Below are 144,179 nucleotides of genomic sequence, written 5' to 3'. Positions count from 1 at the left end.
GCTGTACATGTTAAACATTAAGATGATTGAGTGGGACCTAAAACAACAAATCACATCTCATCTTACAGTAAGTCTCTCCCCCTTTTTCTTTTTGGATTCATCCACATGCCGAATGCAGCCAGCTGCTCCTTTTACTCAGCCTTGACCCATCATGCATCCAGAGCGAACAAAAGCATACAGGCATTTATCTTCCTTCCCTCAACATTACACTTTAGTTCACTGACAAGCCCTTTTCTCTTCCCCTTCCCTCCTTCCCATCCACTGTGGCCCACCACCACCACTGCTTGTTGCACATTTCCATGGCAACATTAGCTTTCTATGAATGGCATGGCAACGTCAAATAGTATCCTGGCCTAGAACAGGAGAGACAAAAGTGCACATGTGGAGACAGGAAGGAGATCTTCCCACTATACTCCACCAGATGCATACAGCTTCACGGCAGTGTTTAGTATCTGCCATGTAATCTGTGATAAATGAAACAGAGTTTTAACATCATGGAGAGAAAGATGCGACATGAGAGGTCACCTGATCTAATTAGAAGCTTTTGAAAACATTTCCTTCTTTATCTCTCTAATGGTTTAATGCATTCTTAAACCATTTAGTTTGACTTTAGATATGATTAATGCAACCTTTTAAGAAACATTCATTCATTTTTATCAAAGAGGAAGGGGTGACAGTCAGGGGGAGTCAACCTTAGGGATTGTGGGGTAAGATGTGCCAGTGGGTAAACAGTATCATCATCTAGCAAACTGTGCATTATTTGGGTCACATGACCATGTAATTAGATAGGGTCCATCATATACAGCTGCCTGTGAGATGCACACAAAGTTTCTAAAAAACTTTTAGAACTTTTTTATGTCAGGAGTGTGACTTGTCCAGGTGGACCGATGGATCAACTTGGAAATAATAATTATTCAATCTGATTTATGAAATGACACATGCTCGTGATTAAATAAAAACACAATCCAACAATGCTAAAAAAATAAGCACATTTTTGTGTTTTATTAACAATTTAATAATGTATTTAATAATTATTGAAATGTTTCAACATTATTTATTTATTTAATTTTAAGTTATTTGGCCCTCCATAGTGGACCAGTGTGTTACAGTGTGTGCAACTTCTAAATTATCTATCTATCTATCTATCTATCTATCTATCTATCTATCTATCTATCTATCTATCTATCTATCTATCTATCTATCTATCTATCTATCTATCTATCTATCTATCCAGAAGGAAACACGATGCATTAAGAGTCGGGGGGTGAAAACTTTTGAATTTGAAGATCAAGGAATATTGTTCTTAATTTGTCTTCTGGCAAACATTTAAGTGTCTTCTGTTTCTTCCAAAGGGCAGTACCAAATGAAAAAAAAAAAAAAGATATTTAAACAAAATAAGAAAAATTTGGACATCTTTATCCTGTTCAAAAGTTTTCACCCTCCCTCTTATTTTGTTTAAATTATTCACATTTTCACAGATTCTGCAAGGGGTTCACAAACTTTCAAGCAGCACTTTATATAAATGAAACAATTTAATATTATTAAATTAAATTATTGCATTAAAGAATAATTATTAAATGAATAAATAATTATTCTTTAATGTAATCATTTCATTTAATCATTTAATTAAGGGCATTTGTTTATTATTAATTCTACATATGAAAAAAAAAAATACATTTAATTTCAGTTGATATCAGATCATGAAATATACTTACCCACGTTAGCTTTAGTTTCATTGGACAAGTAAAACCCCCTAGTCCTATGTGTAGATGATGACAGAACTACTGGGAGTGTAATTTTACAGTGAGAAGCAATTAAAACCATCATTCAGAGCAAAAAGCCTTTGGTGTCTTTGAACACCCCAGACTCCTCCTCCGACACAAAAAATATCCTCACTTTTATACAAACTATGACCAAAAACAGCACTGTATTATGTTGATTAGATGAAATCCATTTGCGTTGATATGTGTACATTTTTTGAATGGTAAAATAATGGAATGTTCTCTCGTGTACAAACATTCCTATCAGACACTTTGTTCGCAGCATGTTTGTCAAACCCTATCTGACCACAGCAGACACGCTTTATGACCGTTCTCCCTCTCCACCATCAGTATGGTCCTCTGACGGCCAACAAATCACCATAGAGACGCTCTTTAAGGTCTGCCATAAAAGCAGAGGGTGTCAGTGGTGAAACAAAGAGGTGTGAGAGAAAAAAATCTGGACCAATCAGGGGATGCAATCGGTGTTAGGTGTGTGCAGGGTTTGGATGGTCACATGACAAATTTGTCCTAACTGACCCCAGAATTCAGACCATCATAATGAGCCAGTGGGAGTGGTTTCAGCTCTCATTTTGTCATTTTTTTTTTAGTTTGTGCGCATCTTCTGTGTGTCCTAATATGAAGAGAATAAAAATTATATGTTAAACAACACTATAGAAGCTTAAACTTTATGTAATCTGTTAAAATAAAAACAAGTTTCTCAAAATATATGGTTGGCACAGCATGCATAACAGGCTAACCAAGGTGTTAACTGTCCTTCTGACATATACTGACACCTTGTGGGCATTCGGTGCAGTGCAACAGTTTATACATCATATCTAAGAAGGGGGAGGCTGCAGACCTGGAGCAGGCAGATATTCTGCCCATGCAGGCAGTTTTACGCATCTGTTGTTCCTGGTGCGACCAGTAGGGGGAGACTGTAGAGAGGTGACTTGTAGAGAGGTGACTGCTGCATGACTGGATTTACTAGGGGAAACTAGTAAAAACTAGTAAAACAAACGATTATCAGTTTAAACTAAATGTTGGACTCAATATAGTGTTCCTTACAACTTACCAAAGATCCAGTGATCCATGAATGTTGACATGCAGCCAGGAATAGAGTTTCCTGACATTTATATGTGCCTGATTTCGACGCCGGGGAAATAGCCTACATTTAAAGCAAATTGCGAAAAGCCTGTGAACGCTTTATAAATACAATACAAGTAGGTCTAAATCCGAGTGATCACTTATATCAATGTTATTTATGTAGTCATATCGCCAGCAACAGTGGCATAAAAAGTGGGTGGGACAGGAATGTGTGTGGTGTGTGTGTGTGTGGGGGGGGGGTGTATTGTAATTGTATCATTACAATAATAAATGCACACAATCTATTGACATAGACCTCATGTTTAATATGATAGTTTTGTCCTTACATCTACTGTATATTATTAGTCTCAAAAGTATTTACATTAGTCAGATGTCCAGATGGACTAGTGGTAGAATTTCAGTTCAGCGTGCCATAGGTTCTGGGTTCTAATCCACCCTTGTATAATTTATTTTATTATTACCAAAGATGTTCATCAGTAATTGTATATCAAGAGCAGGGACACAATTATGTGCATTTTATTTGTGATTTCACCGGAACGAATAGAGTCTGTGGCCACAACAGTGATGATTGAAGCATCTGTGTGAACACGAGCGCAAAGAGAAAACTGTTGCGCCAATGATAACAGCGGCAACGAGCACTCAACATGATTTCAAAAACAACACATCCCAGCGCCAGATCGCCTCTTATTTAACACAAACGAACAAATTGCTAATCAACTAGAGATGTTTCTTTTGTATTAGTATACATCCGTGCTGCGAGATGTTTCAAAAAGTGGTGGGGACAATATCGACCCTGGCAAAAAGTGGTGGGGACATGTCGCACCACAACTCGTATTCTGAGAGCACGTGAAGGCAGCATTAAAAGGGACCTATTATGCCCACTTTCACAAGACTTAAAATAAGTCTCTGATGTCCCCAGAGTGTGTATGTGAAGTTTCAGCTCAAAATACCCCACAGATCATTTTTTATAGCATGTTAAAATTGCCACTTTTTGGGGTTGAGCAAAAACGCGCCATTTCAGTGTGTGCCCTTTAAATGCAAATGAGCTTCTACGCTTGGCCTAAGAGGGCGGAGTTTCAAGAGCTGATTCTCTGGTGTCAGGAGTCAGTCAGGACGCACTATAATGTCAGAAACTGTGAATACTGTATATGCTGCATGGAGATAGAACAGGTATAGTTTAGTTAAATTACGGTTATAACTTATATTGTCTTCTTGTTTGTATCCACTACATTAGTACAAACCAGTTTACTGATGAGATTTATAAAGTTTATTGTACTTTACACAAAATATGAAGCATCTGATTTCACTCTAGAAAATCACTTTAAGAGTTTAATAAAACACTGCAAGTGTGCATTAAAATATCCATAAACTCTCTCTTTTCCTTGCATTATCATCAACATACACAGCGAAGTACACAGAAACACTCATTACAACTAACAGTAAACAAATATATAAAGAACTTATGCCTTTTCGGGTGGTGCTTAATAAACTGGTAAACTTTATATCCGTAAATCAACTCCAATGAACTGTAATAAAGTGCTCTCACCTTCATTACTGCCGTATCCAGTATCACTCTGGAGGCTGTAAGATGGATCACGAACAGTTACTGATCTATCCTTGAGTAACAACTTTGTTTTGTATTGTCTCTTTGTATTGACATTCGTTCACAAAGCAGTACCGATTCGCGCAGACATAAACGAATTTCGGTAGAGTTGAGGGAGCATTTTCTTCAAAAACAAAATGAATCCACCTCGTCTTCAGCGGCTCAGATTTCAGGAGTAAATGGAGAGAGCTCTGTGTATTAATCCATCCAGCTACAGAACACCTAAAACGCTTGGGAGACGTTCTCATCAGTGCAGCAATGGCGGTCAGATGCATACAGGGATCTGCCAGGGATCTGGAAACGGCTTGTTCTGAGACACTGCTTATGATATATGGGGATTAAAAAAAAAAGGAGTGGGTGGATTTTTATCATTATAGGGTGGTTGTGTACACACACTGCCAACGCACATTTATAGCCAAACACCATGCAAAAGTGAATTTTGCATAATAGGTCCCCTTTAAACCATAGACAGCGCACAGACGGACTTTCGGAGTACTGCACATGCACCACTTTTTAACGGTCAACTTCCAGCAGACGGACACAAACTAGTAAAAGGTAAGCGCTATGAATCTGCTTTTTATTCATTGTTTTTGCTCACATAATGTTAAATGTCACTTGAGACGAGTAGTGTTTTGTGTTTTTGTAATGTTTTCTAAATTAATTTCATAAATTCCGTTTGGTTAATTTGTGCAAAAATTAATATGCTCATTTGTCGCCATCTACTGGTTCATATGTGTTATTCATTGCTGTAAATCTAACACACTTTTCATTTTCAGCTGCAGGAGAGACAGCCTTTACAGCAACAAGACAGTGATGATTATAAGTAGGGATGGCTGTCATCTCTAGAACCGGTATTAAATTGGTTCCTGACCTACCGAAATATAGATATAAGCTCCTGGACAAATGGTGCATCTGTATGTATGTAACGTTGATTCATTAACCTGTAGACACATTATCATCCAAACCATCTCCAAGTGGACGGCAAGGATCCAGGATCAAGAGAAAATTCATCATGAAGACCATGTTCCAGGAAAAGCAGCATGTCCTCGGACACTTAGGTAAGACTAAATAGATTTAAATTGATTTCATTGGGTTTCAGGGCTGACTGACCATTCTGTTGTCCTAGATGTGAGAACATGGTCAAAAGATTTGTCTAGCAGTATCCAGCCAATAAAGCAGCCTTTTTGGACCCACACACCAAAAAGCTCAGGAGAGACAGGTAATCCACAGGGCTGGATTTCACAGTTCAACTACTCAGACTAACAGCTATTAATTAATAGTCTAATTTTGGATGTACATGCTGCAATTCCTCCACCCCCCTGTTGTAGGTGCTCGCAAGTGTTTTTTTTTTGTTTTTTTCCATCTGGAGAAATTATGTGAATATCGCAGATGCTCGTATGGTCACGACTCATATCGTGTGAGAGGAATAGAGAGCCGAGCCAAGTACCTTACCTCTTAAGCTCCCAATAATTTGTAAATATTTTTTAAAAATTCAGGGAGTCTGCAATTTTACTGTTGTATAGGCTCTCCCTATTTCCAAATCACGCACACAGTTTGATTGACAGGCGATCTAACCAATCATAACGGCGAATCCACCGTTTTGTCTGACAAAGCAGTCAGGGGAGTTAATTTCAGTGGACTTGAACTTGAAAAATGGTGTGTACTTCCGTCTTTCCTTCTGATGTTCATTCATGTTTATTTGATTCTATAAATTAACTAGAAGGAAGAGATGATCAGTTCACGAGCCGCTTGAACTGAGGCACTACAGCGATCTGTCACGACACATTAAAGAGACACAAAATGGTGACAATGGTGAAACGCAACCTGCTCTGTCTTGTCTGTCGACACGTTGTCAGTGTCTTCTTTGCTCCGCGATGTATTTTTCACTGCGTGAAAACATGATGTGTGGCGTGAGAGCGGCGTGGCTTGTCGAATGTAGCAACGGTAACTAAAGGGGGTGGGTCTCGGCGGTCAAATGTCCTGGAAAATTGTTTCTTTTAAAAAAAAAAATGCTCTTGTTCATTGAAGAACAAACAGTTTACAATTAGTCCAAAACAATTTACAGAAAAAACACCTTCCCCTGGTTTCACAGACAAGGCTTAAGCTAGTCCCAGACTAAAATGCATTTTTGAGCTTTTTTTTTTAACTGAAAGTAACTTGCACTGACATCTCTTAAAATATGTCAGAGCCATTGTTTTGTCTCAAGATGCACACCAGTAATGTTTTATTCTAGGGTATGTTTATAAAAGCTACTTAAATATCCTAATTAAACTAAGGCCTAATCCTGGCTTAATCTAAAGCCAGGCCAATGAAATTTAACATAACTATTACACTAATGTACAATATGCAGTATAATATATGAATATTTAAACAAGTATGAAATGTGGTACACACATCTAACAGCCCAATCCCTCCAAAAAACGTAACTCAGGTATACAGTGTCCGATCTGCTCCAAACTTCACGTTTGATCATAGTCCTGGCCTGAACTTGTCTGGCTATCACCAGACCAAGCTCAATTTAAAAATGAACATTGGTCTGGTGAGTCTGTATGTATTTTCTACTGCACAAGAGGCGTGATCAATGAGCATTAGTCACGCAATTGGATAGTCCTTCAACCAATCAGATCAACGATCCGGGTGACGTACTTTACAGAGCGACACTAAAACTCCAGACAGGTTTAGTTTGTATTGGTTTGTAGCATTGATCAGCAGTTTGCAGAAGCAGCAATGGCATCGAGCGATTTCAAAAAAAAAATTGAAAGTGAGTGGTATTTACACCCAGTCGAGCGATTTATTTGCTAAACTAAAGAAGTCATTCAGCAACGCCGAGAGGTTAAAAGGAAATGGATTGACGGTCGTGCGAGAGACGTCATCGTGTTATACCCGCCAATAGCGAGCAAGGTGGATAAGCCAGTCTGTGATTGGTTCCCGCAAAAGTGTAACAGAAGCAGTAGAAATTAATGTACGGGTTTCCAGACTGAGTTGCCGGGCAAAATCAAATCGCCGGCAGATCAGGCTGGGTTTACCCAGTCTAGGCCTGAACACATCTATATGGCAATATTCATTTACAGTCAAAGCGCCACCTGTTGGAAGCAGGAAGTGTGACACTTTGAAATGACTTTGCCATATTCCTCCTCTATTTATCAGCTTAAATGAATATCACCCACTGTTCACTGTTTTCCTAAGGCCAAATCTCAGGGTTAGTTTTATTTTTTGGTTATATTATATTATATTATATTATATTATATTATATTATATTATATTATATTATATTATATTACTATAAAATTATATTGCGCTTGAATTTGTGTTTCAGCTCTGTCACTCAACATGAACCAGTTTTCATAATCGTTTAGGCTGCAATGTATAGTCTGTCCACAAGAGGTCATTGCTGAACAACTACTCTCTTTACCATTTGACATGCTGCACTTGCTTGCTTGACATGAGTCAGAAACAAAAACCTCATTGTGACCTCTGTTTTATTTACAAACACAAATTAATAATATAGCTCTATAGCTATATTATTATCAAACATAGTTTGATATTAATCCCATTATAAATACTGCCATTAGAGGTCTGAAGCGCTGCATTAGAGCACCGCAGTGATGTAGGTTTGTAGTACAACCTGTAATTAACCGGTAACTAACCTGTAATTTTGCATCACTCTGGTTCCCTCGGTAAAAGCCCAGTAAGGTTTTCCCATTGGCATTAGGATTATTGCAGAAAATAAGCTCTGTGACCGACAAAAGTTTATGATACTTGTTTTGTCCATCATGATAACTCCACAAATTAGCACATCTAAAACCTAAAGATAGGCTATGCACAAACTACACCACAATCACATGACTTCAACATCACTAACACTAAGCTGTGAAAGCGACTAGTGAGTCGATGAGTTTACCTGTTCGACTGATGATGTTTAATGACAACCTCTGTAGACCCATTCAGACTCTTGTTAGCAACCACCTTTTACAAGACAAGTAAAAGCTGTAAAAATCACTAGGGTATTACTGATGTATTTTATGTTGTAAAATAAAACATGAAAATATCTTGAGCTTGTGGTCACCACAGACCTTATTCCAGGCATTTAAGCAAAAAACACATTCAAAAAACCCATTGGCTTCAAGACGATGGAACCGGAAGTGCTAAAATGCAGCTCATTTCTGGGTTATGAGCTACAACAATATGTCATTCCTGCAACACTCTATTGGATATGATCGAGTAAATTCTGGTAGTATGAGGTAGCAGTTCTGGTAGTGATAAATCACATATTAAAAAATATTTTTAACCCATGACGTTTCACATTCCTTTTTTGTGTGTGTGACAAAACTGTAACATAAAAAATGGACATTGCAAGGTTGAATATCAGTGCAAACATGTCGGATGGCTAAACTGTTTTACTTCATGTCCTGAGACAGACGGCCTCTCTCTTTGATCCAGGTGAGGGTGTTCACACTCTCTGCAGGGTCACCGTGTTGTGCTTTCAAACAGGTCCCAGGTCATTTGGGGCTCAAGTCTTTGTTAGAGGAAGGCTCTTATTTTAGGAAGCTCAGACACTGAACACTCTTGGACTACTTACTTATCATCACCAAGTTCTTACCAAAGACGAATTATGGCCCCTGGCCCCCTTCTCCTAAAACTCGTAATTATTGCAAATAAAGAGCCTTTCTTTTTAAGAGTGTTTATCTCAAAATTACGCAAATGTCAAGTGCTTAAATAAATCAGAATGATGTAGATCTATGTTAAAGGAATAGTTCACCCAAAATTCTGTCATCATTTACTCACCTTCATGTCGTTCCAAAGCTGTATGGCTTTTTCTGTGGAGCTAAAAGTGTATATTTCGAAGAACAAAACAGCATTGGACCACACTGACTTTCATTGTATAGCCAAAATAATTCTGTCATAGTTTAATCAGAGAGTGAATAAAATATAACAGAATGAATTGCAACATGTAATGTCCAAACAACACGAAAGCGCATTGCAAATATAAGAATTAAAGTAGCAATTGTGAGAAGAATGAATGCTCTTTCCTACGGTTATAAATGTAGACAGCGTATACAACATCAAAACTGTGATAATTCGTTCAGAAGCCACTTTGAGCACCGAGGATATGCCTCAAGCCTGGTTTATACTCGCCATGTCTGCACGAGCACAAAGGTGTGCATGACAAAAATGACATCACCGTGTGACGCATTTCATGTGGCAGTGTGCACAACATTTTTTGTAACTTTCCACTTCCAAAGATGAATGACTTCAAGGCTATTCTGACTGAACAGGTAGGGGAGAGTGGGGTGATTTGTGCCAGGGGGGAAGTAGTTCCACCCATTGTTTCTGGAAAACCATAGAAGAAATTGGTCATGTGACCACATAATTTTGAAAAGCCTTCCATTTTACTCATCCTCCAAAGAAGAGAGACACATGGCATGAGAGGAAAGCACATTTTAGCTAAAAAAACTGTTTTTTCCCTTTCAAAGTAAAATTTCTATGATCAAGGTTTTTTGATTGTAGTGTCTGAATAGACAAGTTTGAAAACATTTCACACATGTTTTAGTGCTTTAGCTGGCTACACAATGAGTCTATACAAGTTAGCATGATGTTAGCTCTTAACTGCTGGATCATGATAGTTTTTCAAACTTGTGGGTCCGGGGTGATTTGTGCCAGAGGCCCTGGGTTAAGTTGTGCCAGTAACACAGCTCACCCCACTTATGATTATTTTCAACATATTATTAATTTGTAATTGTACATTGTACTCTTACATTTTAGCAGTTAAACTATGTGACATTCTTGATTTTAGACAAAAACCCATCAAGCTACGCACTTATAAAACGCACTTTCTGAAGATAAAAGCATGAAATGGTGCAATGTTGTGCAAAAGGCATGAAAACAACTAATATTGTGTGAAAACTGAATGGAGATTATCGAATTATCATAAGATTTGTGAGTGATTTAGAGCACAGCAGAACTTGGTCAGATAAAGGCTTATTAATGAAAGTTCCTGTCAAAAAATTAATTGTATTAAAAGGGCAGCTATAAAAAAAAAAGCCAGTGTTGAGCAGCAAACAGGTATTTTCATCTTCAGAAAGATCTTTCTTCCTCTCCATATTGCATGAAAACTGTGACTTGCTTAATAATGTGGAACAACCTCTAAGTAGGGTTTCCAAAGATCTGGCAAATTATTTTGTCTGAGATTGATACCAGTTATCTAAAAAGACATGGATAAATAAACAAACAAACATTCTTAGAAAAACTAAAATCTAAATGTTTATTCTACTGAATTCTTACTGATATGTCACTTGCATAATAATTTGGAACGCAGCGTATTCTTATATTATTGACAGAGAGCGTTCTATTGCCAAAGCATTTTTGCCTGAAATGATTCACAAATATCATATATTGTGTATTTAAGTTTTTTGTGTTTTCCCAAAATCTACAAAATATGACTTATTCCAACAGTTTAATAGGGTGAAAATATCTAAATAAACCTTAAATGAGTATTTTTGTATTGAATTTGTCTTGCTTTCATATAGCATACAGTTCATAACATTAACATGTTCTGTTTTACTTCAAAAATGACTGGCACAATTTACCCCAATGTATTCTCCCCAAAGGCACAACTTACCCTGCACCAGGGGCAAGTTGTGCCACAAGACCACTTTTTTCCCAAAAGCTATATTTCTGAAACAATTTATTTCAGATCCAAAGTTATTGTTCTCAGGCATGCACCACATCCTGAAATATATGTACATTCTTAAGTTGAAGGCGTTACTGCCATGGACTCACTTTAAAGTCACTTTGAGTAAAAACTGGCACAACTCACCCCACTTTCCCCTACGCCTGTACCAGCATCTTACAATCACCCAGTCTGCTTACATTTACAAACTAAGCCTACAATAGCAGAAATAAGACTTTTTAATTAAAATAAATGTCCATGTTTAATAAAAAACATTCATGAAATTAAATGAAAAAGTTTAATGAAAATATTTTGTTTAATTTAGTTTATTCATATGTGAGTGAATGAAAATGGGTGAGTGAATTCGGACACTGAGCTGCTGCTTTTGCATAGTTTGTTGTTGCTGTTTAATAATCATTTGACACTTAGCATATGGGCAGCTTCAGTAGAACAGATTTATCTTGAACTCTGTCATGTATAAACCTTAATTAAACAATTTAATAATCAACTAAACAGGAATTTATACCTGTATGATATTACGCTGTATCCGCATTGGACCATTGGTTTGGAAATTGGATGGATGGATGGATGATTCAGCTGCGAGCACCATCTTCTGGTCAGACGCAGGAATACATTTTCTGCACAACTCTCACAGTGCACTATGGGTATTCTCTGGAGTGTGCATCAGTTGTGAGATTGAATGAGATCACTCGATAACATCCACTATGGTTTCGGACACCACTTCTCTCAATTAGTGCCCTATTTAAGGGTATAAGGGGCGATTTCAGACACAACTGCTGCTTCCTGATGGTTTAGAGGACAGTTACTCCGAGTCGCCCCCTGTCATTTCAAAGAATAGTACAACAGCGAACAGGTCAAGTATAAACGCCTCATCCGTTTGGGGAGGAGCTCGTGCAGTCAGCGAAGGCTCATGGTGCGGAGCAAGGCAAGGCTTTGGCTCAAGACTATAAAATGTCATTTCTGGTTTCTCTATTTTACATTGTGCCAACAGTCATTGGCACACATTTTAAAACAGTTCATCTATGGATATAATGTTTTCAGGCTTCAGGCTACTGTGGCCATCTCAGGACACCGGCCCATTCCTAGTGCTCGTGTCAGGTGATTGAGGCGATGTCTACATTATTCCGTATACGTTTGAAAAAGGCGTTTTTGTTTCAAAATGCTCTCTGTCCACACTAGCGTTTTCCAAAAGTTTCTCATCCACACTAAAATCATCTTACTGCACATGTTTAAAACATAATAAAAGCTCATTGAGATGATACCAAGACATCATAAAGTTCAATCATTATATTAGCAGAATATCTCAGCACTCACTGGTGTGTTCAGGTCGCACTCAATCTCCACTCCACGTCTGGTCTAAAACACAATCGCCCTCATGTTTTGACGCAGGACAGCAATTGAGAGTAAATTTTCTGTCATCTTTGCAGGAATGTAATATTAAGATTGTACAAAGTGACATTTATCTTTAGCAACACTGTGAAAGTGAACAGCACATAACAGACACATGCTGTTATAAACACAGATATCTATGGGTACAATATGCGCCACATGACTAAACATGCGTCAGCGTTTTCAAAGACCTCAGTTTTCACAGTCCAACACGAAAACGTGTTTTCAAATGTATCCACTTGGGTGAGCGTCTTCAAAAAGCAGTTTCGCAGAACAAAAGTGTGTGGACGGAAGGCCAAAACGCAAAGAAAAAGATGCTTTTCAAAAGTATCCGATGTAGCCTTAGACTTCAGTAGGTCCTAACATCAAATGTCCTGTGACATCAGTGAAGTATTTCTCCTGTGAGAAGTGATGGCGTCATCAGTCATTAAAAGTTCTTAAAACCCTCATTGATCAGCGTAATAACCCCATTAACATTTCTCACTGTTGATTCATGCTTTCACGGCTTATCAATCTCGCCACATCAAGCAGTGCGGCTCACCAGCTCCTTTTGTGTGCACAGTCTCATGTCTGTGTTGTGGCTTCCAGTTACAAAGCGTGTGTTGGGGAAGGGAGAGAGGTGTTTTCTCTGTCCTGGAATGCACCGTTCCCAACCCCAGTCCCCGTCAGGTCGCCGGCTGGCAGGGGAAAAAGGGCGTCCGTCCACGGACGTTGAACTGTGGGTGACACCGGAGCAGGAGTAACGCTCTGGAGGTGGGCAGGGGGGTGCAGATACATGCTTGTTTTATGGCCTGAACAGAGCGGGGGGAAGAACACAAATGGCACCGAGGTGAAGAGGTCGGGAACATAATTCTGAAATGCACAGATAAATCAGCGTGTGCAAGCACAGACAGAGCTGCTTCAAACACCTGATGTTTCCTTTACATTTGCCCCCCACCCAGAGCTGGCACCTACCGTCAGCCTTCTCCGACGCAACCTCATCGTCGCTCACAAATATCAGCACGCACTCGGCCAGAAAATGCACACATTCCAAAAACAGCAAACAGGCCGTTGTTACGCATCACTTGTGTCAGGGCAGCATGAGGACATTCACACCTTGTTAAGTTTTACTACTTGTGCATTTGTTTGGCCCAGTTCTCTATTGCCCCCTTTGATGTAAACTGCTGCTGCTGTAGCCGCAGGGAAATGAACAGAAGATCAGTCGCGCCGACTGCATCGGGACAAGACGAAGTGGAATGTATTGCTAAAGAATCCATTTGAACTGTAATATGCAGTCCAGGTGCGCCAGTTAGAATCCCAGTTCCTGGATTTTAATTGAGGAAGCAACAGGCTGCAGAGTTTGAATTTAAGGAAATAGAACTGAAATGATATTCAATTTAGAGAAATTCATATGACTGCCATAAGTGTTTAATTCTAGATGATATTATTGATATTAACCATCAATCATTCGTTGAATAACCACTTTTTATTATACACTACCGCTCAAAAGGTTTAGATTGGTAAGATTTTTTAAATGTTTTCTGCTCACCAAGGCTGCATTTATTTGATCAAAAAATTCAGCAAAAATAGTAATATTATGAAATATTATTACAGTTTAAAATAACTGTTTTCTATGTGAATATATTGTAAACTGTAATTTATTCTTGTGATCAAAGCTGAATTTTCAGCATCATTACTCCACTGCCATTTGAGGTCAAAGGTTGGGGTCAGTAAGATTTTTTTTTTTTTTTTTTTTTTGGAAAGACATTAATACTTTTATTCACCAAAGATGCATTAAATGACAGTAAAGACATTTATGATTTCAAATAAATGCTGTTCTTTTGAACTTTATATTCATCAAAGAATCCTGTAAAAATGTATCATGGTTTCCATATTAAGCATCGCAAGTATATATATATATACTATAGTTTTGCCATTATAAAAAATAAATAATTATATATTCAAAAATTAATGTTTTTACTGTATTTTTGATCAAGTAAATACAGTCTTTGTGATCAGAAGAGACTTTTTTCAAACACATTAAAACTCTTGAATGGTAGTGCATATACAATCGCCAAATGAACAAATTTTGACAAATGAATTAAAGCTACAATATGTAAATTTTTTGCCGCTAGAGGTCACCTATTCAAAAAAAGGCGTAGCTTGATGACACCAAGTTTGAGCGTAGAATCTTGGGAGACGTCGTCTTCACCTCACAGCCAGTGGAAAAGAATCGGGACAGGACTCGGGCAAAAATAATATTCATGGATGAGATTATTAAAGTTACTATAGTATGAATCAGAGCAAGGCAGAGTGATGTTGGAGCTGAACGAGGCCGCTGGAGCGATTGCTAATGAGAGACGAAGGCGACACACGCCTCGACAGCAGTGGAGCTCTTATTATGCCGCTTCCGCTTTTCCGGTCATGAGTATGAGGTAACGCAGCTCTGTTTATCATATTAGATACATTTGAGTGTGTTGAAAATGATGTTATAACGTTACTCTGTGCGTTCGCTCGGCGGCTGCTGTGAGACACTGTTACACACTGCAGTAAGATAGATCGATTTTACAATATCATATTAAATACTGGATGGCTTGTGTTGATAAATGGCATGCAATTAATTTTAAAACGTATCGTATGATGGAGAAAATGCTGTATTAGCCATTGACAAAACAGTTTTTCTCTGAGGCATGGTAAAAGTATGGTACTCTCAGAAAATTAGATTTAAACAGTAAGACTAAACGTGTTGAGCTATACAACAATAATTAGTTTTCTGTCTATAAATGTAACCAGCAGTTGTTCCCTTGTCTATTAAAACATGTAAATATTAAAGCGTCTTTGGTGTTTCCATGGTTTCTACAAAATAAAACCGGAAACCGAGGGTAACGCGGATGTGACGCAATTGACAGGCGACTCCTCACACGTCCCGGAGCCTTGGTTAAAAATGCAATTTTCTCACGATTTACAAATAGTTGGAAACATTTGGGATATTGTAAGTACTCAAGTGAACAAAATATATAACACTGGCCTAGTGGATTTTGGATATTTTACTGCAAAAATTTTACATATTGCACCTTTAAGCATACGTTTTGGTTCTTGTTTTTGCAGCAATTTGCTTATGTGATAAAAAAAAAAAAAAAAAAAAATACCTGTGTGATTTTTTTTTCTTTCAAGCATGCTTCCTGATTCTTTGTCATAAAAATATGCAAGTCCAGAGGCTAACTTAAAACAATGGCAGTTGTGTCACACTTGAGTTTAGAGACGAAATGACTGCAGTGCAGAGAGGATTCTGCTGAGGACCTGATGTCAGTTGTGGCTTGCATGGATTGCTTCACTTTTTTGTTTTGGAAATTCTTTCCTTCTACCTGTACACGAAAGACTTTCCTAAATTGCATGAAGGAATGCAAAGTCAAGTGATTAAAGGAGCAGAGAGCAGGTGATATTTCAGTGTAAGGGGTACTTAGTATGTGAAGCCTGACTAGAGGAAAAAAGAGAGAGAAGTGGAGAGAGAGAGAGAGAATTTGCTGCTATAGGTGAAGCTATAAGATCAGGTTCTGTGCAGCACTGACACACATCTTTCTGTCTTCAGGTTTGTATGAATGGGTATTTAGTCAGCATCCAAAAAGTGTGATAAGACCAAGCATGAAGGAGCCAGCTCAGGTTTCCCTTCACAACGCGAATGAAGAGAGGAGAGAACACCTGGCCTGCTGTAAAAAATAATTATAATAATAAAAACAATAATCAGCGGTGGACAGTAGCAAAGTATTTTTACGTTTTTCAAGTATCTGTAGCCTTCTTTTTATTTTAGGAAACTTTTACTTCACTACATTCCAAAGCATAATATCATACTTTTAACTCCACTACATTCCATAAAAACATGGTGTTCCTCATTATTTCGAACTGAAGAAATCGCCACAACCCCGAGACGCAAAAGTGATGTTCATGAACGAGTAGATCCTTTCCAATGAACCTGTTGAATTGGTTCACAAATGACACTGAACGATTCATTCGTGAATCTGACTGATCCAGTTGCAGCTTTGGCTTTGTTAGTTGCATTAGTACACAACATTTGGTTGTGCTGAGATGCCCCGCCCACACTGAAATTTCATTGGTCCAAAATCTTCCTTCACATACCTGTACTTTTAACATCAAACATCAGATACTTCTGATTGGCTGTGCAGTTTCACATTCAGCATGGACAAAGAAATTGTCGCTGGAAACTGTAACATGTCTTGTTAGGACACAGTGTTATACTTGTTGAGAAATTTGACTTGAGATTAAACTTTGAAAATCTTCAGCTGACAGTGCCAGAATGTTTAGTATTCAAATTGTAACCGAGAGTGGAACGTTTTGTTACATTTGCATACTAAATTGTCCATGGATTTCAAACCCAAATTGTACAAACAAGGGTACCGTCTGACTTTCTCACACATCCATTATTGTTTCTACCTTCGTATTCTGTTGTTTGTTTGTTTTGGGGTTTTTTTTCATTTGTTTTCTTCTTTGACTCATTTTGAAACAGAAAGGCCCAGTTGCCACCTAATCGACACCAATTAGTGCAGTCCTTCACATGCACAGACAATTTAGGCTGCAAGCATATAGTGCCCAATTGTGTACCGCTATATTTCTGCTTTTCCATAAGCGCCACCTACTGTCAGAGAGCAATTTTTATTTAGCCCATCTGACATTTTTCCCCCTGCATTGTTCTAAACAGACAAAATGCGTGCTGGTGGAACAGGTCTTCACTTGCACAAAAATAAAGTTCTTAAAACCATAGGTTGTCCAATTTCATGATTCAGAAGGGTGTCCACGAGTGCCCCCTTTCAGGCCGCTATATGCCCGCACTGGTGCTGACTTTTACACCAAACTATACTTCAGTTTTGAGGCCCCAATATACAGAATCAAATAACAAACTGATGTGATGTAATTTCGAACAAAAACAGGCCAAAAGAAGTTCGTTTTGGGAGTTCGAAAAGGCTTGCCAAGGCAAACTCTCAGGAAAAGTTCGCTCCAGCTGCAAAACACCTCCGTGACGAAAATAATAGGAGGAGTGTGCTCCGCCTTCTTTCACTCTTTTCACTCATTTCATCTGTTGAGTCGATCGAGGTAAGATCTCCGCGGGGGAAAACATGAACACTGGATTTCACACAGAATCTTTCAAAAGTTTTCAATGATATTTTAAAGGGGACCTATTATGCCCCATTTTACAAGATGTAATATCAGTCTCTGGTGTCCCCTGAGTGTTTATGTGAAGTTTCAGCTCAAAATACCCCACAGATCATTTTAATAGCATGGTAAAATTGCCACTTTTTGGGTTGAGCAAAAACGCGCCGTTTCAGTGTGTGCCCTTTAAATGCAAATGAGCTGCTGCGCTCTGCCTAAGAGGGCGGAGCTTCAAGAGCTGATTCTCTGGTGTCAGGAGTCAGTCAGGACACACTATAATGTGAAGAACTGCGAATATATGTTGCATGGAGATAGAACAAGTATAGTTTAGTTCAATTACATTTATAATTTATATTATCTTCTTCCACTATATTAGTACAAGCCTGTTGTACCGGACCCCGTCCGAAGGATGGCCAAAACTTTACAGATGAGTTTTATGATGTTTATTGTACTTCACACAAAAGATGAAGTGTCTGTGTTTTATTAAACTGTAAGAGTTTAATAAAACACAGTGCAAGTGTGCATTAAAATATTATCCATAAACTCTCTCTCTCTCTTATCCTTGCATTATCATCAACATACACAGCAAAGTACACAGAAACACAAATATATACAGACCTTATGCCTTTTCGTGTGGCGCTTAATAAACTGGTAAACTTTATATCTGTAAATCAACTCCGATGAACTGAAATAAAGTGCTCTCACCTTCATTACTTCATTCACTCTGGAGACTGTAAGCTGGATCACGAACAGTACTGAACTATCCTTGAGAAAAAACTTTTTAGCTCAACCTCTGTTTTGTATTGTCTCTTTGTATGGACACTTGTTCACAAAGAGGTCCGGTGTGAAATGATTCGCGCAGACATAAATGAATTTCGGTAGAGTTCAGGGAGCATTTTGGTGGCGGGCGGTTCTATGTTAAAATGTCAGTGTCTGTCAACATTCGTGGGCGGGGCCTGTGGCTTTTGTGATGCCATACTGCCAGGGATCTGGACACGGCTTTATCTGAGACGCTGCTTATGATTTATGGGGATTAAAAAAAAAAGGAGTGGGTGGATTTTTATCACTATAGGGTGGTTGTGTACACACACTGCCAACACACATTTATAGCCAAACAACATGCAAAAGTGAATTTTGCATAATAGGGCCTTAGTGATTTTAGATTTGAGTTCAGCTTTTGACTTTGTGGATCACAGGATTCTTTTATCTCAGCTTGAACACTTGACAGGTATCACAGCTATGGTATTGAAATGGTTCCAGTCTTTTTCTGTCAAATAGAAGATTTATTGTCAATTTAGGCATCCATTCATCCTCGGTGGCTCACGTCACCTGTGGTGTACCACAAGGATCAATTTTAGCACTGTTATTATTTTCGTTAAATATGTTACATTTATGTACAGCACTTTGGCCAACTCAGGTTGATTTAAAATGTGCTTTAATGTGTTTTTTCCTTCCCTATTCTACTTACAGAACGAATGCAGCACCAGTTACATTTTTTCCATAAGTATAATAGGGAAGGTGTAGGAAGTACAGCGTAAGCTTTTTGAAGAATACAGAAGTGCGGTTTTGGTGGGATCACTTGGAAAGCGATCATTTGTGTCTATAAAGCATATACATTTACATTTTTTTTTCGAAAATGACCGATCGTTTCGCTAGATAAGACCCTTATTCCTCATCTGGGATCGTTTAAAGCTCTTTGAAGCTGCACTGAAACTGTATTTTTGACCTTCAACTGTTTGGTGCCCATTGAAGTCCGTTATAAGGAGACAAATCCTGGAATGTTTTCATCAAAAACCTTCATTTCTTTTCGACTGAAGAAAGAAAGACATGAACATCTTGGATGACATGGGGGTGAGTAAATTATCAGGAAAATTTTATTTGAAAGTGAACTAATCCTTTAAGTTGTAATTCTAATTTAAAGAGACACTGACACTGTTTTCATGTTTAATACTGTAAAGCTGATCATTTTAAACAATCTATTGTATAAAGTGATATATACACAAACATGACGTGACTTGATTGGAGTGCCAAATTGCAGAGCTGCTGCAAACATCCACATCGCTATGATCGGATGCTTTCTAAACAGCTGTTTTCTCACTGCTATCATATTATTTGTGTGATTATTTTGGTATTGTGGGGTTAGGGTTAGGAAAGAGTGCACAACATATTTACATATTCATCTAAATGTCGCTCTCAGAAGCATGGGCGGCGTTGGGATGTTCACAAACATCGCTGCAAAGGCATTCAAACTTTGTTTTACCCCTAAGCGAAGAACAAAAAAGAATTTTGCATTGTTTATCGGGGACTTGAGGAAACAGTGTTTCTGTCTTGCGAGACGAAAGTTTAGGCTTAGGTGCAGAGTGAGAATGGGAGGAGAGAACATACCTAAAACACAAACGCACCACCTTCCTGTGTGAAAGGCCTCTCTTGTCCTGCCAGGGGTCTGAATGTGGGATTAAGTCTTTTGAGCATACCTGCTTTGTCGCACCTGAATGTGAAAGAAAGGCAGCCATTGTAAAGCCCTGACTCCATCGCTTAGCTCTCGCCCGTGCCTGGGCCTCTCAGCCCACCTCTGACTGAGCCTCCACCTCCCGCCAGCAATTAACCACCTCAATCAAACCTCCGCCTGGGGAACTAATTGTTTCTAACCGTGCTTTTGTTAAAAACGACATGCTGTTTCCCTGTTGCCCATTCAGAATGGATTCTTTGGCTCAGCGTGTGTCAGATTTAGGAAGGCATACCTCGTTCTGCTCGGTTAAGATGGAGATAAACCAAACCCTTGTAATGATGCCCCTCACCCCAGACCTCGTTCCTGCCCCGCTGCCACAGACTATCTGCGTTTGTGTATTGAACACAGTCTAGTGATAGAAGGCTGTACAGAAACGGAGAAAGACAGAAGGAAAGGTGCCACACAAGATGGTAGTGGCATTCGACCCTTCTTTCATCATGGTTTGAATAGCTCTGCATTTGTATAGTTGCATGCAAATATTTCTTTGTACTGATAACTCTCTAAAACAACTTTAAAAAAGCTTTTGTAGGAAAAACTCTTTTAAATAATTCTTTTTGAATTGATAGGAGCAACATTTCATTAATTGTATATGTATTTCTGAAAAATAATAATAAAAAGGTAATTAAAGTCTATTAAAACACACTTTTCACACTCTCTGACTGGTTTATTTAATTCATCCACTAACAATATGCACACATGACAGAAGAATCCAGTTTGTTATGCAGTCAAGGACGAAGTACACAAATCAAGTACTTGAGTAAAAGTACAAAAGTACTTGATTTTTTTTATGTACTTAAAGTCCCCTGTGGTGAAAATCAAGTTTTTAATGTTGTTTATATGTGGTGTGTGGTGTTTTTAACGTGCTTTAAGACAAACCATGTGCAAATGCATAAGTCAACACCATTGCTGAGTATTTTCTCTTTAAAACTGCAGTGATCTAAAGACAGTCTCAAAAACACGGTTTGAAATCGTTGGTGTTTGTGACGTCACCAACTACCTCGTAACCAATCACGTCAACGTGTGATCGTCAACGAGTGGATCTCGGAGCTGGTGTGAGTGAGTGGAACCGGGGCTAATTTGCATATTCATAGAACCGCGTATACTAAATGAGGCAAGGGTGTAGCGTTACAATCAAGGTATTTTAAGGCATGTCATTTTGATGATCAAAGATGAGTTTTGAGGGATAAAATTATTGACTACAGGGGGACTTTAAGTATTAAAAGTAAAAAAGTACTGATTGATGAACCATATATTTATTCTAGCCAACACTAAGGTTAGACTAGTCAGTAGTCAGCATAAGAAAGATCAGTGCATAATATGTACTACAAATAAGCAAATTTTGGTAGCACTTTATTTTACAGTGTCCTTGTTACACGTTACATGTCGTTACTATAGTAATAACTATAAATTATACATAATAGCATGTGGCTAACCTTAAACCAAACCCTAATCCTATAGTAAGTACATGTTGTTAATTATTATTACTCAATACTTTTCTGAAAAAATCATATATAATTACAATGTAACACAGACACTTTAAAATAAAGTGTAACCCAAACTTTTTATTATATTACCAACTCTTATTATACACTATCAAAACATTAAACTTTAATATACTAAAATATCAATTAAAGTGACTGACAATTCAAATGTGCAAATAATGCATGCTACCATATTTTAAAAATAGGGAAAAACAAAATTTGTGTAAATATGTGGCGACAAATAGTATAAAAATACCATATATCCTACAGATGTTACAGGGCAAAATACTTTAACATTCTAAGAGGAACTCTATGCAAAGTTTTATAGCAGATTTAGTTCACAAATAACTGACAGTCATGACCTAAATATGATTACTTCATTACTGTCCACCAGTTTGGGGTAATATAATCTAAGAAAGTAATTAATTACTAGCTACTAATTACATCTTTTAGATTACTGTATTAATTACTCTCTCTAAAAAGTAATGCATACTAATTACTTACTATATCTCACATCAACCTCAACCAGCTGAACAACACAAGGACGTGAAACTGCTCTTTTAATTCTTTCAAATAAATAATACAGAATTGTATAAATTATTCTTGAATATATTCTTCTCACTTTAAAATAAAGGTTGTTGACTGGCATCGATGAAGAACTTTTAACATCCATGGAAACTTTCCAATGCACAAAAGGTTCTTTTATAGTGGAAAAAGATTCTTTAGTCTTCTTTACACTAAGAAGAAAGTGGTTCTTTTAAGAACTGTTCACTGAAAGGTTCTACGTGGATCCAAAAATGGTTCTTCTATGACATCACTGCAAAACTGCCTCCAGGAACCTTTATTTTTAAGAGTGTATATAACCGCAGAAAGATACAAACCCGATTCCAAAAAAGTTGGGACACTGTACAAATTGTGAATAAAAAAGGAATGCAATAATTTACAAATCTCATAAACACATATTTTATTCACAATAGAATATAGATAACATATCAAATGTTGAAAGTTAGACATTTTGGAATGTCATGCCAAATATTGGCTCATTTTGGATTTCATGAGAGCTACACATTCCAAAAAAGTTGGGACAGGTAGCAAAAAGAGGCCGGAAAAGTTAAATGTACATATAAGGAACAGCTGGAGGACCAATTTGCAACTTATTAGGTCAATTGGCAACATGATTGGGTACAAAAAGAGCCTCTCAGAGTGGCAGTGTCTCTCAGAAGTCAAGATGGGCAGAGGATCACCAATTCCCCCAATGCTGCGGTGAAAAATAGTGGAGCAATATCAGAAAGGAGCTTCTCAGAGAAAAATTGCAAAGAGTTTGAAGTTATCATCATCTACAGTGCATAATATCATCCAAAGATTCAGAGAATCTGGAACAATCTTGTTTAAGTCATATCTAAACATGATCCAGAAGCGCAGGCGTTTTCTCTGGGCCAAGGCTCATTTAAAATGGACTGTGGCAAAGTGGAAAACTGTTCTGTGGTCAGACAAATCAAAATTTGAAGTTCTTTTTGGAAAACTGGGACGCCATGTCATCCGGACTAAAGAGGACAAAGACAACCCAAGTTGTTATCAACACTCAGTTCAGAAGCCTGCATCTCTGATGGTATGGGGTTGCATGAGTGCGTGTGGCATGGGCAGCTTACACATCCGGAAAGGCACCATCAATGCTGAAAGGTATATCCAAGTTCTAGAATAACATATGCTCCCATCCAAACGTCATCTCTTTCAGGGAAGACCTTGCATTTTCCAACATGACAATGCCAGACCACATACTGCATCAATTACAATTATATTTAATACATAGTGCGTTTCGGCACACAGGCCATCAGGGCTAAAAGATTGCATGTGCACAAAGACCAGCAAAGACAAAATCCAAACTTACAAGCTTGTTTGCACACATGTGATTCTGGTGACGTGCGAAAGTGGAGGGCAGGAAGTGAAAATTAGAATGGAAGAGATGGAGGAAACTCCATACTGAGCTGGTTTAGAAAGGTATAAACAGAAAATCACCACATATGTTGGACGTGATCCTTACGTTATGATTTTTCAACTGAATTGAAAGACCTGACTGCCATCGAGGAGGTAGATAAAGAGATTGTGAAGCTGCCGTCACGCCGTTTTCAGTTCTAGTCTGGTTTGTTTATATTGTGGCCTTTCTGCTAGTTTGGTTTAATAATTAACATTACATTTGTGAGTATGACTCTCACTCAGCTTATGAATGAACATAACTTGCACACAGACACTTCAAAACAAGCTTCTATGGGTTTGATTTTGGTTGTCATTATTGAAATAAATACAAAAGTTTTTTCAGTTACATTTCACCTTTCCAATGAAGATATGGATCGACTTCTGTCAGCTTGTTGAACAATTTTATTTGGCCATTTCCACCATATGATGACTGACGCAGCAGCGAGAGCCCAGCGTGAGATCAAATGATCATGCAATGGGATAAAAGAGCTTCTCTTCCCTGCAAACGATACCATGAAGAATGTGAATATTTAACCAAGTCAAAAACAGAAAAGGTAAGCAGGTATCCATATTCATTTCAGTATCAGACGCAAAACGCCATTAAAGGTGACAACTTTTAAAGTTAAAAACGATACACGTAAACGATAAAAGCTACTTGTGGTTTCTCGGTTTTAATGATTTGAGCAACTGTAAACAATGCAAAAAACAGGGATTTTGAATTTGTGATAGTGATTCCCATATAGAAAATTGCTTCCTGCCCTCCATCTGCATTCCGCACCACAGTATGACATCATGTGCAAACAACCTATAAGAGTGTCAGATGGTATGGCATCCACCAATCGCATTACATATCAGGTGTTTGTTTGTGTTTAAATCTTTGTGCACCTGCAGTGATGAAGGCCTGTGTGCCAAACACATTGGTGAAATAAACAGGATTATTTTCATTATATCAGCTCCACTTTCTGATTCTTTTCACCTCTCCACTTCACAAGTGTTGCTGGCATTGTTCAAAAAACACTTTTGCTTTTTCCTTCCATGCACCTTGTTGATTTTGCGAAGTTGCACCAGAATATCCACACAACACTTTTCACTGTCATGTTTTTCTGAATCTCATGAACATTTCCACACAGTATCATTTCCACCTCAAATGTTGTATTGTTTAATGACATTCTGTGCTGGAAATGACATTTTACACATTTTTCAGATAACATGTCTGGCTCTTGGCTTGTAGTTGGCTCATAACATGACAGTTTCGTCATTAGTATTTTATGTATCAAATACACACAAATAATATTTTACTTTTTTTTTTTTTTTGCATAATTTGGCAAAATTAAAGCTTGATTGGAAATTAATTATACACAATAAAAGTGATATTTACCTTGAGTTTTCTTGTTTTCTTTTATGTTTTATTTTCATCTACTTACTATAAAACCTTACATAAAAAATTGATAATGAATTGATTATTGTGGTGGAAATGACACACACAATGCATATTAAAATGACTTGTTTATTTGACCCTTTCTTTAGATGAATATCATTTAATAATTCATATATAATCAATGGATTTTCACTGTTTAGGACAAAAACAAAATTTGTTAATAAAAGTCATTTGAAAGTTACAATTTGGAAGTAATTTGAATTTGAATTAAAAAATTAAAAATGAAAAGAAGGCATGATAAAACATGTCAATTTTAATGTGAACCTCATATAACATAAAAAAACATTTGAAATCTGTTAGTTTTAATAAAATTGCTTTTAAAATTCAACTAAAGATTATAGACACAATACATAGACTTAATGTACAGCAGAAGATGGTCAAAGCAGAGTGATGCTTTTACTGCGTGCTTTATTCAATAGCATTTGAAACAAGGCATCTTCCACTTTAACAGGAAAGTTCAAGCAAAATCTCTTGGGTTCGTGTAAGTTAAGAACATTTAAAACAGCAGTCATTCTAGTTAGACTTTATGGATGACTACTTAAACGGCCAATGCTAATTTAACAGAAAACAAACTGTAAGAGGTTTATTTATTAGCTTGTGTGAGTATCAGAGACATGCAGCAGGAATGAACAGTATGATGAGAGGCGCAGTCGAGTGTGACAGAACACAAAACACTAACACAGGACTGTATGATGGACAGCTGAGCTTTTCTCCTGTATCTCTGTGCTTACCACACACACACACACACACACATACACACACATACACACACAGAGAGAGGGAAGGAAAGTGTGAGACATGGAGACAAAAACAATGTGAGAGGCTGATATTTCTCTGGAATGTTCTTGTCACAGAGGACTGACACGTAACCATTGACCATTCAGTGTGTGTGTGTGTGTGTGTGTGTGTTCATGCATGTTTTGGGAGTTCATGCCGTCTACCTCTCCACCTGTGTTTATGTTATCTGACAGCGTTACACACTCCGGCAGCTGTAAGGCTTGGCTTGATGCAAAAAACCTTCAGATAATTTTGTATGTACACAAAATGATAAACTTATAATAAAGAAATAAGCCATTAGAGGTTATACATTACAGCGATTATACCACAGTTAAGAGGTGTTTATAAATTTGTTAATTTTACACACAATTATTCCATCAAATAATATTGTTTGTTCATGGTTGCCAAGCAATGTAACTAAAAAATGAATCTATGAAAGGTGCAACAAGCAAAAATGCCATGAAACATGAACATTCTGTCATTATTTGCTCTTGTGAAAAATTAGTCTGCTTAATTGTATTGAGTGTGCGCTTGTAGTGTACTTCACCTCCTAGAAGTATATTTACTTGCAGATATTATCATTTTACTGAAATAAAAGGCCATGACTGTCTCTTAACACACTTTCAAAAAGTGCACAAGTTGTAATATATTCTAAATTATTATAATTATATAATATAATATTCAATTTTATTATTATCTTATGATTGGTAAATGTGCTAACTAACAAGTATGTGTAAAGTTCATTATTTTAATTTAAATATCAAGTTAATATATTTTAAATGTACTAAATTGCAACTTCATCATTACAAATGTGTAATTACAAATATATTAAAATACATGACATTAACGTATATTTTAGTTTACCATAAATGCTTTTCAGTATATTCAGCAGCACAATTTAACCATATATGACCCCGGACCACAAAACCAGTTTTTTTATGATAGGACAATATTTGGTCGAGATACAACTATTTGAAAATCTGGAATCTAAAGGTGCAAAAAAATCGAAATATTGATAAAATCGCCTGTAAAGTTGTCCAAAATGAAGTCCTTAGCAATGCATATCCACTCACAAAAATACATTTCTGATATATTTACTGTAGGAAATTTACAAAATATCTTCATGGAACATGATCTTTACTTAATATCCTTGGCATAAAAGAAAAATCGATCATTTTGACCTATACAATGTTTTGTTGACTATTGCTACAATTACTATTGCAGTGACACTTATGACTGGTTTTGTGCTCACATATTTCAATGACAATACATGTTTTGACTTAACTGGGTCAAAAACAAGTAATTGTATTTAATATAAATTCAAACTAGTACATTTTCATTCAATTGCAAATAACTTGCAATTAAGTGCATTCAGTTCACATTTAAGATTATTCTGTTAATATTTACATAATAAGTACTCTTTTCAAATGTATGCTATAAAGTGCACTTCTTTTTAAGAAGGGCTGTGCTCCTTTTCAATTAATGTTTCCATGTAAACGTGCTCATTTGTTCTGAATTTGTTCTAATATTATGCGAGGTAATGAAACATAAAAACAGCACGCTTCAGTCGCAAATTCATCGTCAGTTGTTTCTTGGCGATCATCGGCGGTGATAGTAACCTCTCTCTCTCTCTCTCTCAGTGTCAGGATGAGTGTGGCCCCTGTGCCGTCACTGTTGGGGGTCCTGTAGAGACTTGCAGAGCTCTCCACTGCGCACACATCCGCACAGGTGACTGGAAACAGGAGCTGAGAGAGTGTCTCTCGCTGAGTGTTTAAGTGCTGTCTGCAGCGGTGTTCTGTTACCCTGCTCTCTGCCCGACCTCACACACACACACACACACACACACACACACACACACACACACGGCATCAAAGCCGCTCTCCATCACTCGCTGTGTGCTGATGTCAGTGCTGGAGAGAGCATTTGATTTGATGTGTTTAAAGAGTCTGTGATTCCATGAAGCCCAATGCCAACATTTACAACTTTTCACGTTTCAAATAGAAAGTTTAAAGTCAACATCAAATCAGAATTCACACTATTTACTTCCTTAATGCATATTCCTGCTCCTATTGTGAACGATTCATCAGTGCGTGTTATTTCAGATTAAGAAAATGAATCAGTAATCTTCAAACATCCTCTGAAATGACTTTCACACAAGCTAGATAATGATAGTTAAATAGCTACTGGCGTTCAGGTCTAAATCGAGGGGTCAAGGTTTGGGTAGTTAGTCCATCCTGGTCTTTTTCCTTTGTCAGCCATTCAAAGGTAGCCATGCATTCTGACAAAATTAAATGTTCTGCAAACAATGCTCTTGTGGTCCCTTGTGAAAAAGAAGTTCACATCAGCATACTAAAAGAGTACATAATATACTTAAATGTGAAATTAATGTTTTTAACTGCATATTATTTAGAATTAACTGAAAATGTATTATAGTTTAATATCATATTAAATGCAATTAGATGAACTTAAAGGGTTAGTTCACCCAAAAATGAATTTCTGTCATTAATTACTCACCCTAATGTCGTTCCACACCTGTAAGACCTTCGTTCATCTTCAGAACACAAATTAAGATATTTTTGATGAAATATGTTTGACTCGTCCATAGACAGCAATATAATCAACACTTTCAAGGTCCAGAAAGGTACTAAAGACATCATTAAAACAGTCATGTGACTGCAGTGGTTCAGCATTAATGTTATGAAGAGACAAGAATATTTTTTGTGAACAAAAACAAAACAAAAATAGCGACTTTATTCAACAATCTCTTGCAATGAGCAATAGCTGCAGGTACATGTGTTACAGTAGTTATTCGTATATATGTTTGTCAATACAACTGTTCATTATTAGTTCATGTTAACTCAGGTTCATTAAATAATATTAACAGATACAACTCTTAATCTTATTAATGTATTAGTAAATGATGAAATTAACATTAAACAAGATCCATGTTCAGTGGATCTACAACTACAGCTCCACTTTATTTTCCGCTGGGCAGAAGTGTGCCTGAGGCAAATAGATTGTCAAATGCATGCAAAGAAAATTTTATAGCCAATTTAAAGGCATTTTATAAAGTCATCTGCTGAGTTCAGGTGCCTCCAAACTCTATATAAAGATGCAATACTGAAACAAATGTACTAAAATGACCTGACGCTCTAGACACATACTACAAGAATAATGCATACTACAATAGCATTCTCTGTCTGAGAAATGAAGCATGTTGTGCAGAGTATGTGAATTCTCTGTATGGACTACTGGATGAGCTACTAGATTTGTGCACAACAGAGGACAGTATTGCACACAGAGGCTGAATTCAGACTAGCAATCTAGTGTATGTCATTAAAGATATGGCAGAAATAGTATGATTAGTATGGTGGAGTGTTATTCCAAATCCAGCCACTGTATGCAATGAACTTGAGTTGACCTTTCTTTCCTATTCTGAGAGTTAAAGCCGCATTTCTTTCTTGACTCATTTGATCTGACTGTGAAACTCGAAATTGGACATCACATCCGTTGGGAAAATATGTCTATACACACTTAAGACATCACAAGTCAGTACAATTAATACATTTTCAATAAATAAATGTTTATTCAATTTGTATTTTTTAAATTGGGGAAATGTGATTAACACAAAATCACACAAAAAGCACGTGTGATTGCGAGGTCACTGCAGTGAGAGATGCGGCTTTAGATTGTGGAGGTGAGGAGATCGTTGAAAAGGAAGAAGGAATGAGAGAAAAGGAAGGTGACGAGAGATTGACGGGGAGTTCAGGGGTCAGGGACAGGTAAGAGGGCATGCTGGATGACCCGAATAAAACCACACAATTCCCACGCTAAATGACCTCCTCAGGACATGATACTTCACTGTCAGAAATGACCTGAGCAATCAGCAAAAATAAAATAATTTCTATACTCCTGTTATCTGGAAGAGCCTCCTAAATTTAAGGCAACAACATGGAGCGCAAAACTCCTCAAAATTAAAAAAACAAACAAACAAACAAATGTACAAAGCGTGTTTAAATGATCTAGTGTGCACACTGGTGTTTGTTAGAGCGAGTGAACACACTGTTCCTCATTTGTCTTTGTGGCGGCTGTAGGGGCCGTCGGGGGTGGAAGCAGGGGGCCGGACAAGCTGCAAGAGAAAATAGAAAATGGAAAATTCCTGTGTGAAGTGCAGTGGTTTGGGATCAGGTGTGAACTACAGAGGGATCAGACGGACAAGGGAAGGGGAGGGGCGGAGTCAAAGGCTAGACAGACAGCTGCCCCCGATACACAGGCCTGAGGTCATCGTTTACAAACTACACCATTCTGACACTCCCTAGATTCTGTTAGGGGTTGTGGGTGGTTGCCAAGGTGTTGCTATGCAGTTGCTGAGGTGTTTTTATTGTTTTTTAAATGTGTGGCCATCAGTTTCTTAGGTGCTCAGGGTGGTTACTAGGGCATTTCAGTGTGTTTGTTAAGGTGTTCTAAGTGATTTTTTGTTTGTTGATATGAGGTCACTAGAGTGTTGTGGGTGGTTGCCAAGGTGTTGCTAAGTAGTTGTGAAGTTGTTCTGAGTGTTGTTTTGGCTGACAGTTTCTAATGTGTTCATGATGGTTACCATGGCATTTCAATGTTGTTGCTAAGGTGTTCTAAGTGATTTTTAGTTTGTTGATATGAGGTCACTAGAGTGTTGTGGGTGGTTGCCAAGGTGTTGCTAAGTAGTTGCTAAGTTGTTCTGAGTGTTGTTTTAGCTGACAGTTTCTAATGTGTTCATGATGGTTACCATGGCATTTCAACGTGGTTGCTAAGGTGTTCTAAGTTATTTTTGGTGTGTTAATATGTGTTTGCTAGAGTGTTGTGGGTGGTTGCCAAGGTGTTACTTAGTAGTTGTTAAGGTGGTCTGAGTGTTGGTTTAAGAGCGTTGCCATCAGTTTCTAATGTGTTCATGATGGTTATCATGGCATTTTAATGTGGTTGCTAAGGTGTTTTAAGGGATTTCTGTGTGTTTCTAAATTGCTAGGGTGTTGTGGGTGGTTGCCAAGGTGTTGCTATGCAGGTGCTCAGAATGGTTACTAGGCCATTTCACTGTGGTTGCTAATGAGTTTCAAGTGATTTTTAGTGTGATGCTATGTGGTTACTAGGGTGTTGTGGGTGGTTGCCAAGGTGTTGCTATGCAGTTTCCTAAGGTGTTCTGAGTGTTGTTTTTAGGGTGTAGCTGTCAATTTCTAAGATGTTTGTGATGGTTACTATGGCATTTCAATGTGGTTGTTTAGGTGTTTTAACTGATTTTTTTTGTATGTTGTTGTACATCGCTAGGGTGTTGTGGATGGTTGCCAAGGTGTTGCGGATGGTTGCCAAGGTGTCGCTATGCATTTGCTAAGGTGTGTGGCCATCAGTTTCTAAGGTCCTTGGGATGGTTGCTATGGAATTTCAATGTGGTTTCTAAGGTGTTCAAAATTATTTATAGTGTGTTGGTATGAGTTTGCTAGAGTGTTGTGGGTGGTTGCCAAGGAGTTGCTAAGTAGTTGTTAAGGTGTTCTGAGTGTTGCTTTAGTTGACAGTTTCTAAGGTGCTCATTATGGTTACCATGGCATTTCAATGTGGTTGCTAAGGTGTTTTAAGTGATTTTTTGTGTGTTGATTTGTGTTTGCTAGTGTGTTGTGGGTGTTGTTATTGGTAGTTGTTAAGTTGTTCTGAGTGTTGGTTTTAGGGAGTAGCTGTCAGTTTCTAAAGTCTTCATGATGGTTACCATGGCATTTCAGTGAGGTTGCTTAGGTGTTTTAAGTGATTTTTGTATGTTACTATACATTGCAAGAGTGTTGTGGGTGGTTGCCAAGGTGTTGCTATGCATTTGCTAAGGTGTTTTTTACACATGGCCATCAGTTTCTAAGGTGCTCAGGATGGTTACTATGGCATTTCAATATGGTTGCTAAGGTGTTTCAAGTAATTTTAAGTGTAGTGGTATGCAGTTATTAGGGTGTTGTATGTGGTTGTCAAGGTGTTGCTACGCAGTTGCTAAGGTGTTCTGGGTGTTTTTAACATGCAGCTATCAGTTTCTAATGTGTTCAGGATGGTTACAATGGCATTTCAATCTGGTTGCTAAGGTGTTCTAATTGATTTTTAGTGTGTTGCTGTGTGGTTGCTAGGGGTTTGTGGGTGGTTGCCATGGTGTAAGTTATTGCTTACGGACTTCAGAAGAGCCCACCTCTCAAGTCTCTGTTCTATTTTGGTCTCTAGAGTTGATTTGAACCCTTTCTTCAGTATAAATCAATGAGATTTTTTTCTGCAGTTTTATTTTCTGCCAGGTGAAAAAAATGTATGTATGATTTAGAAAAGTTATCCTCAAGGTATCTCCTCAACATGCTGCATGATTTGATGTAGCATATTAAACACAAAGCCAGCAAAAAAATCCTTGCAAATCATTACCGATAGTCAATCATGTAGATATGAGTCTCATTTATCTTTCTGGCTTTAAAGTACTGCTTATGTTCTTTATAAATGTGGGGTTTTATATATGTGTATACATGTTCTCCTGCAGGATCAGTGTTTTCTGAGTTGCTAATGTGTTAATGTGTGAGCAATATGATGAGATGTCTCACAGGCTAATTTTACCAGATGAAAGGTACTGCGATTGGTCCACTTGCTGATGGCTGAAGAAAGAAATGATTTCCCTTGCAGTAAATGTACTGGCACTCTTCAAAAGCACACAATAAGGAACTTTAAGTGGCTCTATAGAACTGAATAGAACTGTTAATGGAGAGGAGTGTGGAGCCTGCTGTGCATTTGAGAGTGTCTGTGTGTATGTGTGATATGAATGTGATGAAGTGTTTTTGTTGGCTGATGACAACATGAGTCCTCAATATGACCGTTGACGAGACCCTGCAACCACAGACTAGACTAGAGATATGATGGACGCATGTCTCCATTGGGACAGAGAGGTCATGTCAGTCTGTATACAGAAACAACCGTTAAGAAATGCATATTTATTAGAAGGCTGTTGCGACTTTATCAATATCTAAGCTAATCTATATATATATATATATATATATGTGTGTGTGTGTGTGTGTGTGTGTGTGTGTATATATATGCAAATGTAAATATGCTTATTTGTTACTGTCACTCTCGTCATGTTTCCCAGTGTTGGTCACTCCGGTCCAGAGATAAGGCGTTGACCGGCCCTGGTTTCAGCCACACATGGTCCTTCTTTCCGCCTGTTCACTGCACACTGACATTTTGACTCTTAAAAATAACACAGATGTTTGAGTGCTCTTGGACAAAGCAGGCCAGGCACTGCTTGTCAACCCCCTCCTCACTGTCCAGCAGGCGGCTATTTTAACTGCCCGTGTGAGAATGACTGGAGACTGAGCGACATGACTGGATTTAGGCAAATGAAGCAGTCAGCGGCTGTCTGCAGATACTGGGTGTTCACTGAGGAGCACAAACTGACATTCAGAGCAGCTCCCTAAACTATTTGTGTATCACACACATACTTACTTTAATTTGTGCCTATCATAATTCAGTGAAGTACTAATGTTGACAAATTAGGATTTAACTGAGGTGCTTTGAATTTAGCATGTAAAATTTGATTATTAAAAACGTTCAAGCTTCTGTTTTCCATAAAAGAAATTAGATGGTTTACACTGACAAGCACACACACAAAAAAGAAATAAAAAAATAGTCCATGTGACTATCCATGTGCATTGTTTAAAAATTATTTCTTCATAATCTAAAACAAAATGAGTTTGACACAAAAGTGGGGAAATTATGATCAAATCATTCCCGAACAATATTTGTGCACTTATGCCAGAACATACAAATTATTTACTATCCTATCTATAAAATATTTTTTCGAGCAAACATTATTTATTTTAATATTAATTGTTAATCAAAATATATTAAAGTGAATTAATGTTAAATATAATCATGCAATAAACGAGGGAGATATTCAACATCCAGCACATGATATAAAAGTTGGGTGGATAACAAAATAATCTATACGAGTGTGTGTATCATGGGGATGTGAATAAAAAGAGTAATCTCTATCTTGTGGATGTTCCTGCCTCCAAACATCTAAACCTTTCATAAAAGCAGTGGTAGATTTAGCTGCTTTAGAAAGAGACGATGGTTTAGTCGAAGATCTATCAAGTACATCGTCAAAAGTTAAAGTCTCCACCTCCCAAGAGTGAACCTGATGATTGAGCAATTTGAGGGAAAACATTTTGTATAAACAAGTGATCACCAATATTTGGAGTATACTGTTATATATGCCTTATATGAGGGGTCGAGTACCGATTTCGTAACAATAAAAGGGATATTTTTATTTATCAGTATAGCCATTCCTTGAATTAAACAAGGATGCAAACACTTGGCCTACCCATTCCTTTTTTAATGTTTTATGTTCCGAGTCTGTTAAATGCGTTTCCTGCAGCTTCCTGCAACTTCTTAAGGTACATATAAACTCTTTTTCTTTTAACTGGACTATAACTCGGGCTATACATAAAATACTTTTGCGGTAATGGAATTTCAGAAGTCGAATTAGGCCGGAACGCAGTGCTCAATGACAAGTGGAGCGCCAAAATCCTCTTCTCCCAAAACACTCGGCAGCCGTGTCTTAAAGGAACACTCCATTTTTTTTTGAAAATAGGCTCATTTTCCAACTCCCCTAGAGTTAAACAGTTGAGTTTTACCGTTTTTGAATCCATTCAGCCGATCTCTGGGTCTGGCGGTACCACTTTTAGCATAGCTTAGCATAGTTCATTGAATCTGATTAGACCGTTAGCATCTCGCTCAAAAATGACCAAAGAGTTTCAGTATTTTTCCTATTTAAAACTTGACTCTTCTGTAGTTGCACCATGTACTAAGACAGACGGAAAATGAAAAGTTGCGATTTTCTAGGAACTATACTCTCATTCCGGCGTAATAATCAAGGAACTTTGCTGCCGTACCATGGGTGCAGCAGGCGCAATGATATTACGCAGGCGCTGCGTAATATCATTGCTCCTGCTGCACTCATGGTACGGCGGCAAAGTTCCTTGATTATTACGCCGGAATGAGAGTTTCGCCGGAATAAGCCATATCGGCCTAGAAAATCACAACTTTTCATTTTCCGTCGGTCTTAGTACACAATGTAACTACAGAAGTTCTGAAATTCTTCACACCTTCACTCAATCCAGTCAGGTGGATGTTATTTCGTCTGTTGTAATTTTCTATTTATTCCATCTTATTTCTGAGAACCTCGTGGTCTTTTTTGAGGAGACTGAGAGACCGCTCATTTCCTGAAACTGCATCTTCCACATCGCTGATCCTTTGTTCAGATGTAGTGATCCGGCCTTGCATAGATGAGACAGACACGGTCAGGGTATCAGTTGATCCCTGGATGGAGTTGCGAAGATCTGACATTTGAGAGATCAGCTCCTGTTTAACACTCCCAATGATCTTGCGAAACTCTTTCAGTGCAGCGGCAGGAACTCCTGCTGAATTTCCCCATTAGAGACGTTCCCCTATACTCATCTTTGCTTGGTTTCAGTTGACACTCTATTATTCCCCATTGCTCACAGGTACCAGGCAGACTTTAACCACTATTTAGGCAATGTTTCAGTGTTTGTTTCAACAGATTTAGGCAATTTTTAGAGATCTCTCCTGGTTATGTCTAACTACATCGCGCGCATCACATGACTCCCCAAATATAATCATGTCATCATTTATGTTAACTACTCCTGTCATTAAAAATGGCTTGCAAAATGATTGTTGTACAAAGATAAAATACAATAAACAAGTCTCATGATGACCATTCATAACACTGAACAGTCCAGAGAGAAAGAATATTGATTGACTGAACTTTATTATCCACCATTGTGGAAACTTTCCTTTGGCTTCTCATAAAAGACACAAGTTATACACATACACAAGACACAAAGAATCATACAACAATTAAAAACAACCACCTAATAGAAGTAATTATTCTCACAGAAGTTGCTTACACTTACTTAATTCCATTCAATATTCTAAGCGCCACTGGAATATATAACTATAACAGTAATATTTTCATTAAATTTTCGGGTAATTACATATTTATACTATGTTTTCCTGTAATCAATTATACTGATAATAAAAAAAAAAAGTACCCCACTTAGTAAACCCTGATGGTCATGTGACTGGACCCTCTGACATTGAAACGGTCACATGATCATCACCCTGCATGGGAAAATCCAACAGCGGTTTGATTCCGTTTTACTGGATTCCCAGTTTACCCATTAATTCCAACAGTCAGAAAATGTGACAATAAGCTCTTAAATGTTCAAGGACTCCAAGTACAACTTAACCTGACTAATGTGAAGTAGTGTGCTTGTTGTGAGGGTGAGGGGCCTCATTACAGATCAAGGGGGAGGTGGAACTAGTTCAAATTTATTGCCTGTGTCAGCTGTGTCAAATTTGGCAAGCTCAAATGGTCAGCTTGCAAATGGCTGGGGTAAATCTAAGGGTCAGCGGACAGTGTAATAATTAGCCATTAATCCACCCTAAACACTTCATGTAGGATTTTGACTTCATTTCTATTCTTGCTGTCTGGTTTCCTGATCATGTGTCTCAGATGCTCAGGTGGGGAGTTTTCTGATTCCCTGCTAATGTTTTCTTATCAAAGTGAATGGAGGTGATCGGGCCAGGTGTTATAGAGACCAGAGCTCTACCTCACACTCACAGCGCCCATTTTTTTTTTTTCATAGAGAGTGGACCACCCACTTTCTGAAGCTTTGTCTCTATTTTTGTGGGGTCAGAACCGAGTAGCCAGTTGTTCTTTACGGTCCAGTTTTTTTACGATGTGGTTTAAGCTGTTAGGGAGACCACCAGTCCACCTTTCACTTACACACAGCTAAAAGCTAATGCTGATGACAAACAAAACTGAGAGCAACTGAGGTCGTTTGTTCATTTTGAGGTCAGCGACATGTCGGTCATTACAGTATTGATCATTAATGCAATTCATATAGGAATACAGCTAGTTTTGCATAATATTTTTAATACTATTTATGCTTGTTAATAGTTGAAAAAGGTATGTCTGCCAAATCAAAGTCATGCGGAGCAATCAAAATGATCATAGAGACCCTGCAGACCCTCATCGCTGTGTGTCAAGGTCAATAATTCCCATAAAATATCTTAAAATATTTGACCTTTTTATGACAAGGCAAAGTTAGTTAATGTAGTTAAATGTCATGTGGTGCAAATCCCTAAAACTTGATATTTATGGATTAATAATTCATGATCATTTAAAATTATTTTTACCCTCAAAAATGCATTTTAAAATGTTTTTTAATAACTTGATTAAAATGCATACAATCAAAAGTATTCAGGGTCTAAGGATTTTTTTTGTTTATTATTTCTTCTTATTTGACGGTTGCACAACATGACATCATTAAGTTTAAATCACATTTTTGGAAAATTGTATAAAAGTTTTTGAAAGCCATAAAAAGCTAACATGAATACAAAGAGTACATTTCTAAGAACTTGGCATGTGTTTTAAACATGATTTTTAATTTATTTTCCCTTTGTGGTCACTACCAATGACATTCGACATCATCAATGTTTTCTATCATTCTTTTTTACGACCCTGTCATTGTGTGGAAAAGATCTGCATGAAGAATCTTCAAAAAGCCTCTTTTCGTGTTCTATGGAACAAAGAATTCATACGAGTCTGGAATGGCATGAACGCAAGTAGCCTAAATGATGAAGTGCACTATAAACCCCGCACACTAAAAGAAGTGACTGCTCTGCATGCTCTAAGAATACAAAGATGACCAAACAACATGTGGTTCTTACACACAACATATGCGTTGTCAATTAGTAATCACTCAATAAATAGATTAATGTGTTATGTTTTATAACTAGTTAATTTTAGAGCCTGCTTATGTTGGATCTGGGCCATTCGGGACATGACTGCGGTAGAAATTAATGGCTCAACACGTCTGTGCGCTGTCATCACATGCCAGCACTTTGACATTGAAGCTCTGAACCCAAACAAGATCTCTCTCACGTCCACTTGTCATCTGTGTTTTTTTACAGCATCTCCGAGTCTTTATTTAACGGGATACCCGTGGGTATATTCTGGGCCGGGGCTGTGGTTGGTTGCTAGACTCTGCATTGGGTTATTTCCATCGCAAAGGTAGCACCAGCAAAGCTGGAGATGTGAATAAATAAGATCATGTTTCAGGCCCTCAGATCTCACCGCCACTTCGTAAACTGAAGGGGGTGTAGCAGGGGAGGGGGAAAAAGTGGGGGGTGCTAGACGTGTGGTGTTTCATTAGGACACATCACATCCCTCTTGCTCTGAGCTGCCCGCTCCCAAAAAAACGTGGCCGACACCCTTGGCATCCTGCTGGGGCCGACGGAATTCCGGTCTGGTGAGAAGATCCACTGCTTAAGCCCTCTGATGCTTGGCATTCACACACACACACACACACACACACACACAAATTACATCTGTGGGTCTTCAGTTCAGGCTTTTCCAAGAGCTGCTTTGTCTCTATGTGTACCAGGGTGTGGCTGTTTAAATGTACAGCACATATCAAACAGTTCTAAGGGTTAGATCACAGTTTAATAAACATCTGTCTTCCTTTGACTGGACAATAGCTGCATTTACATGGACCCTAATAATCTCTTTGTAATCGGACTGATAGTGCAGTCTGAATAAAAAAATCACATGTAACCATGTCAGTCGGAATTAATTGGCCAATTCCGATTTAAATTTCATTCGGATTGTATGGGGTGGTTTAAATCCTTCGATAGGACATCTAACACGTGATCTGATTTAAAACCAAAACTTGAAAGATCTGCACATGTGCAATGACGTAGAAATGGTGAAATGGAATGAGCTGTTGTTGCTGTTGAATATAGTGTCAAAAATGATTGCCGTGTCATTTTAAAGTTTAAAGTAAAGAATGCAACCAAATACAGAAACGTGCTGCAAATACTCACAACACAACCAAATACAGAAACGCACAGCAAAAACTAACAACACAACCAAATGCAGAAATGCACAGCAAATACTAACAATGCAACCAAATACAGAAATGCACTGCAAAGACTCACAACACAACCAAATGCGGAAACGCACTGCAAATACTCACAACACAACCAAATACAGAAACGCACTTCAAATACTCACAACACAACCAAATACAGAAATTTGTTGCAAATATTCACAACGCAACCAAATACAAAAATGCACTGTAAAGACTCACAACACAACCAAATACAGAAACACATTGCAAATACTCACAACACAACCAAATACAGAAATTTGTTGCAAATATTCACAACGCAACCAAATACAAAAATGCACTGTAAAGACTCACAACACAACCAAACACAGAAACGCACTGCAAATACTCACAATGCAACCAAATACAGAGACGCACTGCAAAGACTCACAACACAACCAAACACAGAAACGCACTGCAAATACTCACAATGCAACCAAATACAGAGACGCACTGCAAAGACTCACAACACAACCAAACACAGAAACGTGCTGCAAATACTCACAACACAACCAAATGCAGAAACGCACTGCAAAGACTCACAACACAACCAAACACAGAAACGTGCTGCAAATACTCACAACACAACCAAATACAGAAACGCACTGCAAACACTCACAACGCAACCAAATACAGAAACACACTTCAAACACTCACAACACAACCAAATACAGAAACACACTTCAAACACTCACAACACAACCAAATGCAGAAACGCACAGCAAATACTCACAACACAACCAAACACAGAAACGTGCTGCAAATACTCACAACACAACCAAATACAGAAACGCGCTGCAAATACTCACAACGAAACCAAATACAGAAACGCACTGCAAATACTCACAATGAAACCAAATACAGAAACGCACTGCAAATACTCACAACACAACCAAATACAGAAACGCGCTGCAAATACTCAGAACGAAACCAAATACAGAAACGCACTGCAAATACTCACAATGCAACCAAATACAGAAACGCACTGCAAAGACTCACAACACAACCAAATACAGAAACGCGCTGCAAATACTCACAACGAAACCAAATACAGAAACGCACTGCAAATACTCACAACGAAACCAAATACAGAAACGCACTGCAAACACTCACAATGCAACCAAATACAGAAACGCACTGCAAAGACTCACAACACAACCAAATACAGAAACGCACTGCAAATACTCACAACGAAACCAAATACAGAAACGCGCTGCAAATACTCAGAACGAAACCAAATACAGAAACGCACTGCAAATACTCACAATGCAACCAAATACAGAAACGCACTGCAAAGACTCAGAACGAAACCAAATACAGAAACGCACTGCAAATACTCACAACACAACCAAATACAGAAACGCGCTGCAAATACTCAGAACGAAACCAAATACAGAAACGCACTGCAAATACTCACAATGCAACCAAATACAGAAACGCACTGCAAAGACTCACAACACAACCAAATACAGAAACGCGCTGCAAATACTCACAACGAAACCAAATACAGAAACGCACTGCAAATACTCACAACGAAACCAAATACAGAAACGCACTGCAAACACTCACAATGCAACCAAATACAGAAACGCACTGCAAAGACTCACAACACAACCAAATACAGAAACGCACTGCAAATACTCACAACGAAACCAAATACAGAAACGCACTGCAAACACTCACAATGCAACCAAATACAGAAACGCACTGCAAAGACTCACAACACAACCAAATACAGAAACGCACTGCAAAGACTCACAACACAACCAAATACAGAGACGCACTGCAAATAATCACAACACAACCAAATACAGAAACGCACTGCAAATACTCACAATGCAACCAAACACAGAAATAATCGCTTCATCAAGGTTGAACCTCTGCAGTTACAGTGACTATTTTAATGATATCTACTACTTTTCTGGAACTTGAATGTGGTAATTTTGTTGCTTTCTATGGGAGATAAAAAACCTCGGATTTCATCAAAAATGTCTTAATTTGTGTTCTGAAAATGAACAAAGGATTGCGGGTTTGGAGCGACATGAGGGTGAGTAATTAATGACAGAACTTTGATTTTTGGGTGAACTGACCCTTTAAAATCCATTCCAAGGTTTCGCCTTCCAAAGTTAGTGCAGAAACAAAGTTCTGTCTGGACATGCCCATGAGCAACAAAAACAATCAATGGCAGGGAAAAAACAGACTAAATTATAATAAAATTCTAATTAATTACATTTTGAAACTCTAATACTCATTATTAAATTAAATGTAATATAGGATATCAGTGGAAAAATATGTGCAGAGTTTAGAATCCTGCCAGATTTAGATTAGAACAAAGACTTGAGCTGTGAGAATGTACTTATTCAGTCCTCCAGTTACATTCACATCAAACACACACCTGTCTCACTCGTCTTTATCACCAATAACTATTCACACCCTCCTGAATATCTGCCTATCGTTAGCAAAATACAAACTGATGGGTGGAGAACACTTTGCAATAAACGCCAAGAGTCACGTCCACGTCTGTCACCATCCACACGTCCTGAGTTAGACGCGTTCCTGGGTTAACATATTTTGTTGATCCTGGAACAACATTCCTGTCTGAAAATTGAATTCTAACCATATCTCTACCCCTAAACCTAACCCTACCCATAAGTTATTCCTAAAATCGGAGGGGAAATGATAGGTGAATAACACTGATGTAAAAGCACCTAACCCTGGTTGCAAACCTAAACTTGACATAAACTGTAAACTTGTTCCTCAATATGATTGGTTGATTGGGATGTTGATCCAGAAACATGTTGTACTTGGTGAAATCAGGTTCTGCATCACGGTCCATCCTGCCTAGTCAGATGGGCAGCTAACAAATTAAAATGCATTCAACAAGTTAGACTATTAAAAAATATGGCCTAGATGTGATAAAATAGAAGCATCTAAAATTCTATACACTTTCTATAAATAAATATACTCACAGCAGTGGTTCTCAACTGATGGGTCATGATCCATGTTGCAGATAAAAAAACGCTAATAAATTTTAAAAACGTTGCATAGGATAGCAAAAAAAAAATAAATAGGCTCATTGACTTTTAAAAGAAAAGGAAAATGCTTTCCATATCATCTGTTTTTGATGGTGTGCATCCAATAAAATACACACTTCAACATATTTTGGCCCAAACTTTGGTGCATCCAATCAAACTTGTATTTTCACATGTTAGCCCATATTGACTAGACAAATTAACATGGGCAGATCAAAAGACAAAAATGAAAGAAAAATACATGACATACTAAATTAAATATGGGTTTGGTTGGGTCACCACTTGATAACCAATCTGAGTTCTGAAGCAAAACCCAGAAACACTGATTTACAGTATATAGCTAATCCTTGAGTTTCACTCTTCCAGGGGTGGAAAAGTTCACACAAATTTTCATTTGAGGGAACCAAGTGGCGGCTCTGGTCACACTTGCAAGACAGCACTAATTGCCGTGATGCAACTTAACTATGCGTCGGAAAGCGAGCATCCTGTTGACGTTATATCGTTAGTGCTTGATGTTGATTCTGCAGGAGCTAACAAAAGCCCGCTGGAGTCCTGTGATTAAAGGCTGCCATTGTTATCTCATTAGAGCTACCAGGTTAGCAAAAGGTGTGAGCCGCGGCCCCTTCATGGGGATAGACCAACACTGAGATGGGCCCTAACAAACATCAGGCTGCACACCCCTTTCTGAGGGAACCTCAAAGCTTTAAATACAGAGGATGATCTGAATACATCAGAGTTCATTTGGAAAGATTAATCATCTGTCAGATGGGAGCTTGGGTGAAACTGGGAGACACCAGGAACCATATAAGACAACTGTAGATTGTGAGTGGAGTGCCATGTGGATAGTCACATGGTCTCTTGGTGAAGTTAGTGATTCGATTTATTAACATAGCCTACTGTAGATGTTAGAAACACCTTCACATGTTAATTTTTTTGAACATGTTCGGTTTTTCTTAAGTGCAGGAGTCTCTGAAGGGGAAAGGGGGTGCAACGCACATGGGAGGGATCTTGACGTCTATCACTCTGGCGCAGTGAGGCATCCAGACGCGCAGAGCGCACTGCGCGTCTCCACGAGTGACAGTGCCAACACAACATCAAGAGCACACTGGGCACACAGCACCATTAGAATGAAAACTCTGTGACTGCTATCAAACATATGATGGAACTCCATAATCTTCTGGACTGTATGTGGATCGGTCTTTTCCTAATCGGATTTATCCGCGCATGTGTTTGCGGAGACGCGCATCTGAGGGGCTTTTAAAGATCTAGCGCTCCCGCAGTCTTTATACTGGCGTATGGATTTGACTGCGCTCATTTAATCAGGAGATCACAGCGAGCTGGATTATCATTCAGCACAACACTGGATACAACATTACTTTGCGTTCACACAATGTATGGAATAAATCAGCGCTGCTTGTACATGTGAGTATTGATATTTAGCGATTTACAGACCTTTAATCTTAAAACTGAAGGTTGCAGATAGATATTTTAGAGGTTAATGCTATAGAAGAATATTTTTAGATTTTGAAAAAAAAAAAAAACTTTCTAATTCTCTGGAAATGTTTTGCTTTGGTGCATCGGAAAGGTGTTTTAATCTCCAAAGAACCATACAACCAACTCAAGAACCATATATAGTGAAAATGTTTCTTTTCTATTTAATTTTTTGATAATAAGTCGTTTTTGCTGAACTGAAAGCAACGTTAGGGAAGTACTATTTTATGGGTGTTATGTATTTAAATTATGTGATTTAAATTGCATGATATAATGCTAATATATCTAGCATATTGACCAACTTTTCTCACTTTCATTTTGTTTTACTTTGCAGCTCTTTTCATTTCTTCGTGGTGTGGTGTCACGCGCAGGTAAATATTTATTACATTTTCTTTTGTTTGTTTTTTGGCAGCCTACTAAGCTTTAGTGTTTCATGTAATTGCATGCTTATGGAAATAACATTTAGTTTAAATATTGTAGTGGGTTCTCAAGCTTTTTGACTTTGATACTTGATCCTTCTATGCTTCAAAATCGATTAAAAGTTTTAATAACTGTAGGTTCTTCAATAACATAGTGTTGGTGGGGCATATTAAATAAAGTTAGTTAACTACATTCTAATCAGCATCGATTAGTACTTAATTGTACCTCGTTTAAAATAATTTTAGGTTGGTGAGGCCCTCTAGTGGGCCCCGGGTCCCTATCTGAGAACTACTGCACTAGTAGAGTAGATGAGCCTAAATCATTGTCTGTCGCGCAGCGTTGGTTATATAGACCTAGATTTAGATCAGTGCTCTTGCTGGCATTTACAAAACGAAGAAGGTTTTCTATTCCAGCAACAGAGAGAGAGATACATGTGATCTTATTTTCCCTTTGCATCGAAAAGGGGGAGAAGAATCACCCTTCTCCTAATTTTAAGCAGTATGTGAGGGAACAGGGCTCACTGACGGACCAGCTGAGCCGGCGGCAGGTTCGAGTCTACCAGCTGTACAGCCGAACCAGCGGCCGACACGTGCAGATCCAGGGCAAGAGAGTGAGCGCCACCGCCGAGGACGGGAACACTTTCGGTGAGTCGCTCATTCATTCACACTAATTAACTCACGTCAGGTTTCGGTGCAGATAGGGCTGTTTTCGCGGCTGATTGGTTTATTGGCTGAAAAGGGACTTGCTGATAGTTCAAAAGACATTTCTTTGCTTAATCGTTTCCCCTTTGTGTTGATTAGGATGTGATAATTTGCTTCAAACAGCAAGGGGAAATGAGACTGATTTGACTCGAGTCGTCTTGAAAATCATGATATTGCACTATGCATATAACTAAATTATAAATATACTTGAGATCTTAAAAATATTGATTAATACATTAAATTAAAATCACATGCATTACACACTTCAATGCTTTTTGACTGCTTGTCATTTCTTTCTTTCTTACTTTCCATAATTTATTTCATATAAACATAAATAATAATAATAAACGGTGTGTAACTGGATCAGCTTATTTACATTGTTAACATCACGAAAAGTGACTTTAGGTCAGGTAGAATTACTTTTACACTGCACTCAAAAATGTTTTCATTTTGATTTCGGTATATAGCCTTACATATAATGTTGATAAATGGCTGAATCTGTTCTATTTTGTTTGGTTTAACACTTGTGCTGCATTACAGCCAGACTTTACGTGGAGACGGACACCTTCGGAAGTCGTGTTCGGATCAAAGGAGCAGAGAGCGGCAGATACCTCTGTATGAACCGCAGGGGGAAACTCGTGGGCAAGGTATGTATTCATCATCTTGCTCGGAGATTTCTCTGGAAAATATATTTCATTTTTGTTGGAGCAAATGTATTTTGAACTTCCCAAAAAATGGATCTTTGATAATGAAATTGCATGATTGGGTTAAAAGTGTTTGTCTAAAACATGAGATCGACAAAAGCATCCAATCAATTCCCTACTGACAAAATCAAGCCCCGCCCTACATTTGTTCTTGTTCGAGAAGCCGTTTCACCTGGATATACAGTAAGTGACACCCGGAGAGAAAATTTGTTGTTAATGACCCTACAAGTTCCATTAAACCATCAAAATATGAAGAAAATATTTTAGATTTTTAAATATTGAGGTAATTTAAATATGAGGGAAGAACAAAACACTAAACTTTTTAATGCATTTTTTGCATAGTAGATCAAACCTGTTAGTTATGCCAAATAATTTTGTCAGATAAATATCTTGTCTGACAAAATTATTTGGCATAACTGGCTACAGGTTTGATTTTACTATGCAAAAAAAAAAAAAAAAAATGCATTAAAAACAAAAAGCTGACAGGAAAAAGTAAACATTCACAACAACATAATCAGTTATTAATATTGCATTGGTTTTATTTTGTTTTTGCATGTGTTCATAATTTCTTTGTATGACAGCTTGGCCAAAAAATGTTTTTAAACTACGCAATATGCTTACAAAATTTTTAATATTTGAATAAAGGGTGAAGATGTTAATTTTCCTATAGGCCAGACATCACTTTTAGCCAGTACAAATGCTTTTCTTACTTTTTTTTTTTGACTTGTTTCCAGTCCAAATATCTAAAAATTCTTAAATCAAGAAGCATTTTCTAGACAAGTAAAAATTATTGTCTTGTTTTCAGAAATAATAAGTCAAAATTAAGTGAGTTTGTTGCTTAAAACAAGCAAAATAATCTTGTTTTTCGTTTTGAAATAATATGGGGGGAAAGACTAGTTAAAGGGGTCATATAATGGCACTTTTACAAGACGTAAAATAAGTCTCTGATGTCCCCAGAGTGTGTATGCTGCATGAAGATAGAACAGGTGTAGTTTAGTTTAATTACGGTTATAACTTTTGCTGTCATCTTGCTTTTATGACATGCTATTGCATTTGTGTTAAGTACTGTTTTGCAATTACATGGCCACACCCCCTTTGCTGAGTGTTCTCGGGGGCGGAGTTTATGTAAATTTTAGGGTTAGTGATGTCACTAACCCGGGAGGAAGCTCGTTGTAGTCCCTACCAGCCGTTTGTTGTAGTCCTTAAAGTCACTGTTAAAGAAAATATCTCCTTTGCATTGAGCGTCGTAACTTTGCAGATGTTGTTTATGCTCAAACAGCAACATTATATACTAACTAAAGTTAAAAAAGTCAAATCATAATCAACCACCCCTTTAATATACAAATCTGTCCCTATCTGCCCACCCTCACGTCGCTCCAAACTCTTATGACGCTTTCCTGTGAAATACAAAAAGAGTTATCAAAATGCCAAAGCTGCTCTTTTCAATGCAAAAATCCCTGGAAACGCTGGGACGGGTGAAGCAGAGCAGGACATGTAGATCAGCAGCTAGACAGTGTGAACGGCATCGAAGATCAGCGTACGTCAGCCTGAGACTCGACTGCCAGGCTGTAGAGGAAACGGCTTTCACACCCATTCTGTGTTTAGTCAGATGTCAGGCCACATCTTCCTTCACGGAAGTGGAAAAAATGTCTATGGATCTGCCATGAGACAAAGTTCTGGGACAACTAGCTGGAGACAGTGAGAGCATCAGGGCGGCCCTGAGCGGTGTTGAGAGATGAGGGCACAGACAATGAGTGTTCGACTGCCGGAGGCTTGCTTACATAAGATACAAGCCATTTAAAAACACTTTGAATTCCTTTTGGAAGTTTGGGATTAGTAGTGAAACAAAGTCTGTCATGTCAATAATAAAAGATGTTTTATTCTCCATGACCAGCAGTGACATGAAGTTTAACTGAGATAATTAACAAAAACTTCAGACATCCATACTGATAGCTGTCAGTATGAAGTCCAACCCTTGTTAACAATTAGTGCGCTTCATTGTACATAAATGTATATATATATATATATATATATATATATATATAAATCTGTACTTGCAGATGTTTCTTAACACACTTAAGTAACTTAAACTTGAGTAAAAATGCACTTTGTAATTATGTCAAATGAAAAGTTTTACTTTCCTGTTTTAATAATCTTGTCATCATGCTTTAAAGAATACCTATTTTGATGTGCTGACTAACATACTAAAGCACATAAAGCACTTGATTATAATTTTAGCTTATTTAAATCTACTAAACTGCAACTTCATCATTACAAATGTGTAATTACAATTATATTTAAATGCATGCCATACTAGTTTCAATAGAAATGACTTTCAATTTTATTTACGCTTGTTGGTACATTCAGCTACACTTTAACTATACTGTATTTCAATGACAACAGAAGTAATTATGTAGTAATTATTATAATATATATATATATATATATATATATATATATATATATATATATATATATATATTACACATAAAGAGATTGATTTAAGTAGGATAAAAAGCACTCTTCAAGTAATTGAATTAAATATAAATTTAAACTATGCACTGTAAAAAAAAAAAGCCATAAAAATAGAGCACAAAGTACTGTATAAATATGAAGGAATTTTCCATATTGGTTTTTTACAGGTGTTTTACCTGTATTTTGAATTATGCATTTGTTGTAGAGTTAAGAGAAATTTCCATAAAATTGCAGGATAATGTCTTGCCTGAAAATTACCAGTACATTTTCCATTTTTATTTTCCACAGTCTAATACATTTTAATGTAATTGCAAATAACATGCAACTAAGTGTCTGAAAAGTTCGGTCAGACTTACGTATAATCTTTTAAAGTAGGCTATATTATTTATAATGAGTGTGCATTTTAAAAGTATGCTAAAGTGTACTTCTTTTTCACAAGGGAAGACCTCTGTCGTATCAGTTGAGATTAGTGAAACATAAAACAAAGCTTGTAAAAATACACATCTCAGAATAGGCTATAAATATTCACATCACTACAGCACAGATACACACCACACAAATATATAGATATATATTCCAAATCAAAGTCTTTTAATAAATACTATAATTACTGAATTATATATAATACAAATGATCAAAATTGGAACAAGAACACATGGCTTGATTTTGTCTGTGGGGAATTGATTGGATGGTTGTGGTTTGCTATTGGTGGATCTCATGTGAGTGACAGGTTGCCCCGCCCTCATCATCATGCTGCAAGAGGGAGGGGAAGATAATCTGATAGGCACATGAATTAAAAATAATAATAATGATGATGTGAACGGATAAATCATTTAAATAAATACTGCAATATTCCATGAAAAAACAAACAAGAATTGCCCATTTTGGTTTCATGGTGACTTTAAAGTTCTGTGAAATAACATGTGACTTCTTGTCTCTTTATCACAGCCTAATGGCAGGGGAAGGGACTGCATCTTCACAGAGATCGTTCTGGAGAACAACTACACTGCCTTCCAGAACGCTAAATATGAAGGCTGGTACGTGGCCTTCAGCAGAAAGGGTCGGCCCATCAAGGCTTCCAAAACCAGGGAGAACCAGCGGGAAGTTCACTTCATCAAGCGCCTCCACAAAGGTCCTCTTCCCTTCCCCAACTCGGACCAACCCAAACACTTTGAGTTCATCAGCTTCCCTCCGACCCGACGGGCTAAACGCAACAGAAAAGCCCACTCCGCTTCCTAACACCAACACTTCCGCAAACTCACAGACTATTTTCCTGTTAATACTAAGAAGAGGCAGCTTTATTTTTATATATTTTCGTACTTAATGGACTTGATGAAGCCAACAACACTGAACGGATGCTCATTGTAAAGGGTGACTTGTAAATATGGTAAAAGAGAATGTATATATTTAATAAGCTGGTATTTGTATGTGTGTTGTGTGAGCATTTTGTAAAGACTTTAAGACAATATGCTCAATAGTAAAAACACAATAAAAGAGCCATTTCCCTTTAAGGGGAATATAAATGTAAAATGAAATGAATCGACATCGGTTTTACATTATACCTCATGCTCATCTCCGGCTGATTCTCATCAATTGCTTGCTAACTGTTCCTGTACTTTTAGCAACAAATGAGAAGTAGCAGCAGGGCTCAGAAAGAAATTAATACTTTTTATTCAGCAAAGATGCATTATATTGATTTTTGTAAAGACATAATGTTTCAAAAGATTCCTATTTTAAATAAATCGCTATAATAAAATACATTTTTGAACATCTGTTCTTTTGAACTTACTATTCATCAAGGAATTCAGTAAAAATATATATATTTATCATGGTTTGAAGCAGCACAACTGTTTTCAACATTGATAATAACCATAAATGTTTCTTGAGCATCAAATCATCATATTGGAATGATTTCTGAAGGATCATGTGACACTGAAGACTGGAGTAATGATGCTGAAAATTCAGCTTTGATCACAGGAATAAATTACATTTTACAATACACTCACATAGACAACAGCTTTTTAAAATTATAATAATATTTCACAATTTTTACTGTATTTTTGATATAATACATGCAGCATATTAGAATGATTTCTGAAGGATCATGTGACTCTGAAGACTGGAGTAATGATGCTGCTTGATCATTATATTTGAACATATATTCTCTGCTGCCACCTGCAGTCCTGTTACTGCCACTGCAGACATTCGAGAGTTCAGACTGTGAAAGAGCATCATGCACACCTGATCTTCAGCCTGTGCTGCTCTGGTGTCAGACTTATGGGATGAAATTAGACTCAAAATGATTAACAAATGCATGCAATTTGTACGGATCCACAAATGCACATCCTCCTTGTTGCATGCACAAATTCTGACCTACATTAATACAAAATCGAAGTTTTGTATACGTCTCTATTTGTACAAAAGCTGCACATTCATGTAGCTCTGGAATTTGCACACACAAGTGAAAATTATGTCATTAATGACTCACCCTCATGTCGTTCCACACCCGTAAGACCTTCGTTCATCTTCAGAACACAAATTAAGATATTTTTGATGAAATCCGATGGCTCAGTGAGGCCTGCATAGCCAGCAATGACATTTCCTCTCTCAAGATCCATTAATGTACTAAAAACATATTTGAAAAAGTTCATGTGAGTACAGTGGTTCAATCTTAATATTGTAAAGCTATGAGAATATTTTTGTGCGCTAAAAAACAAAATAACAACTTTTCAGCAATATCTATATGGGCCGATTTCAAAACAGAGCTTTATGAATCGAATCAGTGAATCGGAGCGCCAAAGTCACCTGATTTCAGCAGTTTAGCCATTTGATAGGAGATCCGAATCACTGATTCGAAACAAAAGATTCATAAAGCTCTGAAGCTTCATGATGCAGTGTTTTGAAATCAGCCCATATAGATACTGTTGAAAAGTCATTATTGGCGCACAAGAAGTATTCTTGTCGCTTTATAATATTAATATTGAACCACTGTACTCACATGAACTTTTTCAAATATGTTTTTAGTACATTAATGGATCTTGAGAGAGGAAATGTCATTGCTGGCTATGCAGGCCTCACTGAGCCATCGGATTTCATCAAAAATATCTTAATTTGAGTTCTGAAGATGAACGACGGTCTTACGGGTGTGGAACGACATGAGGGTGAGTAATAAATGACAGAAATTTCATTTTTGGGTGAACTAACCCTTTAAATGTAGTAACACACACTTTGTCTGACAGATGTGCACACATTAATAATTAGCACAAGGCTTATTCATTGGTAGGTGTTTGTGTGTGGGTTGTGAAAAAAGTCTCAAAAAAAGAAAAGTCTCAAAATCCAAATGAATCAAACAAGATCGACTCGGAAAAGACGTCAGTGAATGCATGCGTGTCACCTGATCCATCTTCTTTGTTACATGCGCAAATTATGATACACTAATACAACAGAAAACATTTGTATTTACAAAAATTTACTAATTGCTGCACATTCATTTAATTCAGAATTTTATACACGCAAGTTGAAAGGCATTTGGTTGTGGATAATAAAACATGTCTGCAACATTTATCAAGTTCATTTGTTAATGATTTTGATTCTAATTTGATCCCATACAGACTCTGCACATAGAGTTCATTACATACGTTTAGTGTGCTCTTAAAGTAAAGACATGGATCATCAGTAACATCATCATGTCCTGCTGTCTTCACATGGGTGACTTTGACATGTGGTTTTCTCTGTAATTTCCTAAATCCTGTATAGGTCTACTAGTTTATATGTTGAAATTAAAGCCATGACTCATCATATATATTGCTCTGGAAGCAACACTGCAGCAGATGTAGTTGTTAAAATCTTTTCCCACATAGTGCAATCTCTCTTTATTTATGGCCATCTGTTTATGTAATCCTGCATTTGTCATTTTCAACAAAATCATGTGAGCTGAGACTATATCCACTATCCTTCACTGATTTCTGTAGTGATTCTGACAGATGGTGCTATTTCTATAGCACACATCTATATGAGATCAACATACTTAATTAATTTCATCAGGCTTGTCATATTCATAAGCTTTAATGTTTAGCCTGTATAATCACAGAGCAGCTGCTGAGAGCAGATATGAGTGCTGAAGCCTTCTGATCCACTGAAAAGACCAATATAATTGTAATATTATCCCAAGTAATAAATCTGGCAACAAAAGCAGATATGAGTATTATATATAGGCCTAAATGTTGTTTATTTAGCAATTAATAGAACTCCTCTCTGTGCCAGGAAAGCATTTGATTATTTTGTTTGTTTTAGAATTAACATACTGGTCAAAATATCTTTTTAAGAAGAATCTGCTCACCAAGGCTGCATTTTGATTAAATACAGTAATATTGAAAAATATTATTACAATTTAAAACAGCTGTTTTCTATGTGAATATAAGTAAAAATGTAATTTATTCCTGTGATCAAAGCTGAATTTTCAGCATTATTACTCCAGTCTTCAGTGTCACATGATCCTTCAGAAATCATTCTGATATGATGATTTGATGCTCAAGAAACATTTATTATTATTATCAATGTTGAAAACGGTTGTGTACAATTTTTTTTTCAAAATTCTTCGATGAATAGAAAGTTCAAAAGAACAGCATTTATTTAAAATAGAATATTTTCTAACATTATAATTGTCTTTACTGCCACTTTTGATCAGTTTAACTCATCCTTGATGAATAAAAGTATTGATTAATTTTATTTCTATCCCCCAAAAAATAAAATTAAAATTCTTACTGACCCCAAACTTTTGAACGGTAGTGTTTAATGTTACAAAAGATTTAGATTTCAGACAAATGCTGTTCTTTTGAACTTTCTATTCATCATAGCATCATTAAATAAAAATGTAAATAACTGTTTTCAACATTGATAATAATCATAAATGTTTCTTGAGCAGCAAATCATCATATTAGAATGATTTCTGAAGGATCATGTGACACTGAAGACTGAAGTAATGATGCTGAAAATTCAGCTTTGATCACAGGAATAAATTACACTTTACTGTATATTGACATAGAAAACAGCTGTTTTAATTTGGAATAATATTTCACAATATTACTGTGTCACATGATCCTTCAGAAATCATTCTGATATGATGATTTGATGCTCAAGAAACATTTATGATTATTTTCAATGAAAACAACAGCTTCATATTTTTGTGGAAACTGTGATACATTTTAATATGAATAGTGTTGCACTAGGAGGGATATTTGTGCAATGTTTGTGCTAAACAAACCAGGTGAGGCGGTCTGTCACTCCTCACTCCCCCGCTAGGGGGCAGTAGTTAATCATATCACTACAATAGATGAATAGATAGTTCAGAAGAACAGCATTTAATTAAAATAGAAATCTTTTGTATCATTATACACTACTGTTCACAAGTTTGGGGTCAGTCTTTTTTTTCTTTTCTTTTTTTTAAAGAAATTAACACTTTTATTCAGCACGGATGTGTTAAATTGATAAAAAGTGATAGAAAAGACATTGTTAGAAGATATTTCTATTTTAAATAAATGCTGTTCTATTTTAACTTTTTATTCATCAATGAATTCTGAAAAAAGCATCACAGGTTATAAAATAATATTAAGCATCACAGCTGTTTTCAACACTGATAATAAATCATCATATCAGAATGATTTCTGAAGGATCATGTGACACTGAAGACTGGAGTAATGATGCTGAAAATTCAGCTTTGATCACAGAAATAAATTACATCACAAAAAAATATTCACATAGAAAACAGCTATTTTCAAATGTAAAAATATTTCACAATATCACTGTTTTTACTGTATTTTTGATCAAATAAATGCAGCCTTGATGAGCAGAAGAGATTAAAAATCATGACAAGTAATGTGTCCAAACTTTTGACCGGCATATGTATATGGCTTCACCATCCATATTCTATTTAAGAGAACATGCACAACATTACTCCTAGTTTGTAAATGCAATGTCCCCTATAGCTGAGTCCAGTCCCAGTATTAACTGATCAGAGAGTCAAGCAAACACTTATTTTCTGTTTCATATAGGACTGGTGCCTACTGAAAGAAGAGTGCTGTTAGTTTAACAAAATAAAGAGACCAGTGAATGACTAAGTTGTAAGTTATGATGACAAATCAAATTTCTCTGTAGTGATCATTGTATATGCAGGGAAGAGATGGAAGTCCCACACTCATATCATCAGTCATTTGAGCGTGTTTTAGTCTCTCTTCATCCAGTGTGTTGATCTGTCAGTCTGTGATGAAGAGCTGGTGGAGCATACAGTAGGAGTTTGACTCTCTCTCTCTGCATCTCATGACAGCTTGTTTCCTTTCTCGCTTCTGCATGAGCTCTTTGTTATTGTCAGTTCCTCTTTCAAGGGTGAGCTTGAGTCTGTTTCCCCCACTTGCACACACAGTGATTCGCTCCCATTTGTGTTGGGACAGTTGTAGTCTCCTCTGTGAACTGAACACTCAGAGAACAGAATAGATCAAACTGACGTCACATAAATTATCATCACAATTGTACTGAGAAATCTGTCCTGCTTTTCCTTTTTTAGTAATTTTAGGAGTCTCTTCTGGTTGACAACAGCAGTTCCTCATTTTATTTGAATAAAGCAAGTTCTTCTTTGCAGCTTTGCAGATAATCCTCACAAATATATCAGTGTGACGTATAGTAAAATGTCACAACTAAAAACAAAAAGATTCTTTCTTTTAATTAAATCAAAACTTTAACTTTGTTTAACTTAAGTCCTATTCTGACAGGATTAGAAGGGAAGATGGAATAATGTAATTTTACCACAGGACATCTGTTATATTAATGGACAATATATATATGTGTATATATATATATATATATATATATATATATATATATATATATGAAGAGTTCAGATGCAAAAGCCTCTAAGTGCCATCCAAAATATTCTTCTAAAATTAGCATTTTTATCAAGCTTGCATGTTTATGTTCAGTTAATTCACTTTAATGGCAATGAAAATGACCTATTAATTGCAATTAAAGTGAAATTACTGAACCTAAACATACGAGCTTGATAAAAATGCTCATTTTAGAAGAAAATTTCAGACGGCACTTATAGGCTTTTGCATCTGAACTCTTCATATATATATATATATATATATATATATATATATATATATATATATATATATATCACTATTACTGCCAAAAGTTTTGGGACGCCTGCCTTTACGTGCACATGAACTTTAATGACATCCCATTCTTAATCTGTAGGGTTTAATATGGAGTTGGCCCACCCTTTGCAGCTATAACAGCTTCAATTCTTCTGGGAAGGCTTTCCACAAGGTTTAGGAGTGTGTTTATGGGAATTTTTGACCATTCTTCTAGAAGTGCATTTGTGAGGTCAGGCAGTGATGTTGGCGAGAAGGCCTGGCTCACAGTCTCCGCTCTAATTCATCCCAAAGGTGTTCTGTCGGGTTGAGGTCAGGACTCAAGTTCCTCCACACCAAACTCGCTCATCCATGTCTTTATGGACCTTGCTTTGTGCACTGGTGTGCATCATGTTGGAACAGGAAGGGGTCATCCCCAAACTAATCCCACAAAGTTGGGATCATGAAATTGTCCAAAATGTCTTGGTATGCTGAAGCATTAAGAGATCCTTTCACTGGAACTAAGGGTTCAAGCCCAACCCCTGAAAAACAACCCCACACCATAATCCCCCTCCACCAAACTTTACACTCGGCACAATGCAGTCAGGCAAGTACCGTTCTCCTGGCAACCGCCAAACCCAGACTTGTCCATCGGATTGCCAGACAGAGAAGCGTGATTGGTCACTCCAGAGAACACGTCTCCACTGCTCTAGAGTCCAGTGGCGGCGTGCTTTACACCACTGCATCTGACGCTTTGCATTGCACTTGGTGATGTAAAGCTTGATTGCAGCTGCTCGGCCATGGAAACTCATTCCATGAAGCTCTCTACGCACTGTTCTTGAGCTAATCTGAAGGCCACATGAAGTCTGGAGGTCTGTAGCTATTGACTCTGCAGACAGTTGGCGACTTCTGCACACTGTGTGTCTCAGCATGCGCTGACCCCGCTCTGTGATTTTACGTGGCCAAACACTTTGTGGTGAGTTGCTGTTGTTCCCAATTGCTTCCACTTTGTTATGATACCACTAACAGCTGACCGTGGAATATTTAGTAGTGAGGAAATTATTGCACAGGTGCAACCTATCACAGTACCACGCTTGAATTCACTGAGCTTCCATTCACTTCCATTACAGTACTGAGGTGGCGTTATGTGCACACTCTGTGTGAGCACAAAATCTGCGTAAATGAATAGCATGCGGAAAACACTTGAGGATTGCCACAGACTTGTCACCCAACCAGAACTCAACTGAAAGCTTCTTTGAGCGCCTCCACACTTGATAAACTACTTTTAAACAAGAGATGACGGAATATTTACATTGCACTAATCCCGTACGAACAGGGCTTAAGTCACTCAATCCTGTTTTTATTCAACAAAAGCTATTTCAGTTAACACATTGGCCTACCAAAATCTCTATAATGGATTCAATTAAATTATAAAAAATAATAAAAAAAAATGAAAGACATCAATCTAAAGGATAAATTGAATACATTTGAATACAAATAATTTTGCATACACCACATGGTGACAAGTTATTAAAGCAAAACACAATTAGTCCCTCGAAACATCTGTTGGTCATTACATTTCAACTGATATAACGGCATCATCCTTTGGTTTTCAGAATAATAGAGTCTTTTCTGCTTTCTCCTTTTGAGTCTGACTGGACTGGCCTATAGTTTTTACCAAATAGCAACACTGATGTACATTTGGGTAATCGTTTATTAATGTATTCATCTTTAGAAAGTTTAGAAAGAACTCCAGACTGGACTGTTTTACCAGCTTCAATAAAAGTTTTGAAAGTAAAAGTACTGAAAACTTTAATTTCAAATGACCAATGACAATAGATAGCCCATATAGGGCATGTAAATATACATAAAAATGGACCAAGTTGCCATTTTGAATTGAAATTAATACATTTATTTCTATTTGAATCTGGAAAATTGACTGAAAAAAGTAGCCATTTATGTGCTGGAAGAAGATCATATAGGGAAGGTGATGGCTAGAGCTCAGTGCATCTATTCTGGTCAATAATGTTACAGGCAATGCATGTACTGGTGTCTGAGAGGCAACAGAGTCTCATTCATGTCAGGATTGCTTGTTCAGCAAAAAACAGTTCCTCTTCCTGTTACATTATGACAGCTGCAATGAGTTATTGTGCAGTTGAGCACAAAAGTTTGCAAACCCTTGGCAGAATCTGCAAACTTTTTAACAAAATCAGAGGGATCATACAAGATCCATGTTATTTTTTATTTAGTACTGTCAAGATATTTTACATGAAAGACAAAAAAAAAAAAAAAAAAAAAATGCTTTATTTATAAAAAAAACCCCGTTCAAAAGTTTACACACCCTTGGTTCTTAATATGTGTGGTTACCTGGATGATCTACGACTGTTTTTTTGTTTTATGATGGATGTTCATGAGTCTCTTGTTCGTCCTGAGCACTTAAACTGCCCAACATTCTTCAGAAAAATCCTCCATGTCTGACTGTCATTCTGATTAATTGGTTTAAACATTCATCAAAGAGAGAAGCTTTTTAGTCTTGGAGATCATGTATCATCTGTTTTGGGGTTGCACACGAGAACCATTATTATTCACACTATACAAGCTGCCTCTCAGTGACATTATTAGAGAACACAACCAGCACGATTACCATGACAGATATTCAAAATGGCAAACAGCTGCTTTTGTTTGTATATCTGCAGTCCTAGTTTCATCTTACCTATTTGAATAGCTAAAATAGACTATTGATACCTTCTAGACAGTTATTTCTTTATGCAGAACGCACATGCTGACGGTCACCAGTAGTCCTTTTGGTGTAGGCGAGTAACAATTTCTTAAAGTTAAACAAGGACAAGACTGAAATCTTACTGGTTGGCCCTAAAGCAAAAAGAGAAATGCTGTTTAATAATTAATCTATAATTAACACCTTGGATTGAATCACAAGTCTCTCTCTTGGATCAATTCAAGTCTCACATTAATAAGGTGATGAAAACATAATTTTCCACCCTAGAAACATAGTTGCAAGCACAATTCTACAGATTTTGAATTACCAGAAGTCAGAAGCCAGAGCATGTGTGACGGGTCTCCTGTTCTTCCTGCTACGGCCGGCCAGTGGGTGCGGCTCAGAGTTAAGGGAACAATGTACACCTGTTCTCTATAAAAGTTTAGGCTCTGTTAGTGTTCAGTGAGCTTGCTCCTGGTTGCTTTGTTCTTGATTTTGTTATTAGTTTAAACTCGGTTCTGTCTGAGGCTTTGATTAATCAGGTGTCTGACAGAAATTGTGTTTGTGTTGATTTCTAGTTCTATATATTTTTTCTATTTATGTTAATGAATATTTTTTGTTGCAACCAAACCAACCTGACTATGTTCTCCATTTCTTTTGTCACGGCTTTGAGCCGGGCGTGACACACATCACTCTGTTTTACTCTGTTTGTGGTTAGTGTTAGTTTCGTTTCTTTGCTCTGGCTTCCTGTGCATTTTATAAAGAGTCCTTCTCCTTGCATACGAAGGCTGTAATGGGCAAGGACCAAGCTTCACAACTAATTCCCTTGTTAATCATGTGCCTTCAAGAACACTGAGATCATCTGCTGTTGGTTTACTGGATGTTCCCAGCAACAGCCAAAAACATAGAGTACATCAGATATGATCAACGGAAGTGCAGACTTGATGCATGCAAACTATTTGTTCCAGTATGTCAAGTGTGAACAAGTTGAGCTTCCATTAACCATGTTTCATGTGCTGTATGTTTGTGAGTTGATCACTGTTTATATGTGAATAAAAGGCTAAATTCAATCTGTTCATCATAAAAAGTGATTGTGTCTCTTCAGAAGATTTGGATTGAACTGCTTGATTCATATGGATTAGTTTTACCATGTCTTTATGTGCTTTTTGAGGCTTAGTTGTGTGGACAAAAATGATGAGACAATACCAAAAAACATTTTCATTTGTGTTCCAAAGAAGTCCCAGAAGTTCCATGGAAGTCTTTGATTGTAACAACATGAGAGTGACAGAATTGTTTTGAGTGAACTATCCTTTTAATTTATTGATTATACGAACCATAATCAAAATGTTTTGGTAAGACTTTACAATATGGTTTCATTTGTTAACATTAGTTAACTGCATTAGTTCACATGAACTAACAATGAACAATAGTACTTCTACAGCATTTATTAATTATATCTAATGTTAATCTCAACCTTCGCTAACAAACTGAACAGTGGTTTAAGTTTTACAGTAGGTCTAGCTATTACAGAAATTGAAATCAAATGTAAAATAACCCTGCATAGTCTTCACTTTATAAATAATACATAGATTAATACTTATTAAAATCACAAAAGGGATTCAGACAAGAACAGTGAGAGATCTTCTCTGTATTCTGTTCTTTACATTAAAGGGTTAGTTCACCCAAAAATGAAAATTCTGTCATTTATTACTCACCCTCATGCCGTTCCACACCCGTAAGACCTTCGGCGCACCAAAAATATTCTTGTCGCTTTATAATATTAATATTGAACCACTGTACTCACATGAACTGATTTAAATATGTTTTTAGTACATTAATGGATCTTGAGAGAGGAAATGTCATTGCTCCCTATGCAGGCCTCACTGAGCCATCGGATTTCATCAAAAATATCTTAATTTGTGTTCTGAAGATGAATGAAGGTCTTACGGGTGTGGAACGACATGAGGGTGAGTAATAAATGACAGAATTTTCATTTTTGGGTGAACTAACCCTTTAATGACACAGGCTACAGCAGGATATTAGGCTGCTGTCACTTTAAGACCAAATGCATGGATCCAATATACTGATACACATGAGTTTCCTTTCTCAACTGTTTACGAGGATATTTTGACATGATTTTATGTATATTTGTCCATTCAAGTGAAAGACGTGAAAGAGAACTCAATTTGGTATTTGCACACTGTATGAGAGACGACTTTTTGTGCGCACAGAAAACAGTGAGCGAGTACTGAATTTAGTTCTCTTTTGCATCTTGCACTTGAATGTTTTAAAATTACATTAAAAATTTGCACACAGGAATCGTATTAATGTATATGCATTAACAAAATGAGAGCTTTTCATTGCTAGAAATAGAATTAACTGTACCATTAACCAATGAGAATCTTCAGAACTTGTAGAAATAATGTCAGTTGTTTTGGTAAATGTTAATAAGTACTAGTGTTTCTGTATTCTAAGTTAGTTCAAGAAACTCTCTGTCAACTGAATGAAATTCATCTTTGACTCCTGGTCTTCACAGTGCATATTGTTCTACTTAAGCTGAGTGTCTAATTATATATTAGATGTATAGACATGTGATCGTGAAAGGCACATGCTGGGTAAGCAGTGAACATAAATTCAAGTATTGTACAATAAAAATAAATTTTCAGTGCATAATATCTTTGGCCCTGTTTCCACCTGGTATTAAGATGTCTTTTGGTTGATCGGATCACAAGTGGACGACGCTAAATACAGGTGTAAACGGGGTGAGCTTGTCCACTTTTGAACACTTCCAGAGGTAGTTGAAAATGCATTCCACCGGATTGCTTTCGTAGTGTAGACGTGCATGTGGTCGAATGCATTCGAACAGCCACAAAAGACTGCCTACTCTCCGCCTACTGACCTAATGCATAAACATAATGGGAAGCGCGCTAGCTGGACGGGATTTAAAGGGTTAGTTCACCCAAAACTGAAAATTTTGTCATTAATTACTCACCCTCATGTCGTTCCACACCCTTAAGACCTTCGTTCATCTTCAGAACACAAATTAAGATATTTTTGATGAAATCCGAGAGGTAGCCTATATGACTCATCCATAGACAGCAATTTAACCGACACAATCAAGGTCCAGAAAGGTATTGAAGTAATCGTTAAAACAGTCATGTGACTGCAGTGATTCAATCTTAATGTTATGAAGAGACAAGAATACTTTTTGTGCGCAAAAACAAAACAAAAACAACGACTTTATTCAACAATCTCTTCTCTTCTGTCATTATCCTTACACAGTTGCCACAGTAAGCACAGTGAAGGCTTCCGTGTTTACGCCCGAATGCCGACTCAGTATTGGCCAAAGCTGATCACGTGATCAGCAAGACGCATGTGTGTGATGCTAACGCAGTAGCCAGCCAATAATGATTCGCCATTCTGGAAGTGCTGAACGTAAACAACATATGAGAATTACACAGAAAAGAAGAGATTGTTGAATAAAGTTGTTATTTTTGTTTTGTTTTTGCACACAGAACAAATTCTCGTTGCTTCATAACATTAAGGTTGAACCACTGCAGTCACATGACTGTTTTAACAATGTCTTTAGTGCCTTTCTGGACCTTGAAAGTGTCTATGGATGAGTGATATATCTCTTGGATTTCAACTAAAACATCTTAATTTGTATTCTGAAGATGAACAAAGGTCTTATGGGTGTGGAACGACATAAGGGTGAGTAATTAATGACTGAAATTTCATTTTTGGGTGAACTAACCCATTAAACTTTGAAGAACCAAATTTAGTTTGAAGACAAAAAAACATACCAAGCACAATGTTCTCTCACAATTCCTGATCTCTAACACACACTTGCAGCATTTTAATTAACATTAAAATTAAACCTGCTGCTCTCCGTGTGTTTTTCCATTGTCTCCTTTCGCATTCATATGTAAAATGCAGAAGGATATTCTGTCAATTAGATCGAAAGATCTGAAAAAGCCCGGCCACAGACCCTCCCCTGGAAGAAATCAGGAGATAAGTGATCAAAAGTGGACAAAAGAGATGGAGTAAAACACCAGGAGTAAACGGGAATGTGTCTGATCAAACAACCAGGTGTAAACAGGGCCTAAGTAACCAAAGACGTTCTTTTCCCTTTGGCTTTTCATACTCGATGTATCTTCATTTCAGGAGTCTCTCCCCAACAGTGTCCCGAGAAGTGCTCTTACTTTACAGACACCAAGAGATGTCCGCATACCCAACCACGAGCATGGGGCAGTGGAGTGCACTTCCGTCCAGTATTGCACCATGTCCCTTGGCTTGGTATGGTGGACAGACACCATAGTTTGGTAGCAACAACGGCTGTATGGTACAGCTGGTCCTCCGGAGAAGAGCGGAGAATGGGTCGGTGTAATGCCTGCTCTGTGAGCACAAATGCCTACAAACACATCCTCTGGAGGCAATGGACTGGGTAAGCGTATGGCGACAGCTGCTAGTGACAGCTTCAGCAAAGCTGGTCGAGAAAGCACATACGCCGTCCCGCTGCAGTAATCAGGAAAGACCACACCAGAGTATGCGGTTTCTGACATGAAGTGTTTGCTGGTGGGATCGCGGTCCGGTGCGACCTGGATGTGGACACGACCCAGATAAAGCTCGGAGAGTTCGCATTCTGCCGTTTTAACGCTGTGGTTGAGATACTGCAGCAGCGCACTAGGGTTGAACAGTACATCATCATCTACTTTCGCCAGATAGCAAGCCTGTGGACAGAAACGGCGTGCCCAGCCTAGCATAGACAGAGTTTTTAGGGTCAAGTTGCCGTAGGAGTCGAGGAAGCGACCCTGTATGAGGTCCCCGCGCTCCTTTGCCTCTTCCACCAATTCTTTGCCGATAACTGGGTCAGATGGCTGACCGACAATGAAGAGGGTCATGACTCGGTGACCTCTGATTTGTACTTCCCCACCCCAGGTGTCACGAATGGCCTGGCGGGCCTTTCTGTTTTGAGGTGCAGTTGCCACCAAAGTGATGAGGTAAGGTTTGGCACGTTGGCAGACGTGGATGCTAGGCATAAGCAGGTACTCTTCCGAACGGGTTGGAGGAATACTGTGCGGAAGGTCCACTACAGGAGGACCTTCTTTGCTCATGCCCAGCGTGGTCAGCCACAATTCAATGACGTCAATAAAGAGTAAAGCAAGCAGGGAGACACAGAAGGCTATTATGGAGAGGTAATGGATGAACCCTAAATGGCCTCCTCGCATCCCAATGCGACCCTTAAGGATTCTGAAACTATGCACTAGCATTTTTACAGATCACAGGAAAACCTTCTTTACTCCTCCATTTTGGGTTTGATTATACACTGAATGTAGATCCAGCGAAGGAACAAAGAGACCATTGCAATGTGTCCAGTTCTGCACTGTTGCACCACCAACTGCAAGAGGAAAAAAAGATGAACATTGTAGATTAGTGGTTAATGGCTGATATCTAGAGCAATTGATATGATTCAGTGGTAACACTTTAGAATACTGATCCTTCATTAATGAATAACTACACATGAATAAACGAGTAACGCACTCTTAACATTCTATTAACTAACAAGTAACTCTGATTAATGAATTAGTAAGTAATAATGCTCAGTCTAATTTGGTCGTTCACTGTTAGCTAATCAGTAACTACTATTTTTTCATACCTCCCAGAGACTATATACAGGTTCATAATTAATGTGAATAATACATAATGTACAATTAATTCTAAAGTAAAGGTCATGGTAACCCACTAGTAAAGATGACTCAAGTATTACAAAATCCTTCAGAAGGAATTACTAATTATTTGGATCAGTATTCTAAAGTGAAAAGCATGATAACTCTCTGATATTGACTGAAGTCAAAGAGGTTTTTGGAAGGTTTTGGATAGTAACGGCTCAAGTGTTACTAAATCCTTCAGAAGGAATTACTAATTATTAGGATCACTTTTCTAACGTGAAGATCACGGTAACCCACTAGTAATAACTCAAGAGTTACCAAATCCACTGGATGGAATTACTATCTAAAACCTTACAAAAACCTCAAAAGTTTACAATGACTTAAGTCAAAATTAAGGAGTTATCATGCTTTTCACTTTAGAATACTGATCCGAATTCCTCCAAAGTAATTCCTTCTGAAGGATTTGGTAGTACTTGATTTATTACTAATTGGTTACCATGACCTTCACTTTAGAATTTATTATACATTATGCATTATTCATGTTAATTATGAACCAACATGTTCTCCAACCAATACACCTATATACAGTACAGTCCAAAAGTTTGGAACCACTAAGATTTTTAATGTTTTTAAAAGAAGTTTCGTCTGCTCACCAAGGCTACATTTATTTAATTAAAAATACAGTAAAAAACAGTAATATTGTGAAATATTATTACAATTTAAAATAACTGTGTACTATTTAAATATATTTCACAAAGTAATTTATTCCTGTGATGCAAAGCTGAATTTTCAGCATCGTTACTCCAGTCTTCAGTGTCACATGATCCTTCAGAAATCATTCTAATATGCTGATCTGCTGCTCAATAAACATTTATGATTATTTTCAATGTTGAAAACAGTTGTGTACTTTTTTTTTCAGGATTCCTTGATGAATAGAAAGTTCAAAAGAACAGCATTTATCTGAAATACAAAGCTTCTGTAGCATTATACACTACCGTTCAAAAGTTTGGGGTCATTAAGAATTTTTATTTTTATTTTTTTGAAAAGAAATTAAAGAAATGAATACTGGGTGCAAGGATGCATTGAGGATGCATTAAATCAATCAAAAGTGGTAGTAAAGACATTTATAATGTTACAAAAGATTAGATTTCAGATAAACACTGTTCTTTTGAACTTTCTATTCATCAAAGAATCCTGAAAAAAAATATTGTACACAAATATTTTGTACAATTGTACACATTAAATGTTTCTTGAGCAGCAGATCAGCATATTAGAATGATTTCTGAAGGATCATGTGACACTGAAGACTGGAGTAATGATGCTGAAAATTCAGCTAAATATATTCAAATAGAAAACAGTTATTTCAAATTGTAATAATATTTCACAATATTACTGTTTTTTACTGTATTTTTAATTAAATAAATGTAGCCTTGGTGAGCAGACGAAACTTCTTTTAAAAACATTAAAAATCTTAGTGGTTCCAAACTTTTGGACTGTACTGTAGGTCGTTTGAAATACGACCCATAGGAGCGTTTACTAAAGTTGCGCCCCTATTGACAACAGGACACTTTCATTTTAATGCATTGTTCCCTTTTATCTGTGTCATATTTCGGGTTTCGCATAGCTCAGTTGGTAGAGCATTGCAATATATAACAATATTCAATCATGTGATCATGCGATTATGGGTTCGATCCCAGTTAGGTTTAGGGGTGGGATGGGTGTAGTCGTTAATAAAAAAAATTTTGCTAAATGGAAATGGAAGTCCACACATTGCATTTAAATGAACACGCATTGTGATTGGTAACGACATTCATACGTCATTTCATGACGACAGACGTAACACGACACTGTCATTATTGTTATGCCAGCTAGAGGGCGCATGACTTTAAAGGTAAATATAGGTCGTAATAAGGTGGTTTTTTGGAGGACAGTCTCTTATGAACATGTATATATAGTAGTCCTTTGTAGTCCTCTGGGAGGACATAAAAAAAAATAACAGTTTATAGGCTTTTTACACTGCGATTAAACCCTGGGTTATCATTGTCCTAAACGCCGCTTTTAACCCCGTTTCACACTTGTAATTTAGATGCAGGGTTAGCACCACTTTGTACCAGGGGTTATGAAACCCTGCTCTGGAGCAGGGTTAGCACTGCTTTTGGGGTGTTAACTCCGCAGTGCGGTGACAAACTTGTACAGTGTGAAACGATGTGGTGTTAGAATGTTACAACTAGATGCTTAGCAACTGACAACCAATCGCGTGCCTTATATTAACGTGCTTTGGGCAGTCACGGAAAAAACGTGCAATGTATATAAAAGTGCTTTTCACACTTGAAATAGTTAACCCTGGGTCATTCTAAACCCTGGGTAAACAGAATCCTGAGTTTTCTTGCTTCACGTTTCACACTGCTCATAATTCACCCAGGGTTAACAATTAATCCTGGGTATTCATAAACTGACGTTTCACATTGTACTGTCCTAAACCCTGGGTTAACGTTCTTATTTGCATATTTGCGGCATCAGTGTCAATGATTGGAAAAACGCAGCACACATCCTGTTTACATAAACTAGCTCTAGCATTGTGCCTCCTCACCTCATATTGCCGACTGTACTATCGAGTGTATACTAAATGGACATATCGGACTATAAAGGTAAGAATGAAATAGTCTCTTCTTCCTGCAAATTGTCGCATTTTCTGTCATAATTTGACATTTTTCCACTCAAACGCTGAATTTACTGTTTATATAGACCTTATGCAGCAGAGAAATAAGTGCGCCGCCATCTTTATAATATTGTCGGTAGCTCTGTATATTTCTATGGCATCGCTGTTGAAGAATTATTAGCTGGTGAAGTGGATTTACTTGTTGTAGAGTTAATGAAACTTATCGTGAGCATTGTAATGTTTAAAGCAGATGTCTTAACAAATGTCAGTAGACCGGGAAGATTTTAAAATTAGCAAATGCTAGAGCCTTTATGTAAACAGGTCACATACTACGCTTGTCCTGACCCCACAAATATGCAAATAAGGACTTAAACCCCGGGGATGGTATGAGCAGTGTGAAATGTGAATTGTCATGTAGTTTGGAATCAGTAACTGATTACAATTTGTAAGTGATCTACCCACTGTTGATTAAATAATAGTGAACAACCACATTCAAATGAGCGCTATTACTTGCTAATTCATTTATCTGAGTTTCTTGTTAGTTAATAATAGTTACTAGAGTGTTAATAATGCATAACTCTTTTGTTCCTGTGTAGTTATTCATGACAGAACAATATTCTCAATTGTTACCGATTTAACTTATATACACTACCGTTCAAAATGTTTGGGGTCAGTAAGATTTTTGTTTTTGAAAGAAGGCTCTTCTGCTCACCAGGCTGTATTTATTTCATCAAAAATACAGTGAAAACAGTGAATATTAAATAGCTCTTTTCTATGTGAATATATAGTAAAATGTAATTTATTCCTGTGATCAAAGCTGAATTTTCAGCATCATTACTCCAGTCTTCAGTGTCACATGATCCTTCAGAAATCATTCTTATATGTTGATTTGCTGCTCAAGAAACATTTATGATTATCAATAATATTTCACAATTTCACTGTATTTTTTGATCAAATAAATGCAGCCTTGAAGAGACTTCTTTCAAAAACATAAAAAAGTCTTACCGACCCCAAACTTGAACGGTACAATGTATATTAGCAGTATAACTGCTTTCAATACACGTTTTTGTACACATTTTTCCTGCAGTTCTAATGATATATCCGCAGCATCTGGTTTGTTGGAGTTCCAGCCTCGGCTAATGCTGTTACTGTTGGATATGCTTGCACATGCTGAATTTGCAGTCAATTACAACAACATTAAAAAAACGTTGACAAAACAGTTACTGTTTGCAAACATTGCTTGACGTGAATATATATTTGTATGATATAGCTTTAAATCAGCATGTGATCAGCGTGTGATATTGCTCATATACATGTACACTAGAAAGTTTCATCCTTGTCCAGTGTTTGCTATTTCTCTCCAAAAGTTACAATCGATAAAAATGTCTTTATACTTGTTTAAGAGCTGCTGCATCTCTTAATTCCCTCGTACAGACTGTGCATATGAAATTTTTTTTCTAAAATAAGCATTTTTATGAAGCTCGTATGTTTATGTTCAGTTATTTCACTTTAAAAGGACCTATTAATTGCCATTAAAGTGAAATTACTGAACCTAAACTTAAACATCAGTTTTTCAAAATACATGTGTAAATTTGTCTGATCCTTGACGTGATCATAGGCAGCAACACAAACAATTGATTCTGAGGTAGTTTGATCTAATATTTCATGTTTTTTAAAATGTTGTTGATTTAAGTAGCAAATAAGAATCCATTAATTTAAGGTTTGTATTTTCAGACATAATGATTTTCAGTTTTGTTCAAGGTAATTCAAGCAACAGTTTTCAATAATGGAAGAATATATAAAAGTATGGTATTTGGGGTAAAAAGTACCGCTGCTGTTGGGGCAAAAGGCACAACAATTAACATGATAATGAATAGCTGGCTGACTTTTCCATTTCTTGACGTGACATGGTTAGATTCACATAGCAAATATCATATATCAAATTGGGTATCCATCTTAGAGATAATACCCATATTTATAATGAAACAATCATATTTTAAAATATATTAATCATATCATAATAAAATATCATTTATTGATACTACTGATCTCCTTCAATGCTTTCAGAATCTTAATAATTTTGTTTCTGTATTTTTAAAATCTATTTTTATATTTTATATATAAAAATATATATCACATAGGCCTATTTTAATGACAGTATATTTACTGAACAAAACTGAATTCTTTTATTTATCAAAATAAACAGGAAAATAACTTTGCTAAAGTGATTCTTTTGAACAAGTATTAACCTAGTCATTATTAAAAACATATTATTTTAGCTAAAGTATTTGTATAAATGCTGTGTGCCTTTTACCCTGTGTGTGGAGTAAAAGGCCCCCCTCACCACCTCATACATTTATAAGATTTGTAAACAAAATCAACCACTTTATGATTTTTTTTCACACAAAATATGTTGCTCCATCAATGTCCAATACAAACATATATATTTTTCCTGCAATCATATACTTTGAGAGTAGTGAAAAGCACAATTTTTCTTAAGGTGTGCCTTTAGCCCCATTGCACCCTACTGTTAAAGTTTGTAAGTTTTATCTTATCTTGTGTTGTTAAATGAATGTTTATTGCATTATTTTGTTTGTTACATGACAGTGTTTTATGTGCTTGTGACTGTGTGCATCTTCTATATATGTTAATATTTACCTCAGCTTGTGAAAAGGCTGCTTGTGATGAACTTTGATTCTTTACATGTCTTCCTCTTTACTGTGTGATTTTAACAATGTGCATAAAACCTAAAATAACACTGCTACCATACTTTCTTTTACGTTGTAGTTTTGTTTTGTTTTTTTGGTACCTGAAAAACTTAGAGCATGCACTTTTATTTGTATCTTTTGTTCTATATTATGGTTGATTATACTAGGATTTCTTTTAAATGTTTAGTTTTTACTTCTAATATGTTTTTAAATGTAGGTAATATTGCATTGTATAAGTGTTTTGTATAGGTATCACTGTACTTGTAGTGTATTTGACAGAATTTTAGAGGATTTAAGTTCATCTGGAAATAATAACCCACATTTGAGGTAAAAAATAATAAATTTAAAAAAAAAAAAAAGAGCTAGTAATCTTTCAGTGGTCCACTTTTGACATTCTACTAACTACCGTATAAGTAACTTTGCAACAAATCAACTAGCTCTCATTAGAGTATTAGTAGACTGTTAGGTTAAGGTTAGGGTTAAGTTCACATGTAGTTGCAAAGTTACTTATAGTTAGTAGAATATCTGAAGTGGACTATCGAAATAAAGTGTTACCAAAGTCACACTAATACTCCTTTCGGTCAAAAGTGGCCGAATTCCTCAAATGTAAACATGTTGCTAACAAAAGTTGTTTTGTTATTTAGATTCTCACGGATTTGTCCAAATGTTGTCCCAACTTTCCAAATTGAGTTATCTGAACAAACAGTTTTACAGTAATGTTGTGCCAGTTCCCAGTATGCATTGCAGCTTGGAAAAATTTTGTGGCATGGTAACTATTATTAAAAAATGATAATTGCTTTGGATTTAGTGGCTAAATTTATGCTGCAGCTATTTTTACTGAATTAACATTTGTTGATCATCACCATGTTTGAGATTTGTGTTGTGTTGAGGTATATATGCATCTCATTGCAACTTTTGCATGCAATTTATTGGCCTTTAAGGGTAAAATGTTTGCCTCTTGTTTTAAGAGGCTTTGAAAATCAAACTAAACAATCTTTAGTTGCCTTAACAAGAATATTGACGTTCAAAATACTACCACCATGCTAACACCAGACATGACTGTTGTTGCGTTGCATCGCACCGCAGGGCCGTAACCACCATAGACGTTGAGGGGGACAAGCCCCAATAAGTAGAAATGGCCAAATTGTCGCCTCCCCAATATTTGATATAATTGATGTTGCTCTGATGTACTCCATTATGCACTGCTCTGTTTGTTGTTAGGATGACAAAAAGCGGTCTAACAGCGCTCATCACTGTCAGAATGAGTGAGCTGGCCAATCAAATCAAAGAAGGCAGGGCTCACTGTTCACAGAAGACGAGTGCGCGACGACGCTTTCGTTTTAGCAGTGAAAGAGTATGTAAATAGTAAGTAGACAGGATTTATCCTGTATAGAGAATTACGAGGCAGCCGCCTCCATCAAATTTCGTGCTGCCTCCGGCTGTCGACAAAACTCACAGACAGTCACATGCTCAGATACCCCTTTTCCACTGACATGGTTCCGCTGCAGGTTCCGGCATGTGTCCATTCATAACGTTCGATAGTAATGCACGGATTGCGGTTATATCCATGGATACTGCGAATCTGCGGGTCGGGCAGGCCAAGAAAAAAAAAATAACATTCCAATTAATTGCGGGTGGATGAGTGATAAAACGTTAATGTGTTAATTTTAATAAAGACATGGAACTCTCATTTCACAGTAAGAAGCAATATGACATAATGATCTGAATTTGAATTGTGTAAATTTGAATTATCCCAAATGTTTCCAACTATTTGTAAATCATGAGAAAATTGCAATTTTAACCAAGGCTCTGGGACGTGTGAGGAGTCGCCTGTCAATGGCGTCATACCCGCGTTACCCTCGGTTTCCGCTTTTATTTTGTAGAAACCATGGAAACAACAAAGACACTTTAATAAACATGTTTTAATAGACAAGGGAACAACTGTTTTGATATATTTATAGACAGAAAACGAATTGTTGTTATATAGCTCTACACGTTTAGTCTTATTGTTTAAATCTAATGTTCTTAATTTTTTGCGAGTCTCATGCTTTACCATGCCTCAGAGAAAAACACTATTTTGTGAAATAGCTAACATAGCATAATCAGATGCAGCTTTATTTTTAGTAACAGTAATACAGCATTTTCTCCATCATACGATACGTTTTAAAATTAATTGCATGCCATTTATCAACACAAACCATCCAGCATTTAATTTGATATTGTAAAATCGATCTATCTTACTGCAGTGTGTAACAGTGTCTCACAGCAGCCTCCGAGCGAACGCGGCTAACGTTATAACATCATTTTCAACACACTCAAATGTATCTAATATGATAAACAGAGCTGAGTTACCTCATACTCACGACTGGAAAAGCGGAAGCGGCGCCGGCGACTGTGTCATAATAAAAGTCCCGCTGGTCGTGAGGCGTGTGTTGATCAATCGCTCCAGCTCCTCGTTCAGCTCCACAACACTCGCTCCTGCTCTGCTTCATACTACAGTAACGTTAATAATCTCATCCATGAACATGATTTCTTCCCGAGTCCAATCCCTATTCTTTTGTACTGTCTGTTGAGATGAAGTCCACATGTCCTAAGATTCAGCACTCAAACTTGCCATCATCAAGCTACACCTGTGTTTTGAATAGGCCTCTAGCGACCTCGAGCGGACAGAAAATATTACATATTGTACCTTTAGCAGAAGTGAATATGAAGTGCCATTTTATATTTGAATTTAAATGTTTTATACTTGAATCCTGGACATTTGAAATTAAATTTTTTTTATGGCATAATTTTCTACATATGTATTTTCAAACAGTGTATTTTTTTTGTTCTGAATTCTTAAGACTGCAAAATTCACTTCTTAAAAATACAGCTTCAAGTTTTCAACACAAATAAACTCAAAACACCAAATTCAATATTCTAAAATATTCGAAAGTAGGTCAGAGGTCAAACTTCCAGGTTCCACAGGGAAGAGTAGGATGGCTTGAGGGTGAGCAAATCATGGGATAATTTTCATTTTAGCATGAACTATCCCTTTAAGTTGACTTTAATTGGAGAGAATAAGTTGAGTTAACTTCAGTTGAATGTAATAGGTTGTCTTATTTTTTTCCAATTAGGTCGACCCTTCTTTTTTTTTAATAGTGAAATGAACTAGTATTATTATGATTATGATTATTGATTGGGATCCTAAAAAGTGTTAATGTGATATGGATTGAGATTTGAGGCCATATTAAAGTAAAGCTACAAATCAAGCAAAGACTTTGTTTATTTGTTGTTACTCTGTTCAGTTTTATCACTAAAAAGGTCAGAGTGACCCTGACAAAGCAACTGCAAGGGCTGTTTAAAAATATGATTAAATATTAACTAATAATTAATGTGCGAACAAGAAACAGCTATTCGAGAGCTTCGGGTTAAAAAAAAAAACGACTTAAACACAGATGAACTTTAACAAATTCATAAGAACGACAGTGACACAGCACGATATGCTGAGCAGCTCATCTTACCGAAGCACAATGCTGTTATTCACATATCAGAAAGCAGTGTTATGCTATGTTTGTTTGAGAATGCCGTTAGGTTGAATGTCCTGTTTGATTTAGATGATAAATAAACATATTAGTTTGGAAACGTCGTTACAAAATTCACTATTGTTTGCTCGATGCGTCTCATGCGTAAAGCGGCGTTTCCGCTGCCTCACATTCACATGAGTATGAATAAATACAGCCAGTGGAACGAAAATTTAGTGAAAACGCCCTTCAAGAATGCGTGCGTTTATATGCGTGTTATTCTTTATAGTTTGAAGTAGAAATGTTACCTTTCCAGCGAGGAATCCTCTGAAATAAAAACCAGCTTGCAGTTTTCATATTTTGCCATGAAGATGATAAATGCATCATTTATTCAAGGCCTTTTCGGGTGTCCGCTTCTCCATAGCGGTTTAGTGTAATCCACGGGAGTATAATGCAGATGAGAGATTTGGATAATCTGTCCGTCGATTAATAGGAATGATTGCAATCCTGATATCCCTGATGGAGCGCAGAAACAGCTATGTTCATCCGCTGAACCGTAATGCGTCTGTGATGAGCAGAAATACAGGCTGCTTCCTGCAGGAGGCTCTCGATCCTCTCAGTAGACTGTGAATTTCCTAACCCTTTGGTGCTCCTCATTTAGAGTTAAAGGCATACTTTTACTCTTTAAAGGGTTAGTTCACCCGAAAATGAAATTTCTGTCATTTATTACTCACCCTCATGTCGTTCCACACCCGTAAGACCTTCGTTCAAGATATTTTTGATGAAATCCGATGGCTCAGTGAGGCCTGCATCTCCAGCAATAACACTCCCCTTTTCAATGCCCAGAAAGCTACTAAAAACATATTTAAATCAGTTCATGTGACGACAGTGGTTCAACCTTAATATTTTGAAGGGACGAGAATATTTTTTGTGCGCCAAAAAAACCCCAAAAAAACTTTATTCAACAATATCTAGTGATGGGCGATTTCAAAACACTGCTTCATGAAGCTTTACGAATCTTTTGTGTCGAATCAGTGGTTCAGAGCACCAAAATCACATGATTTCAGTAAAGGAGGCTTCATTATGTCATAAGTGTTTCGAAACTTCAATAGTTCACGTGACTTTGGTGCTCTGAACCACTGATTCGACACAAAAGATTCGTAAAGCTTCATGAAGCAGTGTTTTGAAATCACCCATCACTAGATATTGTTGAATAAAGTTGTTATTTTGTTATTTTTGCAGCACAAAAAGTATTCTCATCACTTCATAACAGGAGTTATGAACCACTGTAGTCACATGATCTGTTTTAAATATGTCTTTAGTAGCTTTCTGGGCACTGAAAGTGTTAATTATCTTGCTGTCAATGCAGGCCTCACTGAGCCATCGGATTTGATCAAAAATATCTTAATTTGTGTTCTGAAGATGAATGAAGGTCTTACAGGTGTGGAACGACATGAGGGTGAGTAATTAATGACAGAATTTTCATTTTTGGGTGAACTAACCCTTTAAGTTACAGTCAAAAGTGGCCGAATTCCTCAAATGTAACTTTTTCCCCCAGTAAAATCAGGTTTCTAATAGTATGTTTTTATTCTGAAGGAATTTTATGGTACTGAGTAATATTTAAAAGATGTCTCAATATTTATGCAATAATTATGATCCATTTGTTTCCACAACTTTTACAATGAAATACAATTAAACCATATCTTTTTTATATATAATTTTTACAATTATTTGATTAACCTCTTCATTGCTGTGTTCTTTTTTCCTGCATTGTAACTGACCTGTAGATCGTACAACCCAAAAATTATCTGTATTTTAATGTTTGTAAAAATTCCCTATTCATTTATATGCCACTCATTTTTGACCGCAAGGACAATCTAACTTTTTCCAATCAGGTCCATTAATTTTATTTGTGTGTGTGTAGAGCAAGTGCCAGAAGTCACCAAGTTGTCATATTATTCCCATGAATTAAAAACAAAACAAAAAAAATACATTTTTTTCTGGTCAAAAGTGACTGAACACCTCAAAATGTAACTTTTTTTCTTAGTAAAATCATGTATTTTTTATTTTAAAGGAAGTTTATGATACTGAGTAATATGCAATAATTATGATCCATTTGTTTCCACAATTTTTACAATGCAATACAATGAATTAAAATGATACACTTCCTAATATTTTAAATTATTTAATTAACCCCTTCATTGCTGTGTGCTTTTTCCTGCATCACAGCTGATCTATAAATTCTTTTTTCCACTTTAATTTATATGGTGCTCATTTTTGAGGAAAAATATTTTTTTCTTCAATTTTTCACTATATAAATTTTTTTTCTAGGATAATTTAACATTTTTGAATCAGGTCCACTATTTGTGTGTGTGTGTGTGTGTGTTTTCACAGAGCTAGTGCCACATGTCAACAAATATCATGTCATTCCCATGAAATAAAAAAAAAAAAAGTATTTTTTTCTGGTCAAAAGTGGCTTTTTAAAAAAAAAAAATCATGTGTTTTTTATTTTAAAGGAAATTTTATAGTATAGTAATATTTACAAGATGTGTCAATATTTACGCAATAATTATGATTATGATCCATTTGTTTCCACAATTTTTACAATGCAATACAATTAATTAAAATTATACACTTTCTACTATTTAAAATGATTTAATTAACCCCTTCATTGCTGTGTGCTTTTTTGTTTTTTAAAAATTCCCCATTAATTTATATGGTGCTCTCTTTTTCTGAGGGAAGGAGGATTACGAATGTTTGTTGTTTGTGTTTGTCTGTCACTTTTTTTTCTAGGATAATTTAACCTTTTTGAATCAGGTCCACTATTTGTGTGTGTGTGTGTGTGTGTGTGTGTGTGTGTGTGTTCACATAGCAAGTGCACAAGTTGTCATATCATTCCCATGAAGTAAAAAAAAAAAAAAAAAAAAAAAAAAAACTTTTTCTGGTCAAAAGTGTCCAAACACCTCAAATGTAACTTTTTTTCTCTCAGTAAAATCATGTATTTTTTATTTTGCATTATGATGCATTTTGCATTTCCTCAATTTTTATAATGCAATACAATTAATTAAAATGATACACTTTCTATAATATTTTAAATTATTTAATTAACCCCTTCATTGCTCTTTTGCACATTTTTTTCCTGCATCACAGCTGATCTATACATTGTACCACAACAAATTCTCTGTTCTATTTTCTATGTTCTCTATTCTATTTTTTTTTTTCTAGGATAATTTAACCTTTTTTGAATCAGGTCCACTACAAATATCATGTCATTCCCATGAAAAAAAAAAAAAAAAAAGGAGTACATTTTTCCAGTCAAAAGTGACCGAAGCGCACCAGAGGGTTACACTGCATCCTTATTTTCTTTCCTTGCTCCCTTTCTTCACATCCTAGCTCATCCCAACTGAGAGGAAAGAAAATAAGGATGAAGGAAAATATGGAGGGTGAAATCAAAGGAAAATTTTTATATTGGAATATATTTGATCATACAAATGGCTGTCCTCAAGGGATACTGTCCGGGTTGGTAAAAGAAGAGGAATCAGTTTCAATAGGAACACAAAAACAGGAACACAGGGGGAAATAGTGAGGCCACAGTTGGGAGGGGGATCAGGAAGAATTCCAGCCTGGTATGTGGGAGTGCTACGTCAGCCCGACAGGGGAATCCAGAGCAGAAGGCGGAGCAGACTCAAACAGCAATACTGGAGGGAGAGGAGTACAGTCCAAAGACAACAGGATAGGAGAGGTCACCGATGGACACGAGAGAGAGAGAGAGAGAGAGAGAGAGAGACAGAGAGAGGGAGAAAGAGAGAGAGACAGAGAGAGAGAGACAGAGAGAGAGAGACAGAGAGAGAGAGAGACAGAGAGAGAGACAGAGAGAGAGAGACAGAGAGAGAGACAGAGAGAGAGAGACAGAGAGAGAGACAGAGAGAGGGAGAAAGAGAGAGAGACAGAGAGAGAGAGACAGAGAGAGAGAGACAGAGAGAGAGACAGAGAGAGAGAGACAGAGACAGAGAGAGGGAGAAAGAGAGAGAAAGACAAAGAAAGAGTGAGAGACACAGAGAGAGAGAGAGAGAGAGAGAGAGAGAGTATGTAAAGGTAGGGACCTGGTGGTGGCAGCTGTTATCTTCTGGAGCTGGTAGGCAGATAGGAGATCCGAAGAGGAGCTGGATGGATGTGACAGGAAGAAGAGGGGATCCAGGATGGCAGGGCAGCAAGGTGGCATGGAGGACAGATCCAGCAGACAGGGGAGCTCAGGTGCAAAAGAAACAAAAACTAACCAGACAGAGGTTAAAAAATAAAACAAGTTGAACAGGAAGAGGCTTGCAGACCAGGAAAAAAATGGCAGACAAGATGACAGGGATAGCACGATCAACACAGAAGAGAGCCAGGTAAACTCAGCAGAGCACATATCCCATCTGGAAATATAATGGGAATATAAAGTGAGCCAGAACTAAAACAAGTGCAAGCTTTAATGAGATAACAAGGTAACAAGAGGAGCACAGTAACAAGAGTTTTCACAATACGTCACACCCTTATAAGGAAACACCAGGGGCCTCATTTATAAAACTTTGCGTAGATTTCATCCTAAAAGTGTACGTACGCGCAAAAGCTAGATTCTGTGTACGCACAAAAAAAATCTGATTTATAAAACCATGCGTACGCCAGATCCTGCGCACAAATCCCTTTATAAATCCCAGTGAGTGGAAGATTGTGCGTACGTGCATCTCCACCCTGTCTCCTCCCCGAAATCACCATATATGGAGCTTATGACGCCTAGTTTTACTATGCATAACCTCATCTGCATATAATTTCCATACATGTTCCCATCCACGTGACATCCACGGTTAACACCGTCAAAGTTACAAGACATTGGAAAATATTAGATATGGACTATAAATGCAATTTGTGCCACACATTATGTTGATAAAGATTATCCAGTATCCTCTTTGTTTTAGAATAAATATATCAAAATATCCATAAAACAAAATTGTATAAAATACAGATAAAGGTTTTAGAATAGAGATGATTCATTCATTTCCACTGGCCAGATAGTATTTGAATAGTTTTAAACAATTCAAATCAAATTTATGCAGTTTTGCTGATAAGGTGAACATATCTTTTAGGAAGTTTATAGGCTATTATTTATAGGCACTTACTATTTATTGCAGTGTAAATACAATTGTCTGAAACGGCGCGTCACTGACAAAGTATTTTAAAAAGAAAACATGCAAATCTTACCGTTTTCCTCAAATGATATCCTTCAAATAGTAATTGTTTGAAGATCCTTCACACGACATCAACACCTCCTGCAGTAAGATATCATTGGACCTATTCAAACTGGACAACGGACCGTTCGACCACCGAATCCAGCAGTGTCTTCCATAATATCTAAGTTAAGTGTGCATCACTGATCGTCATTCTCGAAAAAATATTTTGTCATAACATCTGCAGTGTGGTTTAAAGAGGAATTATTGTGCTTCCAGCGCTCCTCGCTGTCATTAAAACAGCGTGAAAAGTGATAAAAAGTAGCACATCTACTATCTCAATTCATATCACTTTTGTCTCCCCTGGGGGGGGAGCATCCACTATGATGATATGTTATATACGCACATACCTTTTTATAGCCCATTCATTAAAAAAAAATTGTAAATTCAAAGTATTTGCACCTGGTTAAGAATGCTGATAATGATAATTCAGGTTGATGCAATTTGATTTATTGGGTGATGTAATAGGATAATTTAGAAGTTTTTCATTTTAAATAGTTATTGCTATTTGGGCCAGTTGGTGTCGCCAAAACACATACTCTTCTAAAAGAGTGCGTACGCACGGTCAAGAGCATCCTTACGGTGCGCACTTATTTACGCCAAGTTTATTTTTTATAAATCCCGATATGTGCGTGGAAAAATGCGTACGCATATTTCTATGCCCATTTTGTGCGTACGCAACGTTTATACATCAGGCCCCTGGAGGGCAAAATAAAGCTTTCCTCCATTTCCTGCCAGTGATATTTACCAGGTTTGTGTAAAGTACTAATGGAATTTTAACCATAAATGCTCATCTTGAACTAGCTCTCTTCTTCTTCTCTTCTATTATAATTCTGGCAGTTTAGACACTTCTAAGTGTATTAGTGCCCTCCACAGGTCAAAGTTTGAACTAAATTGTCATACACAATATGCTAGTGCAAGTATATAACAATTAGTTCAAACTTTGCGGTGCGCGTGCAACAGCGCATGCACAAGCAGGAAAGAAGAGTCCACTAGGTGGCAATACACACAGTACTGAGCACAATGTGCAATCGTCGAACAAGAGTGTGTAAAGAACGATTAAAAAATAAGACGAGTAAACTCAGAAGCGTGCCTTCTCCATCGTTTTGATTCCTGTTCTCTTGGTGTATCTTCTGAACTATGTTGCAATGGTGGCTGCACTGTTTTTCTTTCCGATCCTGCCTAGCGAATGTCCGGTTGTCTGGTAATAGTATAGAAAAAATTGCACTGCGCATGTGTCGAACTCTGTCATCCGCGTGCATCCTTGGTTTAGTATACTTTGAAAGACGCGTGGACGCGACTGCGCGCGTGATGCGTCCGGGCGCGGAAAGTGAAGTATACCCGGGGCTTTAGCAGTGTCTACACTGCCGGAATTCAAATAGAGAAGAAGAGAGCTAGTTCAAGATGAGCATTTATGGTTAAAACATATAAAATTTTACATTTTTTTTAGAAAATGAGCGATGGTTTCTCTAGATAAGACCCTTATTCCTCATCTGGGATCGCTGTAAACTGTTTGGGCTCCAGTGAAGTCCACTATAAGGAAAAAAATCCTGGAATGTTTTCATCAAAAACCTTAATTTCTTTTTGACTGAAGAAAGAAAGACATGAACATCTTGGATGACATGGGGGTGAGTAAATTATCAGGGAATTTTAATTAGAAAGTGAACTAATCCTTTAATGATGTTTGCATCTGTGCAGCGTCTCTCTCTCTATAACATTGAAGCTGTGAGTTTAATTCCTTCAAAAACAGCAATGTTGCCCCATCATTGCTGAGAAATGTAATTCAGTAGCGAAGCTTTTTATTAATAATACTCATGGGGCAGTGCTGATAGGTTTCTGTGCTCCTGAATGTTTCTGTGTGTGAACAGCGTGATCTCCAATATCTGTTTGCGAGTGATATGTGTTTCATTGAAAGCAGAGCATTAATATTAATATTAAACAGGTTTTATGCACACCTTCCAGCCAATCAGAATCGAGTATTCAGACAGCCCATGGTATAAAATTATTTATTTGTGCACATAATTTTTTAATTCATGCTCCTTGTAATCTTGAATCAGACCCCTCCGTCTTACAGTGTCATCTCCTCTCTTCTCTGATGACGAGGGCGGGGCAACCTGTCACTCACATGAGATCCACCAACAGCAAACCACAACCATCCAATCAATTCCCCACAGACAAAATCAAGCCCCGCCCTACATTTGTTCTTGTTCCAGAAGTGTTTCACTCGGATATACGTCACAATAGGGAAGGAAAAGATAATAAAGCACTATGCCCTGTTAAAATATGTAACATGTATGCTTTATTTAAACTTCAAAGATAAAAGATACATTAAAATTATTTATGCATGTTTATTTCTACTGTGATCCTCACTCCTCTGGAAGATTCCTCACTCCTCGTTCCTCGTGGTGCAATAAGAGTATGGACCCTGTTCACATTTCCGGGTTTCTCAGAAGCAGAAGTCATCATAGTTGGGTAAAATTCTATAGCAGTGAATGAGAGAATACATTAAATATATTTTTTTGTGTTTCCATTTGCTCAAATAGCAAAAGAAAAACTAAACTATAGTGTTTTCACAACTTCCCTCACAGCAGCATTAACTAGATTTTTGTAGATAATATAATACTAAGCATAGTGTTATGTATTACGGAGCCCCTAAAGGGACATGGTGGTAGAAAAAAAAAAATGGGAAGGAAGGAAATTTTACTTGGTGGTGGAAAAAAAATTTGGGATGGGAGGAATTTTTTTTTTTCAAATCTTTTGCGTTCCCTCGCAAAGATGTTTTGCGTTCCCGCGCAAAGATTGCGTTCCCTCGCAAAGATGTTTTGCGTTCCCGCGCAAAGATTGCGTTCCCTCGCAAAAATGTTTTGCGTTCCCTCGCAAAGATGTTTTGCGTTCCCTCGCAAAGATTGCGTTCCCTCGCAAAGATGTTTTGCGTTCCCTCGCAAAGTTATAATCGTTCCCTTGCTGTGAGCTCAGACAAACACTTCCTCTTTAATGTCCCGCTGGCTGGCAGTAGTGTTTTAGTTAGTAACATACGTTAATAATGCACACAAATAATGCGCGGCTCATAGAGTTTGAACTTGTTGGACTCAAAAATGAATGCAGTCAGTGCTTAAGTCAAGCAGTTCGGTTGGTAATATATTCACAGATTCGAGCTTCCCGGATTAATAACTCGTGAGCTAAACGTTGTTAAAACACAAATGCAGCTACTTCCAATCATAGTAGCCTAGACAACAAGCTACAACAACCCAATTTTCCTCAAATGTGTTTTATAATAAATTGGTCTCTATGAGCAGGCGGCGGAGATACACGCCTGAAGGGACCGTCTGAAAAGTGCAAAACCCGAAACCCTTTTGCTAATTTTATATTACGAAAAATACTCAATAACTTCACTGTAACACACTGTACTGGCACCAAATTCAGTTCATACATCACTGCTCTCCTGCTGGTTATAGGTACTACAACACTTAGTTTGGCAAGTAGCACTTAAAGGCCTTCTTTACACAAATGATGTTGGTAAACAGCTTACATACAACAGCTTTTGCATGATAATGGCTTACTGGATTTGATGGCATTACAATTTATTTAATATTTTTACTAATAACAGTTAAGTTATTATTATATTATTTTATTTAATAATTAATAATCATAAACGTTATGCATTTTTTTTTTTTTTTTTTTTATCAAACTAAGTGTTGGGTTTTGCACTTTTCAGACGGTCCCTTCAGGCGTGTATCTCCGCCGCCTGCTCATAGAGACCAATTTATTATAAAACACATTTGAGGAAAATTGGGTTGTTGTAGCTTGTTGTCTAGGTTACTATGATTGGAAGTAGCTTCATTTGTGTTTTTAACAACGTTTAGCTCACGAGTTACTAATCCGGGAAGCTCGAATCTGTGAATATATTGCCAACTGAACTGCTTGACTTAAGCACTGACTGCATTTCTTCATTTTTGAGTCCAACAAGTTCAAACTCTATAAGCCGCGCATTATTTGTGTGCATGTTACTAACTGAAACACTACTGTCAGCCAGCGGGACATTAAAGAGGAAGTGTTTGTCCGAGTTCACAGCAAGGGAACGATTATAACTTTGCGAGGGAACGCAAACATCTTTGCGTGGGAACGCAATCTTTGCGAGGGAACGCAAAACATCTTTGCGAGGGAACGCAAAAGATTTGAAAAAAAAAATTCCTTTCATCCCAAATTTTTTTCCACCACCACGTAAAATTTCCTTCCTTCCCTTTTTTTTTCTACCACCATGTCCCTTTAGGGGCTCCGTAATAAATGTACATACATTTAAAAAAAAATTAAAATATAAAAAACTTTGCAGTATATTGATGACCATTAAAACACAGTCTGTGAAAAGGGTCTATGAGGTGTCCCTCAAGATGGATGACTCCAGCAACATGACAACTGGTGCACTAAAATCAAACCTATTAAAATATAAACATTTATTCTACACTGAAAAAAATTGCTGTAAAAACAATTTTCACTCGGAAATTGCTAGTAAATTTTGTAAATTTTACAAATAATTACAAAGAACAAGTAGCTAACAATGAATTAAAATTAAAGATATATTTTCTTGTAAAACATACTCCAGTAATCGTTGTTTTATTACCACTTTGAAAAATGTTTCTTATTTTAAAGAGCTTGCAATAAAGGAGTGGCTTGCCACTGCACTTGCATTAGTGAAGCAACATTCATAGACACCCAACTCTACCACAAAAAACCCGATAACCTCAAAAACTTCATCATAAAAGAAACCTTTTTAAAGGTCAAACATCACTGAGCATTAAACACTTTCCCTGTACTCAAAAACATATGAAATAACACATCATTTCAGCATTTACTCTCCTGATCCATCAATATGCAATGAATAAACTAAAAATCCACTGCCCAGTTTGAGTTAACAAAAACGATTCAGGTAGTCCCAAAACAAATGGATTAAAGGGTTATTTCACCCAAAAATGAAAATAATGTCATTTATTACTCACCCTCATGTCGTTCCACACCCATAAGACCTTCATTGATCTTCAGAACATAGTTCTTTTGTTTCAAATCAGTGGTTTGGAGTCATGTGATTTCAACAAATGAGGCTTCATTATGTCATAAGGGTTTGAAATTTCAATAGTTCACGTGACTTTGGCAGTTTGATACACGCTCCGAACCACTAATTCGAAACAAAAGATTCATAAAGCTTCGACGTGTTTTGAAATCGCCCATCACTAGATATTGTTGAAAAGTCGTTATTTAGTTTTTTTGGCACACAAAAAATATTCTTGTCGCTTTATAATATTAAGGTTGAACCACTGTACTCACATGAACTGATTTAAATATGTTTTTAGTATCTTTCTGGACCTTGAGAGGTTCATTGAGATTGCTGGAGATGCAGGCCTCACTGAACTATTGGATTTCATCAAAAATATCTTAATTTGTGTTCTGAAGATGAACAAAAGTTTTACGGGTGTAGAACGATATGAGGGTGAGTAATTAATGACAGAATTTTCATTTTGGGTGAACTAACCTTTTAAGTAAACTTCAGTTTTACGTATATAAATGGATAGAACACAATTAATTACAAAATGTTCAGCAGTTATGTTGCTTTAGCTTCTTTTAAAGTAAATTTTACAAGCAGCAAAAATCATTTTTACAGTGATGAGTTCAAGTTCGTATATTTATGAGTTGGGAAGTCGCAATAAACCCTTTTCATATTTCCAGCACCCTTTTCAGCCCTTCGTCCGCTGGTTTCCTTCAACCCCTTGGCTCCTCCTCTGATGCCTCTATTGTGTGGATTTGCCTCGGGTCTTCTGGTCTCCAGCATCACCCAGTCAAGAGGATCCTTTGGTTTTGCCTCCAGCCGTCGATCCCATCACTCCACTCTCCCTTGGCTCCACCTGGGTACATTGCCCTTATGGCTCCACCGGGTTTTCTCATCCCTCCGGCTCCGCCTTGGTCAGACATCACCCTGCCTGCACCACAGGCTTCTGAGCATATTCAAATTACGGAACGAACGCGGCACCAGTTCTGTTTTTTCCGTAAGTAGAATAGGGAAGGTGTAGGACATACAGCGTAAGCTTTTTGAAGAATACGGAAAGCGGTCTGGAAGCACTTGCAAGGCAATCATTTGTGTTTATAAATCATATACATTTTTATTTTTTATTATTTTGCTAGATAAGACCCTTATTTCCTGTCTGGTATTGTTTAAAGTCCTTTGAAGCTGCACTGAAACTGTAATTTTGACCTTCAATCGTTTGGAGGCCATTGAAGTCCACTATAAGGAGAATAATCCTGGAATGTTAGGATTTTTTTTTTTTTTAAGTTAATATAACTCATATATATTTTAATGAAAATGTAAAAAACAAAAACTTTGTCTTCAACCTTTTGTCCTCAACCTTTAACTTTACATAAGTTGTACAGAATATAATAAATTAAAATTGAATAAATGCCACAGCAGACCACACATAAAAAAAGCAATAAAATGAAACACACTTGGTATATTAACATGGTATTTCCTTTGTGAGTGAGTGAACAAAATCACATTCAGTAGTTATTTTCTGTGTGGTAACTATTTGAATGCATTGCATTGATCCATTTTTTTAATTAGATATTTACTGCAGAACCATGTGGTTTAATTTCATTCCAGAAGCGCATGGATACAAACCATAAAAGAAGATATTTAATCAGAAATACTGACTTGCTGAAACTGATCCCCTTCTACTAATCTTAAAGCGATAGTTCACCCAAAAATGAAACTTCTGTCATCATTTACTCACCTTCAAGTTGTTACAAGCCTGTACAAATTTCTTTCTTCTGCTGAACACACAAAAGAAGATATTTTGAAGAATGTGGTTGATGGACCCCATTGACTTACCATGAAAAAAAATACCATGGAAGTCAATGGGGTCCATCAACTGTTCTGTTTCCAACATTCTTCAAAATATCTTCTTTTTTGTTCAGCAGAAGAAAAGAAATTCATACAGGTTTGGAACAACTCTAGGGTGACTAAATTTCATTTTTGGGTGAACTATCGCTTTAAGCCCTTATTCATTCCATGTTGCATGACTAGTGTTGTAGAAATTATTAAATTATTATAATATTCACCACTTTCCACTGCTTGTCTGAAATATAATTATTTTTTAAGACAGAAATGCAGTCAGTTATAGAATAACCATATAACATGTATTTTATAAAGTAGCATTATTACCTCTCATTATAGCTATTATTCTTTCTTGATATCAGTTAAAAATTGTGTTTTAGATGCTCAATCATGATCGACATGTTGAATGAGAAATTTGACACAAAACAGGAAATAGATTGTGATTTCTATACATAAGATTCAATGTTATTCTGAATAATTTATTCCTTTTGTGTAGGCAGAAAGAAATAGTTAGGTCAGTTTTGTTTTTTACTAGACGCATTAAAAGAGAGAAACAATCCCACGGTTAACTCAGGATTATAAAGAAAATATTTTCACATGTTGTTATCTAACGTCAAAGCTGTGTGAAATAGAAATAAAGTGTCCAAAACAGGCTGCCAATCCGCGCTCGTGCTGAAGACAGACACCATGACGTCAGCGGCGCCCAGCTCCAGACGCTCGTGTCCGCGCAACCGTGAACGAGCCCGAGAGGAAGAAAAACTCTAGCACGCTGGCAAACGGGGTCACGAACTATGACCTTTCACTGGAGTAAAACAATAACAAATAATGTGCAATAAACCCGAGATCAAAAAACACGCGTGCGTTCATATCACAGGTAAGCAGCTTTTCATTTCTGCATGTTGCACAATGGTTGGTCAAAACGTTCGCGTGAAAAATAAATCATTTGTGCAGCTTGATGTGTGGATGAAGAGAAACAGGCCTGAGCTGCTCTCAGTCCTCATCCGAGCTGTCAACACTCGAGCAAGTGTGTTATTTAACGAAAAAAGCCCAACCGAGCATAGTATGATTTAGATAGCCAGGCATATTCCACTCTATCCTACACCAAGTGCTGTGTATAAATATAATTGAATCAGTAATTTTGCTGTGGTTTATGAATTGGCAGATGTTTAAAGTATTAGCTGGTTAGCCTGAGAGCTAACATATGAACTCGACCCTTTTACCTTTGCCACCGCGGGTCCTTCAGTGGGAGGATTGCGCCTTAATGTTCGTTCATTTTAGTCGATACTTTTGAGCTGTCGTCTGACTTAACCTGAATATTGCTGCCAGGATGAATAACGAATGTTTTCAGATTTAATTATTTTTAAGGGACGTTTAACAAAGCCTTCGTGTTGTGTTTTTTCTTGGCCTTGTGCCAGAGTCTCCATTTTGTTCCGTGTTTTGAACACGACTTCCGCTATGAGGCAGTAGGGCACTTTTATTAACAAAATATACATTTATTAAAAATGATAAGAGTAAAAGAATAAAACTGTAAAGAAAAGCACACAAATAATATAAATAAAAAATATGATGGAAAATATCTACAAAAGAAAATCTCTTTTAAATACAAAGAAAGGTTAAGGTTTTGTCTTCTTGCACTGGATAAAGAATTTAATCAGAATTAACAATGCATTACTGAAACATTCTGCTTTTTTGTCATCCAACATTCCCAATATAACATGGTTTCTAGAAAAAGTAGGCAATGACTGTGAATGTAATAAAAGAAAATGATGAGTTGTATAAAATATAATAAAGGTAACTGTGACTTTTTATTTGACAATTTGGCAAAAAGTCAGAATTGCGAGTCGATCATTTAAAATTGCGAGGAAAAAAGTCAGAATTGCAAGTCGATCATTTAAAATTGCAAGAAAAAAGTCAGAATTGCGAGTCGATCATTTAAAATTGCAAGGAAAAAAGTCCTAATTGTGAGTCGATCATTTAAAATTGCAAGGAAAAAAATCCTAATTGCGAGTCGATTATTTAAAATTGCAAGGAAAAAAATCAGAATTGCGAGTCGATCATTTAAAATTGCAAGAAAAAAGTCAGAATTGCGAGTCGATCATTTAAAATTGCAAGGAAAAAAGTCAGAATTGCGAGTCGATTATTTAAAATTGCAAGGAAAAAAATCAGAATTGCGAGTCGATCATTTAAAATTGCAAGAAAAAAGTCAGAATTGCGAGTCGATTATTTAAAATTGCAAGGAAAAAAATCAGAATTGCGAGTCGATCATTTAAAATTGCAAGGAAAAAGTCAGAATTGCGAGTCGATTATTTAAAATTGCAAGAAAAAAAGTCCTAATTGCGAGTCGATTATTTAAAATTGCAAGGAAAAAGTCAGAATTGCGAGTCGATCATTTAAAATTGCAAGAAAAAAGTCTGAATTGCGAGTCGATCATTTCAAATTGCAAGAAAAAAAGTCTGAATTGTGAGTCGATCATTTAAAATTGCAAGGAAAAAAAGTCAGAATTGCGAGTCGATCATTTAAAATTGCAAGAAAAAAAGTCCTAATTGCGAGTCGATTATTTAAAATTGCAAGGAAAAAGTCAGAATTGCGAGTCGATCATTTAAAATTGCAAGAAAAAAGTCTGAATTGCGAGTCGATCATTTCAAATTGCAAGAAAAAAAGTCTGAATTGTGAGTCGATCATTTAAAATTGCAAGGAAAAAAAGTCAGAATTGCGAGTCGATCATTTAAAATTGCAAGAAAAAAAGTCCTAATTGCGAGTCGATTATTTAAAATTGCAAGGAAAAAAGTCAGAATTGCGAGTCGATCATTTAAAATTGCAAGAAAAAAATTCAGAATTGTAAGATAAAAAGTTGCAATTACATTTATTTTTTTAATTCTGTGCCATACAGTTGTCTCCGTCAATTTGACAACAAATATAAATGTTGTGGTTAAAGTTAAATTGAAGTCTTAAAAAGTCACTTGGCTCTTTTGCTTTAGGAGACACTGAGGAAACTAATATACTGGATTCACATTTTTTGTGGCAGGTTACCTTTATTAATCTTATTGTAACCGATCAGCAGTAATACCAGCCAAGCAAAAAGTTTATACTGCATCATCTGACTTCTGTGACTCGAATCTATTTTTTGACATGGATGGTATCAATAAATGACTTACAGCTTCAAATATATGCAATTATGTTTTGATGATGACATAAGTGCTGCTAAAAATGAATAGTAACAATGTTGTAATTAGTACATCAGTTGACTAACAATAGAATAAATCACAGTATTTTAAAATGTATTGCATACCACCAAATATTCACATATCTTAAGTGTACAATTCACAAATAAGAAATATTGCGAAAAAGATAATGTCATAGAAAACCTAGAAATATCAGGTAATTGTAAAATTGTTTTTTAGGAAAATAAAAACATTTATGAAGTCATACATTTTGGGGGCGGGGCAACCTGTCACTCACATGAAATCCACCAATAGCAAACCACAACTATCCAATCAATTTCCCACAGACAAAATCAAGCCCCGCCCTACATTTGTTCTTGTTTGAGAAGCGTTTCACTCAGATATGCGGAAAGTCTAGCGCAACTTCATTTCATGCTGACTTTAATTACATTTAAGTCAATTTGCCATGCTGTTTGTCGCCTCATTTTTAGTTTTTTTATTGTCATGTAGAATCCTACAGGAACCAATTTGGAGGATGAAGACTAAGAATCATATATTCTGTAGTAAATTCTATATTTAGAAGTAGCCTGTGTGCATATATGAAGAGAATAAGATTAATCTGCATTTAATAAAGAACATGGATGGAAGGCAGCACCATAAAAATATCTGTAACACTTTGCAATATGATTGTAAATGTTAACATTAGTTAACACTGTAGTTAATATGAACTAACACTGAACAATATATTTACAGCAGCAATATTTCTTAATATTGGTTGATGTTAATTTATACATCCACACTAACATCATTAACAGTTAAACTTTTTATACATTAACATACATTAATGCATTCAGAATCTAACTTGAAATTTACTTGAATTAATATTTATAAATTAACATCAACCAAGATTAATAAATATTGTAAAATGTTATTTTTCTTTGATTCAACTTATGGTAACTAAATGTTAAAAAATAATACCTTTATTGCAAAGAAGTGCCAAAATATTTTCTGAAAGAGTGGGCGATGAGCATATCTGTGATCGAATTAAAGATGTGAACTATTTGAGTAAAGTTTTTTTCCTGTCTAGATCAAACCACCTATAAAATCTTTCAAATCTGCAGATATTTGCTGTCTGTCTATTTTCAAGTGTTGCAATGTTATATTATATTGTGCTTTCAAAACATATTGGCTATGCTTCATAATCTATATTTGATTGGCGTATAGGTGGAGGTGTTGTTGACAGATGCAGAGCTGGTCCAATCAGACACTTCTAATGACCTCACATCACCATGACAACCAATATGGAGGTGCTGGCTCAGCAGATATTGACCACTGAGCAGGTTTCAGAGGTGAGTGATGCGAGAGAGAGGTACAAGATGAATCGTCCATCCAGAAGCAGCAGCAGTTCATCCTCTGTGTAGGCTATTATGGTAGGAACTGGAATGGAAAAAGACTAATATTGGTATAGATGCCAATCAGTTAGTTTAATTAAATTTGGATGTGAATGGTATGAGAGGTGTCTTTGGTTCCAATGGACCTCTATAATGCAGCATAACCATGAGCTGCGAGGTATATATGAATTTATTAGATCTATGCTTGACTAAAACAACGTCTAAACTTAAAAAAGTACTCTCAGCCAGCTTCTTTCGAGCCTCTTAAGGAAAGCAGTATTTTAAACAATAGAGGTTTGGTTTAAGCTTCTTCAGCAAATTATCAATATGGACATTAAATGCTAATTTTTCATCTAACCATATACCTAAATATTTATAAGAACAGACTCAATTTGTGTACCATGTAAAGTTGAAATTGTCACATCTATATCCTTAAGATGATTGTGACTAAAATCATATATTTAGGAATAAATATATACATACTTAGGAATAAGGTCTCTAGTGTTCCACTAACCTTCTGCGCAGCAATAACCAGACAGACTCCAGACAGTGCCTTTGAATATGCTTTAATCATAGCCAATTTCAGAGAGAATCCCCCTGACAAAAAGAGTACATCAGTTCATGTAGAATAGGTGCATGGCAAAGGTGACATAATTCATTACATAATTTTTTTCTAATATGGTTGGTTCTTCATATGTGTAATTCAGCAAACCCTCCTCTGTTACTAGGTAAAAGCACATCTGGATTTCTTGATTACTTCAGCTTGTTGCTCAAGTCATGAGGTTTATACAGTACAGTCCAAAAGTTTGGAACCACTAAGATTTTTAATGTTTTTAAAAGAAGTTTCGTCTGCTCACCAAGGCTACATATATTTAATTAAAAATACAGTAAAAAACAGTAATATTGTGAAATATTATTACAATTTAAAATAACTGTGTACTATTTAAATATATTTGACAAAGTAATTTATTCCTGTGATGCAAAGCTGAATTTTCAGCATCATTACTCCAGTCTTCAGTGTCACATGATCCTTCAGAAATCATTCTAATATGATGATTTGCTGCTCAATAAACATTTATGATTATTTTCAATGTTGAAAACAGTTGTGTACTTTTTTTTCAGGATTCCTTGATGAATAGAAAGTTCAGAAGAACAGCATTTATCTGAAATACAAAGCTTCTGTAGCATTATACACTACCGTTCAAAAGTTTGGGGTCAGTAAGAATTTTTATTTTTATTTTTTTGAAAAGAAATTAAAGAAATGAATACTTTTATTCAGCAAGGATGCATTAAATCAATCAAAAGTGGCAGTAAAGACATTTATAATGTTACAAAAGATTAGATTTCAGATAAACACTGTTCTTTTGAACTTTCTATTCATCAAATAATCCTGAAAAAAAATATTGTACACAAATATTTTGTACAATTGTACACATTAAATGTTTCTTGAGCAGCAGATCAGCATATTAGAATGATTTCTGATTTCTGAGGATCATGTGACACTGAAGACTGGAGTAACGATGCTGAAAATTCAGCTTTGCATCACAGGAATAAATTACTTTGTCAAATATATTCAAATAGTACACAGTTATTTTAAATTGTAATAATATTTCACAATATTACTGTTTTTACTGTATTTTTAATTAAATAAATGTAGCCTTGGTGAGCAGACGAAACTTCTTTTAAAAACATCTTAGTGGTTCCAAACTTTTGGACTGTACTGTATATTTAGACAGCCGTCTAGTCTTGTCCATCTGTATCTGTTATTTCAACACACACTAACTTTGGCCCAAGTGTTGGGGACATTTAGTTTTCAAAAGCATATAAATGTTAATCCTGCAAGAAAAAAATTAATGTTAGGATCAATTAAAAATTTCCTTCACAAAAGCACATACAAGGAGAAAAGTATAGGACCTAATACAGAGCCCTGTGGCACACCGTACCTGTGTTTGGTCTGACGCCTCATCACTAACAAACTAGTTGTGATTGGATAGGTAGGAATTAAACCATGCTAATGCCTGCCCACAAATGCCAACATAATTCACGAGCCTATCCAAGAAAATGTCATGCTTATTCTAATGTCAATTGATAAGTGCAATCTCTGTGCTTTGATGGGGCCTGAATCATGAATGAAACTCTTCATAGATACTGTTTCTGCAATAATGCAAGAAGCGCTAACAATACAAAGTTCGATAATAGTACTGGCTAGAACAAGGCGGGATTTAAAGTGCCCGTGTTATGCTATTTTACCAGTTCCTAATGTTGTTTTGGAGTCTCATACAATAGGTTTACATGCATCCAATGTCGAAACACTTTAATTTTCTCATAATATTCATTGCAGCATCAGCTCTTTTCTCACAGTGTGGATTGATTGTGGATTCAGTCTCCCTCTATTCCGAGAATTGCTCTGATTGGTCAGATTGCCCAAGATCAGATTGTGATTGGTCAACCACTTACAGCAAACTTAAACCAAATGGCCATTAGCATATCTGAATTTCAGTTCTGGATCTTCCTCAGCACTTGATACGAACAGTACTGATGGCGTCGGTTTTACCACCACAATTCATCCTTTGGAAGTGCATAAAAGTGAATACAGCACAGAAAACAGCGTCTTCTCAACATTAACTAAATTGTTCTAGGCCTCAGCTACAACTACAGTGTTTGAGGGCGGGGCAAAGTAGGACTATTATGCAAATGTATTACAAACCTGCGTAGGTTTGAACAGGAATTTAGACTAGAATTACTGACGACTCATTTCAGGCAGTTCAGAATTGTTTTTTGTAGGAGAAAATTACTCCATCTGTCATGCACTGAGACTTTGTAGACTTTTTACATTCAGAAACAGCTTTTACACCCTACTTAAAAAGGTAATATCAGAAATAAAAGCATAATAGAGGCTCTTTAAGAAATAGTAGTTTTGAATATAATAGTTATAATACTTATTAGTTATGCCAATAATGTATACATTTCGAGCCATTCATTTTAACATATACTGACAACAGTGGAAAAGGTTTTATTCTTATTATCTGTGCTTAAAGTTTCTTGTATGAATTCCTTTAATTTAGCAAGCATATGAAAATATGTTTTATATTTCAGTGGACTATAACCACGGAGCGTTCTTTAGAACTTCCTCCTCGGCTAAATTCAATTCGACCATCAGTTTTCACACTTTTATGTGAAAAAAGCTTCAAAAATTAGAGATTTATTGTGCACTTTAGTTAGATTCATTGAATAAAATGTGTGTTTTCACAAGTGTGCTGAAATCATTGATCTTGTGCTGCACTGACTGACAGCTGCTGTGATTATAAAGAAAGAGCGGCGCTCGCTTTCTGTGTCATTCAATCACAAGAAAAGTTATTGTTTTTCATGAGATTTTGTGAGTATTTCATACTTCACATTGACAAAATGTATTTACTTATTTTATAATGTTTACAAAGTGAAAAATGATTAGAGGAAATGGCTGATATATGCGCAAATAAATGCTACTTTGCCGCCACCTGCTGGTTAAAGTGGTAATTATTGTCTTTTTTATTTTTAAATAAGTGTTTTCTATCAAATGTTGAATTTCCTACATTTTTAAATGTTCGGTTTTACAATGGGGACAATCTCAGAAGGATGAACAAAAAAAACAAAAACATTTGAAGTGCTGGAGAAAAAATGTGTGTGTGTGTCTAATTACAGACACGGCGTTTTTAAACGGTCCCAATAGCTTCGTCTTTATTGCAATCAATAAAACTGGTTTATTGGCAAATTAGGTAAATGTGAGAACTGCATTAAAATATGAATACAACATTAAAAAGTCAACCATTGATGGTTTTGTGTCGATGTACAGCGACTACAGAATGAACAGATAACAGTTCACCGGAAATGCCCGAGCTGGCTTAACCACAACCAGGAAGTAACCGTGCATATAGCCAATTGTTTTGTTGAAGTGGGCCACTTGGTTACCATGGAAACACACTGCCTTTGACTCTCAGATAAAGGTGAATGTACTGTGTGTGTGTTGCAGGTACAGTCTTCTCCGTCAGACAGCTCAGTGATGAGCACCTCTCCCCAGCGCATTCAGATCATCTCCACTGACCCCTCCGTCACGACCCCGCAGAGAATACAGGTTCACACACAATTCACACACACATGTACGCTTTATAATAGATGATGCACTGGCTTATTCACACACAGACTTTCTCTCCCACAGATAGTCACTGAGCAGCAGACGGGACAAAAAATTCAGATAGTGACGGCACTGGACTCCACCGTGCCCAAACAGCAATTTATCCTGGCAGCACCTGATGGCTCTTCAGCAGGCAAAGTCCTCCTGGCATCACCTGAGAGCACTAGTGCCAAACAGCTCATCTTTGCCACTGCTGACAGCCTGGTGCCCGGCCGAATTCAGGTATGAAGTCACACAAATGCATGGGTGTTTCTTCAACTGTGGGCACATTTATGGTTCAGCTCTTTTATTTTTATTTTATGGAGGTCACAATAAAACAGTTTTGGGTACTTGTTTTTTACCACCATTTTCATTTGTTTATGCTACTTTCCAAATGCCTTTATTGTTTACATTTTATTGGTGAGCTCTTGATGCAGAATTTCAATAGTAAAATCCTTCATAAAAAGCTGTATTGTTACATGCACAGTGCGGATGGCCGTGGGTAATTTTTTGTGTTTAGGTAGCACTAAATGCAAATCGTAATAGATGCTATCAATACTAAGGGTAAATAGCAACAAAAAGTGTTTTCGTTACACTCAATGCTGTTTACACTAAGTGAAAATAGCAGTATTTTCTTTGCACTAAATGTAAATAGTTGTTAGATGCTATTTATACAGTTCAAATAGTGTATTGTAGTATATTATAAAACAGTGCAATAATAACAACATATTCAGTTTATTTATTTGATATTTATTAAAATCATAAATGGGTACTGCTTGTAACCCTATCCATTAAAGGATTAGTTGACTTCAGAATTTAAATTTCATGATCATTTCATGATCATTTACATGATAATAAATTATCAGGAAATTTAAATTCGGAAGTGAACTAATCCTTTAAATACTTAATTCCTACTCTTCTACCCGTTAGGCACTTTATTTCCACTTTTCGAATGTTTTCGTCATTTTTATTTAAAATAAACTCCTCTCCAAACTGATATGTGATGGGAAAAGGGAGAAGAATGAGTTTGGATGGATTCGGACTCGCATCAAAAGTTAGTTAGTCTTACTCTTCACACCACTGATCCTGTTATCATTGGGATTTCTTTTGTAATTTTGTCTGGCTCACTCGGACAGTTGGTGGTCGGACTTACTATAAATAGCATCTGCCAACAAGGCGGGACACTCCATTTTGATAATCTGGTCATTCATTTTTCATCCCCGTTTTATCCCCACTTCTGGTCAGACTGGATGCATTTCCCATTTCCGACAGTAGATGATGCAAGTTTCCCTACCAGCATACTAAGACATGCATTACAGATTTTTTTCCAGAATGAAACCGTAAGTAATTGGATTAATATTATCTTATAATTTTAATCTAATGTTTATAAATGGCAGTTCAACATATTTACTAGCTATTGCCTTCCTCAACATGTGGTCAGATTATCTATAGTCAGCGCAGCTGCCATCACTCTTTCATGAAACAGATTTTCATTTTATCTTGTGTTACAGATTTTATTTTCAAACAGCGTAGTAAAACGTGCACGACACCACGACTTATCCTGGACTAAGATGGAATGAAGATAATACAAATTTGTGGGGATAGATGACTAAATTTTAATACCTCATAAGGCTTGAAAATTGTATAAATAAATGTATAGTCAATAAGTTAATTGTTAAACATGTATTTAATATAGTTCATTTAAATTAAACCATTCTTTTCTGTATGTTTACTGTTCACTTTATATGAGTTACACTGTATTTATGTCTACATTTCTGCATTAAAATTTCAATGATGACATTCTCTTTCAAAAATCCCCCCTCTGTTTTTTAACAAATCACACCCTGCTTACATGTTTGAAACTATGATAATCTAAACAAAGAGTGAAATAATCATAAACCATTTCAGTATTTAATGTGATGATAGCCTATATCAGTTTTTTTTTTTTTTTTTTTTTTTTTTTTTTTTTAACCACAAACAATTTTGTCGATAATAAAATTTTATCAAAAGTTAGTTTACATGTTTAGCTGGAAGATAACAGTGTCAGTAGAGAGCATGCGTGATATGAGAGATGAGGGAAAATGGTTCATTTTCATTTGTGAACAGAATATTTTTGTTGTTCCAATCAAGCTGTAGTTTGTCAAATTATGCATAAAATGTTATTTGTGTGTATTTAGGGTACATATAATTCTAGCTGTTCTACCTATTGTTTAGCAAAATGTTTGACATGTCATAAATGTTTGCAATACCACACCCCACTGAGAATATAGAATATAGATTTGTGAAGTTGATGGGGGAAAAAAAAAACAGTTTGTCATGGTTCAGGGAAAAAATACATGTATACATGTGATGAGTGAAGAGTTTTAAAAGAAGCAAAGTTTATTTATCAAGCAACACACAGACTGAAAGCCAGTCTGGAACAAACTACAGTGGATATAAAAAGTCTATTCACACCCCTGTTAAAACAGCTGTTTTTTGTGATGTAAATAATACAACAAAGATAAATCACATCAGAACTTTTGCATGTTTAATGTAAAAATGACAACCTATGCAATGCCACTGAAAACAAAAGTGGCACATTTCAGAGAGGAAAAAAAAAAAAAGTGGTTTCAACAACCAGATGCATTTAATTCAATTAAATTCAATTCACATTTATTTGTATAGCGCTTTTCACGTTACATATCATTTCAAAGCAGCTTTACAGAGAATGCATGTCAACATTACAATTTAAAGAATGCAATTAGCAAATAATGTAATAATTTAGGCAATTAATTTACAATCACTGTTAGCAGTTTAACTGAAGGTAGAAGACTTTTTCAGTTTTGTCTGGAATGCATCCCAGACCGCCTCCTGGTTTGAGTGTTTAGATTTAAATCCGTCTCAAATTCATTTCGGAGGGAATTTACTCTTGGTCTTTTCACGATCGGATAGCTATCTAATCAGAGAACGCATGAAGTGACCAGGAGTAAGCAGGCCCTTGATTTTATTTTGGACAGGAGTCTTGTCAGTTTGGCACATTTTGACTGTGGAATATTTTCCCATTCTTCCTTGCAAAATCGTTCCAGATCTGTTAAAATGTGAGGGCATCTCTTGTGCATCTTCTATAAGATTTAGATCTGGGCCGTTCCAAAACATTCATCTTTCCTTGCTGAAGCCTTTCTTTTGTTGATTTAGATGTGTTTTGTCATGCTGAAAGGTTTCAGCTTCATCTTTCTAGCAGACACCAGAAGGTTCCTTGCCAAAATCGACTGGTACTTGGAGTATACCATGTGTACCAGTATACCAGCCGTTTCAAACCAGGGTGTGTAGACTTTTTATATCCACTGTATTTCCCTGCTCAAAGCAGTCTGTATTCGCTCCACGATTTTCTTAAAGTCTGCTCCTCGCCGCAGGCAAAGATCACACGACGCCACACCACACCGCTCACAGACACTGGTTTATAACACTGGGAAAAGTGCCAGTCGCGGTGAAGATGCAAATGTTAAAATCATCCCGATCAGCTTTATTGGGATGCTGCTTGCCTGAACATCTATCCTGCCATATATTAAATAATCATGTGCTAATGACTATTGTTTGGATAATCCAGTGATTTGTGATGAACACAAAGCAAAAGTGAAGATTATTCACAATTGAATTAAAATCAGTGACCGTTTTTTGTCACATTATATATTTTCATATTATTCCATGTCTCGTTCTCACATGGAAATAGAGTACAGTCTGTACTAGATGACAAAGGTTTTTTTTGTTCATTTTTTAACTAAAGGCATCATCATCGTCATCATCTGTGCCCAGGGTTGATCTGTGGGTCTGTAATTGTGCTGTAAAAATCCTAACCCTGAATGCCAAGTAAGTAATCCTTCTGCCTTTTCTGGTAGTTTGTGACAGATGCAGTGTCAGTGGAGAGGCTTCTGGGTAAAGGGGCAGACATGAGCCGAGCCCAGCCTATAGAATACTGCGTGGTGTGTGGAGATAAAGCCTCAGGTACAAACACATTCAGTGTGAGCACTGCCAGTGCATTACATTACACAACACTACATACGAGAGAGGTTTATCATATTGGTCTGATTCTGTTCTGACCGTCTGATGCTGAATTTGCATTTTACTGCATTGCAAGCTTAGATTAATTGTAGAGACCATGGGTGCCAATCATTTCTGTTATCTACGTAACAGTTGCTTTTGGGAAACGTGGCCCAGGCCAGTTCTGCTAACAATTTCACTTTATACCGAGAAACAATGTTGCGCAAGTTTTCGGGCCGCTGCAAAGAGTGTTTCAGAGAAAGAACTAATCACTGGATTGGGCAAGTATGTAAGGTTCATACTGAAAGATATTTAGAGTTTGTTTGTGAGACCTAGTAAACTGTCCTTGATCATACATGCTCTCAGATGCAGGTGTAAGACAATAAAGATTTACATCACGCCTCTGAAGGTGATGTGAAAACTGAAGGAGGTTTTGTTGGTCACTACATGGCAATATCTAGTGATGATTTAGTGGAAAAACAAGGAAGCATTGTTGTTTTAATCAAACTTTAAGGGAGTCTGGGACCAGGGAAAAAGGAGTTAGAAACCCTACACTGTAAAAAAAAAAAAAAATTAAGTAAAATTTACTTAATTTTCTCTCGCAAGTTTTTGCACGCATATTTTTTAAAGTAAATTTCAAATATGGAATTAAAGTAACTCTACTTAACTAAGATGAGTAAAATTAACAAAGAAAATAAGTAATTTTAACTTGGTCAAACAATATAACACTGAATTAAACCATGCTTTTAAAGTGTATGTTTTACTTAGAAACATCTAAGTAAATAATACAATAGATATGTGTAGACACCATATCTACATATTAGAAGTAACGCGGCAGACCTCAGTACTTGGTACACAATACACAATACACAATGACAGTAACATTCAGTTGATCGTTTTGAGTGTGAATGTGGCATTTTGAGTAGAAAATGAACTCCAAATATCACAAAATGGCAAGTTACTATACCTAACCACAAAAGCAATGATAAAACTGTGTAAAAACAGCTGGAAAAAAGCGCAAGATCAACCTCATTAATTATTCAAGGCCCAGTGCATGATGGGAACACCAGTATCAGAAAAGTTGAGTAGTTTCACTTAATTTTATAATGTTGATATTTACTCTAGCATAAATTGAGTACTAATATAGAATTTACTTAGTTTTTTTAATTCTTGCCTGAACTAACTTTTTCATATAAAAATTACATTTGTTTTTTTCTGTAGTACTTATTTCACCATAAAGTCATTTTTACAGTGTACTCTGCTTCAGGTGCTTTTGTTCACCTGGATCTTCTAGTTTACTGATTGATTTGACTATAACTAAAAAAGTTTTTTCATGTGAGTTGGTGATTGTATTATGTACTGGTTTGGTTGGCTATGGAATCCACAATTATGACTTTATAACTTGCAATTCTGACTTTTTTTTCTCATAATTGCAAGATATAAACTTGCAATTGCGAGTTATAAAGTCAGAATTGTGTGATTAAAAACCTGCAATTGTTTAAATCTTGCAATTATGAGGGGAAAAAAGTCAGAATTGTGAATTTTTAGTTTTTTATTTAGTGTGTGGAAACGAGCTTCAAAAGATTTGGGACATTCTAAATTATAGTAATTCTTTTTTTTCTGCAAGTTTCGTCTGCTTATCAAGGCTGCATTTATTTAATTAAAAATACAGTAAAAACAGTAATATTGTGAAATATTATTACAATTTAAAATAACTGTTTTCTAATGGAATATAATATAAAATGTAATTTATTTCTGTGTTGGAAAAGCTGAATTTTCAGCATCATTACTCCAGTCTTCAGTGTCACATGATCCTTCAGAAATCATTCTAATATGATGATTTGCTGCTCAATAAACATTTATGATTATTTTCAATGTTGAAAACAGTTGTGTACTTTTTTTTCAGGATTCCTTGATGAATAGAAAGTTCAAAAGAACAGCATTTAGCTGAAATACAAAGCTTTTGTAACATTATACACTACTGTTCAAAAGTTTGGGGTCAGTAAGAATTTTAATTTTTATTTTTTTGAAAAGAAATTAAAGAAATGAATACTTTTATTCAGCAAGGATGCATTAAATCAATCAAAAGTGGCAGTAAAGACATTTATAATGTTACAAAAGATTAGATTTCAGATAAACACTGTTCTTTTGAACTTTCTATTCATCAAATAATCCTGAAAAAAAATATTGTACACAAATATTTTGTACAATTGTACACATTAAATGTTTCTTGAGCAGCAGATCAGCATATTATAATGATTTCTGAAGGATCATGTGACACTGAAGACTGGAGTAATGATGCTGAAAATTCAGCTTTGATCACAGGAATAAATTACATTTACAAATATTTTCAAATAGAAAACAGTTATTTTAAATTGTAATAATATTTCACAATATTACTGATTTTACTGTATCTTTAATTAAGTAAATGTAGCCTTGGTGAGCAGACGAAACTTCTTTTAAAGACATTAAAAATCTTACCGATCCCAAACTTTTGAGCGGTAGTGTATATTTAAAAATAACACATTATCACATTATCCAACAAGTTATCATCTTAATTCTTTACTATATATATCTTTTTTATGCAACCCTACTCCAGTCGCTTTGCCATGATGCTCCAAACCTTCATTCATGCGTCTCTCTCATCTCTGTGTGGGTTTGTGTATTTGAAGGGAGGCATTATGGGGCAGTCAGCTGTGAAGGTTGTAAGGGCTTCTTCAAGCGAAGTGTGCGCAAGAGTCTGACATACAGCTGCCGCAGTAACCAGGACTGTGTGGTCAACAAACACCATCGCAACCGCTGCCAGTTCTGCCGTCTCAGGAAATGCTTGGAGATGGGCATGAAGATGGAGTGTGAGTGTTTAAAAACCAATTCAGACAACATGATCATGTGCCTGAGAGCACAAAGCTTGATCTGAACTTTTTAACCATCAAAATTGTGCTGGAGCTCATCTGAGAGATCTGTGAACCGCTCTCAGAACTGGCCAAACAATGATGTGATGGCTATGATACTACACAACCTTCCCACAAACAAACATAGTACTTCCCAATTCTTGCAGGTTTTTCGAGCATGTTATTATCACGTGAAAATAAATTATGACTTTTGTGGTGCAATAATAAATTTTAAAGAGCACCCTTTTCAAAGTCTTTTGGGCTGCTTGAATGTTCAAAACGCATTATTTTCCTCATATTCTCCATTGTTGCAGCTCCTCTCTTCCCAGTCTGTCAGTAACGCTCTGTTTAGTTCCTGTCTCTATGAAGCCCCTCCTTCTGAAAAGCACAATGTGCTCTGATTGGTCAGCTGGAGCAGTGTGTTGTGATTGGTCGCCCCTTTATTCTGCATATGAATTATTTAAATGAGGAATATTGTTTGTTCCCAGAAGAAAACTCAAGACTACAATGGAGGTGTTTCAGGAGTTCAGAAACACTGACACTGATATAGAGAAGAACTCCTGCTGGAGGGACTCTGTGCTTTTGTCATGATCAATCAGCAACATTACACACTAAAGAAAGATGAATGTGAAAAAAAGCATAATAGGTCCTCTTTAAGTGGACTTAAAAAATATAAAATTGTAGCCTCTTTGAATGTTTCATGATTGCACAGTCAAATCATTTAGAAGCCTGAAGCTTCTGACGGTGTGTTATATATTCTTCCCATAGCTGTACAGAGTGAGAGGAAACCCATTGATCTTCCCAGAGAAAAACCTGCCAACTGCGCAGCATCCACTGAGAAAATCTACATCAGGAAAGACCTGCGAAGTCCCCTCATTGCAACGCCAACCTTTATCACTGAGAAAGACGCTTCACGGTGAGACTGAAATCACATTTGCAAACAATCTGTGTGCTGTACATGGTGTCTACAGCCAGAGATTTAGCTTCAAAACAAAGCTTCAGATCATTCAGATTTAATGTAGTACTTCAATACAGCATATTCATTCACAGTAGGTTTATTTATTCTACAAACCCGATTCCCGATTCCAAAAAAGTTGGGACACTGTACAAATTGTGAATAAAAAAGGAATGCAATAATTTACAAATCTCATAAACTTATATTTTATTCACAATAGAATATAGATAACATATCAAATGTTGAAAGTGAGACATTTTGAAATGTCATGCCAAATATTGGCTCATTTTGGATTTCATGAGAGCTACACATTCCAAAAAAGTTGGGACAGGTAGCAATAAGTGGCCGGAAAAGTTAAATGTACATATAAGGAACAGCTGGAGGACCAATTAGCAACTATTAGGTCAATTGGCAACATGATTGGGTATAAAAAGAGCCTCTCAGAGTGGCAGTGTCTCTCAGAAGTCAAGATGGGCAGAGGATCACCAATTCCCCCAATGCTGCGGCCAAAAATAGTGGAGCAATATCAGAAAGGAGCTTCTCAGAGAAAAATTGCAAAGAGTTTGAAGTTATCATCATCTACAGTGCATAATATCATCCAAAGATTCAGAGAATCTGGAACAATCTCTGTGCGTAAGGGTCAAGGCCGGAAAACCATACTGGATGTCCGTGATCTTCGGGCCCTTAGACGGCACTGCATCACATACAGGAATGCTACTGTAATGGAAATCACAACATGGGCTCAGGAATACTTCCAGAAAACATTGTCGGTGAACACAATCCACCGTGCCATTCGCCGTTGCCGGCTAAAACTCTACAGGTCAAAAAAGAAGCCATATCTAAACATGATCCAGAAGCGCAGGCGTTTTCTCTGGGCCAAGGCTCATTTAAAATGGACTGTGGCAAAGTGAAAAACTGTTCTGTGGTCAGACGAATCAAAATTTGAAGTTCTTTTTGGAAAACTGGGACGCCATGTCATCCGGACTAAAGAAGACAAGGACAACCCAAGTTGTTATCAGCGCTCAGTTCAGAAGCCTGCATCTCTGATGGTATGGGGTTGCATGAGTGCGTGTGGCATGGGCAGCTTACACATCTGGAAAGGCACCATCAATGCTGAAAGGTATATCCAAGTTCTAGAACAACATATGCTCCCATCCAGACGTCGTCTCTTTCAGGGAAGACCTTGCATTTTCCAACATGACAATGCCAGACCACATACTGCATCAATTACAACATCATGGCTGCGTAGAAGAAGGATCTGGGTACTGAAATGGCCAGCCTGCAGTCCAGATCTTTCACCCATAGAAAACATTTGGCGCATCATAAAGAGGAAGATGCAACAAAGAAGACCTAAGACAGTTGAGCAACTAGAGGCCTGTATTAGACAAGAATGGGACAACATTCCTATTCCTAAACTTGAGCAACTTGTCTCCTCAGTCCCCAGACGTTTGCAGACTGTTATAAAAAGAAGAGGGGATGCCACACAGTGGTAAACATGGCCTTATCCCAACTTTTTTGAGATGTGTTGATGCCATGAAATTTAAAATCAACTTATTTTTCCCTTAAAATGATACATTTTCTCAGTTTAAACATTTGATATGTCATCTATGTTGTATTCTGAATAAAACATGGAAATTTGAAACTTCCACATCATTGCATTCTGTTTTTATTCACAATTTGTACAGTGTCCCAACTTTTTTGGGTTTATCGGGTTTTTTGGGTTTATCTTTTTTGGGTTTATCGGGTTTGTAGTTTTAAGTTTTAGTTGATTGACATTTGGATTAAGGCATCTGCTAAATCAGTACATGTTTTTTGATCATGATTTAATCCTCTGTGCAGGTCCAGGCTGTTGGACTCTGGGATGCTTGTCAACATCCAACAACCCTTAATACAGGCTGATGGCACATTACTATTAGCAACTGACAAAGTAAAAACATCTACATAACTTCTCTGTGTCTGTCAGTCTTTTCTTTTGTGTTTTGTGTAGTCCAGTCCAAGCAGAGTTTGTAAAAACTTTGAGGTTGTTTAGATTTGGGTTTGAAATACCATTATTTTAATTAAAACTTTTAACTCGTGTCTCATATGTCATTAAAGTTGTTATTTGTTAGATTTATTTAAACAGTAAATGAAATCTCATGATAATAGTTTAGATAATAGGCATTAACTGTAAAAAACTAGTTAAGAAGCTTTGGTTTTTATTGATGTCAATTGTTTCCTTTTATTATAATTTTACAAATTATAGACATTCAGAGGATCTGTAGCTTTGTTTCATTTTGTTTTTACACTAAAATATAAAAGATGTTATTTGTTCATCAGGCAGAGTCAGGACAGGGTGATCTGGGGACGCTGGCTAATGTGGTTACGTCATTAGCCAACCTGAACGACTCGCTTAGTAATGGAGAAACGACAGACGATCAGATGGAGGAATCACCCAGTGAAATCACACGGTGTGTCAATAATGCAGACAATACATTATGGTATTACTTACAGAAATAAGTCACCTAATAATGAAAAATCAGTCATTGTTTACTCACTCTCATGTAGTTTCCAAACCCATATGGGACACAAAAATGATAGAAAAATGTTCACACAAATATTTACCATGCAACAACAAGAAAATGAAAACATCTTATTTTTGAATATATTCCTCAAATAAAGCTGTTGCATGGCTTCTAAAGATAAGGAATATGGCACACAGTCACATGGACTACTTTTATGAAACTTGTTGCTGTTATTATTTTTTGAAGATTGAAAGTCAGATTCAAGTTCATTGTATATGAAAGAGAAGCCTGAACATTCTACAAAATTTCTTCTTTTGTCTTCCTTTGGACTTTTAATGTAATTGTAAATGATAGTAATTATTTTCCCTGGAAGAACATGAAACATTATTTCTAAATACACTTATTCGCTTGACAAATATTATATTATCACATATCACATTATTCAACATGTTATCACCTTGATTTTTTTACTATATTAATCTTTAACATTTCAATTTTTTTATACACTCTTACTCCAGTTCCTTTGCCGTTCCTTGTCTTCCTACGGTTTTGGACTGACATTAAATACCACAGAGCTGTACTATTAAAACCAGGTGAAAATGTATGCATTTTTTGTCATTGTTTCTGAGTGTGATGTGTTTGGTGTTGCAGTGCCTTTGACACGCTGGCTAAAGCTCTGAACCCCAGTGAGGCGGCGGAGGGGCGGAGCTTGTCGGAGGTGGACGGGGTGGGTGGAGCTACGATACAGGTGATCAGCAGGGATCAGATCACGCCGCTCATAGAAGTCGAGGGACCTCTGCTTACAGACACACACGTCAGCTTTAAGGTGTGTAAACGGCATTCTCACACTCTTGCAAACGGTCAACATGAAATTAACAAAAGGTTACATTTCGATAACTTTGCAACTACATGTCAACTAACTCTCATTTTGAGTATTAGTCAACTATTAGGGTTTGGGTTAGTAGAATAAGTTGACTAGTAGTTGAAAAGTTACTTATAGTCAGTTGAATGTCTGTTGGGAGCAACAAAATAAAGTGTTCGCAGATATTAAGGAGACAGCCTACTAATACTCTAATGACTGCTAGCTGACATGTATGTGCAAAGTGACTCATAGTTAGTTATTAAAGTGTTACAAAAAAAAAAAAAAAAGACTTTCTTAGTACATGTTCCAGATCTTTGACACATTATTCAAGAAAAAAAAGTCAGGATATATTTCTACAGGTCTCAAATAGTCTAAATTCGCCATTATGCAAATGAAGGTCTTAAATCAGAGCAGAAAGTCTTAAATTAAGTCATAAAGTCATGGCATTAAATGTTGCATGCTTATCAAAAAATGAATATCTTCCTCAGTATTTTTGTCCTGTTTACCAATACAAACATCTTTAAATCTAAATACATTTACTTGAGATGCAAATGTAAAATGAAGTCTTGAAAAACTGAATGAAATGAAACGAGTTTCTGCTTGAAAAACAAAAACCAATATCTGTCAATGAGTTATGAAAACTTCCCTTTGAATTAAGACAGATATTTGTTCGTGTTTTAATCATAAATTCACTTCATTTTGATCAATTTCACAGAAAACAAGACTTCATTTTGTATGTTGTTTTGTATCTCCAATAAATGTGTCTTGATTTGAGAATCTTTAGACATTTGCACTGGAAAACAAGAGAAAAATACTGAGGAAGAGCATCACTTGTGTGCAGTGTGATCAGAAGATACAGTAAAAGTTATTTCTATATTCTAGTGGTTGAGAACAGAGCGATTCAAGCTACTTTTTTTGTAAAATGAATTAAAAAGTAACAAATATCAAACTCTGAAGTGCTGCTAATTAGGGATGTGCCGAACAAAGCTTTTGAAGCAGTGAGGCTTTTACAACAAACTGCATCGGTGCTTCGAAGCTTTTGAAACAGTGTTCTACTTCGCCATCTGGTGTTCAATAAAAATTCCTACACCTGTGTCATTCAGTTTTCGTTGGGATGTCATTGTAAGGTTTATTTGTAGCTATATGTATTAACCATATATGTCATTAGAAAGATGGTGGTGCGTGTGTGTGCAGCGAAATTTCATTGCATTTTGCACAATATATGACAATAAAGACTTTCTGTTCATTCTGTTTTTACTCGCATCAAACTTGTATCTTTTCACCTTCTAAATAGATCTGTGATTTTTTTCATTGCACCATTTTTTGTGTTCCTAACAAAACATGCACATTTAAAAAAAAAACATGCACAAATGCAAATGCAATTTCATATTTTTATTCAAGAATATTATTTGTTTCACTGTGCTGGAGCCTAAGCGGCTCCTTTTTTACTATATCATGTCACCAGCTTTAGAAAATATTTGTTTGTTTGAGCCCAACGTGACATGCCAGTGAGGTAGCGAAGCTTCAGTTTCGGAGCACTAGTATCGTAAACTCGAGACGTGTGTCGACACTGGGTATCGAACTACCCATCCCTACTGCTAATACATGTTGTTTCTCTCTAGACATTTACAATTAGAGAACATAAAATAGGTCTTTAAAAAACCTTAAATTTAACTTCATAAAACCTGCAGAAACTCTTATTAAAATTCATAAAAATTCATCTTTATAATCATTCATCAAAATGTGACCAGCTTTGCTTTTCTTCTGACACCACCTATAGGCCGCACAGACTATTGATAGTGTTAACCAAAGCGATTTAGCAATTGTTTTATGCTATTATTGTAGATAATGCACCCCACCCCCCAAAAAGCCTTCCAGTGCTCTTATTTAGTTAGTTAGCATTAATGTAATAAAGTTGAGGTTGATAAAGAAGTGTCACACTATGCGGTGGTGCTGTAGAATCCACATTCTTGTCAAAAAGTCTCCTCAAAAGTGGGTTTCAGGACACAATTAATCTACCACAATCCACTGCAATTCGCATTCAGACCTGACTCCACTTTTTCACCATCCAGTCAATACCTGATGGATAAACATCAAGTCTTGTCCTACATTGTTTATTTAAATGAGTTTTGAATGTTGAGTTTAGTAATGCATGTGTGTTACAGAAGGATTTAGCATAAAGTGTGGTGTTAGTATAGTCATTTTTCAGTATTCCTTATATATATTTCACTTGAATAATGTTGATATTGGTTACTATAGGATATAAAATTGTTGGCTTAAAAGATAATTAATATTTATTCAATATATTATATCAATTTAACTGTATTTGACACTATCGAATGAGAATGCAGAACAAGTGAATTCGGTTGAGCTGATTAATGACTATTGTGGACATGATTTTCTAAGATAAAAATACAGATATTTCACTTTTGCTTTTCTAAATAATGAAAGATGTTTTTATAAAGTGTGTTTGATTATTCTCTCTGCAGCTGACGATGCCAAGCCCAATGCCTGAGTATCTGAATGTGCATTATATCTGCGAGTCTGCGTCACGCCTTCTCTTCCTCTCCATGCACTGGGCGCGCTCTATCCCAGCATTCCTTGCTCTTGGGTGAGATTTCTATTGCAGGGTTTCTCTCTATACTCTATATGTGTGCTATCTCTCGAGGAGAGTGTGTAATTTCTCTCTCTCTCTCTCTGTAGGCAGGAGTGTAACACAGCTCTGGTACGAGCTTGCTGGAATGAGTTGTTTATTCTGGGTCTGGCGCAGTGCGCTCAGATCATGAGCCTGTCCACCATTCTCGCTGCCATCGTCAATCATCTGCAGTCCAGTATCCAGGACGGTATGGTTTACTGAAACATCAAGCCTGACATCCACAATGTTTACAGAGTGTACTTTGTGCTGGAGACTAGAGATATTATACATAAAACAGTTTTAGGCACAAAACAAATTATATTGTTAGGCTGCTCCGCCTCAGTGGTCTAACAGCGCTCGTCAGTGTCTAAATGATTGAGATAACCAATCAGATCAAAGAAGGCGGAAGATGAGAGTAAATTTCAACGCGACGCTTTAGTTTTAGCAGTGAAAGAGTGCGTGGTAAGATGTAAGTACGTAAACATTTAATATTTGACGACTGTTTTACAAAAGAAATCTTCAACAGCTGACAGTAATATCTAGTGGTGCAAGCTAGTCAACTTTCTTGGAAATTTAGCCATTTTGAATTGTTTTTCATTCACATTAAAGCTGAAATAAAAATGAACAAAATTCCATTATTGAGAGAGTTAATAGAAATCAGTAAAAAATACTCCATTAAAATAATTTTTTGACGCACAGTTTTAGTAACGTCAACAGCCAAAATCATTTTGATTTGAACATTCGCCCTACATAATTAAAAAATTTTTCATAGAATTACATTAATCAAAAGCAAAGAAATCACAAATCAAGAGAAACACAATTTTGTTATGCAGATCACAATTAGTAAATCCAACAGTCTGTGCTTTCCTATTTTTTCAGGGCAATTATAATTTGTAACTAGATAAAGAAACTTTGAAGTTGGCTTGAGGAAGCCTGACCAGAAACTTTGAAGAAGTTTAACGTTTGAAGGTTTTGAAGGCAATACAATCTAACAGAGGTTGCTTACATGTTAGCATGCTTTATGACATTGTTAACATGTTCCTACCATTAATCAGCACAGTGCTAGAATGTTGTTAGCATGATTTAGCACACTGTTTGCATTAATTATCACATTGCTTGCATGATATATTATATTGCAACATATTCAGGCTTCCCACTCGTCCTGGAAAACCTTGAAAACCTGGAAAATTTATGACAGATTTTCCAGTCCTGGAAAACACACCGAAAATTAGAGAAAATGTAAAATGTCCTGGAAAATCTTGTTGTTGTCCTGGAAAATTATTTTTTTTAAAGTTCTTGGATTTTTCTTAACAAGTAATAAACAAAGAGTTTATTCCTGGCCTAAAACAATCACCATTAGTGGCAGAAAGTGTGTCGTGTGACTCGCATCGCACTGCATCCAGTGTAGACAGTATCACTGATTATAATGGGTTCTATTATCTTTTGATGCCTCGCATCGCGCCGCTCGTGTCCGGTGTAGACACGGTGTTATATTCTTAGCAAACAGCGACAACTTCATTGCAGATAACACACACACCGGCTTTGCATTCACAAAACTAGGTAGGATGAACGCATAGTTGTCTTTCCATTCTCCTTTGTATGCCCTATTTTCACTGTCAACTTTCCTCTTTAGACTCTTTGATAGTGCCATTTTCTCTCACCAGCTAGCTTAAATGTTAACATCACTCTGCACACGACGTAAAAGCATACCTCCAGCATGCAAACAATTTAAAATAAATGCAGTTTAGTATGTGAGGATGCCAAGGAATAATTCTGAGTGTAAAAGTAGGCTATGTCAAATAATCATTACAGTAAGTTAGGCTCCATTGTGTTCAAGCAAATTTAAATGAGACACATTTATTATTCACAATATGGAAAGAGGAAATAAAACATGCATGACTCAAACATGCCATTAATGGGCTTATTCAAGTCCTCTTTTATTTTTATTTTAAGTCCTCTTATTTATTTTTATCCATTCTGCATCTCCCACACGTGTGTTTTAGCAAGGTGGATTGTGTTGCAAGTTGGTGAATGAAGATACTTGACAGGTTATGTGTCACTACTCCACTTTATTAATTTATCCAGTGTAAAACCCTGACACCGCCACACAAATGTGGCTTTTTGTTAATGACTGTACAGGATTTAACACAGAGTAACAGCTCAATACCAGTTACAAAAGACAATGAAACAGTCTGTCACAGGCAATTCTAGTCATATTTTTCATCAATTTAATTTAAATTATCCTTTGACTAAGTTCTGGCCCGTCATCTCTTTGGCCCGATGCCAAACTTAATTCCCGACCCCTGCTCTAGGAGTTAGAGTCAGAAATTAAATTAATGAAATAAAAGAAATAAGAAATGAATGCACCTACTGCGGTTGCAATGGTAAATTTTGCTGCACAGTTCAAACATTTACACTTTCTAAATATTTTCAAGGAATATGTTTCTTTACACTGTTTTCAAATGTACAAATAGACCAAAAATATGGCACATCGTCATAATAAATGGGTATAATGGGTTCAAATGGTTAGTGTGCATTTAAAGTGTTAGTTAACCCAAAAATGAAATTTCTGTCATTAATTACTCACCCTCATGTCATTCCACACCCATAAGACCTTCATTCATCTTCAGAACACAAATTAAGATATTGATGACCGAATGCTGTCAGATTTCCTTCCATTGGCTGCCTCTGTAACTGAAACTTTGATGCTTCAAAAAGTTCATAAAGAGATCAGAAAGCTTATTCATATGATTCGAGCGGTTTAGTCCAAATTTTCTGAAGACAATCGATCGTTTGGTATGATGAAGAGATTTTATTTAGGCTTTTACTCTCATGTAAACATTGATCAGTGAACATTAGCAGAAGCTCAACCTAACCTGAATAACGCATAAGAACAAACCTCTTCCGGAAGCTCAAACGTGCTGCGTAACACACGAGAATGAACCTCATTGCACATTCGAGCTTCCTGAAGAGGTTTGTTCTTGTGTGTTATTCAGATTAGGTTGAGCTTCTGCTGATGTTCATAATTAATGACAGAAATTTCATTTTGGGGTGAACTAACCCTTTAAGACACGCCTATGATGAAAATATCTCCAGCATCAAAAATTGTTGATGTAAGTTACCTCTGTTAATATGATGATGGAACTGAAGTGTTGTCATTGGCTTTCATGAACTAACAGCTGATCTCCTCTCAGTAGACAAGCTATCGAGTGAACGCATTAAACTAGTCATGGAGCACATATGGAAGCTGCAGGAGTTCTGCAACAGCATGGCAAAGCTACAGACGGACGGATATGAATACGCCTACTTAAAAGCTATTGTCCTCTTCAGTCCAGGTACATGTGCTGCTCACAGCTTCACACAACCCTTAAATTCCTCCAGGAAGGCCAGAATGTTGCAGTTGTAATACACTTATAATCTCACAGCTGATCCATTTCTTCACAAGATCATCCAGGTTTGAGCAGCTGTAGCCAGATTGAAAAGTTCCAGGAAAAAGCGCAGATGGAGCTCCAGGACTATGTGCAAAAGACCTATCCTGAAGATACCTACAGGTCTGCAACATATTAAAGTGATATTCTGGGTGAAATGCATCTTATCTCTGTCAAAAGCATTTGTGTCATGCTGTCAGTTACCACAAGGATTTTAAAGTGCCCCAATTATGCTTCTTTAAAGGCTCCTAATGTTGTTTCAGAGTGTCCTGCAGTAGGTTTACATCCAAGGTCAAAAACACAGAATTTTCTCATCAACTCTCATGAGGTATGTTGTTAAGGGAAAAAGGAGGTGGCGAACATTTCAACACTTTAATCATATCAAAATAAACAAACACCAATACTAAAGTAAAAGCGACTGCCGCACACACACAAACAAAACATAACGTAAAGCCCAGGCCTGGTCCTCTCTCGTCCTTCACTGTCATCGATCTTCCTTCTGTGTTCCCGAAGCTCCTGAGAAACTCGAGACTGGGGCGGTGCGCATGTGACGCTCATTAACACTCGCGCTACTCATCCTGCCGCCACAGAGACAATAACTCTGTTTATCTGCACTTTGATCTTTAAAACTTTGTAGACCTATTACATTCACAAACAGCTTTATTACACACTACATGAAAGGTTGAAATCTTAAAATGCATAATGGGGCACTTTAGCATGTTTGCAGTGGGAATTCAGAACTTCACACCCGTTTGCATCTACAGTCAAACCAAAAATTATTCGGACATTTTTGATATATTTTTACTAGTGGGTTCAGGACACTATAGTTCATTTATGTAAGTGAGGATAGGAAAATACAGTAAACTGTGACATATTATACCCAAAAATCCTTCATACAGTGGGCTAACAGTAAAACTGATACAAATTTAGAACCAAAAATGATTCAGACACTTTGACCTGACCATGTTTTGCTCAAGTGTTATCTGACATAATTAAGATTAATATTTTCTGACACAGTTTAACTCTGAAATCTCATCATATTTTATTACCATTTTTTAAACTCTAGTGAATAAACTGAATTAATGAATGAAATGTTCAAGGTGTCTGAATACATTTTGACTGTATACCCATAATAACAGGTCCTGTGCCATCTAGGAAAGTGCTGTTGAGATGCTAATGATTTGCTTGTTGCTGGTATTATAGACCACCTTGGACTTGAGTGTCCATAAAGTATCATTTCCATAAAGCAAACCTCACCCAAAGGAAATACACTGGTAATACACTGGTAATTGTAAGTATATTTATCTAATCATTATTTTTTCTTTGTTTTGTCATTTTTTAATGTGGTTACTGACAACATGCCTCATTTGCTGTTCACAGAACCGAGGTTGTATTTCATTTAGGTTGTGTCTGTAATAATCTGGATACATTTGAAGCATTTTAAAAACCCCTCTGTTTTGGCCTTTCGTCGACACTGAGGTGACATTTTTGTCCTGTGAAAACTGAGCTTTTTGAAGACGCTGTTTGTAGTGTAGACTGTAAAATCAATATATAAATCTGTAATTAGACACACACACGCAACATTTTTCCAGCACTTCAAATGTTATTTTTAATGTGATGACCACAAACATTATTTGTTCATCCTTCTGAGATTGTCCCTGTTTGTAAAAGCAAATGTTTTAAGATGTAGGAAATCCGACATTTGATAGAAAACACTTTAATTTAAAAATAAAAAAGACATTAATTGCCACTATAACCAGCAGATGGCGGCAGAGTAGCATTTATTGGCTCATATTAGCCATTTTCTGCAATAGATTTTCACTCAGTTTTGGTTTTAAATAAATATTAAATATTATAATATCACTAGGTTTATAAATAAATTTTGTCTAGGTAAAGTGTGAAGTACTCACTAAATCATGAAAAACAATAAAGACAGAAAGTGAGCACTGTGCAGCACAAGATCAATGATTTCAGCACTTTTTATTCAATGAATCTAACTAAAGTGCACAATAAATCTTCAATTGTTGACAGGTTTTTTTTTCCACAAGAAAGTCAAAACATGAGGGTGATTGTGTTTGAGACCAGACAAGATTGAGTGTGACCTGAACACACCAGTGAATGATGGGATATTTTGTTAATAAAATGATTGTGGCTGAAGAATAATGTGAGAACTTTATTATATCTGGTCTCTCATATCATGAGCTTTTATTATGTTTTACACATGCACAATAAGATGATTTCAGTGCGGATGAGAAACTTTTGGCGAACGCTTGAAAACAACAGAGTGTTTTGAAATGAAAACACAGTTTTCAAATGTATCCGGATTAATGTAGACGCAGCCTCAGGTGTTTGTTAATTGGCTGATTTGTTGATGTGCTCTCATTAATTGATTGATGTGGCAGGTTGGCTCGGATCCTGTTGCGTTTACCAGCGCTGCGGTCGATGAGTTCCAATATAACTGAGGAGCTGTTTTTCACCGGCCTTATCGGCAACGTACCGATCGACAGTATCATCCCATATATCCTTAAAATGGAGACTGCTGACTACAACAGCCAAATGACAGGCCCGGCTGTGTGAGACTGAAGTCATGCAACTCCCATCATCCCTCGCCCTCACGCTGACTCAAATATATCACATTATATTGAACCGACCAACAAGCTCTACCTCAAGAGGAGCTGCAACAGTGAAAGCCTTTCAGTATGTGACCGTTACCCTAGAAATATTGTGTTGTAGTTTACAGAAAGATGCATTATGGGACTTTGAGTTCCAAAGACATTTGCCTGAAAAATGCCTTTCTTTTTTTAAACCATGATTTAAAAACATTTGAGCACTTCATGATGATTCCAATGGATACAATCCAAGACATTTTAAACCTCCAAATTTTTATTACTTATGAGGACAATATCTACAGCATTGAACGATCCTTTCCCATGGAAGACGCGATCCTTGATCGAATGTAACAGCTGATATCAAGACAGTCTCTGGATCCCTGAATATTCTCAGAGTCCGGGTCACATTTATGAATTCCATTCGGATCTGGTTTAAAACTTCTCCCTGATAATGCAGTTATTGATATGAATGGGAATATTCTGTTCCCACAGATCATTATTGCCGTCATGACAATCAGCTTCTCCTCAATATCCTTTATTTATTATTTCATTGAGTCTAACTCTAAAGTCCACACATGTAGAAGATCTGATCTGCTTGATTTCAAAAATCATCTGTTATTAAATTACATATTTGATCAGTTTCTTTATAGCATTCGACCGCTGCTGCAATGTACAAAAGGTGTCGTTTCAGATGTAATATATGCACAACCATGATGGTTTAATGCACTTAGATTACTAACATGCTTTAATTTGCAGATCTGTGCACAGTTAGACTTTTGTAAATTTCATTGTCATTTCAAAACAACAGAATGTCTCATTTTGTCCCAGTTTCAGCAACTGACAACATGCACTTATTTAACAGGATATATTAATCTAGGCTATATTTATTTGGGTTTAAAATTAGTAGCTTGAAAAGAAAAAGTAAATATACTTGAACTTCCAGACTATGTTGGGCTGACACATTATTGCTTTTTATGTCCAAACTAACTATAAAATAATAAACCTCACACACTCACTGTAACATGGTAAAGCATGTCAAGTCAGTGTATATTTAATCATTAATGCCACACTTGTGAGGTGAGCAGAAGCATTTGAATGCTCTAAATTAATTTCAGGTTCAGTTCTCACCACCAACTGTAAGATCTGCCCAAAATGTGCCTCGTATTTGGAAACCCTCAAACTAACTCACAAAACTGGTGATTTTGCATTTCCTGCAAGACCATTTTGGGCTGAACTCTGAACATGTTTGAGTCTAAATAAATTTCTTGTGAATCAAGTAAAACTACATTATTATAAAGCGATTGCTGTTGAATTGATGGCCATTGACAAATATATATATTATATTTAAGAGAGTATATTCAGTTTGCAAATGAGTGTACAAACATTGACATCAACTTTAATCATCAGCAATGTCAAAATTAACCTTTATAGCAGTTGCTCAAACCCTGTCTGACAGTTCTGACCTCGAGAGAGTTTCTGTTTCCTGTAAGGTTTATCCTTTTTACAGTTCAACCCTACTTGGTCTTATTGTCAAAAAAATATATATATATTTATTGTTTGAAAAGCATGACCCCATACAAACTGTTCTTTTATATGCTTTTAACACTAGCAGACAACTGTTTTAAACAAAATTGTGTATGTGTTTTAAGATGCCTAAAGTTTTTGGTTTCAATCCGTCTGTGACTGGTTTATAGGTGTTGTAATGCCATGTTGTGATTCTCTGTTTTCATCTGTCTGTGAGACGATAAGAAAAGCTGTGCATGAACTAGCTTATAAATTTTATTAAATTATATACTGATGTGGAGTTTAAATATTGTGGCTTGAGAAAAAAAGAAGAGATATTTACAATTAATTTTAGGATGTATTCAGACCTTTTTATTTTGTTTTATTACATTTTGTTATGCTGCAGGCTTAAAGAGATAGTACACCCCAAAATGAAAATGTGATGTTTATCTGCTTACCCCCAGGGCATCCGAGATGAAGGTGACTTTGTTTCTTCAGTAGAACACAAATGATGATTTTTAACCCCAACCGCTGCCGTCTGTCAGTCATATAATGCATGTCAATGGGAACTCCATCTATAAGAGTCAAATAAACATGCACAGACAAATCCAGATTAAACCCTGCAGCTCGTGACGAGACATTGATGTCCTAAGACACGAAATGATCGGTTTGTGTGAGAAACCGAACAGTGTTTATATCATTTTTTACCTCTAATACACCATGTCCAACTGCGTTCAGCACTCATTTCAGGGTTCCCGCGGGGTCTTAAAAAGTCTAAAATTCTGAACTTTAAATTTAAGGCCTTAAAAAGTCTTAAAAACGGCCAGATTTTCATCCGAGGTCTTAAATTTCATTTAGTCAGGTCTAAAAAATTTCCAGAAACCTGCTGAAAGTTATTACAAAGTAGCAAAAAAGTGGCGAGTCGTAATTCTTTCTGGAGTATATTGGTGTTGGTATACGCGTTGATAAAACTACAAATCCCGTGATAAATGCAATACCTGCCCGCGAAATACGTCTGCGTCTCCTCAGAGTTACTTTCAACGAGACATGACTAGATCACAGCGATTTCTGCTGTTGGTTACAAGCGGTACCCAGCTCCATGTACGAGGCTCACTGCAAACTTTGCAAAAAAAAATAAAAAATCAATCAGGGACTCTGGGTGTGAAGGCTTGGATCGACTGACACATCGAAAGCCGAGGTGCTTTGGATACTACACACGGTGACTAAACACCACTCATTTAATAGCAACAGTGAGATTAGCGATCTCCTCCAAGTGATGTTCCCTGATTTAGTAATCGCGAAGACGTACTGCGGGCCCAACAAGATCACTTATGTGGCGAGATTTGGATTGGGGGAGTTTATAAAGGGAAAATTGATTCGTACTCTTACCGGGCCGTATGTCGTAATGTTCAATGAAAGCCACCAAGACCAAGCAGCTTGACGTCCACGTTCGTTTCTGGAACAATGGAATTGTTAAGTCGAGGTACCTGGGCTCACAGTTCATGGGACAGTGCGGGACACACACACACACACACACATCAGATAATGTTAGATAGAGATAGATAGATAGATAGATAGATAGATAGATAGATAGATAGATAGATAGATAGATAGATAGATACTCTAATTATCCTGAGGTAAGTATCTATCTAACATGGATTATCTGGTGTGTGTGTGTGTGTGTGTGTGTGCGCTACATTGGTTGTTACCTGGGTTGGAGTAGCCTGTTCAATCTCTATTAGGCTATTAATATTCTGTTTTGTAATGTAAATAAATATGAGATGAAATCTATTCTATTTGAGGGCAAGTTTGTTTTAGTCTATTTTCATTTTGGGCCTAAGGTTTTGGGCATTTGGCACATTGTGGTGTGTGGAAGGTTACCAATGTGATTGCTTTATCTGTAAATTAAATAATGCTTTTTCAATGACTGAATTCATTGAAATAAAATGATTTTTTCAGAATTTCTTTGATTTTAATATTTTTGGTAATGCGTCGTGTAGGTCTTAAATTTCAATCTTTATGGTCTTAAAATGTCTTAAAAAGGTCTTAAATTTGACTTACTGAAACCTGCATGAACCCTGCATTTAGTGAGGTCTGATTGCGCTCTGACAACGGCAGTGATGTCTAGCACTCAATGAAGTATAAGCGCGAGACATTACTGCTGTTGTCAGAACGTGATCAGACCTTACTAAGCGAATGCTGAACGCAGTTAGTGGTGTATTAGAGGTAAAAAATTATATAAATACTGTTCAGGTTCTCACACAAACCGATCGTTTCGTGTCTTAGGACATCAATGTGTCGTCACGAGCCGCAGGGTTTAATTTGGATTTGTCTGTGCATGTTTTTTTTACTCTTATAGACGAAGTTCTCATTGACATGCATTATACGACTGACAGACGGCAACGGTTGGAGTTAAAAATCATCATTTGTGTTCTACTGAAGAAACAAAGTCACCTACATCTTGGATGCTCTGGGGGTAAGCAGATAAACATCACATTTTCATTTTTGGGTGAACTATCCCTTTAAGATAAAATGCTTTAAATGAATCCGGACTCCAAACCTCAAAACAAGTGACAAATCTAAACCCAGATTTGTGATAACATTGGAATTTGAAAAGAAAAGAAAAGAAACTGAAATATCACATTGACATAAATATCAGAGCCTTTGTTGTGACATTTGAAATGTATCCCAGGTCTATCACACTTTTTCTGGATCATGCTTGAAATGTTTCTACAGTTTGATTGGAGTCCACCTGTAAAAATTCAGTTGTTTTTTCATGATTTGGAAAGGCTGGAGCTAAATTTGGCTGAAGACGGCCCTCCAGGAGCAGGGTTGGACACCGGTAAATAATTACAATAAGTGAAAGGAAAAAACAGTGGTTCCAAAAATGACCATTTAAAGGGTTAGTTCACCCAAAAATGAAATAATGTCATAAAGTACTCAGCCTCATGTTGTTCCACACCTGTAAAATCTTTGTTTTCTGGACACTTTCAAGGTCCAGAAAGGTTGAACCACTGCAGTCACGTGAACAATGTCTTTTGTACCTTTCTGGGCCTTGAAAGTGTTGATTATATTGCTGTCTATGGGCGAGTCATAAATCTCTCGGATTTCATCAAAAATATCTTAATTTGTGGTCTGAAGATGAACAAAGGTCTTACGGGTGTGGAACGACATGAGGGAGAGTAATAAATGACAGAAATGTAATTTTTGGGTGAACTAACCCTTTAAGGGAAGAGCCGTTGAGCTCGGTAAAGAATGCTAATGTTCTTTTCCCAAAACACAACATTAATGCTGGACAGAGGACATAACCAGCTGTGAACATCAGGCTGGTCCCAAGGGATATGAAAACTTTTCAATTATCATTTCCTGTTTGATCCATATTCATAATTATAAAAAAAATCATTCAAAAAAATCTTTATGACAGTCTCTACTGTACATATTGCACTAAACTGAGATTTTGACTTTACTCTGCTAAGCATATGCATAGGTCCAGCACAATACAGAAGATATATGTGAATAAATGCAATTTTGACCTTCTGTCTGAGTGACAGCTTTATCTCTCAGGCTGCTGAACGCTCAGAACTGATACACCTTACACAGCACATTCTATCCTATGCCATGCACTGCACTTTAAACACAAGAATCAACTCTGCCATCACCTGCTTGTCATCCCACTGCACATTTGTGTTGTATAATTGTGTATTATATGTATAATCTGTACCTTTTGTTTATTTATCATCTATATTGTGTATAATGTGTTTTGATATCTGTAAAGTATACCTAATTATATTCTGCACTGTCTGGAGCTCTCTCTCTCTCTCTCTCTCTCTCTCAAGACTTTCACTCACCACAGCTCTTCAAATCACCATGAACCCTTCTCACATTTCTGGGTTTTTCAGAAGCAAAATCCATCAAAGTTGGGTAAACTTATCTTGGTGAATGAGAGACTACATTAAATGTATTTTTGTGTTCCCATTTGCTCAAATAACAACAGAAAAAAATGTGTAAACCAACAGAGAGAGAGATTGATAACTACAGTCAGAAGAGAGAAAGATGTAAACTTTACCGTCACTCCCACAGTCGCTGTATTAGAAACACTCTCACAATAGCCTTATGCAAAGACCATGCCACACATGGTCTTATGTGTGTGTCTATATTTCTAAACCATTTTCTAAATAAAGCGCAATGATATACATATATGAAGTATATACAAAGTACATAGGCCTACTATGATATGAATTAATCTAAAATCTGAATCTAATATGTATTTAATCTAATCATTTAAAATCACAATTATAGGTAGGCATCATACAATCACTCTCGTGGTATTTCTCCTACTTCTGGTTGTAAACGGCAGCCGACATCCGGTTTGTCTCCACCTATTGGTCAGGACTGGTACTGTCGGCTCTCAGCAGCAGCCGTATCCATTTTTCGCTCTGACCACTGACCAGTGTTTTGTGAAAGAAACAGACGTGAAATTACTCTATAGTCTATCAGCTGGTAAGTAGTTTTTAGTATTTTATTAAAAAGGAAAACCTGTAGCTGACCTGCAGCTTTAAACTACTAAGTATTTAAGTAATCACGTAATTTAGTAAGTAATCACGGCACAAAATTGTCCGTATTTTAAAGGCAGTCGACAACTGACCAATTAATGGCTCGATTAAAAGTCAATTAAAAGTCGATTTTGTCCTTTAGTTCTATATGTGTTATTTCTAAGTTTAATTCAAATTTGACTAAAATTTTAAAGTGAAAGTGTTTTTGCCTTATTTCCTCCGGAAGTTGACGTCACGCAATCTAAACTCCGCCACCAGAGAGCGCTGGAGCGGCTGCAGCGTTGGTATCGATAGTGGTTGAACAATAATTTAAAACCAGACATGTTTCTTACAAATCTTACTATTTCAACATGCTGGACAGTTGCTGTGCGCCAAGATGACAGAACAGGTGGGGAAAGCAAAGGGGAAATCATGTTATAGTTTTCCTAAGGATCCTGATAGACAACTGAAATGGTTCAATAAAACCTGCTAACCAACACAGCAAAACAAATGGCTGTATTTTTACTAATTTTTGTCTTTTATCTCAGTATTCATAGAAGTGTTGTCTATGGGTTTTTATGTTTAATAGTAACCCTAAATGACATGAAAGAGTTTAAAATGTGTTAAATAACTGAGCTGATATAAGAATTTTCAGTATACACATTATCCCACCGGTCACAAAATTAGATTGTGTCCATTTGTACCCCTCCAGGCTTTTGTAGGCTTTCAAAGAGTCTCTGGAGTAGGACAAGGGAAAGTTGATGAGGTAGTTGTACATATCAGGATACAGCAGATCAGAAAAGCTGTCCGTTCCTTTATCGATACACCTTAAAAGCACCCCATTATAGGGATCTGTTATGTTTAATTTATTAAGTTTTGCTATGTACTTGACTATATTTTTTTAATTAAACTGCGCAGTGAACTCTTGCCTTGAAACTCATGCTGGTTCCTTTCATTTCATATTCACTCCCGACTGTCGCTGCCTGCCAGCATGGGGGTGTAAACAGAATGGGTCACGTGATGTCCGGAGCTCTCTTCTCTTTTTTCTTCTCTTTTCTTTTTTTTTTTATGCAACAACAAAACAGACACAACAAACAGCAACAAACGATATTTAACAACACTTAAACAATACAATTATGAGGGTTACAACATAAAAAAGAAAAGGCATATTAAACTAGCTTAAAATGTATCAAATGCAACAGTCTTGCATGCAGTAAATAAGTTTAAATCAGTTTAAATATAAATCAAAATCTTTCTTAAAAATAAAAAAGGAGTTTTCTTTGAGAATTTACATTTGTGAATATATTCTTATTTAGCAAGAAAAAGTAATAAATTAAGTACAAAATTAAAATGAAAAGGGTCTAAATTCAGAGAAACACCAAAAAAACTAAATTTGGGGGCTTATACAGAAGCTAGTAGATAGATATCTTTTTAAAAAGTTAGAAAAATCAGCCCAAAATACTTTGCAATACACACAATCCCAAAATAAGTGGTTAATTGTCTCTTCAAAATGATGACAAAAGGAGCAAATGCAGGAAATATTATAAATTATAAAGCTAGTTTATAATTAACTGGGTAGCAGTTGTGAATAATTTTAACAGAAACTTCAACAACTTTATTAGATAAAAGATATTTTTGCCGAAGAAGCCAGAAATCTTCCCATATTATAGCATTAAATGTGTTATTCCAAAAGCTTACACAAGCAGGTAAAGAGATCTGATTTCTGAGAATTGAGGAAATATTTTTGTTTGACAAACTGCTGAGAAGACATTGATCAACTAATAGATTTGTGCTGGGAGAGCATAGAGGAGCTTTAGGGACAGGATTTGACACAGTCAGGAATTGCACTAAAAACAATGGCATACTCTCTTGGGAGACTGGGAAAGAGAATTCTTGCATAAAGTGTTCATATGAGAGCAAGACACCCCTTATCATCTAAAGTTGACTCACTAAAAGTATATTTTTATTAAACCACTTACTAAAAAAAAGGAGATTTATTTTTATATCTAATATTTTGGTTGTTCCAGATAAAATAGCTATTTTATCCGTCTGTTTCCTCCTTTTGCTCGTCCTCGTGTTTTCAGGGTTTAATCTCTATTAAAATGCTTTTTTGCTTTTTATGTGCAGTTTTATACAAAACATTTTTATTGATTTGGTGATGTACTAAATTTAGACTTTCAATATGAAAATCCATGCTAATAAAATATGAATTAATGCTTATTCCATATTAGTATTTATGTAAAAAAAAAAAAAAAAAAAAAAGTGTTTTTTTTAAATGCCTACATTTCCTCTGCATTTACTGTACTAAAACAAAGAGTCATCTATTTTATTCCCAAAAATGTTTAAAAATGTAAATTTTGCAACCATCATTTCCATCACAAAATGCTATTGAACAATATATTTGATTTATTTAGTGGAAATGCTGGAATTTGATGAAGGTCCACAGATAGTAATTAAACTAATGAGAATGTGAAACATGTTTTCAGAGATTTATTTCCTAAATATTCTCAAGACAAAAGTGCCTTTTTATTTGAAGAATAACCCAAATGTACAGTATAGGCAAGAAAGTTCACAGTGAGCTGATTCCTTTCTTCTTTTCTCTTTCTTTTTTCAGTTTGTTTCACAAAGAATGGAAATATCTGCAAGATGCTTGTGGAAATACCACCTGCACAAGATCTGATATTTGAACTAAACAAACAAACTATACTGTCAGCTGCTGTAAAATCATCCATCAGATCTACTAATGTCACAGCAAGTTGAGGAAATGTTTCTTCAATGCTCATATTAGCTGATGAGACTCCACTGACATTTATGTGACATGTTCACTTTGAAGATTATTGTTCTCTTTACTGTTATTGTTTCACTTCACTATGATTTTTGCTGGTGTCGATGTGTTGATGCTGAATATGAGATGAATGGGCAATGCTGCCCAATGTGTGCTGCTGGTAAGACTGAAAAGTTACACCATATAGATTACATCACTAAAGTTCCTAACTTGTGTTTTTTATTTTTCAATCTTTTTTTTCCTTTTCAATATGTTTTTTACTAGGCTATAATTTAAATATATTACTTAAATGATGATAATCTGCTTTATTCTACATTAATGAATATATATTTTTTCTGCATAAAAGCATTTGTTTGGCTAGAGAGAGAGAGAGAGAGAGAGAGAGAGAAAGTCAGTATACCATGACAGTGCATTTTTCATCACACTGGCAAAGTGGTTTCTGTTGAAATTAAGTAACTTTTATGTGCTGCTTTTTAGGATACCGTGTTTATAGCCACTGCACAGATGATGACGGCAGCACAGTTTGTGGTCCATGCCCTGAATCCACTCACATTGATGAACCCAGCGGCTTAACAACATGCTTTGCTTGTACTGTGTGTGAAGAAAGTGAGTGTTTCACCTTTACATTTGTTCATCTGGAAATTAAATAGTTGTTATAGATTTTATTCATTTGAATCTGTTTGATCTTTTAATGCAGGAGATTCAGCATCTGATGAGATGCAGTGTAGTTGCTCTGGGTCATCTGTTTCTAACATTAGCGTACTGTATTTAAATTGTCTCTGTTGACTCATTTCTATCTTAGGTCGAGGGTTAAGAGTGAATAAAGCCTGTACTCGAGGGTCAGATACTGTTTGTGAGCCACTGGAACAATTCTACTGCACTGAACGAATTAAAGGTAGCTGTAGAAACGCTGAGAAACACTCTGAATGCAGCCCTGGACAATATATCAAACAAGCAGGTAAATGATAAAATGATATAAATATGCTGTTTATTGTTATCTGTGCTGCATTAGTAGCAGTTTAGGAAACAAACACAATATCTTTTCTGTAACTGTATGTCATTGTCTTCACAGGAACTCCCTCCACAGATACAGTATGTGCGGATTGTGAAGCTGACACATATTCAGACGGCTCTTTTTCATCCTGTTTACCACACACACAGTAAGTGTTCATTTATACTGTTGGTGTGTGCTGTTGATCATCATCTTCATCTGATCCTGGATATTATTCACAGATGTGAAGCTCTGGGACTCACTGAAACATCTCCAGGAACACGATCATCTGACCGTGAATGTGGAAATACTACTGCACGCATTGCTATTGGTGTTACAGTTACTTTAATAATAATAATAATTGCAGTAGTAAGTTTTTCAATTGTACATATTCGAAAGAAGAAACGATCTGGTTCAGGTAAGCTTTATTGAATTTGTTCAGAATGTTTTTGTAGTATGAGAAATATAATTGGGTTTCTGAATAAAAATAATATACAATCATGGAGCTGGAATACGCTTTGACAATCACTCATATACACTATATATTTGCTACAATGAGAAAAAAAAAGAAGGTGATGCAGTGAGGATTAAATTGCAGTGAGGATGATTAAATTACTATTTTGTCTTCCTTCTGTTCATACAGGAACACAGGTATACTGAATTTTCTTCTTTTTTTCACATTAAAGAGAAATAAATAAAATAACTTTATTTTATTGTGTTTTTAAATAAGATGTATGTTTATTTTTATTTATTTTTTTGTTAAAAGGAAAAAGGAAATGATTCCAAGGAAAAAGCCAGTATGGGTAAGAGTAGTAAATCATATAGACACATCACAGTTAATCAGCTCATGTACGTGATGAGAAACTTCACTGGTATAATGTTAGATGTAGATTATTTAATAATATTTCGGTCTTCAGTGGTTTGACTGTGAGAAAGCAATGCAAATCATTCTCTGTGCTTGTGCGAGCTGAAGTAGCTAATGCTTTCCCTCACTGTGTTTTCAGTTGTTGGTGGCTGTGTAAAAGCTGAGCCAAACGGACTGGAGAAGAAGTGAAATTAGGAATCACTACAGATTCCTGTCTAGAGACTCCTCAGGACTGTCTCCACATCAGGGAGAAAATCAAATGAAATAAACCTGAAATTCCAATGGAGCAAAAAGTAGATAAAAACAAACATTATTATCTTGACATTAGAATTACTAATGCCTATCAAGACTAAAAGCTGGATTATACTTCTGCGTCGAGTGTACGCCGTAGCTATGGTGTAGGCTGTGTGTAGCACGCGTAGCCTACGACCTAGCCTGACGTGCACCTCTTCAAAAATGTCGTGCTCAGTGGCACTGCGGATTCCCCACAGTGGCAAGGGCTCTTTGACAACACATTCCTCCTTTTGGCCTCCGGCACCAATGTAGCAAGCTATGTTGATGAGGGAAGAAGGAGGCGGGAACCGGTGAATGGTTCAACACAGTCCTCTGCCAGCTGAGTGAACTCCTTTGCGATCTCTGCCTGGTGGAAGGCGACGGCTGCTCCGGGATCGGCCAGTCATCAGGAGTCCCCCATTGCCTGCTTCTCCCCATCATGGCGGACGGCAGCATGCTCTGGCCCAGAGATGGAAACTCGAGTCTGCAAACAAATGACTTGAAGACAGAGACTTGTGAAAAATACAAGTCTTTTGGTGTGATATTCCTGATTACGTTCTCCGTTTACTACCCCACACGATGGCAAGAAACATCACATTTTACGATCTATTCATTCCCAAATATGTGCTGCAGCAGCGAATATCACAAATCACTAATCTAAACGCACCAAGCCATCGAGTGTGTGACGCATCTGAAGGCACGTGAATTCATCACCCATTAGAAAAGCAATCAATTAATCCGAAGGGAATCTGCAGTGTTGCGCAGCTGCAGAGGCTTGCTTGTGCTCCATTTTCAAGAAGTACATGTCCTTTTTTTTTCGCCCAAGTATTTGATAACATGGTAAATCTGGATATTATATGCATTAAGTTATATTTGGATTGAAATAAAGTAGAAAGTAATAGAAATTATTTATGTAGTATTTTGTGTGCTTTAATTGACAATTTTAATGTAAAAGTAATCTGTTTTGATATTTAAATACACTGTTAATTACAATAACAACTAGCTGAAAAAATATATATTGAAAAAATAGAACAAAGACTTGACTTGAGACTTGACTTGGTCCTCAAAGACTTGAGACTTGACTTGGACTCATAGGCAGGTGGGACATGTCCCCACCACATTTTGAAAGGGTCGATATTGTCCCCACCACTTTTTGAAACATCTTGTGGCATGGATATAATACAAAAGAAACACCTCTAGTTGACTATCAATTTGTGTTCATTTGTGGCGCTCTGGCACTGGGATGTGCTGTTTTTGAAATCATGTTGAGTGCACATTGTCGCTGTTATGAGAGGCGCAACAGTGTTCTCTTGGTGCTCATGCACTCTGCTGATTCACACGGACGAGCGCTTCAATCTATTGCTTAAAGGATTAGTCTACTTTTAAATAAACTTTTCCTGATAATTTTCTCACCCCCATGTCATCCAAGATGTTCATGTCTTTCTTTCTTCAGTCGAAAAGAAATTAAGGTTTTTGATGAAAACATTGCAGGATTTTTCTCCATATAGTGGATTTCAATGGCCTCCAGACGGTTGAAGGTCAAAATTACAGTTTCAGTGCAGCTTCAAAGAGCTTTAAACGATACCAGATGAGGAATAAGAGTCTTATCTAATGAAACGATCTGCCATTTTCAAAAAAAATACAACTGTATATGCTTTATAAACACAAAATATCGCCTTGAACATACTTCCTGTTTCCCAATTCTTCAAAATGCTTACACTGAATGTCCTATGCCTTTCCTATTCTACTTACTCTCCATAAGTAGAACAGGGAAGGTGTAGGAATACAGCGTAAATGTTTTGAAGAATGCGGAATGTGGATTAGTCCACAATTTAAAAGTGGACTAATCCTTTAACTGTTTCAGAGACTCTCTATTCGTTCCGTTGAAATCACAAACCAAAATACACATAAACGTGTCCCTGCTCTTGATATACAATCACTGATGAACATCTTTGGTTTTAATGAGGAAAAACCCAGAACCCAGAGCCTCTTGCACGCTAAATGAAAATGCTGCCACTAGTCCATCAGGACCATCTATTATCAAAAGCTGATCCACTTATTTATTAACTAATGTACATACTCTAGAGACTAACGACATTGTATTAGCAGATGTAAGGAAGAAACTATCATATTAATTTTAATATCTTATTATTATTATTATTTTATTTATTATCTCTTATGTGAGCATTTAACCTCATCTTAAAAAAAAAAAAAACTTCTTATACCTATCCTTTCACTTCCTCTAATCCCTCTCTATTGTAGCTTATGATACTCTGAGCACTGCCTAAAACTTGTATTGTGAGCACTTCTTGTCTATTTGCCTCGTCATGACAACTCACTTGTTGTATTCCTCACTTGTAAGTCGCTTTGGATAAAAGCGTCTACCAAATGAATGTCATCCAAGATGTTCATGTCTTTCTTTCTTCAGTCGAAAAGAAATGAAGGTTTTTGAGGAAAACATTCCAGGATTTTTCTCCATATAGTGGACTTCAATGGAGCCCAAACGATTGAAGGTCAAAATTACAGTTTACACGATCCCAGATGAGAAATAAGGGTCTTATCTAGTGAAACCATCGCTCATTCTCAAAAAGTTTTTATACGTTTTAACCATAAATGCTCATCTTGAACTAGCTCTCTTCTTCTTCTCTATTTGAATTCCAGCAGTGTAGACGCTGCTAACTAAGTGCATAGGCGCTGATCCTGTGGAAAAATACGAGATATTCTCCTTTGATTTTAACCAATAAAAAAATCGATTGGAGCTTTCAAACACGATCTTCACCCTTTTTTATAGTTTATTTAAGGCCGTTTCTATGGCGATATTTGCACGCGCTCAAACTCAAACTCTCCTTGCATCAGATATCAGCGAGAGCATGACTCGCAACAACACTCTTGAAAAGAATGTGCTTTTGGGTCGAAATTGTCATCTTGCTGCACGGATATAATGCAAATGAAACATCCAGTTGAGTTAACGTTGATTTGAGTTAAATAAGAACTGAACTACCACTGAAAACTATATTAGGGCAGATTCGAACCACTGATAATTAGAGCATGGCTGAACCTCTGACTGTTAACAAAAATTCTACCACGAGACCATTAGGGAACACAAAAATTGAAAACGGATTTATCTATAATGTAATATGAATGTAATGGGGCGGGGCGATGTGGGGCACTGGGCACCCACTGGCTTAAACATAAATCGGCGCCTATGGCTAAGTGTATTATTGCCCTCCACAGGTCAAAGTTTGAACTAAATTGTCATATACAATATGCTAGTGCAAGTATATAACAGTTAGTTCAAACTTTGGCCTGTGGAGGGCAGTAATACACTTAGCAGTGTCTACACTGCTGAAATTCAAATAGAAAAGAAGAAGAGAGCTAGTTCAAGATGAGCATTTATGGTTAAAACGTGTGTGTTTGTATGTATATATATATATATATATATATATATATATATATATACAGTATAATATATATGTGTATATACATATATATATATATATATATATGTATATGTATGTATGTATCTATATATATATATATATATATATATATATATATAAGTATATGTATGTATATATATATATATATATATATAAAATTACAAACCCGATTCCAAAAAAGTTGTAGTAGAATATAGATAACATATCAGATGTTGAAAGTGAGACATTTTGAAATGTCATGCCAAATATTGGCTCATTTTGGATTTCATGAGAGCTACACATTCCAAAAAAGTTGGGACAGGTAGCAATAAGAGGCCTGAAAAGTTAAATGTACATATAAGGAACAGCTGGAGGACCAATTTGCAACTATTAGGTCAATTGACAACATGATTGGGTATAAAAAGAGCCTCTCAGAGTGGCAGTGTCTCTCAGAAGTCAAGATGGGCAGAGGATCACCAATTCCCCCAATGCTGCGGCCAAAAATAGTGGAGCAGTATCAGAAAGGAGTTTCTCAGAGAAAAATTGCAAAGAGTTTGAAGGTATCATCATCTACAGTGCATAATATCATCCAGAGATTCAGAGAATCTGGAACAATCTCTGTGCGTAAGGGTCAAGACTGGAAAACCATACTGGATGCCCGGGATCTTTGGGCCCTTAGACGGCACTGCATCACATACAGGAATGCTACTGTAATGGAAATCACAACATGGGCTCAGGAATACTTCCAGAAAACATTGTCAGTGAACACAATCCACCGTGCCATTCGCCGTTGCCGGCTAAAACTCTATAGGTCATAACTGGAAAACTGTTCTGTGGTCAAACGAATCAAAATTTGAAGTTCATTTTGGAAAACTGGGACGCCATGTCATCCGGACTAAAGAGGACAAGGACAACCCAAGTTGTTATCAGCGCTCAGTTCAGAAGCCTGCATCTCTGATGGTATGGGGTTGCATGAGTGCGTGTGGCATGGGCAGCTTACACATCTGGAAAGGCACCATCAATGCTGAAAGGTATATCCAAGTTCTAGAACAACATATGCTCCCATCCAGACGTCGTCTCTTTCAGGGAAGACCTTGCATTTTCCAACATGACAATGCCAGACCACATACTGCATCAATTACAACATCATGGCTGCGTAGAAGAAGGATCCGGGTACTGAAATGGCCAGCCTGCAGTCCAGATCTTTCACCCATAGAAAACATTTGGCACATCATAAAGAGGAAGATGTGACAAAGAAGACCTAAGACAGTTGAGTAACTAGAAGCCTGTATTAGACAAGAATGGGACAACATTCCTATTCCTAAACTTGAGCAACTTGTCTCCTCAGTCCCCAGACGTTTGCAGACTGTTATAAAAAGAAGAGGGGATGCCACACAGTGGTAAACATGGCCTTGTCCCAACTTTTTTGAGATCTGTTGATGCCATGAAATTTAAAATCAACTTATTTTTCCCTTAAAATGATACATTTTCTCAGTTTAAACATCAGATATGTCATATATGTTGTATTCTGAATAAAATATTGAAATTTCCACATCATTGCATTCTGTTTTTATTCACATTTTGTACAGTGTCCCAACTTTTTTGGAATCGGGTTTGTGTGTGTGTGTATATATATATATATATATATATATATGAAAAATTCTGTATCAAAAACCTTAATTTCTTTTCGACATGAACATTTTGGATGACATGGGGGTGAGTAAATTATCAGGAAATTTTAATTTGAAGGTGAACTAATCCTTTAAGGGACCGTGTGGTTTTTCTCTTATTCACGTGTTTTGGTACCCTGTTATTATTCTGTCTATTGTCAGAAAAGAATAATTAACTATTTTGAAATGTAAATAACACCGAAATATCAGTGAAAATTACTGTAAAATTACGAAGGTATATAAAAAAACAATTATATCATTCTTATTGCATGTCTTCCTTTGAATGCATTAATGAATCATTTGTATAATAATTAAAAAAAAAAATCAAGCAAATATTACAGATTTCAATTTCACAAGGTAACTAGAGACTATCAGCTCCAGCTCCAGCTCCAGCTTGGATCCAGCCTCTTATGAAGACTTCAGATGAAGGACTCCAGAACATCAAACATGGATGATTAAAATGATCATGTTATCATTGCTTTGCGTGCACACTACTTTTGCTTAAAAGAAAAAGAGAAAAACCACACTGTCCCTTAAGCTGATGACACGTTCGATAAACAAAGAATACTGTAATTATATGTGCCTTTATATATTTGCAGTCTATTTTTGCTGATACATCAGTGTTATTTCAAAATAGCTTATTTTCCTTTAATTATGACCAGGGGTGCCGCTAGCAATTTTGGGCCCTATGAAAGAATATGAGGTTGGGCCCCCTGCCGCACCCATTCCGCACCAAACAAGTCATCCTAGCTATCCAAAATCTTTGTCTGCAATTTAATAATAATGACCTATTACTTTTGCTATTGCTTTTGACCTCTAGGTATCAGTATTTAGTCAGAGACCTCCCATGGCTGTAGCTAGCACTAGCAGATGATTTATTATGCAAATGTAATTGAAAAATACAGTAATCAAATATTCATATTCATACATTCTTATACAAAACCAATTGTTTAGTCAAAAATTCAAGAAGGTCCATATTTAAAGCTCTTTCTAACTTGTACTCTGCCTTAAAATAACATATTTCTTGTAATTGTTAACTATAGCATTTGTTACAATAAGGACATAATTACAGGTTAGACCATTCTTTTCTTTTTTTTTTTTTTATAGCATTTGTTATGAAAATAGCAACACAGTTTAGAAACTATAGCTACAACATGCCACAGCTGTCATATAAATCTTTAGTTAAAAATCTATTCCCTTAACAGATTATATATTATAAATTCTACAACTAGTCAAAATTTGCCACAATAAATGCAATAGACCATGATAAATTCTAGTAAATATGGTCTTCATGAGTTTAAAAAGCTTGCGGGATGATGTTTTCCCCTCTTTTCATCAGTCATTTTAGTGGCTGTTTTAGATCATGTTTGACTTTCTCCGTAGCGTTTTACTATCCTCAATAGAATCCAAATGGGTCGCACATTATCATCAGCTTCGCATAGGAACGGTTCATGCAAATCTTAACACTACACTCTCAGAAATAAAGGTACAGAAAAGACCAAAAAAAGGTACAAATGCTCGTCGCTGGGGCAGTACCCCCAAGGGGAACAAACTTGTACCATATTAATGGGTACAAAGAAGTACCCCTACAGTTTGTGCCTTTTAGGTACAAATACGTACCTTTGAGGGTGCAAATGGCTCATCGCTGGGGTGGTACCCCCGAGGTACAGCAATGGTACCCTTTTATATTGTACCTTTTGAGAGACAATTTGGTACCTTAGCAATACATTTGTACCTTAATCCACTGGTACAAAAATGTACCCCATTAGATGGTACCAATTTGTTCTCGTTAGGGGTACCACCCCAGCGACGATGCAATTGTACCTATAAAGTGGCAAAAATGTCCTTGATAAATAGAAAAGAATGAGAGCAAAAGAAAGCAATATTTTGTTTTCCCACAATCAATGATTTAAAAGAAGTTAAACTGTACAAATTAAAATACTGGAAAGAGAATAACGACCGCACACCACAATCTTCGTTTGCAATAAACTTTAATAAACAAAGTTTTTCACATTTAAACAACTTTAATAGAGAATCACTTTATGAATGCATTACTTACTGCAGTGTAAGAACATAACATAAGATAACATAACGCTTTATATTGACTAAAAGCTACTGTGAGTGTTCATTGTATGCTTAAAGGATTAGTTCACCCCAAAAAGAAAATTTCCTAATAATTTACTCACCCAATGCCATCCAAGATATCCATGTCTTTCTTTCCTCAGTGGGAGAGAAATTTTGTTTTTTGAGGAAAACATTTCTGGATTTTTCTTCTAACAATGGAGTTCATTGGTTACCATCGTTTTTAAGTCCAAATCAATGCAGTTTTAAAAGTCTTTGAAGTGTTTAAACGGGCTGTACGCAATCACAGCTGAAGAAGAGGTTGTTTTCTAGCGAAACGATGTCAGTTTTAAAAAGAAGAGAATGTGGTGTTTCAATATTAGATGCTCCAGTCTTAGAAAGAAAAGACCAAACTAATCTGTGGTGGACAGGACAAGTTTCACACCTAGAATATATTGTCCACAGCACATCAGGCCCTCATCCACAGGAATGGTTACTCTGTCAATCCTCGTAATGATGTACTGTCATGCTGTGCTCTTCAAACTTCCAATGTAGATCGGCTGTGGTCTGGTCTTTGATGCGGTCTCAAAACTGCTGCAGAGGGATGCAATAGTGGCTCCACGCTAAGAGTTAAGGGAAAAAATAAATACATTTTAGGAGTTTATAATGCATCAAGACATCATTACAAAAATAACGGTCCATGTAAAACTTACCGGTACAAAATTAAATTGAAAGAAATGAAATTTCAGATTTAACATTGCATCGACTTCCATGCAACGGTGGCAGAAGATATGCAAGAACAACCATCATTGTGTAGCACTTTTTAATCTGAAAATTAATGAAAACAGACTAGAGATGCAACAAATGTTTAAGTGTAGGATTAAGAGTAGGGCTGCACGATTAATTGCATGCGATTGTCACGCGCATTTCGTCAGTAAAGCCGGTTCCCTGATTACCGCTAAATCGCCATCACCTGCTTTCAAATGGAGCGGCATTTAATAGACAGAGCCGTAGATCGCGTTCATTATCGAAGGCGATTCATCTGCGATATGAACTTGATATTGCGTGGCTTGTCAGTGATCTACGGTTCTGTCTATTAAATGCCGCTTCATTTGAAAGCAGGTGATGGCGATTTAGCGGTAATCAGGGAACCGGTTTTACTGACGAAATGCGCGTGACAATCGCATGCAATTAATCGTGCAGCCCTAATTAAGAGCAGCCTATGGGCCTAGGGTTGTTGTGATAACCACAATATTACAATACTGACAAGCCAGCCACAGAGGATGGCAACCATAAAGTTTATTTTATTTATTTTTTTAAGACTAAACTGTCCACATTTTACACTCAATGCATGTGTTTTTAAGGTTAAATAAGTTAGTAAGGGTGAAGAGGTTTTGTTTTTTTTTCATTAAGACTTGAATGTGTACCATTACCATTATTATGTATTTACAGCAGCTCCATAGATTTGCACTAAAGAAACCTAAACAGTCAGAGATCAACATGTGCAATTACCTGCATCTGTCCTCCTTCACGTCAAGTCATATTAATGAATATTTGTTATGATAAATTAAACAAGAGATGTGCGTGTAAGTAAAGACTTCACACTTACATAGTATCTGCTTGGTCTTCCATCCCCTCTAAAAGAGAAAATTACTCCTTTCCAGGGTAGAATCAGCTTTCAACTCCTCAGTCTTTCCATCTGTTATTTATCCAAAAGAGGAAACATTTTCAAAATATATCAGTATCAGCAAATATATCAACTTTTGCATTGTCTATTAAAATATCTTAAAGGGATATTACACCAAAAAATGAAAATGTTATTGTTACTCCCCCTCATGTTCCAAACCTGCATGAGTTTCTTTCTTCTGCTGAACATAAAAGATATTTTTAAAGAATGCTGGTAACCAGACAGTTGACGGTAGCCTGTGACTTACATAGTTGGGAAAAAAATATATAAAAATACTATAAGTCAATGGATAGCATCAAGTGTCCTGTTACCAACATTCTTCAGAACGTCTTCTTCTGTGTTCAACATAAGAAACTCACACAGGTTTGTAACAGTATGAGGGTGAGTAGAATAATTTTTTTATAACTTTATGTAAAAGAAGAAAATAAGTAAAGACTGAAATGCAATGAGACCTACACACACAGCATATCCGAGCAGCATTAGTACTCAAGCCATTGTGGGAGTCCCCTTAGATGTTCATCTTCACTGCTGATTAAATCAAAGAACAAAAAATTTAAGAACAAAGTATTGATCTCAACAAAATACATTCATTTCTAATATCTATCAAACAGTCAGATGATGTTGTAAGCTTACTAAGTTATATCATGAGAAATTTAGAGGCCAGCTGACAACAACCAAGGCATAAGATAGATTGACAGACAGAACATAGATTGCAAATTATATTGCCTAAAAAAGACATCTAAAATATCCTCACATTAAAATGCTTGACGTGAAATCGGTCAAACCTTCATCTCTGTCGACATCAAATCAAATTCTTGACAACATCCTTGAAGAAAATTCATACCGTAGAAAGTAATGCGATGAGAACAGACAACATTTCACTCGGTCAACCGCAAAACACATCACAGGAGCACTGTGAACGTACCTGATGCAGCAAAGCAAACGCTCCACGTTAAATCCTTCACTTATAATGCACTCTTTTAACGTTAGTTGTTTATATTGATCTGGTGTGCTTGTCGTGCGCTCTGCCTGGCTAACACTTCACTAACGCTACACTGCTCGACGCACGTCGCCACTCTCCAACTAACGTTAATTAACAACATATTTGTTAGCTAACTATTTCTATGATCGTTTTTTTCAGCACTATGCATTTTAACAAGTATTATCTACCGTAACTTACGGAACGGTCCAAAGCATCGCGATTCCCCTCAAACCAGGCCGGAGTGAAAAGAGCGCGATCCGCCGCAGTTTGAAAAGACGAGAGGCGTGACGTGATTGGCCGACAAAAAACAGCCGTTAACATTGTAATAAATTGAAATATATATAATGTATATTTATTTTTATAAATGATTATTCATTATTTATAGAGCTTTTTATGTGCTACCATATGAAATATATGTATTGTTTTTATTTTCATAAACACAAACTGCCCGCCCAGGAGATAACACATTTATTGTGTCAATCTGTCCAAGGCATACCACATTTACAAATTATGACAAAGGCTCTATCAGTCTTAGAAAAGGCACGCATAAGTAGCTGCTACCCCAGAGGATTGTGTACCCTGTAACTTGAAAAGTACTTCTTAGTACCCCACAGGAAGTGTACCCTTTGACTTGAATAAGGTACTTTTTTGTACCCTACAGGATGTGTACCCAAAAGGTACTTCTAAGTACCCCATGGGAACACGATAGGACCTTTAATGGTACATTTGTGAATGTTGTACCTTAACTATTACTTTATATGACAATGTACCTTTTCAAAGGGTACATATATGTACCTTTCACCATGCATATTTCATTGTGTACCCCTTTTCTTTGGAAAGGTACTTTTTGGTACTCAGCTGGATACATGTTTGTTCCTTTGCTGGCACATTTGTGAAATTTGTACCTTAAAGTACTTAATTGTACCCTCACTGTACCTTTATTTCTGAGAGTGTAGGGTGACCATATTTTGATTACCGAAAACCAGGATACTCGGCCCAGCAATGAGATACTCAAATGATACTCGAAGTTTACTCAAAGATGCCTTATAATTTCAATACATTTAAAGAATGCCACCTCTGTATGGATAGAAAATTGTTATATTACAAAATACTATCTATAACCAAAGACACAAATTCAGATAGGCTTCTCAGAGGTTACCCAACATGTTTTATTATGACACGTTTAAAAAATAACAAATGAAATAATGATAGAAATAATGTCTCTTCTGTATTAGAAAAATAAATAAATACCTAAAAATTACCTCTGCTATATTAGCAATCCAAGTTTAACAAAAATAGCTCTCACAAACTTACAAAAACTAACAAATATATATATATATATATATATATATATATATATATATATATATATATATATATATATATATATATATCTTTAGTTTTCTTCTTCATCCTTGTTTTCCTCTTCATCCTGTTTTTCTTCCTCATCCTCCTTGTTTGCCCATCTATATTTTGCTGTAGAGCTGATCTTTCCCAGCAGTTTTTTGTTGCTTTACAAATAAGCATGAAAGTTATAAAGACATGTATATAGGCCTATCAGCTGTTACATCGCAAGGTACAAAGGAAGAGCACAACGAGCTGAACTCATTGTAGACGATAGCTGAGGGTTGCTCTGCTGTTACACGAAGTAGGCTATCTGATATTCAGTTACAGAGGACTGCACAAATCGTGATTACTAATGAAAACATTCTAAACTGTTACCTAGAAGTAGTAACAAACAACTGTAGTTTAGGCATAAGTCAGCCGAGACGCTGAGAGTATAGTTATGGAATAATCCGCTAATGTTTTTAGATACAATCTGAACTAATATTCTCAGTTGCACGTGCAATCGCGGATGTCTGGGAAACTTAATATTCATGTAGAAAATCTCAGAAACCGAAAATCTCGTAACACCGGTCAATTTAATGACCTAATGCAAAACAATGAAAACCAGGACATTTTCATCACTTTATAAAAAACAACCAGGACGGACGTGAAAACATGTCCTGGGCAGGGCTGCACTGGTAATCTGGCATACCGGGCATTTTGGGGCCGATAAAAGGTTATTTATTTATTTTATTTTATTTATTTATTTTGCCATGGACTGGCCCATTGGTTTGTCTTCTGAATGACAGGCCAAAGTGAGAGAGACCTCCCCCTCCCGCGCTGTTTTTTGTTTTTAATTGGAGCGCATGAGAAACTGCAAAAAGTCGCTGCCGCTGATGAACATGCACTGAGGTTCTGCCGCCCTATTAAGTAATAAACAGCGCAAGTCGCTTGATGCCTTGATCCTTTCAGATTTGTCTCAAAATTTTGTTTAAAACAGTCGTGTGATATGGGAACATTACAGGTTCGGTGGTGAATCTAGCTGAAAACAGCCGCGACCATGTAAAGACATGACGAGGTAAATTGGAAAACGCCAATACACACAACTTGCTTGTCAATCCAACACCACCACCTTTATAGCAATTTACCTTGCAGCTACTAACAGTGAAGAAATATGGTGTTTTGGCAGAAATTATTAAAAATGCTGCTATTATTAGGCCTACTTATATTTAATATTGCGGAATATAAATCACTTTCTTTCATAAAGACTGTTTTCGTATTTTCTATGCTTACAATATTTTATTACACAATCTATAGTTTATTCTTTATTTTAGAAACCATATACCCATGGTAATAAGAAGCATGGTTTTACCTGTGCTCTGTCTACCATGATCTTACAGTTAAACCATAGTAAATTTCATCAGGGCAATTAAAGGATCATTTAACAAAACAGATTTATAGCCTGGATCCCATGGAATAAAGGCAAAGCTTTAGTTTTTATTTCTTTAAATATGTTTTATGACATTTTTAATAGTTCTTATGAATTTTAATTGAAGTAAAATGTTATTTCACTGAGAGCATCACGAAAGATAGATAGCTATCAGTGTCTTACATAAATTAGGTGTTAACTCTTTAAAAATGTTATTTGTTTTAAAGGAGTAGTTCAACCCAAAATGTCATAATTTACTCGCCCTAATGTCATTACAAACATGAATTACTTTCTTTCTGTGTAACATAAAAAAGAAAATAATTGGAGTCAAGGGTAGCTTAACCAAAATGGTTTGGTTGCCAACATTCTTCAGAATATCTTCTTTTGTGTTTTAGAGAAGAGAGAAAGTCATACAGGTTTGGAACAACATGAGAGTGAGTAAATGATGACAGGATTTAATAGCATTAAATTTACTTAACGGCATGAAAATCAGTGCTTTACGGTGCCAAAGTGAATTTCTATGTGACAAAAGTGCAATATTAAATTTGTTAACTGCATTTGTAGTAAATTCAATAATATCCATCATTATCTGCACTGTCCTTGTTTTATTTATTAATTTACTCCAATAAAAGGCCCTAACCCCAATAAAAACATTCACAGGGGAACTCGTGGGCCGCATGGGCTGGGTTTGTCCAGGGCCGAATTTTAGCCTCAGTCCAGCCCTGGTCCTGGGAAAACAGTACGTTTGGTCACCCTACTTAACACTATTGGAGCGCGCTGGTGCGCCTACGGTGATTCGCCCGCCACTCATGCAAAATTAAACAATTGGGCTTCATTCACAGTCATATTGCGCAGACAGTTGATCCGTTCAGTTCGTACAGCTTATAAAAGCTCCGAACGCGACACGTATACAATTAATTAATAGCCGGATGATTCTACATTCCGGTGTGGGCGTTCAGAGTACCGGCAACATGTGAGAAGTGCCGGTGCGTGAGAAGTACCGGCCCACTTCGAGTACTGACTGTTACTACTAATAAAACCAATCTCTGGGGGCCCCAAAAGTGCGTGGGCCCAATCATCCTAACTTTTCCCCCCTTAGCGGCGCCCCTTGTGGTTACTGACAACATGCCTCATTTGCTGTTCACAGAACCGAGGTTGTATTTCATTTAGGTTGCGTCTGTAATAATCTGGATACATTTGAAGCATTTTTAACCACCCCCTGTTTTGACCTTTCGTCCACACTGAGACCGTTTTTGTCCTGTGAAAACTGAGCTTTTTGAAGATGCTGTTTGTAGTGTGGACTGTAAAATCAATATATAAATCTGTAATTGGACACACACACGCAACATTTTTCCAGCACTTCAAATGTTATTTTTAATGTGATGACCACAAACATTATTTGTTCATCCTTCTGAGATTGTCCCCGTTTGTAAAAGCAAACATTTTAAGATGTAGGAAATTCAACATTTGATAGAAAACACTTATTTAAAAATAAAAAAGACTACTATAACCAGCAGATGGCGGCAGAGTAGCATTTATTGGCTCATATTAGACAATTCCTGCAATAGATTTTCACTCAGTTTCGGTTTTAAATAAATATTAAACATTATAAAATCACTAGGTTTAAAAATACATTTTGTCAATAAGACAGAAAGTGAGCACTGCTTTTTTGCACTTCTTTGTAATCACAGCAGCTGTCAGAGACTGTGTTGGTGCAGCACAAGATCAATGATTTCAGCACACATTTTATTCAATGAATCTAACTAAAGTGCACAATAAATCTTCAATTGATGACGTTTTTTTCTAAAGAACTCTAAAGAAGCTCTAAATAACACTCCGTCCATTGCTGTCCTGCGTCAAAGCATGAGGGTGATTGTGTTTTAGTCCAGACATGGAGTGGAGATTGAGTGTGACCTGAACACACCAGTGAATGATGGGATATTTTGTTACTAAAATGATCGTGGCTGAAGAATAACATGAGAAATGTATTATATCTGGTCTCTCATATCATCTCAGTGAGCTTTTATTATGCACAATTAGATGATTTCAGTGCAGATGAGAAACTTTTGGCGAACGCTTGAAAACAGTGTTTTGAAATGAAAACACAGTTTTCAAATGTATCTGGATTAATGTAGACGCAGCCTCAGGTGTTTGTTAATTGGCTGATTTGTTAAAGTGCTCTCATTAATTGATTGATGTGGCAGGTTGGCTCGGATCCTGTTGCGTTTACCAGCGCTGCGGTCGATGAGTTCCAATATAACTGTTTTTCACCGGCCTTATCGGCAACGTACCGATCGACAGTATCATCCCATATATCCTTAAAATGGAGACTGCTGACTACAACAGCCAAATGACAGGCCCGGCTGTGTGAGACTGAAGTCATGCAACTCCCATCATCCCTCGCCCTCACGCTGACTCAAATATATCACATTATATTGAACCGACCAACAAGCTCTACCTCAAGAGGAGCTGCAACAGTGAAAGCCTTTCAGTATGTGACCGTTACCCTAGAAATATTGTGTTGTAGTTTACAGAAAGATGCATTATGGGACTTTGAGTTCCAAAGACATTTGCCTGAAAAATGACTTTCTTTTTTTAAACCATAATTTAAAAACATTTGAGCCCCTCATAATGATTCCAATGGATACAATCCAAGACATTTTAAACCTCCAAATTCTCTCAATTCAATTTTTATTACTTATGAGGACAATATCTACAGCATTGAATGATCCTTTGCCATGGAAGACGCGATCCTTGATCGAATGCAACAGCTGATATCAAGACAGTCTCTGGATCCCTGAATATAAACTCCAAGAAAAACATGTCTGGGTCACATTTATGAATTCCATTCGGATCTGGTTTAAAACTTCTCCCTGATAATGCAGTTATTGATATGAATGGGAATATTCTGGTTCCCACAGCTAGGGAACCTTTGTAGGGCAAAGGCAAAACAAGAAGACGAGAGAAGTGCAGAACTGATACATATTCAGTGTGAAAAGCAAATTTCAAGTCTTTGTTGTCCTCACATTATGTTGTAGCTTTACAGCAAATATCTTCCTGATTAAAATACAGTATAAATGTATTTCTCAAGTATTCACTGCACCCATAAGATGTACAGTCTTTATTAAGGGAATGGCTGCATCACTGCCTGCTACATCACTGGCAACAAAGCTCTGCCTGCCATGTTGTAGGATGTGAGCTTCCCTCCATCCAGGACATCTACACAGGGCGGTGTGTGAGGAAAGATCATCATGGTCTCTCTGCTGTCCTCAGGCAGACGGTCCAGCAGCACCTGAGTGAACATGCATCATTTGCTGGAGAAGTGATTTTATTTATTGTCTTGATAGTACCACTCAAATTTATTCTTTTGTCATTCAGACAGATCTTGATTTTTTTATATACGTCTAAATAAGTCTATATTTCTAAACATGGTTATTAATAAAATAAAACGCAATAATATAGCCTAAATTTAGTATATACGAAGTACATAGGCCTACTATAATATGAATTAATCTAAAATCTGAATCTACTATGAATCTAATCTAATCATTTAAAACGCTCACGTGCTGCTCACGCTTGCAGTGAAATAGCTCTTTGTTGAGCTCCACTCGCACATGGTCTTTTTGATGCCAGCTGCCAGTTGCCGATTTTTCGCTCTGACCACTGACCAGTGTTTTTGTGAAAGAAACAGACGTGAAATTACTATTGTCTATCAGTTGGTAAGTACTTTTAGTGTTTTATTAAAAAGGAAAACTTTTAAACTGCTAAATAATCACGGCACACAACAGCCTTTTGTTGTCTGTATTTCTAATTCAGTCGACAACCGACCGTTTATGGCTCCGTTTATCTTTTATGAGTCGATTTGATCTATACGTGTTATTTCTAAGTTTCATTTACATTTTGACTAAAGATCTGAAGGGAGAGAATCAGTTGAAAGTGAAAGTATCCTATTGTTGTTCGTCCTCCGGCCCATGCACGTGTTTAAGGTTTAATCTTTATTAATGCTTTTTTGCTTATGTGCAGTTTTATAAAAACATTTTTATTGATTTGGTGATTTACTTCATTTAGTACATTGAATATTAATATACATGATAATAAAATATGAATGAACATGTTTATTCCATATGTTACGTCCCGCATAATTCTAAATGTGGACGCAAAAGTAAAATATTTTAAATAGCGTTAATCTGAGTCCTGCCACAGCACCACAAGCAACAAATTAAAAAAAAAAAAAAAAAGTTTTGTAGTAAAATACAAGGAAAAGAAAAAAGGAAGCATTAGCTTCAGGAGAAGGTAAGGTCAAAATAATAAACAAAAATACAATCTAACTGGAGTAGTTTAAACCTCTAAACTAACAAAGAAAAGAACAGAATTGTACCCTAACTCCCTTCCTGGCCCCAAAACAGGGTTAAACAAAAATAGCACCCACCTCCCTACAGCTTCCAAATAAAGCAAATAAGCAAAACACAAATAGGCAAACGTTAAAGTATCTGCTAAGAGGAATGTTAATAGTAGCAGCTGTAAACCAAGCAAGATAAACAAAAAGGTGAAGGCTAGTATAAATCTCTAACAAAAATGACAAAAGTAAGTGTTGGAGAATATCACAATGAACAAATAAAAGAAAATACTACAGTACCAAAGTAGAATACTAAGCAGCTCAACAACCATCAATTGTAACTGCAGCAACAGGCTAGGCTGGGCAGAACAAAGACAACACTCTGGAGAAAGCTCTTGGATGAATAAACACTGCCCCCGGGAACACGCAACAAAGTGGGCGAGGCCATGTGGCGCAGCATAATGAAAGCGGAAGAGTTGTTTACACCGAACGCGAGCTGCGCGACGCGTCAAAAGATAATATAACCCATTATAATCCGCGTGTAACGTTAGCTCAGTCAGTAATGTTAGCAAAATGAGATGATTTGAGGACAAAATCTGTTATTGTTCGTGATCCTTATTATTAACCAAACCATGTGTTTATGAAAATAATACGAGAACAATATAAATGCTAGTTATTAAAAATAATGCATTCATTTTTTGAAAACATGAAAGTTTTAATATTACAGTAGTAAACATTTTTAATGACTTGATTATTGCTGTTTTGAGCTGCGCACGCTGAAGCTGAAGAGAATCAACTGAAGGTTTACTCAACGCAACACATCCTATATAAGATAATTCAGATATTTATACAAAATAAAAATATTACAACTAGTATTTTCACAAAATCACGCACAGATGAACTTGAAGTAACGTAGTCAGAATTGCACCTGTTATGGATGCGTTCTTCCTGTAACAACACGCCGAAACACAGCAACTAGAATTCACAATGTTTTAATACAATAGTGTAGACAATTAAAATGTTATTAATATGACAGCCACAATCATAGATAATGTTTTGTGATGCTGTTTGAGTTTGAGCACTCGCGCTGAAGCTAAAGATGACCATCAATACAATGAAGCGCTGCTGTGTTAGTTGCCATCTCGGACACAAATATGGCGGCGGGCATAGCGGAAGTGACGTCTTTGAAACCCATGGATAGCGGTACGTCGCTGGAACGTGACAGTAACGTCTCAACGACCAAACTGGCACGTTGTAAAATCGTAACTGGATCGGCCCATGGGTGAGTTTCCCGAAAGCATCGTTGGTGAACCATGGTCGTAAGTCCCATTGAACTCTATTGGTAACGACGGAACTTGCGACCATAGTTCGCTTTGGGAAACGCACCCCATATTAGTTGCAACGGCGTCCCGAATAACGTTCCAGCGACGTAACTTTGTGATTCCCATATTCGTTGTGGCGACGTTTTCGTGGTACGTTGCTGGAACGTAACGGGTACGTACTAAAGACCAAAATACCACCTCGACCTTTATCTTAAAATCTGCTTCTCACCTTTACTCCGGGGAATGGAGATGCGCTCCGTCCATGACCTTGAGATCCATGCAGAACTGATAAACACTTTATTCTCTGCTATAAAACCTTATAAATTCTAATTGTTATAGGGAATTGTGTTGCTTTGGTTAATACATTTGCAGATCAAAATATATAGTGGAAACCAATAGAAACCCTCATTAAATTCTGAAAATGGCTAGAAACACACTGCATTCATGGAATCATCACCATTGTTACTTTGTACAGTTAATAAGCCAATACATTTGAACATTACCATGTTTTAACCATGTAAAGTGTTATCAAGTTATGAGTACAGAAAATTGAACACATGAATTCATAAGTTGAACATATTCATAGATCAAACAATACAATCAATAAATAAATGTAACCAGTGATTAATATGTTTTATTCTTTTAATTGACAGTGTTTTATCATTAGATGGGGATAGTTAAATAATGATTTTATCAATTATATTTATAGATACTCTTATGATTACTACTATCCATTATTTGGCACAAAAATGACAAAGATATGAAAAAGATTCAGCAGATATTTATTACTTTATTTGCAAAAAATATATTTTAAACCATTTCCTAAGTGTCCTGTATGAGGCAGCTGCTACAAATATACTGAGGTAATGTGCTTTAATACTGCTTTACTGCCAGACAATATCACAATTACCAAAGATATACAGTCCTTGAGCTTCTCAAAAGCTAAAAAAAAAATCCAGAAGATGACATTCATAAAGAATAAAAGATATGTATAAAGAACAATATAGAGATTTTTAGCATTTCTTCAAATAATAGTTTGGCCCACCCAAAAATACATGTACAGTTTTTGTTCAAGAAAATGAACATGTGGACACTTTCTCAGGAAGAATTTGAGATCTCTCATTACCGTGTCCTCAGCTGTGCAGAACACTCTTTCCAACAGTGTTGTAGAGGTAGATGATGGAGAGCTGTGAGAGAAGAGGAAGAGTGTCTTTCTCAGGTTCTTCTGAGGCAAGGTTAGGAGGATGGTCTCTATATATTCACTTTGGATTTTTGCAAACTGGAAGCTAAAAAAATATTTATTGTAGTAGTTATTGTAGTCAGGTTTATTGTTTGTTAGAAAGGTATGAGGAAAGCATGTTTAACTTACATGTTCCTCCTCTTCTTCATCCTGAGCTGCACTGTCACCACGGTCAGCACTGCCATCATCATCCTCCTCTAGCAGCTGAAAGGTTGAATTACATTGTTAGAAGTTGCATTTTTACTTTTGAAAGCAGTCTCTTCTACTTACCAAGGCTGCATTTGATGAAAAAATACAGACAGTAAAATAATAATACTGTGAAGTAGTTTTCCTATTAACTTTATTCTATTTTAATCAATTTTTAAAAGTTATTCCTGTGATCAAAGCTGAATTTTCAGCATCATTACTCCAGTCTTCAGTGTCACATGATCCTTCAGAAATCATTCTAATATGATGATTTGATGCTCAAGAACACAACAATATGAAGCAGCACATTTCAAAAGAAATGTCCGAGCATCAAATCAGCATATTAGAATGATCAAAGATCAATAACTCCGAAACACAGCAAATAACCCCAAAGAATTCACAACGTTATATTACAAGTGTATATGATTAAAATATCATGTATAAGAAGACAGTCATATTAATGTTTTGCCTTACTTTTTGAGCCCTCGCACTGAAGCTATAGATGATCATCAGCTCTGCGGGTTATGCCGAGTTCAGACTGCACGATTTTAGCCCCGATTTTGGCTCGCCGACAGGTTTTGAGAAATCACCGACAAATGCCCGAAAGCACAAGCAAATCGGTGCTCGTTCACGCGAGTGACAATCACGCAGTGTGAATGAGTAAAGACGCGATCTGAGAGAATCGCCGACGAGTCGCCGACGCCCGTGAGATATTTGGCATGCTAAATATCTGGACCTGTCGGCGATTCAA

At 36.5% G+C, this 144,179-nt stretch overlaps 4 protein-coding genes and 1 long non-coding RNA gene across 11 annotated transcripts; 3 read left to right on the top strand and 2 right to left on the bottom strand.

Annotated features, from left to right (window-relative positions):
- Nucleotides 1-42,081: 42,081 nt before the first annotated feature.
- fgf17 (fibroblast growth factor 17) lies at nt 42,082-49,429 on the top strand. Its single transcript, XM_048209792.1, has 5 exons — nt 42,082-43,329; nt 43,733-43,769; nt 44,282-44,462; nt 45,060-45,166; nt 48,647-49,429. The coding sequence occupies exons 1-5, from the start codon at nt 43,298-43,300 to the stop codon at nt 48,935-48,937; spliced, it is 648 nt and encodes a 215-aa protein (XP_048065749.1). The 5' UTR covers nt 42,082-43,297; the 3' UTR covers nt 48,938-49,429.
- Nucleotides 49,430-60,899: 11,470 nt separating this feature from the next.
- Nucleotides 60,900-76,343, bottom strand: b3galt4 (UDP-Gal:betaGlcNAc beta 1,3-galactosyltransferase, polypeptide 4). 2 transcript variants are annotated; one of them, XM_048211049.1, is made up of 2 exons: nt 76,184-76,343; nt 60,900-62,939 (listed from the first exon to the last, which is right to left on the bottom strand). In XM_048211049.1, exon 2 carries the CDS (start codon nt 62,809-62,811, stop codon nt 61,702-61,704), a length of 1,110 nt encoding a protein of 369 aa, XP_048067006.1. In that variant the 5' UTR covers nt 62,812-62,939; nt 76,184-76,343; the 3' UTR covers nt 60,900-61,701. The 2 variants fall into 2 exon arrangements, with proteins under 2 accessions (XP_048067006.1, XP_048067005.1); XM_048211048.1 differs by lacking the exon at nt 76,184-76,343 and adding an exon at nt 72,389-72,802.
- Nucleotides 76,344-84,833: 8,490 nt separating this feature from the next.
- Nucleotides 84,834-114,632, top strand: nr2c2 (nuclear receptor subfamily 2, group C, member 2). Of its 4 annotated transcripts, none has more exons than XM_048211044.1 (15): nt 84,835-85,095; nt 88,607-88,731; nt 92,783-92,884; nt 92,969-93,166; nt 96,799-96,904; nt 99,613-99,792; nt 100,600-100,747; nt 102,626-102,713; nt 103,103-103,233; nt 103,939-104,113; nt 106,639-106,760; nt 106,853-106,992; nt 109,979-110,119; nt 110,230-110,335; nt 112,615-114,632. In XM_048211044.1, the coding sequence occupies exons 2-15, from the start codon at nt 88,672-88,674 to the stop codon at nt 112,787-112,789; spliced, it is 1,872 nt and encodes a 623-aa protein (XP_048067001.1). In that variant the 5' UTR covers nt 84,835-85,095; nt 88,607-88,671; the 3' UTR covers nt 112,790-114,632. The 4 variants fall into 4 exon arrangements, with proteins under 4 accessions (XP_048067002.1, XP_048067001.1, XP_048067004.1 ...); XM_048211047.1 differs by having other exon boundaries at nt 84,836-85,095; nt 109,982-110,119; XM_048211045.1 differs by lacking the exon at nt 99,613-99,792 and having other exon boundaries at nt 84,834-85,095.
- Nucleotides 114,633-118,685: 4,053 nt separating this feature from the next.
- Nucleotides 118,686-124,678, top strand: LOC125280476 (tumor necrosis factor receptor superfamily member 14-like). The gene is made up of 9 exons (XM_048211042.1): nt 118,686-118,824; nt 121,471-121,801; nt 122,119-122,247; nt 122,444-122,599; nt 122,714-122,801; nt 122,875-123,050; nt 123,276-123,283; nt 123,399-123,435; nt 123,637-124,678. Exons 2-9 carry the CDS (start codon nt 121,675-121,677, stop codon nt 123,684-123,686), a joined length of 771 nt encoding a protein of 256 aa, XP_048066999.1. The 5' UTR covers nt 118,686-118,824; nt 121,471-121,674; the 3' UTR covers nt 123,687-124,678.
- A 6,155-nt stretch (nt 124,679-130,833) lies between these two features.
- LOC125280478 lies at nt 130,834-133,755 on the bottom strand. Of its 3 annotated transcripts, none has more exons than XR_007187619.1 (5): nt 133,533-133,755; nt 133,064-133,433; nt 132,530-132,619; nt 131,634-131,748; nt 130,834-131,543 (listed from the first exon to the last, which is right to left on the bottom strand). It is a non-coding gene; the product is annotated as an uncharacterized LOC125280478 (long non-coding RNA). The 3 variants fall into 3 exon arrangements; XR_007187620.1 differs by having other exon boundaries at nt 133,064-133,135; XR_007187618.1 differs by having other exon boundaries at nt 133,064-133,755.
- Between the last annotated feature and the right edge of the window lie 10,424 nt (nt 133,756-144,179).

The sequence above is a fragment of the Megalobrama amblycephala genome, linkage group LG12 (genome assembly GCF_018812025.1).
Source record: "Megalobrama amblycephala isolate DHTTF-2021 linkage group LG12, ASM1881202v1, whole genome shotgun sequence".
Taxonomy (NCBI): domain Eukaryota; kingdom Metazoa; phylum Chordata; class Actinopteri; order Cypriniformes; family Xenocyprididae; genus Megalobrama; species Megalobrama amblycephala.
This window is presented reverse-complemented; position numbering and strand designations above follow the sequence as displayed.

Coding starts and splice junctions, on each gene's coding strand:
- fgf17 (XM_048209792.1), top strand. CDS start 43,298: ATGTATGGAATAAATCAGCGCTGCTTGTACAT. Junction 44,463..45,059: donor CGAGGACGGGAACACTTTCG/GTGAGTCGCTCA, acceptor GCTGCATTACAG/CCAGACTTTACGTGGAGACG. Junction 45,167..48,646: donor GGGGGAAACTCGTGGGCAAG/GTATGTATTCAT, acceptor TCTTTATCACAG/CCTAATGGCAGGGGAAGGGA.
- b3galt4 (XM_048211049.1), bottom strand. CDS start 62,811: ATGCTAGTGCATAGTTTCAGAATCCTTAAGGGTCGCATTGGGATGCGA.
- nr2c2 (XM_048211044.1), top strand. CDS start 88,672: ATGACAACCAATATGGAGGTGCTGGCTCAGCAGATATTGACCACTGAG. Junction 102,714..103,102: donor TACTATTAGCAACTGACAAA/GTAAAAACATCT, acceptor TTTGTTCATCAG/GCAGAGTCAGGACAGGGTGA. Junction 104,114..106,638: donor ACACACACGTCAGCTTTAAG/GTGTGTAAACGG, acceptor TTCTCTCTGCAG/CTGACGATGCCAAGCCCAAT.
- LOC125280476 (XM_048211042.1), top strand. CDS start 121,675: ATGTTCACTTTGAAGATTATTGTTCTCTTTACTGTTATTGTTTCACTT. Junction 121,802..122,118: donor CTGCCCAATGTGTGCTGCTG/GTAAGACTGAAA, acceptor GCTGCTTTTTAG/GATACCGTGTTTATAGCCAC. Junction 122,248..122,443: donor TTGTACTGTGTGTGAAGAAA/GTGAGTGTTTCA, acceptor TTTCTATCTTAG/GTCGAGGGTTAAGAGTGAAT.